Here is a 141,645-nt window from a genome sequence, read left to right on the forward strand (position 1 = left end):
CATCCATACATGACTACTGGAAAAACCAAAGCTTTGACCATTCGGACCTTTGTTGGCAAAGAAATGTCTCTGCTTTTTAAAATGCTGTGTAGGTTTATAGGGAGCAGTAAGATGGCTGGATGGCATCACCAACTCAATGGACGTGAATTTGAGCAAACACTGGCAGACAGTGAAGGACGAGGAAGCCTGGTTTGCTGTAGTTCTTGGGGTTGCAAAGAGTTGGATATAACTTAACAACTGGACAATGGCAACAAAGCAGGTGGTTTCTTGGAAAGAGGTCACACAAACTTTCTTAATGGCCCTAAGTCGAGTCTTATAACAGTGCCTGTCACTTGTCAGTGTTAACACTTGTCAGTGAACAAGTGTGCCAGTTTACTGCCTGAAATGATCTCTTGAATACCACACCCCACTGAACCTAGGCAAAAAAAAGTGATAACTATCGTTGGTGGTTAGTGTGGGTAATGCAGATTGTGATTCCTGATTAATCTAATTCAATTATATCTCTTTTGCTTTATGAACACTGGAAAATCCCTGCATTTCATCCCAATGAACCATCACAGTACCCTGGGCCCAGTCCAGCCAGCATTGTCAGAACCATTTACCCAGGCTGCCTGCCTCTCATTTATATTTTTATCTTCCCTATTACCTCCATTTCGGGTTTTCAAAGAGAGGTTTTGCAACTCTGTGATTATATATACTATACTTGGGGTAGAGATGTAATTACAAGAAAATATAGAGAAGAAAAGTAGAATTGATGCTGAGCAGGGCCCTGTGGGACTCCAGGGCATGGAGGTCCTTTTGTCCCCCATTCCTTGTAGGCAGAGCTCTTGGCCTCCCTGACCTTCTCTGAGTTCCAAAGGGCAGAAGAGTTGCTAATCAAAGCAGCAGCAACAAAACCACCTGAGACAGAGACTCAACAAGATTAGAAGATGAACCACCTAGGACCCTGCAGAAGAAAAAATACAAGAGTGTTACTGCCTTGATCCTTATCACATACTCAGCCTGACTATATAACCTTTCCCTGCTCACTGGGGGCCAGTGGTGGTGGGGTGGGACACAGTTCTTGAGATGCTAGCATACTGTGTTCCCCCTTTGCCTGGCAAAGTAATAAAGCCACTCATTCTTTCTCCTCCATAACTGTCTCAGTATTTCTGTTTGGCACTGATATGCAGACAGCCAAGATTTTGCCGACAAATCTTTAAAGATTATCATGTGAATCCTGGGCTGGAAGAATTCTTGCACATTGCAGACAAGAGAGCCTTTTTGACACCAACTGTCTTAAGAAATATTTTACCTGGCCTCATTCTTGCCTAATTTATTGCAGTGTTTTAGAAAAACATGTCTCTTTTCTAATTACAAATATCTCACTGAAAAAAAACTGAGGAAATGACAAAAACATAAGGCAAAAAGAAAAACCACCCAGGAGAGGTAACAACTCCCATTATGGAGCATTTCCTTTTCAGGCTTGCTCTGGGCTGACAAAGATCCATAAAGTCAAAGCTATGGTTTTTCCAGTAGTTATATACGGCTGTGAGAGTTGGACCATAAAGAAGGCTGAGCGCCAAAGAATTGAAGCTTTTGAACTGCGGTGCTGGAAGACTCCTGAAAGTCCCTTGGACAGTAAGGAGATCAAAGCAGTCAATCCTAAAGGAAATCAACCCTAAATTTTCATCAGAAGGACTGAAGCTGATACTTTGACCACCTGATGTGAAGAGCCAATTCACTGGAAAAGACCCTGATGTTGGGAAAGTTTGAAGGCAGGAGGAGACAGGGGAGGCAGATGAGATGGTTGGATGGCATTATCGACTCCATGGATAGGAGTTTGAGCAAATTCCAGGAAATAGTGAAGGATAGGGAAGTCTGGTGTGCTGCAGTCCATGGGGTTGCAAAGAGTCGGACAGGACTGGCGACTGAACAGTGGCAATTGGGCATTTTAGATGTTTAATACGGTGTCAGCAGGGCTAGGAAGACAAAGTCTTTTGAGGAAACAGACTTCCAGGTGCCAAAAGTACTGTCACAGCACATGTGCTGGGCTTAGTTGCTCAGTGTGCCTGACTTGCAATCTCATGGACTGTAGCCCCCAGGACCCTCTGTTCCTGGGATTCTCCAGGCAAGAATACTGGATTGGGTTGCCATGCCCTTCCCCGTATCTTCCCAACCGAGGGACTGAACCCAGGTCTCCCACATTGCAGGTGTTCTTTACTGTCTGAGCCACCAGTGAAGCCCCCAACACTACGCATAAATTACTTATAACCTACTTTTCTCCATATGTGGAGGAATTTGAATCACACCTGAATTTCATCCTTGGCAGTGAATGTATAGGACCATAGTTGCTCAGTTGTGTCTGACTCTTTGCGACCGCATGGACTGTAGCCAGGCTCCTCTGGCCATGGAATTTTTGAGGCAAGAATACTGGAGCTGGTTGCTATTACCTTCTCCAGGGGATCTTCCTGATCCAGGGATTGAACCTGGGTCTCCTGCACTGAGGGCAGATTCTCTACTGTTTGAGCCCCCAGGGAAGCCGCAGTCAATGAAGTGTGTGAACCCTGTGACATCTCAGAAAGACCATGCTGATTGTGCTAGACTGGAATCTCTCAAACGTTGCTGCACACTGGGGTCACCTGGGGAGCGTGAAGAACCTCAATGATGGAAGCCCACCCACAAAGCACCAGAGTGTTTTCTGATTCTGGCTGCCCTGGGTCTTTCTTGCAGTGTTTAGGCTCTTTGTTGGGTGTGTACACTTTAGTTGTGGTGCTTGGGCTTAGCTGCCTCAAAGTATGTGGGATCTTAGTTCCCCAACCAGGGATGGAAGCCACATCTCCTGCACCTGAGGGCAGATTCTTAACCACTGAACCCCCAGGGAAGTTCCAGCATCAGTGGCTCTTAATGCTCCCCAGGGGAGCCTACCATAGATTTTAAGCCACAGTACTAGACTGTGGGGCCTCAATAAACCACATCTCCTGGTTGTCCATGCCCTGTGTAGTTCCCTCCCAGAGAGGGTTTGGCAGTGACTTGTGTTGGCCCCATGGAATACGTTATGAGAAGAGATTCTGGAAGACCTCTGGCACCACGCAAGTCACTGTAACCTAGATGAAGTAAACTACACCTCATGAAGCTGAACCTCCCAGCTGAGCTTGGTCAACCCACAGAACAAGAGAGAGAAATCCCATTGTTTTCAGTCTCTCTGTTTTGGAGTGGTCTGATGGGCAGGGAGAATTGGAATAGCTGTCTTCCCCACTGTCAATGCACACTTTTCACAGCACCACCACATCATGCTTGAAGACCCCAACTGCTGACCCATGGGTGTAAAGGCCTGAAAGCACCTTCCAGTCAATGGGGGAATTTGCCCCAAAGAACCACTGCTAATGAGACGGTACATCACCTCCCTTAGGTGGGTTGCAAACCACAGGTGAAAACATGTGTCATCTAATTTTTCCAAATTGAAGGGGGGATAGTGGTTTTGCAGTATGTACATTCTTTGTAAGTGATAATACAAGAGGCAACATTTCTAGTGATACTCAGACAGCCTATAATTAAGCTACTCAGACTTATATTTAATAACTTTTTTATTTTATTCTGCATTCCACATGTGGCAGTCCTCAATACTTCGTTTTTCTTCTCTCTTATTCTTTCAGCATCTCTGTCAGCACACTCTCTCCCAATAGCAAATGCAATTTGATCCCCATGTGGTGGGCACACAGAGGCCCTCGAAGATCCTGGCTCTGCAGCATGGGGGCCTGAGTGCTTCCTTTCGGCTGTGTGCATGTCTGTCTGTGCTGGGGCTCTGCCTTGGTGAATGCCAAACGTGTAACCTACCAACTCTGAATAAATACAGGGGGCTGCCTGGAGCCTGCAGTTGCGGGTAAAATGGCAGGCTGTGTCTGGCTGGGTTCCCTTACAAAGAAAGTTGTGTTGACCGGCAATGTCTGCCATGGTGACACCCACTAGACCCATGTCTGGAATGGGGATAATGGGAGAAGAGGCTACACGCTGGCCACAGGATCAGAAAGGGACAAGGTGTGTGTCCCATTGGTGCCTTAGGTGGTGGTTCTGTTTCCCAGGCTGTCTGGCCTCACTGGCTGGGAGGAAGCAGTCTGAAGGCTACAGAGCTCCAAGCGGCTTCTCCAGGCCCTAGGAGAGCACAAGCTCCAAGCTAGAAGTAGCTTAGAAGGGCAGGCCATGCAGGGCCCTACAGGGATGTGCACACTCAGGACTGTGACGACATCAGCTCTTTGTTCTCTGGAGTCAGTTTTATCCACGAAAAGCCAGCTGGCTGGCCGTCAAAGAGTCAGAGGCAATTTGGGGTTAAGAACACTTTTCCACGGCACTTACCCAGAAATAACCTTCATCTCTGGATAAACCTTCCAAACTAAAGAGGTCTCTCTTCTATGCACTACTGAGAAATCAAAACTGAGGAAAAGGACAGTCTTACTTTAATCAAGTTCCAGAATGAGGACACACAGCTTTGAAAAGCACTGTCTCAGCAGAAGACACAAGGATGTGTGCACAAGAATGTTTCCAGAAAATACCAAGGCCCCAAACGTAACCGCGACGTTGCCTTCTGCTCCTCCTCGATGTCACCCGGTACCCGGGCTGGGCCTGCTACTTGGTCCAGCTGACTTTGGGAATGTCATAGTGCTCCGTGAGTGTGTCCAGGTGTCTGTTGAAGTCCTGGGAAAGCCGAGGGGAAATGCCAGTGTCAGCAGTGCCCAGTCCCCTTTCTCCACATTCTGTCTCTCCGCAGTGAACCCCCACCCCTGCTCAAATCCACCCTGCCAGGCCTTCTGGATGCCCTGCCCTTAAATGACCCTGGGGAGGCTGGGTAAATCTGCCAGCACTCCAGTGGCTCCTCTGCCAGGCTCCAACCTCTCGGCCCGGCCTGGCCCCTGCGTGGCCCAGTCTCCCCCAGCAGCACGTGACTCACCTCTACTCTCTGCTTGTGGGTTTTGGATGCTTTCTTCAGGATCCTTTCCATTTGCTGAAGAGAGGAGAGAAGTGGAGGTGAGTCACACGCCTGGTGCAGGCCAGGCCAGCACCGGGTGGAAGACAGGAGCCCGGGCCAGCCTGCTCTGACACTCAGCATGGCTGGAGGTCTCAGGATGTACACCCCGCCCCTCCCTCGACTCCACTCAGGAGGGTCCAACAGGGATGCCTGGCCATCACATGCCCCACTAGGAACTCACATCCGCTGCCCTTTGGTCTGAGTGGTGGGAGACATACTAGCACTGACTTAAGGAGACCCTGCTGGGAGCTGTATATGTGCTTCCTGCGTCCTTGGGCAATTGACTGCTTTCCCAGTTTGCAAAAAAAGAAAAGTCTCAGAAGGGGTCTGAGGAAGGATGATAAATGAGGAAGGTAATGTGTGTGTGCTCAGTCACATCCAACTCTTTGTGACCCCATGGACTATAGCCCACTAGGCTCCTCTGTCCATGGGATTTTTCCAGGCAAGAATACTGGAGTGGGTTGCCATTTCTTCATCCAGGGGATCTTCCCAACCTAGGGATTGAACCCGTGTCTCCTGTATCTTCTGTATTGGAGGTGGATTCTTTACCACTGAGCCTCCTGAGTGATGGTACACAGTGTCAAGAGGGCTACAAGATCCAGATCACCTTGACAAGTGTAATTCTGGAACATCCATCCTGTACCACCATGACCTCCCCCATTCCTTGTGCTTAACACCAGTGGTAGCTGGTATGAGTTAAAAGCATGGGATACAGGGTCAGACAGACCTGGGGCCACATCTGGCTCTCTCACTTACTAGCTGGGTGACTGTGGCCCACTCACTGTGGTGCTCCCCCACCTCCCCTGCAAATGAACCCAGCTGCCTGGTTCTGGTGTCCTGGTGCAGTCCCCTACCATGCTGACTCTGGGCTGGTCCCGTGACACAGTTTACTTAACAGAATTCAGTGCCAGTGCTGAAGCCATAAGAAGACTTAGCAGCTTTTGCTTTGTGTTCTTAGAAGCTAGTCATCATGTGGGACGTCTGATGACTTTGCTCGAAAGAAAGGACCTGGAGAATGAGATGACATGTGGGGAGGCATGTCCTGGAAGAAGCACTGAGATACCAGACATGCCATGGTGAAGCATGTTCCAGCCTGGCTGGGGCTCCAGCTCCAGCTGCCATCTGACTATACCAGGTTCCCAGGGAGGCCAGCAGAAGAACCACCCCACTAAACCCAGTCAACCCAGGGAAGCTTGAGATAAGACTGTAGACTGCTACCTGGCTGTCTCCTTTGCTGCCTCCTAATCCCCCTCTACATCCAGTTGGCTCCCATCTAGCTGACACTCCCGCTGTCTCTCAAGTATCTGCTTTGTCCATCCCTGCCTCTTCCTGCTGAGCCTACATGGGGTTCATGTCTCCTCACAAGAGGCCATGCTGACTTGACCAGCTGTCACCAATGCCAGGCACTTGGCGGGGCTCTGCCTTCCCTCCTCCCACTCCATGCACCAAATTCACAGGCTATCACAGGTGCTGTCACATACCCCAGCATACTCACTTCATAGACAAGAAAAAGCCAGGACCAGAGTGAAGAGTGGGTGATGGAGCTGGAGATGCCAAGCCTTGACCCCTTCCACCAGGCTGGAGCCTTCATTCTAGGAGCTGTCCAGCCTACAACGCCCACTGTGCTCAATCCAACACTCTTCCACAAGGGAATCTGCATTTCCCAACCGTCCTTGCTTTGCCCGCATCTGCTCCCCCATGCCCCTCTCCTCCACCAAACAAAACCCTCAGGAGTACTTCATTTCCAACAAGAAAAATTTCACCTTGATCTTCCACCCTCCAGCTGGAGGACTGTTTCTCCATTTCCTTTGACAGCAAATCTCCCGAGACTTGTTTCAAATCTTTGTCTCCACCTCTGCCTTTCCCCACCGCCATTTGGATCCACTCAAATCAGTCTTCCTTTCCTCCCCATCACAAATGCCAACTAATGGCTCGGAGTGCAGCTGATCACTTGTAATTAAAAAAAAATTTTTTTAAGGAATTCAGGGTAAATCAGATTTATTTACGGCTGTGTGAGGGTGGGCTCTTAATGGTGGTGTACGGTCTTTCTCTCTAGTTGTGGCACTTGGGTGTAGATCCCACAGTCTGTGGGATCTTAGTTCCGTGGATCCTTAACCACTGGACCACCAGGGAAGTCCCGCTTCTTCCTCTTGGAACACTTTCTCCACTCAGCTCCTAAGGACATGCTCTCTCCTGGTATCCTTCCATCCTGTGCTCCTTTGCAATTTCCTCTCTCCCACCCTCTGATCATCAGAGGTCTGATCCTAGACCTCTTCTGTCATTATGCCTCCTCGAAGGAGCTCACGCAGTCCCAGAACAACTACCCAGACCTTTCCTCCAAAAACAGATTCAGGTATCAAAGAATGTCCATGAGAATTCTCTACTTGAACTTTTAATGGGCACTCAAATTTAACTTCTAAAATCAAGATCTTTTCTTTTTTCAGCTGCATTGGGTCTTTGTTGTGGCATTCGGGGTCTTCACTGCCATGCACATTGCCTTGCTGCACACAAGCCTAGCTGCTCTAAGATATGTGGATCTTAGTTCCCTGCGATGGATGGAACCCACGTCCCTTGCACTTGAAGGCAGGTTCGTAACCGCTGGAGAGAGAGAGGGTGTGTGTGTGTGTGTGTGTGTGTGTGTGTGTGCGCAGGTGCACACTCTGTTGCTCAGTTGCCCCATGGACTGTAGCCCAACAGGCCCCTCTGCCCATGGAATTTTCCAGGCAAGAATATCGGAGTGGGGCAATAAGAGAAACCACTTTAATGAGAAGCCCTCACAATACCAGGAAGAGTAGCCACTGCTGGTCACAACTACACAAAAGGCCCTCACAGCAATGAAGACCCATTACAGTCAAAAATAAAAAAATTATATATATATAAAGAATACTGAAGTGGGGTGCCACTTCCTACTCCAGGGGACCTTCCTGACCCAGGGACTGGGTCTATGTCTCCTGTATTGGTACCACGCCTCCTGCAATAGCAAGTGAATTCTTTGCCACTAGTGCCACCTGGGAAGCCCAACAAGTCTCTAAAACTAAGATCCTGCTCCCCCACTTTATAAAAAACTGCTTTACTTACAGTCCTTCCAATTTCAGTAAACCAGCACCTCCATTCACCCAGCTTCTCCCACCAAAAATCTTGATCACCCTTGATTCCTCTTTCCCAACCTACACCCCACCCAACAGCTTATCTGGCTGTTCTTCCTTCAAAACCTATCCCAAACTTGATACCTTCCATTACTTCCATTATGACTGCCCTATTCTGAGGGGCCATTATTGGTCACTTTGACAGTTGTATGAGCCTCTCTCTCCCATCCTATCTCAACTCCAGCAGTAAAATCCCAGCCCTGCCTCTGACTAGAACCTTAAGGAAGTGGCTTAAGTGCATTCACTTGTTAAATCCTCATCACAAACCTATTTGTTTGAGGTTGAGACTTGAGTCCACCATAGAGATGAAGAAATTAAGGTGTGGGAGGTGAGCCAGCTCGCCCAGAGTTACATCATCAAGAGCAGCAGAGACAGAATGGGATGCAATCTTATCAAAGCCAGTGAGTTCTCCCTCTCTCTTTTCTCTCCTATGACTCAATTAGGCCTGGAATTAATGAGTTAACTTTTCCTGATATTACTGGGCCAAATCACGAAGACCAGGGTTAGTGTTTCTCAGCCTGGACACTAATGACATTTTGGGCCAGATCAATCTTTGGGGGGCGCACACTGTCTCAAGCACTAGCAGCACCCTTCCCCACATCCCAACTCATCCAAGTTGTAAAAAATAAAATAAAAAGTCTCTAAACACTGCTGAAAGTCTTCTTGAGGGGGTAGGTGGGGGAGAAAACAGCATCCCGGTGGTTCAGGACCTAGACTGATTACTCCCTCCCCCAAGTATAATGGGCAGAACTTAAGTATCCCACGTTGACCTATCCTTCCGTAACCCGAATTTGTTAAATATTTAACATTAAGAGAAATCATTCATCAGATCTTGAAAATACAACATATTTGAAGCTGCCAAAGTTGTCATGGAAACACTTTGTGGTGACTTATAGCAGTGAGTATGTGCATTTAACGTCAACTGTTAACATCAACTGAGCACTGACTTTATGCCAGACGAAGTGCCATTTATCTACGTTACCTCATGCAAAGTTTCCATCCCTCTTAGGAGACAGCATTATCCTGACCCTTATATTTGTGGAAACAGAGGCACCAAGAGGTGAGTCACTGACCCAGTGTCACGGGGCAAGTGAGCGACAGCGCTGGAATGCAAACCTGGGTCTCTGTCTCTCCCCTTTGTGGTCTGCTCTGGCCGAAGAACCTTCTTGTCCTCGGAGCTTTCCCGCCGTGAACTCTTCCTCTCTTACTCACGTACTGTCTTCTCCCCGGAATTAAGGTCCTCTCTGACCGTCCTCCCTCCCCCGTGACGTCCCGGGTCTTGCCTCTGAATCCATCCAGGGAGGCCCAGATCCGCGATGCGGGGCATCCCTAGGCTTCCCACCCGCCTTACCCGCTTCTCCTGCATCTTCTCGAATGCCGCTTGGGCCGGTGTCCGCTTGTCCAGTCCGCGCCGCTTCTCCTCCTCATTCTTTTTGCTCGTTCCCATCGCTTCCAGGAGTTTCGCCTTGTCTTTGTCTTTCTTTTTCTTCTTCCTAGAAGATGAGACGGGTACGAAATGTGGATAACGGCGCGTCAGAGGGCAACACCCGGAGGTCTCAGGGAGAGGCTTAAAGAAGAGAATACAGGGTCTCCTGGGATCTCAGGACTTACCGCTTAGTCACTCCGAGCTCTGCGACGCCTTTCAGCTTCAGGGGACCCCTTTGGACCTGCTCGTAGGCCTCCATGGCCTCCTGGAAAGCTCGGGGCGTAAAACGCCACACTTCCTGTTTGATAGCCCCACCCCATTCCTGCCTCCCTTCGTTTTTATTGGTCACCTAGGCGGTGCGCATGCGGTCTTGGAAGCTTGAGTTAAGCCACACTTCCGGGTTCCGGGCTGCTGGCCGGGGGAGTCAAGCTCTACCCAGTCTCTGTGTCCTGTCTCCTGCTAACATTGCCGACTTTGGCTCCCGCTTCCGATTTCCCCCGCCTTGGTCGCCTGGACCTGGGAAGCCAATTGAACACAGCCCGTATTTCCTAAAACCCAGCGTTTTCTTGGCGCTTCCCGGGTGGCTCAGACTGTGAAGAATCCGCCTGCAATGCGGGAGATCTGGGTTCCATCCCTGGATTGGGAAGATCCCGTGGAGGAAGGCATGGCAACCCACTCCAGTATTCTTGCCTGAAGAATCCCAATGGATAGAGGAGCCTGGTGGGCCACAGTCCATGGGGTCGCAAAGAGTCGGACGTGACTGAGCGACTAAGCACAGCACAGCAACGTTTTCTTGAGTGGTTTTCGCGTATTTGGATGTTGTGTTCTCTGTCACTGCCATATTTGAGCGTTCAATGGATAAACTAATTTTGTAACCGTATAAATAATCGTTAGTTTTTCAGGTAAATGAGGATAGTATGTGAAATACTTTTGTGGTATTTAAAATACTTTTAAAAATCGATTTAATTGGGGTACAATTTATAGACAGTAAAATACACCCATTTAAATTGTACCCTTTCACGAGTATTGTCACTTTTGTGTTGTTTTGTTGTTCAGTCACTAGGTCGTGTCTGACTCTGCCACCGAATGGACTGTAACACACCAGGCTTCTCTGTCTGCCGCTATCTCCCTGAGCTTGCCCAAACTCGTATCCATGGAGCCTGTGATACCATCCAACTACCTCATCCTCTGTCGTCCCCTTCGTCTCCTGCCTTCAATCTTTCCCTGCATCAGAGTCTTTTACAATGAGTCAGTTCTTTGCATGGAGAAGGCAATGGCAACCCATTCCAGTATTCTTGCCTGGGAAATCCCATGGACGGAGAAGTCTGGTAGGCTACAGTCCATGGGGTCGCAAAGAGTTGGATCGACTGAGCAACTTCACTTTCACTTTTCACTTTCATGCACTAGAGAAGGAAATGGCAACCCACTCCAGTATTCTTGCTTGAAGAATCCCAGGTAGCTTGGTGGGCTGCCATCTATGGGGTCGCACAGAGTCGGACACGACTGACGTGATGCAGCAGCAGTTCTTCGCATCAGGTGGCCAGAGTATTGGAGTTTCAGCTTCAGCATCATTCCTTCCAATGAATACTCAGAGTTGATTTCCTTAAGGATTGACTGGTTTGATCTTGCTGTGCAAAGGACTCTCAAGATTTTTTTCCAGCACCACAATTCGAAAGCATCAGTTCTTTGGCACAACTCATTAGCATTAAATACGTTCAAGTGTTGTGCATCTGTTTATTTTTTTTATCAGATTACAAAAGATACACAAACATTAATTGTGGAATATGTAATTAAAAAAAAATACAGAAAAACCCACAGTAGAAATCACACCCATCTAGGGAAAAAAAAATCTGTTGCTGTGTTAATTTCTTTATTTCAATCTCTTATCTCTAATTTAAAAAAGTAAAAATGGGATCTTACTCCATGCTTGCTTACTCTTTGACTCTTTTCTCTATCAGAATACCATGACTGCTTTTGTGGATTTTTTTTTCTTTTTTATTTTCATGTATGAGTTAAAATTTTTTATTGTTGACTTTTTAATACTGAGGAAAACAGGGAAGAAACCTAAAATCTCCCATAATTTTTTGCTAACATTAAAAATAAATATATGTGTATATATATATACACACACACACATGTGTGCATGCTCCACGTAAGAAAACCATGCAGTACAGAAAAGGTTAAAAGAAAGAAAGAAAAAGGAAAACAAGAATGGAAAAAACAAACAGAAGAGAAGAAACTTCCCATCTCCTTCCAAACCGATTAACACGTTCATTTTGATTCTTTGCAGCACAGAAATGTGTGTTGGTTGTTGTATAGTCACTAAGTCATGGCCGATTCTTGCGACCCCATGAACTGTAGCCCGCCAGGCTCCTCTATCCATGGGCTTTCCGAGGCAAGAATACTGGAGTGGGTTGCCATTTCCTTCCCTCAGGGAACTTCCCGATCCAGGGGTGGGACCCACATCTCACACACTGTGGGTGGATACTTTACTGCTGAGCCACCTGGGAAACCTAGAAGTGCGTATATATATCTATCTACCTGTGTGATATTCTTTTATTTCTGTCTCTGATTTTTCATTTATCAAATGTCTCTAAACTCTTCACAAGAAAGCGGGTACATCTCTACTCCACCTTTCTCAAAGCTGGATGTCTGGTGGCTGAGTGACGCCCTCTCGGATGGCCATCTACGTGCCCATAAATTTTACCTGACTTTTGCAAGTGGCCTGAATCTGTAGCAGTGGAATTGCTGAATCCAAGAGTATCTGCGTTTATGCATTTAAATGTGTACTTCTGCTGCCCAAACCGTGGCAGGGACTTTTTTGGGAGGGGATTAGCAGTGTGGAGAGGGAGAAAAAGTGAAAAGAAGTAAGAAGCAAGCTCCCATAAATCTAGAGGGGGGCCGACGAAAGAGGGCAAGATGCCAGCCTTTTCCTGTTCTACCTGCAGGGGGCAGCAAACGACTGCCCAATTCTCCAGCCATAGGCTCAACCTTTGGCTAGCTGGAATTGATGAGATCGCCAAGGAAGGAAGAGTTTTCCCATGCCAGCGGATGGGGGCAACCAAGTAGCACCAGCTTCTCAGGGAGGGACAAGACAGACTCAGGTGGGAAGATCTGTTCTCCCCTAGGCAACCCGGCGGCTTAGGAGCTCCCTTTTTGTCACTTCCAAGGCTGTGTGTCCTGGAGCAAGTGGCCTGACTTCTCTGAACTTGTCTTCCCTCTTTTGTAAAATGATAATGATGATTACAACAACAACAGGTAGTACTTATATGAACTCATATGGGTAACCTCATTTATTCTCACAGTCACCCTTTTATGTAAATCATCCTCAGTTCAATTCAGTCGCTTAGTCGCGTCCAACTCTCTGCAGCCCCATGGACTGCAGCGTGCCAGGCTTCCCTGTCCATCACCAACTCCTGGAGCTTGCTCAAACTCATGTCCACTGGGCCGGTGGTGCCATCCAACCATCTCATCTCATCCACTGTCGTCCCCTTCTCCTCCTGCCTTCAGTCTTTCCCAGCATCATGGTCTATTCCAATGAGTTAGTTCTTCATATCAGGTGGCCAAAGTGTTGGAGTTTCAGCTTCAGCATCAGTCCTTCCAATGAATATTCAGGACTGATTTCCTTTAGGATTGACTGGTTTGATCATCCTAATTATATATTAATAAAACCCTAACCTTAACTCTAATTTTAATTAACATCCTAATTTTATATTAATAGGTAGAGAAATTGAGGCACAAACGTAATCCAATGCATACTGAGTGTTCGACCCTTGTCACCCACTCTCAAATAAGAGAGGCCATCCTCTCAAATAAAATAAGAGGGTTACTTTTATAAATCTTTTTATAAAGATTATGCATTATTTTATAAATCTTAGGAAAGTGTTTCTCAACCTTTATTCTCCATTATTACCTCCTAAAGAGACCATTTTAATTTAATTTAAAGAGAAAGTTAAATACTGATGAATTAAGATTTTGTCAGGGAGGTTTAAGGTTTGGAGGGCCACTTTGTGGCCTATTGTCCCCCACTCTCCCAAACCAACTTTCATCCTCTTGAGGGTAGTATTAACTTCACCGATAATTTGTGTTCTAAGGGGGTACACATGGCAAATAAACCGAGACAATGCTTTTGATCACTTAAAATTTTTATTTCATTTCTTTTAGTTTATATTTTATTTGGCTTTGTTGGGTCTCAGTTGTGCGGGATTTTTTGTTGTGATGCATGGACTCTTCAGCTGTGGCAGGCTGGCTCACTAGTTGCAGCTCATAGGCTCCAGGGCGTGTGTGTTTAAGCAGTTGCAGTGCATGGGCCTGGTTGCTCTGAGGCCTGTGGGATTGTAGTTCTCCCACCAGGGATCAAACCAGAGTCCTTTGCATTGCAAGGCAGATTCTTAATGACTAGACCACCACCCCTTAATTTATATCCTCTTAAAGAGTCTCAAGATTTTCATCATATAATGCTGCTTTGTCTACAAACAAAGAAATACAATGAATCAATTAAGGCTTCCTCAGCGTCTTCATCCTCAGAGCATATTCTTCAAAATCACTTTCCAACTTTTCCAGGTTGTCAATGTCTTTGCTTTATCACATGACACGTCCGTCTGTGCTATCAAGGACTCTTGTAAGGAGCATTTCATAATCTGCATTGTTTTCAAAGAACAGGGTTTGGAGAGGGGGGAAAAACATACGGTATGGTGGGAAAACATGGGAAATAGTGCCTTCCGAGCAAGACAGAGTTGTCTGTAATGTGGCACAGCCCTCAAGTAATCCCTGGTGGGACTTCCCTGGTGGTCCAGTGGTTAAGACGTCACCTCCCACTGCCAGGGATGCAGTTTCAATCCCTGATTGGAGAGCTAAGATCCCACATGCCTCATGGCCAAGCTACCAAAACACAACACAGAAATAATACTGTAACAAATTCAGTGAAGACTTGGGGGAAAAAATGGCCCACATTAAAAAAACAAACAACCTTTAAAAAAAGTAATCCCTGGTATGACATGATAATGAAATTGAGCAGGATCCCATAGGGCCTTGCTTGAGACAGACCCCCTTGTCTTCTGCCTTTTGTTTTTAGAAAACTTTTAGTGTCCTAGGCCTTTCCCAAGTTCTGAAGAGTGTACTTAATCAGAGAAGTGAGAAAATGTAGAAAGAAAGGAAAACAGTCAAGTAAACAAAATAGTAATAGTTTAGTCATTGACACAGTGAAAGACCTTTCAGTTCAGTTCAGTTCAGTCGCTCAGTCGTGTCCAACTCTTTGCTACCCCATGAATCGCAGCACGCCAGGCCTCCCTGTCCATCACTAACTCCTGGAGTTTACTCAAACTCATTTCCATCGAGTTGGTGATGTCATCCAGCCATCTCATCCTCTGTCATCCCCTTCTCCTCCTGCCCCCAACCCCTCCCAGCATCAGGGTCTTTTCCAATGAGTCAACTCTTCGCATGAGGTGGCCAAAGGATTGGAGTTTCAGTTTCAGCATCAGTCCTTCCAATGAACACCCAGGACTGATCTCCTTTAGGATGGACTGGTTGGATCTCCTTGCAGTCCAAGGGACTCTCAAGAGTCTTCTCCAACCTTTAGTTCCTCCTCAAAAACTATAGATGATATTCCGAGCCCTAATTGAGCTGTTTTGGTTTCCCTAATGGCTCAGATGGTAAAGAATCTGGCTGCAATGCAGGAGACCTGGGTTTGATCCCTGGGTTGGGAAGATTCCCTGGGGGAGGGCATGGCAACTCACTCCAGTATTCTTGCCTGGAGAATCCCCATGGACAGAGGAGCCTGGTGGGCTACAGTCCATGGGGCTGCAAAGAGTCGGACACGACTGAGCGACTCAGCACAGCACACACAGCAGATGCTGAAAGTCCCAGCAGGTGGAAGAAGTTAACTGTATGCTGCCCACAAGCAGGTAGCCCCAGAATGGTTGGAATCAGAAGGTTGACAATCGAGATTCCCCCAAATAACCACCGTGATACCTCACCACCAGCCAATGAAAAGGACATAAAAGAGCGGATCATTCACCCCGTGACTCGCTCTTTCACCTTGCTTTTAAAAACCCTTTCCTGAAAAGCATTACGGTTTTCAGGTCTTTTGAACATGAGCTGCCCATTCTTCTTGTTTGGCCCTGCATTGGGCACCTTGCCATAAACGCTGAAATTTCCTTCCGCACAATCTGGTGTCATTAGATTGGCTTTACTGCACGCAGAGGGGCAGACCCAATTTTGGTTCAGTTCCAATGAGCTGGGTACATCACCTCTGAGGTCTTTCCCCCACCAACCCTTAAATTCAGTCCAATCATAAGAAAGCATCAGACAAATGAAAATGAGGGCCATTCTACAAGGGCTCTGACTAGTACTCCTCAAGACTGTTTTTGTTTTTGTTGTTGTTGTTCAGTTGCTAAGTCGTGTCTGACTCTTTGCAACCCCATGGACAGTAGCACGTCTGGCTCCTCTGTCCTTCACTGTCTCCTGGACTTTGCTCAAATTCACTTCCATTGACTTGGTGATGCCTTCCAGCCACCTCATCTTCTGCCGCCCCCTTCTTATTTTGTCTTTAATCTTTCCCAGCATTAGGGTTTTTTTTCCAGTGAGTTGGCTCATCACATCAGGTGGCCAAAGCATTGGAGTTTCAGCTTCAGCATGAGTCCTTTCAATGAATATTCAGGGTTAATTTCCTTTAGGATTGACTAGTTTGATCCAGACTATCAAAGTAATGAAAAAAACCCACCAAACTTCCCAAAACCCAAAACTACAGACTGGTGATTAGGGGCCTAAAGAGACATGGTGATTAAACGCAATGTGGAATCGTGCAACAGAACAAAGGAAGTGACTGCTGCGTGCACTAGTTTTCACAGCAGTGTTATTCACAATAGCCAAAAGATGAATGAAAGAACCCCAAGTCTCCATCGGCGGATGAATAGATGAACAAAACATGGTAGATCCAGACCATGGAATATGATTCAGCCTTAAAAAGGAAGGGGATTCTGACACATTCTACAACACGGGTTCAATCCTTGGTCCGGGAGGATCCCACATGCCGTGGGGCAGCTAAGCCCATGTGCCACAACTGCTAAGCCTGCGCTCTGGAGTCTGAGAGCAGCAACAGGAGAAGCCACCTCAGTGAGAAGCCTGCACACTGCACCTAAAGAGTAGCCCCCACTTGCCACAAGTACAGAAAACCTGCACACAGCAACAAGGACCCAGCACAGGCAAAAATAAAATAAAAATTTAAAAAGGAGCCCTGTGCCATTAATAGTCATTCCCCATTCCCCCTCCCTCAGTCTTTGGCAACCATGAATTTGTTTTCTCTCTCTGTGGATTTGCCTGTTCTGGACATTTCAAATAAATGGGATCATACAACATGTGGCCTTTTCTATCTGACTTCTTTAACTCAGCATAATGTTTCTGATGTTCATCCATGATGTAGCAGGAATCAATGAATGATTCCCTATTATGACTGGATAATATTCCATTGTATGGATAGACCACAGTTTCTTTATCCATTCACTGATTGATGGCCATTTGTGTTGTTTCTACTTTGTGTCCGTTTTGAATAATGCTGCTGTGAACATTCATGTATGTACGAGTTTTTATGTGGATGTAGATTTTCAATTCTCTTCACCTAGGAGTAAAAATTGCTGGGTCATATGGTAACTCTAAGTTTTACTTTTTAAAGACCTGCCAGATTGTCTCCCAAAGTGGCTGCATAATTTTGCATTTTCATCAGCAGTGTGAGGGCTTCCCCAGTGGGTCAATGGTAGAGAATCCACCTGCAATGCAGGAGACACAGAAGATGTGGGTTCCGACCCTGGGTTAGGAAGATTCCCTGGAGGAGGGCATGGCAACCCACTCCAATATTCTTGCATGGAGAATCCCACGGACAGAAGAGCCTGGTGGGCTATAGTTCGTAGGGTCACAAAGAGTTGGATACAACTGAGTGACTGAGCATGCATGCATGAGCATTCACCAGCAGTGTAAGCTGGTTCCAATATACCTACATCCTGGTTAACCCTGGTTATTGTGTGCCTTTTTTAAAATTATAGCCATCCTAGTGAGTGTGGTTTTGATTTGCATTTAATTTATCTAATTACTAGTGATGTGGAACATGTTTTCTTGTGCTTATCGGCCATTTGTATATCTTCTTTGGAGAAATGTCTATTCAAATCTTTAAACCATTTTCTTTTGCTTTAATAGACATTTTTAGAGCAGTTTTAAGTTCACAGCAAAACTGAGAGGAGGGTACAGAGACTTCCCTTATATCTCCTGCCCTACTAATGCACCATCTCCCCAGTTACCAACACCCCCCACAAGAGTGGTGCATTTGTTATAATTAATGAATCTACACTGACCCATAATCAGTCTGAGTCCATAGTTTTAAACTAGAATTCACTCTTGACGTTGTACATTCTGTGGGTTTGGACAAATGTATACTGATGCAAGTGTAATGGTGCATACTTATCATTATAGTATCATACAGAGTAGTTTCACTGCCCTAAAAATCCTCTGTGTTTCGCCTATTCATCCCTCCCTCCCCTTAACCTTCGCCCATTTTTCACTTGGGTTATTTGCCTTTTTATTGTGATGGTGGTGATGGTGTAGTCCCTAAGTAGTGTCCGACTCTTGCAACCACAGGTACTATAGTCTGCCAGGCTCCTCTGTCATGGGATTTCCCAGGCAAGAATACTGGAGTGGGTTGCCATTTCCTTCTCTCTCTCTCTCTCTCTTTTTTTTTGTAGACTTGTAACAGTTCTTTATGTAGCTTGGAGACCAGTCCCTTGCCAGTTATGTGATTTGCAAATGTTGTCTCTGTTTTTTGGGCATGTGAAGGTCATTGTGTACACATAGGTTTTCATGTCCTCTGGGCAAATGCCCAGGAGTGGGATTGCTAAGTCATGTATAAGTGTCTGTTTAACTTTATAAAATAACTGCCAACTCGTTTTCCAGAGTGGCTGTACCATTTTGCATCACCATGAGCAATGTATAAGAGTTCCAGTTGCTCTATATCCTTGTCAATATGTGGTATTGTCATTGTTTTTTTTCCCAAAAAATCATCCTCAAGAGTTCTTTAAAGCTTGATCATAGTCATATTTTATAAGATGGCTCCACATATTTGGAAGCTGAGGCAGGAGCCAGAGGAGCCTGGTGGGAGGAACTGTGATGGTTCATGCCATGGAGAGCAGGGATGAGGGAAGGGGAAGACTCAAGGGTGGTTCAGGGGGCCTGGGGTGTGGGGCTGGAAGTGGATAGGCAGGAGAGGAAAGTGGAAGGAAGCTAGACTCAGAGTGAGAAGTCCAGGGAGTGCCAGGTGGGGAATGTCCGACTCCCAAACTTTCTGCCCAAGAGGATTCTGGCTCTTGATAACACTGGCAGCTGCTACGTTGTACAGTAAGTTCTCTATATGTGAACCTTCAAGTTGCAAACTCAGAGATGTGAACACGCATCTGGCTCCAGCAAAGAATCAGGACCTGTGCCATCAATGTCAGACGGGAGTGAAATCGCAGCTTGCCCTCCATCTCCTATTGCTGATGGTCCTTCAGCTTCACATCACCTCCTGTCCCTCCTCCAGTCGGTCACTCCTCTTGACTGTTGATTTGATGCCAGTCTTTGTATGCCGGTTGTTATACTGTACTACTGTACTTTTCAAGGTACTGTACTATAGGATTTTAAATGTTTTATTTTGTGTGTTGTGTGAAAAGTATTATTACTGTATAAACAGTACAAAAAACCAATTATGTTTGTTGAGTACTTAGACTAACTTTGTTGGACTTAATGAATGAACTGGACTTAAGAACGTGCTCTTGGAATGAAATTCATTCAATATGTAGGGGAAATTACTGAATTTACTCCTTGCGGATACATGGTGCACATCAACATGTTAAAGGGTCTGACAAGTCCTGCAATAAAGAACTATGGTGTTAATTTAACCCAAACTTAGACATTAGATTGCTTTTCTCAAGCCATAGCATCATTCTCATCATCTTCTCCAAGGCACAACTCATCTAGCTTGTTCACTATCATGTGTCTAGAATTGGCTTATATCCAATGGTCAAAAATTTTTTTTTTTTTTGGTTGGGGAACTTGAGTGAATGATCTCATTAGATCTTCAGAACAACTCTATGTTGTTGTTGTTGTTGTTTTGTTACTAAGTCCTGTCCGACTCTTTGAGACCCCATGGATCGTAGCCCACCAGACCCCTCTGTCCATGGGATTTCCCAGACAAGAATACTGGATTGGGTTGCCATTTCCTTCTCCAGGGGATCTTCCCAACCCAGGGATTGAAACCGAGTCTCCTGCTTTGGCAGGCAGATTCTTTACTACTCTATGAAGTAGGTACTAATATAATTTCCATCTTACAAACAAGCCTCAGAGAGGCCAGGTGACTTGCCTAAGACCACACAGTTAGTGGGTAAAGAGCTGGAATTTGACCTGAAGTGTGCTGGCAGCCTCTCCACCACCGTGCCCATCTCTCAAAGGTGCCCCATGCCCCCAGTCTCACTGGTGATGGCAAGTGTGGTCTCCCCCCTGAGGGCTGCCCTGTGGCCTCCCCAAGCCCTTCTCCTTGCCCTGATGTCTGTGGACATACACTCAGGCTGTTGCCCAGAGAGCTTGGCTGTAACTTGAGTCTCACCCAGGCTGGGGGTGATGAGGAGGGTGGGCAGGTGACAGCCAGGGCAGGGAGATTTGCCCAGACGCTGGTGAGCAGCAACCTGGCAACCGGTGTGGCCCCAAGAAGATTGGGGGGCTTTGGGAGCCTGTTCCGGAGTCCAGGCAGAGGTCTCCACTATGGGTAACAAGCAAGCAGTCTTCACTCATGAGCAGCTGGAAGCTTATCAGGTAGGGGTGATGGACCAAGCCATCGGTGGGCTTGGTGACCTTGTTGTTTTCTTGGCTGAAGAAATGGGGACAGCACCCTTTCATACTGCGGGGAGGGGGCGCAGTCAACAAGCGGTCCTGGGGTGCCTCTGTGCATGGATTCAAGCAGCAGTGGGTAGTGGGAGAGGAAGGAGGCACCCCCCGCATCAGGCAGGGTCTGGTTTAAGCCAATATCTCTCTCCACAGGACTGCACCTTCTTCACGAGAAAGGAAATCATGAGGTCAGTCTGAGGAGGAAGGGAAGAAGTGCTGGGTATTTTCTATATGCTTTGCAATTTGACTGCACTCAATGCTTAATGGGGGAATCGCATGCTCAGGTGGTGGATGGACGCAGAGATGGGAAGGTTGTTGAGAAGTCCCATCTGGTCTTATTACCACACTTCTAGGCTGATGAGCTTTGACTTTCTCCCAGAGGTGGCAGGAAGCCATAGAGAGTGTGTGAGCAGGGGTGATGCGGATCAGCATGTTAAAAACTTCCCCTTGAGGCCAAGTGAGAACAGGCTGTGATGCCAGGGGCAGAGTCTAGAGTCAGCTCTGGGTGGTGGGGTTGGCATCAAGGTTAGAGTGGAGAGGTGGCCCCAGGCTGCTGCAGGTTCCTGGTGTGAGTGAGATGGACATGGAGGGGTATCCTACAGCATCACTCAGCCCATGGAGCCATTATCCAGAGGCCAGACCCATGGACTTTGACCTGTGAAACCCAAGCTGGCTGGAGTTTGACTGCAGAGTGATCAGGGCCAAGGTCCCAATTGTGTGGGTGCAGGACATCCATTATTGATGGGCATAACTTCCACCAGTAAGCCCCATTGTCTGGGCGAGGACAGTTCACAGGGTTACCCTGACCATCATGACTGGATTACTGATGGGGAAACTGAGGCTCACACAGGGGAGGCTGACCTCAGACCCCTGGGTAGATGGGTAGAGCCCCAAAGAGTTTGAAGCTAACATTTTGTGTGTCTCAAGCTTCTTGCTAACATTTTGTGTGTCTCAAGCTTCTTGCTTCTCACACAGACCTACTGAGCAGAAAGGGGGAAAAGGGGAAGAGGGACTTACTCAAGGCCATACAGAAACCCAAACCCAGGCTATTATCTGAAGGCACCCAGAAGTGCAGTTCCCGATACCCCCTCCTCCAATTCCTAGCCATCATATGACCCAGAGGCTTCTATCCCCTTCTGAGACGTCCCTAACAACTTCAGGATCTCTGGCTCATCAAGGATGGTCTGTACAAGGTGACTGCTCAGCATGTTCCAGTGACGGTATGGTATCACCAGGCAAGGGCATTGCAGTAGACACCTGACCCCACCATCTAGGCAGTGTGTATGGCCTTCGGTGTTTTGCAAAATGCCTTTCATTTATCCTTTTGAAAAAACCTGAATATTAGACTTTGTCTCTGGCCCCTTGAGGGAACTGCAACCCCCATTATGGAGGGAGAGAAGGAAAGTGTAAGGATGAGGGTCTTTAGAGCAGGGTCTTGCCAACAGTGTGATGATGTCCAGCAAATCATAGATTCATTCAGAGTCTCTGAACGCTCAATGTGAGATGACCTTGCTTTAAGCACTCTCTCTTTTGTCAACCCCATCTGCTGGTGACCTCTTATTTGTGCTTCAAAGCCCAGCACCTAGCACCCATGCCCCCTCCTCCAGGAAGTCCTTCCTTCACCTTGGCTTACTTTTCCCACTCTAGTTTCCCCTAGCTTTGGGGTCTTCTCTTTTTTTACAATTTTTTTTTTTTTATTAGTTGGAGGCTAATTACTTCACAACATTTCAGTGGGTTTTGTCATACATTGACATGAATCAGCCATGGAGTTACATGTATTTCCCATCCCGATCCCCCCTCCCACCTCCCTCTTTTTTTACATTTTAAAAACAATGAATTAGTTCATTTTTCTGGCTGCTCTGGGTCTTGGTTGCTGTGTGGGTTTCTCCAGTTTTGGTGAGCAGGGACTACTATCTAGCTGTGATATGTGGGCTTCTCATTGCAGTGGCTTCCCTTGGGAGCGTGGCCTTCAGTGGTTGTGGTGTATGAGCTCAGTAGTTGCCTCATGGCGTGTGGGATCTTCCCAGACCAGGGACCAAACCTGTGTCCCCTGCACTGGCAGGTGGCTTCGTAATCACTGGACCTCCAGGGAAGTCCCTGGGGTCCTGTCTTTACCTTGGCCTTGTCCCTCGGGAGATAAAGGTGTCTGTATCTGCCTCTGTATGTGAGGGCTGGACCCAGGGCTGATGGCTCTTGGAGGCTCGGCATCCTTCAGTGGAGAGTGAGCATCTGTGAGAGTGAGCGAGCAGAGACAAGCCCACCCTCCCTCACCCCCCAGACCTTCTCATTGTTTCCCTCCCCACACCAGGCTCTTCTATCGCTACCAGGACCTGGCCCCTCAGCTTGTCCCTCTCGACTATACCAGCTGTCCTGATGTGAAGGTGCCCTATGAGCTCATTGGCAGCATGCCTGAGCTGAAGGTATGCCTGGGGCCCTGGGGCAGGCATGGGAAAAAATAGAAGGGATGTCCCTTGCTGTATTTCTATGAGGTGACTATTGTAATTATTTTGATTTTACAGGTGAAGAAACTGAATTTCAGAGAGGTTGAGATACTTGTTTATGGTCACACAGCTAGGACATGAGAGAGACACAATTCAAACTCTGGGCTGTGGGAAAGATGAGATGAGATAATGCAGAGAAAGGGCTTAGCACAGGGCCTGTGACTCAGGAACATTGTGCTGAGTATGTGCTAAGTCTCTTCACTCATGTCCAGCTCTTTGCAACCCTATGCACTGTAAGCCTGCCAGGCTTCTCTGTACATGGGGATTTTCCAGGCAGGAATACTAGAAGTGGGTTGCTGTGTCCTCCTCCAGGGGATCTTCCCAACCCAGGGATCAAACCTGCATCTCTTATGTCTCCAGCATTGGCAGGCAAGCTCTTTACCACTAGTGCCACGTGGGAAGCCCACTCAGGAACATTAGTTCTTTTTCATAGTAGAAGCCATTAAAGGCAGGTTCTTGTTAGCAGAATGTTTGACACTAGTTTGTGACTCTGGAGGGGACTTGTGGGATAAGTGACAGAGAATAGAGGTCATTTTATCACAAGGACAGAAACCTCATTCAAGAGGGACAGAAAGCGTTGTACTTCAGAATCTCCCTCCATAATTCAGCTTCTCCCAGGAAGAGGCTTCAGTCTCAGGCAGCCTGTTCTCTTGAGGTAGTGAAGGGAAACACCAACTGCCCCAGATTTCCCTCCATCAGCTCTGCAACAAGCAGAAATGAGGTTCCTCCACTCCAACTGTTCAGAAACTCTCCCAAGGCAGTTTCTGATTGGCCATCTGGAGTCACATGATCATCCTAGAAGCAATCACCATTGCCAGGTGAATGGAAGTCCCTGATTGGCCTCACTGAAGTCATGTGACGGCCTCTGAAGCCAGAATGGGGGTTAACTGGCACCCAGGCCATAGGGGAGGAGACTGGAGTTGCCTGGAATCTTCTCCAGGGATCATAGGAGGAAGAGAGTCTTGGTGAAGGGTACTCAGAGGTTCCCAGGAAGGTGGGGGCTGACAGTGAAACCACACGGAGCCTCAGAGAACCTGGTAAGGGATGGATTTCCTCTCTCTAGGACAACCCCTTCCGTCAGAGGATCGCCCAGGTCTTCTCCGAGGATGGGGATGGCCACATGACCTTGGACAACTTCCTGGACATGTTTTCTGTGATGAGTGAAATGGCTCCCCGTGACCTCAAAGCCTACTACGCTTTTAAAATTTATGGTGTGTGCACAGACTCCAGGGTTGGGAAGTGGGAACGAACCCAGGTCTCGGGTCAGGGACTGCACCGCCATCACATATGTCTTATCAAGGGCTCTGAGGCCCTGCCTGGCCCTATCCTTCACCCCACCTCGATATCTCCCCCTCCACCCTATCCCTTTGCTAATTCCATCCTGCTACACTGGCCTGGCTGTTTCCCCAACAGGTCAAACCCTTTCTGCCTCTGGGCCTTTGCCTCTGCTGTGCCTTTTGTCTAGAATACCTTTCCCCTAGTTCCTTCTTACCTTGATATCTCGGTCTAAAGTAGTCCCTGCCTCCTAGTCACTCTCCATGCCACATTCTATTTCTCTCCTAGCATGGAGCAGTGCTGCTTAACTTCTTGTTCATTCATCTCTTCATTTCTTATTGATTTTCTCTCTGAAGAGACCCCAGGGCAGTGACAGTGTTTGGTTTGCCATCTGTCTCTGTGGCTGGCACGTAGTAGGTATTCAATGAATACTTGTTGAATGAATGAATGAGAACTTATCACAGTGCCTGGCACAAAGTGGGCACTCAATAAATACTTATTGAAAGAAGGAATGAATGAAAAACAATTATCACTCGCCTGACACATAGTAGTATTAGTCTCTCAGTTGTGTCCAACTCTTTGCAACCCCATGGACTGCAGCTTGCCAGACTCCTCTGTCCATGGGATGCTCCAGGCAAGAATACTGGAGTGGGAAGCCATTCTTTCCAGGAGATCGTCCCCATCCAGGGATCGAACCTGAGTATCCTGCATTGCAGGCAGATTCTTTACCATCTAGGCCCCCAGAGATTGACACATAGTAAGTGCTCAATAAATACTTGAGTGAATGAATGACCTCCCAGCAGTTACCTACCCAATTCCAAAGCAAGATCTGGCTATTAGCCCAGGGTCTTGGGTTCCCTTCAGTGCCTCAGTTTCTTCCTTTGTCACATGGGGACAAGATGTGTTCACCGCTGGCCCAGCCTGCCTGGTCCCTGTTGTTCGGTCACCCCCATTTCCCCACTTGTCCTGCTGTGCAGACTTTAACAATGATGACTACATCTGTGCGTGGGACCTGGAGCAGACGGTGACTAAGCTGACTCGGGGGGAGCTGAGCGCTGAGGAGGTGAGTCTGATATGTGAGAAGGTGCTGGATGAAGCCGATGGGGACCACGACGGGCGACTGTCCCTGGAAGACTTCCAGAACATGATCCTTCGGGCACCAGACTTCCTCAGGTGATATTCCTCGACACCTTGCACAATCCATTCCCATGTATGAGAGGCGTGCTCACGGATTAGATTCACAGACTCTGTGAAATTTCCTCCATTTTTTCATTTGTGACTTTGGGGAACTTTCCTGACCTCCCTGGCCTCAGTCTGTGTCTTTTGAATGGGGCTAATTAGAGACCCTGGGGACACCTCTTGTGGGTGGACACAGCTCTTTGGGTGAGTAGAACATGGTTGGGAGTTCAACCCTCACTTGCTGAACATTTTGCAGTGAACAGACTGGACAACTGTACTTGGCAACCCTAGGGAGAATCAGCGCTCTAAGGAGGATTGTTGTTCAGTCGCTCAATTGTGTCTGACTCTTTTGCGACCCCATGGACTGTAGCCTACCAGTCCAAAGGATTTTCCCAGCAAGAATACTGGAGTGGGTTGCCATTTCCTTCTTCAGGAGATCTAGCATAGATTAACTGAGTTAATATAGGGGGTGGGTGGCCCACCATCTGTTTTTTTTTTTTTTTTTACCATCTGTTTTTATACCTCCCATGAACTTGGAATGGTTTTTACAATTTTAAACGGTTGGGGGAAAAATAATCATACTCCACAACACATGAAAGTGATATAAAACTCAGATTTCCATGTCGATTGCTGGTTTTATTGGGATACAGCCATGCCTATATGTGTTCATAGTGTCCACAGCTTCTTTTGAGCTTTAAGGTGACATTGAGTCATTGTGCAAAGTTGTAAATATCAATCATTTGGCCCTTGGCAGAAGAAAGTTGACTGACCTTGAGCTAGTACACGGAAAGAATTTAGAGCAGTTCTTTGCACACAGTAGGTCTTCAATAACTGTGTATTATTGTTAGTGTTGTGGCTTTCATGCCCAGAGGACCTCCTTCCTCTACCCCAGATAAGCAAGGCTGGTCTCCTGACCACTGAGACACGAAGAATGACACCATGATGAGTCAGTCCCTTGCCACTAACTGAGTACCTAATGTGCGTACTGCTCTGTATATTTGCCTCTTTTTAGCTCTCATTACTGTCTGAGCCACCAAGCTTCCCTAGTGGCTTAGATGTTAAAGAATCAGCCTGCAATGCAGGAGAGCTGGGTTTGATCTTTGGGTGGGGAAGATACCCTGGAGAAGGGAATGGTTACACACTCCAGATTCTTGCCTGGAGAATCCCATGGCCAGGGGAGCCTGGGCGGCTACAACCCATGGGGTCGCAGAGTCAGACATGACTGAGTGACAGTTTCCATTCTTTCAGCCATCATTACAGTTCAGTTAAGGAGGGATAGCTGTTACCCCAATTTTGTTGTTCAGTCTCTCAGTTGTGTCTGACTCTCTGCAACCCCATGGACTGCAGCACACCAGGCTTCCCTGTAATTCACCATCTCCTGGAGCTTGCCCAAACTTGTATTCCTGGAGCCCGTGATGCCATCCAACCATCTCATCCTCTGTCGTCCCCTTCTCCTCCTGCCTTCAATCTTTCCCAGCATCAGGGTCTTTGTCAATGAATCAGCTCTTCGCATCAGGTGGCCAAAGTACTGGCACTTCAGCTTCAGCATCAGTCCTTCCAATGAATACTCAGGACTGATCTCTTTTAGGATGGACTGGTTTGATCTCCTTGGTATCCAAGGGATTCTTCAAGAGTCTTCTCCAACACCACAGTTCAAAAGCATCAATTCTTCAGGGCTCAGCCTTCTTTATGGTCCAGCTGTCCTATCCTAGACTACTAGAAAAACCATAGCTTTGACTATACGGACCTTTGTCTGCAAAGTAATGTCTCTGATTTTTAATATGCTATCTAGGTTTGTCATGGCTTTCCTTCCAAACAGCAAGTGTCTTTTAATTTCATGGCTGTAGTCACTGTCTGCAGTGATTTTGGAGCCCAAGAAAATAAAGTCACTATTTCCATTGTTTCCCCTTCTATTTGCTATGAAGTGATAGGATCAGATGTCATGATCTTTGTTTTTTGAATGTTGAGTTTTAAGCCAGCTTTTTCACTCTCCTCTTTCACTTTCATTGAGAGATTCTTTAGCTCCTCTTTGCTTTCAGGCATAAAGGTTGTGTCATCTGAATATCTGAGGTTATTGATATTTCTCCCGGCAATCTTGATTCCAGCTTGTGCTTTATCTAGCCCATCATTTCACATGATGTACTCTGCACATAAGTTAAAATAAGTAGGGTGACAATATATAGCCTTGCTGCTGCTGCTGCTGCTAAGTCGCTTCAGTCATGTCCGACCCTGTGCGACCCCATAGATGGCAGCCTACCAGGCTCCTCTGTCCCTGGGATCCTCCAGGCAAGAATACCGGAGTGGGTTGCCATTTCCTTCTCCAACACAGCCTTGATGTACTCCTTTTTCAATTTGGAAGTAGTCCATTGTTCCATATCTGATTCTAACCATTACTTCTTGACCTGCATACAGATTTCTCAGGAGGCAGGTAAGGTGGTCTGGTATTCCCATCTCTTTAAGAATTTTCCACAGTTTGTTGTGATCCACATAGTCAAAGGATTTAGAGTAGCCAATGAAGCAGAAGCAGGTGTTTTCTGGAATTCTCTTGCTTTTTCTATGATCCAGAGAATGTTGGCAATTTGATTTCTGGTTCCTCTGCCTTTTCTTAATCCAGCTTCTACCTCTGGAAGTTCTTGGTTCATGTACTGTTGAAGCCTAGCTTGGAGAATTTTGAGCATGACTTTGCTAGCATGTGAAATGAGGGCAATTGTGTGGTAGTTTGAACATTCTTTGGCATTGCCCTTCTTTGGGGTTGGAATGAAAACTGACTTTTTCCAGTCCTTTGACCACTGCCGAGTCTTCCAAATTTGCTGGCATATTGAGTGCGGCTCTTTTAGGATTTAAAGTAGCTCAGCTGGAATACATCACCTCCACGGGCTTGTTCATAGTGATGCTTCCTAAAGCCCACTTGACTTTGCACTCCAGGGTATCTGGCTCTAGGTGAGTGATCACACCATCGTGGTTATCCAGGTCACTAAGATCTTTTCTGTACAGTTCTTCTGTGTTTTCTTGCCACCTCTTCTTAATATCTCCTGCTTCTATTAGGTCCATGCCATTTCTGTCCTTTATTGGGTCTATCTTTGCATGAAATGTTTCCTTGGTTTCTCCAATTTTCTTAAAAAGATCTCTAGTTTTTCCCATTCTGTTGTTTTCCTCTATTTCTTTGCATTGTTCACTGAGGAAGGCTTTCTTTTCTATCCTTGCTCTTCTTTGGAACTCTGCATTCACATGGGTATATCTTTTCTTTTCTCCTTTGCCTTTGGCTTCTCTTCTTTTCTCAGCTGTTTGTAAGGTCTCCTCAGACAGCCATTTTGCCTTTTTGCATTTCTTTTTCTTGGGGATGGTTTTGATCACTGTCTCCTGTACAGTGTTATGAACCTCCATCCATAGTTTCAGGCACTCTATCTATCAGATATAATCCCTTGAATCTATTTGTTACCTCCACTGAATAATCATAAGGGATTTGATTTAGGTCATAGGTGAATGGCCTAGTGGTTTTCTCTACTTTCTTCAATTTTAGCCTGAATTTTGTAATAAGCAGTTCATGATCTGAGCCACAGTCAGCTTCCAGTCTTGTTTTTGCTGACTGTATAGAGCTTCTCCATCTTTGGCTGCAAAGAATATAATCAATCTGATTTTGTATTGACCGTCTGGTGATGTCCATGTTTAGAGTCTTCTCTTGTGTTGTTGGAAGAGGGTGTTTGCTATGACCAGTGCGTTGTCTTGGCAAAATTCTGTTAGCTTTTGCCCCACTTCATTTTGTACAAGGCCAAACTTGCCTGTTACTCCAGGTGTGTCTTGACTCCCTACTTTTGCATTCCAGTCCCCTATGATGAAAAGGACATCTTTTTTTGGTGTTAGTTCTAGAAGATCTTGTATGTCTTCATAGAAATGTTCAACTTTAGCTTCTTCAGCATTAGTGGTTGGGGCATAGGCTTGGATTACTGTGCTATTGAATGGTTTGCCTTGGAAACAAACAGGTCATTCTGTCATTTTTGAGATTGCACCCAAGTACTGCATTCTGGACTCTTTTGTTAACCATGAGGACTACTTCATTTTTTTCTGAGAGATTATTGCCCACAGTGATAGATATAATGGTCATCTGAATGAAATTCTCCCATTCCCATCCGTTTTAGTTCCCTGATTTCTAAAATGTCAGTGTTCACTCTTGCCATCTCCTGTTTGACCACTTCCAATTTATTTTGATTAATGGGCTTCTCTGGTGTCTTAGAGATGGTAAAGAATCCACCTGCAATGCAGGAGACCTGGGTTTGATTCCTGGGTTGGGAAGAACTCCTGGAGGAGGGATGACAACCCACTCCAGTACTGCCTGGAGAATCCCCATGGACAGAGAAGCCTGGTGGGCTACAGTCCATATGGTCGCAAAGAATCGGCCATGACTGAGCGTTAGAAGCACAGCACAGCACACGTGGATCTAACATTCCCTGTTCCTTTCCGATATTGTTCATTACAGCATCGGACTTCACTTTCACCTCCAGACTGGGCATTGTTGCCGCTTTGCCTCAGCTTCTTCATTCCTTCTGAACCTATTTCTCCACTCTTTTCCAGTAGCATATTGGGCACCTACCAACCTGGGGAGTTCATCTTTCAGTGTTATATCTTTTTGCCTTTTCATACTGTTCATGGGGTACTCAAGGCAAGAATGCTGAAGGGGCTTGCCATTCCCTTGTTCAGTGGACCACGTTTTGTCAGAACGCTCCACCATGACCCATATATCTTGGGTGGCCCTACACGGCATGGCTTGTAATTTCACTGAGTTGGACAAGGCTGTGATCCATGTGATCAGTTTGGTTAGTTTTCTGTAATTGCGGTTTTCACTCTGTCTGCCCTCTGATGGATGAGGATGAGGTTTGTGGAAACTTCCTGGTGGGAGGGACTGGCTGTGGGGAAAACTAGGTCTTCCTCTGGTGGGCGGGGCCACATTCAGTTCAGTTCAGTCGCTCAGTCGTGTCCAACTCTGCGACCCCTTGAATCGCAGCATGCCAGGCTTCCCTGTCCATCACAAACTCCCGGAGTTTACTCAAACTCATGCCCATCAAGTTGGTGTTGCCATCCAGCCATCTCATCCTCTGTCATCCCCTTCTCCTCCTGCCCCCAATCCCTCCCAGCATCAGGGTCTTTTCCAGTGAGTCAGTTCTTCACATCAGGTGGCCAAAGTATTGGAGTTTCAGCTTCAGCATCAGTCCTTCCAATGAACACCCAGGACTTATCTCCTTCAGGATGGGCTGGTTGGATCTCCTTGCAGTCCAAGGGACTCTCAAGAGTCTTCTCCAACACCATAGTTCAAAAGCATCAATTTTTCGGCACTCAGCTTTCTTCACAGTCCAACTCTCACATCCATACATGACCACTGGAAAAACCATAGCCTTGACTAGACAGACCTTTGTTGGCAAAGTAATGTCTCTGTTTTTTGATATGCTATCTAGGTTAGTCATAACTTTCCTTCCAAGGAGTAAGTGTCTTTTAATTTCATGACTGCAGTCACCATCTGCAGTGATTTTGGAGCCCCAAAAATAAAGTCTGACACTGTTTTCACTGTCTCCCCATTTATTTCCCATGAGGTAATGGGGCCAGATGCCATGATCTTAGTTTTCTGAATGTTAAGCTTTAGGCCAACTTTTTCACTCTCCTCTTTCACTGTCATCAAGAGGTTCTTTTAGTTCCTCTTCACTTTCTGCTATAAGGGTGGTGCCATCTGCATATCTAAGGTTATTGATATTTCTCCCAGCAATCTTGATTCCAGCTTGTGCTTCTTCCAGCCCAGCATTTCTCATGATGTAATCTGCATAGAAGTTAAATAAGCAGGGTGACAATATACAGCCTTGACGTACTCCTTTTCCTATTTGGAACCAGTCTGTTGTTCCATGTCCAGTTCTAACTGTTGCTTCCTGACCTGCATACAGGTTTCTCAAGAGGCAGGCCAGGTGGTCTGGTATTCCCATCTCTTTCAGAATTTTTCACAGTTTATTGTGATCCACACAGTTGAAGGCTTTGGAGTAATCAATAAAGCAGAAATAGATGCTTTTCTGGAACTCTCTAGCTTTTTCTATGATCCAGTGGATATTGGCAATTTGATCTCTGGTTCCTCTGCCTTTTCTAAAACCAGCTTGAACATCTGGAAGTTCGGTTCACGTATTGCTGAAGCCTGACTTGGAGAATTTTGAGCATTACTTTTTTTTTTTTTAATATTATTTTATTAGTTGGAGGCCAATCACTTTACAACATTTCAGTGGGTTTTGTCATACATTGACATGAATCAGCCATAGAGTTACACGTATTCCCCATCCCGATCCCCCCTCCCACCTCCCTCCCCACCCGACTCCTCAGGGTCCTCCCAGTACTAGCGTGTGAGATGGGGCCACACTCAGTAACTCTTTAATCCAATTTTCTGCTGGTGGGTGGGGCTGTGTTCCCTCCCTGTAGTATGGCCTGAGGTCAACCTATGGTAGGGGCAATGACTGCTGCATCACCTGGTAGGTCATAAGTCCTTTTGGAAGAGGTTGCCATTATCCTCATTTTACAGGGAAGTAAACTGAGGCCCAGAGTCTGGGGCAGAGCCAGGATGTAATCTCTGATCCAAAAGGATGTGCTCTCAACCCCTGTAGGGGCCAGGAAGACCATGGCCTGGGGTTTACTGAAGGGGTCCGTCTCCCCCCACCCACCCACCATGGCTCCTAGCCTGCCTTGGGGACTCCTGGTGGGAGTGCTGGGGAAGAGGACGAAGGGAGGCTGCTCTCTGCCTGCTGACAGACTCCTTTCCTCTTTGCACCTAGCACCTTCCACATCCGCATCTGAGGGCACCACGGAGGAGGAGCCGGGCCAGAGGACGTCGGGGCGAACCCCTCATCCTGCTGTGAAGTCTGGTGTCCCTGGGCTCTGGGAATAAACGCACATCACTGAGTCACCGCTGCCTGGAAAATGTGTTTCCCCCCTAAACCTGGTAGATCAGAGGGAGACAGCCTGGGATCGCACCTCTGTCCTCACTGTGTGGTTCTGGTATGGCTGCATCCTCTGTGGGCCACGACTTTCCCATTTGTACAAGGAAAAGGCTGACTCTGGACATCTCTTCACTGTGAGGGCAGGAGGTGACTTGCCTGGTGGGCAGAGGAGATGAGGCCCCTGCTGTCCCAGCCCAGGGCATCCCCAGGGGTGCAACATGACTATGCAAGTCCTCCTTTCCCCACTCAATCCCTGAATTTCTCAAGGAGACTAAAGCTTCACCTCCTCATTGATTCATCAGAACTGCCAGAGGAGGCCTCTGGGCAAGGAATGTCACTCACTGAGGCTGGCACAGTGCTTTATAGTCATGAAGCACCTGCCATTCTGCCATTGTGTTGACCCCCTGTGACATCCCAGGAGGGCTGGCAGAGAAGCACTCCCACTTCATTCAGAGACAGCGGAGTGACTTGCCCAGGGCCACACCTGAAGTCATTGCAGGGGCAGACTTGAGCCCAGGTCCACCTCACTGCATATCCCAAACCTCACATCTTGCAGATTTGGGAAGCCACACACTATTCTACTTGGGCTTCCCTGGTAGCTCAGCTGGTAAAGAATCCGCCTGCAATGCAGGAGACCCTGGCTCGATTCCTGAGTCGGGAAGATCCCCTGGAGAAGGGATAGGCTACCCACTCTAGTATTCTTGGGCTTCCCTGCTGGTTCAGACAGTAAAGAATTTGCCTGCGATGTGGGAGGCCTAGGTTCAATCCCTGGGGTGGGATGATCCCCTGGAGGAAGGCATAGCAACCCACTAGTATTCTCGCCTGGAGAATCCCCATGGACAGAGGAGACTGGTGGGCTACAGTCCATGGGATCACAAAGAGTTGGACACGACTGAGTGACTAAGCACAGCACAGCACTCTACTCCACCTAGAGTCATCCTGGGGGCCCATTCCATGGCCCTGATCCATCCAAGGAGTAATCATTCTTGTGACTGAAACCAGACTCCAGGGACCTTCCCAGACACCTCCAGAGTGCATCATTTCCAGGGTGCCCCCTCCCACCATAATCCCCATTTATTAAGCACCAACTGTGCACCAAAGCCCTAGGTTTTATTCTCATTCTGCTGGTTCATCCTGAGAAAAAGGGGACTGCTCTTCTTATTTTCTGGATGAGGAAACATGCCCAGAGAGCGACTCACCAAAGGTCACACAGCCCCACAACCCAAGATTTCCTCCTGAGCCCACTCCCTACCACAGCCCTGGGCTGCCTCTCCCTTCTTAAAGCAAAGGGCCGCCTATGCTTCTCCTACAGCCTTCACTGATGTCAGGAATGCTACTGTGCCAAGCTTTCCTCGAGTCTCATCTCCTCCATGTGCACAAAAACCCAGGGGGAAGGCATGAACAGCTGTGCCCAGGCACAGGGGATGTGGAGAAAGAGTTCAAACTGCCCCGGCTTCAAGTCGTGGTGCTGACAACCCAGCCATGTGTGTGACTTTGGCCATACCTCTTCTCCTCTCTGAACCTGTCTCTTCTTTATTTTCTAAATTTAATTTAATTTTTATTTTGGTTGCACCTCGAGGCTTGTGGGATCTTAATTCCCTGACCAGGGATCAAACCTAGGCCCTTGGCAGTGAGAGAGCAGAACCCTAGCCACAGAACTGCCAGGGAATTCCCCTGCCTCTTCTTTAAAATATGCAGAATGAGCCTACCTGGTGGACCTACACAGAAGGTGAAAAAAAAGTGAAAGTGTTAGTCCCTTTCAGACTCTTCTGTCCATGGGATTCTCCAGGCAAGAATACTGGAGTGGGCTGCCATTCCCTTCTCCAAGGGATCTTCCTGATCCAGAGAATGAACCTAGGTCTCCTGCATCGCAGGCAGATTCTTTACCATTTGAGCCACCAGGAAAGTCCCTGGGTCTGCTGAGAGGCATGAAAGAAATAATGAATGTGGAGGGTCTAGTGTGAGGCCTGGCATACAGTAGATGTCCTAGCCCTATTGCTATAACTGATTGTTATTATTACTATTATTTTTTGGCCCTGCCACATGGCAGGTGGGATCTTAGTGCTCCAACCAGAGATTGAACTTGTGTCCCCTGCAGTGGAAGTGTGGAGTCTTAACCACTGGACCACCAGGGAAACCCTTATTATTATTATTAAAATGACCAGGTTACCCCATTGGCAATCATAGGACCAGACCCAAGCAATGTTTTTATTACATTCTTCAGGTCCCTGAGGGCTAGTGGGTTGCGGCAGAAAGCAAGACGCCCGGGCATGAATAGCCCCCAGCAGTGAGGGTCCCAGAACCAGGGCAAACCTAGCAGTACCCAGGGGCGAAGGGTGGCGGGGGGCGGTACTCCTCGGGGAGAGAGTCCTGTGGCTCTCTCAAGTCCACTGGGTCTGGCTTGGACGCCTGTAAGGACAGGACCCTTACTACTGTCTGGTGCCAGTCCCTGACCTTCGAGGTTGCCTCGCTCCAGCTGATGGACCTTGAGGTTTTCCTGGAGGGGCCCCGTCTGTCTCTGGGAGCTCCGGGCTGTGGGGGGCTCGCGGGGGACGTGGCCACAACGCGGTCCTTGTCGACGTGATTTTCCCAGGCTGTGTCACCTGTCCCGGTTTCCGAGCCGTTGGTCGCTGACAATGAGCTCAAAGCCACCAGGTGGGATTTCAGCTGCTGCTGGACCTTCTTGCCTGTCTTGGGGAGCATCTTGAGGTTCCTCCAGAGTTTCTGACGCACCTCCCCAAGAGAACCCTCCATGGATGCACCTACCAGCCTTGCTGACAGCTTCCTTTCCTTTGACTGATGGAGCAGGCCTGGCTTTGCAGAGGCCTGAAACGGAGAACAGGTGAGACCTGGGGCCACCCCACCCACCAGAGTGCTGAATCTCCCCCAGAAACGGGGACCCGGGTCCCACCCACACACCCTGGCATGGAGAAAGATCCCAAGAGAACCTCCCAAACCTGATTCCCATGCCCCATCCTCCCTGTCTCAGTAAAGGGCTTCACTCTCTCCCTCAGCGTGCAGCAGACTTTTTCCATAGCGGTTCAGAGAGCCAGTGTGTTCAGTTTTGCGAGTCCAATAGTCTGTGCTTCATTACTCAGCTCTGCTGTTGTTGTGTAAGCAGCCAGGGATTATGGTCAGTGAGCTAGCATGTCCGTGTTCCCATAATACTTTATGGACACAGAAATGTGGGTTTCACCTGATTTTCACAGGTCATGAAATACTGCTTGTCTTTTGATTTCTTTCAAACATTCAAAAACACAAAAGCTGTGCTTAGCTCATGGGCCATGCAGAAGGCGGAGAAGGAAATGACTACCCACTCCAGTGTTCTTGCCTGGAGAATCCCATGGACTGAGGAACCTGGAGGGCTATAGTCCATAAGGTCACAAAGAGTCAGACATGACTGAAGTGACTGAGCATGCACGCAGACATGGGGATTCAAACCATGACAATGACCTTCTTCCCCACTTACCCTCCGCCTCCAAGTCATTGGCAAGCTCCACCCTCAGACACAACTTAGGGACTTGAACAACAACAGGATCTAATCTTCATTCTAGAGACTGTCCTCTGGCAACTGTGGGTCACCTCTGCCCCTGCATCCTGCCACCCCACCTCCCACTTTCCAGATTGGAGATGCCACCTTTCTGTCACATACCTCCGTGAGCGGGGCCATGGGATAAGAGGAGGGACTCTGATGTTCGCTGAAGCCAAGGGCAGAGTTGGTGGCTTCTTCAACCAATGTGTTGGAGTAAAGGAAGAGATCTTCATAATCCACATTTTCTGGATCCTTCTGCAGGGCAGAGGGGACCTCCAGCTCAGTCCCAAGGAAGGAGACAAGGATGGGGCTGGGGTCCTGCCCCACCCACAAAACTTCCCACAGCAACTACTGAGGGCTAGGCTCTGCCCTCTGGGCCTTAAAAGGCCTATGCCAAACTCATAGCCAGTTTCTGAGGGCCTAGGCCACACTTATCAATCCTTATAAGGAATTATGTCCCTCCCAGAGCAGTTTCTGAGGGCCTAGGCCACGCCCATCAGCCCTTATAAGGAGACACACCCCCTCCCACAACAGGTTCTGGGGGCCTAGGCCACGCCCATCAATCCTTATAAGGAGATATGTCCCTCCCACAGCAGCTTCTCAGGGCTAGGCCCCACCCACTGAGGCTTATAAGGAAATATGCTATTCTGGTAGGTCAGCCAAGGTTATACCTGGTACATGAACCCCTGTAAAAAAAAAAACCAGCCTGGGGACTCAGGGAACAAGGACCAGGAGGGGCGGGGCCCCAGGGGAACAGAGACTGCAAGAATGATGGGATCTCCAGAGGCAGAAGGGGCATGTGGGAGCAAAAGGGTTTGGAGGGCTTGGCCCTTGGGCATCCCAATCCTCACCTGTCGGCAGGATTGCATCAGCAGGTCCCCATGTGGCCGCAGTGGCTGCTGCTGATAGAAGGTGACCAAAGCATCTAGAGAGTCATGGGCCCTCTCTTCCCCAGGGATCATGAAGCTCCCATCATCCAACAGTTTTACCATGAAGTGGTGGCAGCAGTTCTGAGCTCTGTGGAGACACGGTTGGGGCTAGGCTATCCCATTCTCCATCATACGGTTCCCAACCCAACCCCTCCTCCCCACTCCACCCCCAGCTCTTGAGCTGGCAGCATCATGGCTACAGCCTGCTGCCTAGATTCCCTTGTAAGCTCCTCAACTCATTAGCCATGTGACACCTGGCAGGTGACTGTACTGTGCCTCAGTTTCCCCCTTTATAACAGGAGGTTACTCAGGCCTTCTTGTGAAGATGGAAAAATCCACTGCAGGTAAAAGCTTAGCTCCATGCCTGGCAAGGGTAATTGATCATCAGAAATGACAATGAAAATTGGTACAGGTACTCAATAAATGTTTCATTATTAATGAATGAATGCATTTATTGATTGGCCACTGTGTGCTTACTGGGCTTCCCAGGTGGTGCTAGTGGTAAATAACCTGCCTGCCAATGCAGGAGGCATAAGAGACGTGGGTTCAATCCCTGGGTCAGGAAGAGCTCCTAGAGGAGGGCATGGAAACCCACTCCAGTTTTCTTGTCTGAAAAATTCCATGGACAGAGGAGCCTGGCAGGCTACGGTCCATAGGGTTGCAAAGAGTCAGACACAATTAAAGTGACTTGACATGAATGCAAGCATGTGCTTGTTATGTCTCGTTTAGTCCTCACAGCAAGACTCTGAATTAACTTTAGCATTTTTATGTTAGAGATGAAGACTTTGAAGGAGGCACAGAAGGAGTGAGTGACTTGTCCAAAATCATACAACATGTTAAGTGGCAGCCTTGGGCTGCCTAAGTAACTGAAGGTGTAAGCTTTTCCCTCTGTGGGTAACTCTGTAATAGGACCATTTAAAAAATTCCTTTGGGAAAAAAATTCCTTTGGCCTGGAATCCTTTTGAAAAGTAGTTTGTGCTACTAACTCCTCTAACTGAGATGCTGGATCAGGCGTTGAAACTTAGGGAGCTGAGCTGCCCTGGTTTTCCGTAACATGACCCCAAGGAAGTCAAGGAGTTGCCATTTATTTATTTTTAAGTTACCTTATTTAATTATTTTGTTTTTGGCTGTGCTGGGTCTTCTATACTGTGCAGGCACTTATCTAGTTTTGATGAGTGGGGGCTACTCTCTACTTTTGGTTCCCGGGCTTCTCATTGCAGTGACTTCTCTCATTGCACAGCACAGGCTCTAGAGCTTGGGCTTCAGTAGTTACGGTGCTCAGGAGTTGCGGCTCCTGGGCTCCAGAGCATAGCTGTGGGGCATGGGCTTAGCTGCTCCATGGCATGTGGGATCTTCCCGGACCAGGGATCGAACGTGTGTCTCTTGCATCTCTTGCATTGGCAGGCGGGTTCTTTACCACTGAGCCACCAGGGAAGTCCAGGTAGTTGTCATTTAAATGGTTGGGAGAGGGAGTCAGAGGAAAGGCAATAGCTACTCTTGGGTCACATGCAATCTCTGTTATCACAGTCTCAGTTACCATCAAGCCCAAGTCTGCTGGTTACAGCCATAACTGCAGCCGCCCACTCTTCATTTAGATTCTACCAGACCCTCACAATGGTTGCTCGCTGAGAAGCTGTGGTATGAAGCCCCCATGCCCCTCCAAGTAGGCCCCAGAGTCCCCCTGCCCCTGCCCCTAACCCAGGCCTTACTTGTAAGACAGTGTGTAGCCCACGTGACTGTGACTGACCCTGATGAGGAAGGATCCCAGGGGCTGTGACTCCAGCAAGTTCTCAGCATCCCTGGAGGGCAAACGCAGGAAAAAGATGGATAAACATACTGGCCAGACATCTGGTACACTAGTCGTCCAGTAGTGGCACCCCCTGAGCCACAGTGGTCTGTGCTTTTCTTTTCTTTTTTTAAATTTTATTTATTTATTTTAACTGGAGGATAACTGTGGTGGTTTAGTTGCTCATTTGTATCCGACTCTTTGCGACCCCATGACTGTAGCCCACCAGGCTTGTCTGTCCATTGGATTCTCTGTCCACTGGAGTATAATTACTTCATAATATCGTGATGTTTTTGCCATACATCAACATGAATTGGCCATAGATATACATGTGTCCCCCCATCCTGAATACTGCTCCTACCTCCCTCCCCACCCTATCCCTCTAGGTTGTCACAGAGCACCGGCTTTGGGTGCCCTGCTTCATGCATCAAACTTGCAGTCGTCATCTATTTTACATATGGTTTGCCATTTTCTAAGTGAACAAACAGCTTAAAATCACTTCTTTCCTTGGTTGTTTCAGACCTTGTGATATTCAGAGACAAGGATGTTATCCCAGAGGTGCTAGCAAGTCTCTGATGACCTTGACCATCTCTCACAGCCCATGCTTGCCTTCCCAACAACTGGAAGGCAAATCAAAGACAGCTTTGGGTAGATCAAGGTGTCATAGGTAATAAAGCAGGAGCTATTCTCAAATGCTTTTGATTAAAATTTTTAAAAAAATATTTTTATTTATTTATTTGGCTGTGTTGGTCTCAGTTGAGGCACGTGGGATCTTCCATCTTTGTTGTGACCTGTGAACCCTTTAGTTGAGGCTTGTGGAATCTAGTTCCCTGACCAGAGATTGAACCTGGGCCTCCTGCATTGGGAATGCAGAGTCTTAGCCGTGGGACCACCAGGGAAGTCCCCAGATGCATTTGATTTTAAATCCAGCTTTGTTTTTCATTAGCTGTGTGACCCCTGGGGAGGGTCAGTCCCTTTCTGACCTTCAGCTTCCTTAAGGGGAAAGTAAAACCTAACTCCCAGGGCCCGTGGGAGGACAGATGAAAAGCACATGGTGTGAGTATGGGAACTGCCAGCTGGTAGGAACACACAAGATGCTCACTATTATTATTACTATTATCCTGGGTTCACACCTAGTGAGGGGTAGCCTTCTAGGAGACAAAAGGGGGATTTTGGAGCTGAGCTATCTAATACAGTGGAGAAGGAAATGGAAACCCACTCTAGTATTCTTGCCTGGAGAATTCCACAGACATAAGAGCCTGGTGGGCTATAGTCTATGGGGTCACAAAGCAACTAACATCTACTACAGAGGCCACTGGCCACGTGTGGCCGCTGAGCAGTTGAAATATGGCTGGTAGGAATTGAGATATACTAAAAGCATATAATACATGCCAGGTTTTAAGGACTTAGGGCTAATTACATGTTGAATATACTGGTTTAAATAAAAAATATGATTAAAGTTAATTCCACCTCTTTCTTTTCACCTCTTTTAATAAAGCTACTAAAATGACATAACATTACAGCGTATGGCTTACATTATACTTCTGCTGTGCACTCTAGAACTTAGAAACCATGCCCAATTCCTCCTTTCTGTGGCTTTCATAAGGTTTCCTCAACTTCCTGCATTTAGAATGCGGCAATAAATGTTCTTTGTGCTGTTTATTTAGAGCTAGCCCCTGGGGGTGACTAGGTGGATTTGTTCGTGTCTAGGAGCTTAGTCGAATGTAGAAAGTGCATTCTGGTTAAACCCTGATGGACCGAGAGCAGCTGTTTGGGGGGCACTGTGTTAAGAAAGATTCTGAAGCTGCATTTCACCTTCACTGACTCAGTGAGGTTGCATCCACCTGAGCAAGGTGAGGGGAAGGGGCCTGTCAGGTTCTGGCGGGACTGCTCTGGTGGCCACGTGTATAGAGAGAGCTGAGGCCCAGTAAATTGCCCAACGTCGCATAGTGAGTCCATGGAGGAGGCAGAATTTAACCCTCTTAACTCACTTAGTGCAGCTGAGCCCAGGATCCTAAAGTAAAAACCTGCCTAGGGTGGAGGTAGGCCAGGAAAGAGGGTGAAGGGCAGGGTGGAAGGTGTGGCTGTGTCCTTACTCTCTCGAGATGGCACCATGGAACCACTCAGGGACCCCTTCACAGGTCAGCTGGTCCACCTGCGTCTGCACGAACCAGTCCAGTCGTGGAGGCAGTGGTGGAGGCAGCCTTCTGGCCTCAGTCATGGCTTCCAGGGGTGAGGGGGGACCTGGCGATGGGAAGGAGGAAAGAGAGTCAAGCATGGTCCACTTCCCACCTCCGCTTCATTCATGAGGTTCATGGTGCCTCCTCCTTTGATAAGTCCTCCAGGTTGGACAGAGCAACAGGATTGAAATCGACTTGTGTTTCTTGAGCATCTACTATGTGTTGGCACTTAAAGCACATTCATTCACTGACTCATCCCCCAAAACCCCCTCCCAAGGGTTTTTCCTTTTCCTTTTGTTCTTATTATGTGTACCATTACTACAAGGATTAGAAAGCCCCTTTTATCCATATATGTATTTAAGTTTAGAGCTTCCCTGGTGGCTCAGTTGGTAAAGAGTCCACCTGCAATGCAGGAGACCTGGGTTCAATCCCTGGATAGGGAAGATCGCCTGGAGAAGGAAATGGCAACCCACTCCAGCATTCTTGCCTGGAAAAATCTCATGGACAGAGGAGCCTGGTGGGCTACAGTCCACGGGGTTGCAAAGAGTTGGACATGACTGAGCGACTAAACAACCACCATTTAAGTTTAAGAACTGAGCTTGTGTCACTCAGTTGTGCTTGTGTCACTCAGTCGTGTCTGACTCGTTGTGACTCCATGGACGGTAGCTCCTCTGTCTATGGAATTGAATGGAATTGGATGGAATTCAGCAGTTGGATGGAATTCAGTATTCCAGGCAAGGATACTGCAGCAAGTAGCCCAACCGTTCTCCAGGGGATCTTCCTGACCCAGGAATCGAAGCCAGGTCTCCTGCATTGCAGGCATATTCTTTACCATCCGAGCCACCAGAGGAGTCCGAAATTAAGTAGAGGTTAAATTAAGTAACTATCACTTTCCCAGGAGGGATGTGGAGATGGCAAAATCATAAATTAATGAATGAAATAGCAGGTACACAGTGGGTGTCATAAAATGTTGCCATGGTTTCATTAAACACTACAGAGATGTGGCCCCAAACAGCTGCTTCTGCCACTGTTGTCACCAAGGGTGGTGGCTGGAGATGGCACATCTATCACTTGACAAGTGCATGATTAATTCACACACATTCTCAACAGTTTTAAGCTCAGGTACCAGTGGACTTCATGAGCCAGTGACCCAGAGCTGGTAAACAGAGAAAGAAAACAGCAGCAATTCGCAAAATGGTATTAAGTCAGTGAAAAACCAGCCAAAGGATTGTCCACACGTGACCCTTCACTCTTACCCTTAATTCTGTGCCCACGCTGGAGCTCAACCCTCCCCCCTCCCCCACTGGTCTGATTTTTCAATCTCAGAAGGTCTTTGTTACCAAGCTGTTTCTACAGGGAGGGTGTGTTTATCAACCCAGTTAATATTGACTTTCTCTTGCCAGAAGACAGATGCCAAGCACACCCTCTGGGGAAGAACCCAAAGAAACTCTGTAGTGAGTGAAAGTAAAGAAATCTATTAAGAAATGTTTAATAAAGCAGGGTGATAAACGAACTGAGTCCAATCAGAGCCAGACAACCTGGGTTCAGCCCGCAGTTCTCTCACTTGGCTGCTGGGTGATCCTGAGCATGCCACTTAACCCCTCTGTGCCTGAATTGTCACCTGTCATTTGGGGCTAATGATGGTAATTGCCTGAAAAGGTACAGTTAGCACAGAGGTCAGCACTGTATGCATATAATGAATATTCATGAACCCAGTAGTGACCTAGAATGAGGAAATATTTACAGGCTTGTTCTTTTTGCTACCTGGGAGAACTCTTGCTTATCCTTCAAGACCCAGCAAGAATATTCCTCCTCCAGGCAGCTTTCTTGCCTCTTCTCCAGGACAAAGCCCTGGCATACATCTGTCTTCCATCTGTCTTCCATCTTTCCCACCATTCCCACCTCTGGCTTAGCCTTGCCTCCTGGAACATGTGTCTGGTTCTGTCTCTCCCATATTAGGGGTTCTTGGGGATTTTGGATTTTTCTGGGTCCCCAGCATCACCTGGCACTGATGGAGTGGCAGAGGGGAGGGTGCAGGGTGATGAACGAAGTCATACTAAGTTTGAAGCTCCTGACCACGGCCTTGGAGCCTCCCCCACCTTCTCATCGCCCACATCCTTGCTCTGCTCCACAATGACCAAGCTCTCTCTCTCCTCTCCATGTCTCTGCCCCGGCTGTGCTCCTGTCAGGGATGCTCTTTTCCAAATTCCAGCTCTATTTTCCAATAGTCACCTACCAGTGCCCCCGGAAGGTTCTTCCTGCTTTTCTGGACCCCGCCAGCCCTGGCTCTCCTCCTGGTCCAGCCTGGTTCCCATGTGCTATCTCCTCAAGGGTGGAGATGAGGCTGAGGCTCTTGGGGCCCCAGTCTCACCCAGCATGGGGTGGGCACAGAAATAGGCATGTACCTGGGAGACCCCGGCGGGGCCCGAGGCCCTCACTCTGGCTGTGCCTCGGCAACCACAGGAGCCTTGGGTTTCGCTTTAGGGTCTGCACGTCAGCAGGGCGGGGCACTCTGCCCCAAGTAGTTCCTGTTTCCTCAAGTAGGTGAGCCCTGGGCGGGGACTAGGACACCAACTGGCCCCCACCCCCACCCTCAGCCCCAGTCTGCTTTTTATGTATTGTTTTGGTTCGGTCTTCGTTGCTGCACGTGGATTTTCTCTAATTGTGGTGAGCTGGGGCTGCTGTTCATTTTGGCTTCTTGTTGCAGAGCATGGGCTCCAGGGCGCGCCGGCTACCATAGGTCGGAGGTTGTAGCTCTCGGGCCTGGCGGGTCCTCAGCATGTGGGATCTTCCCAGATCAGGGATCGAACTCGAATCCCCTGCACTGGCAGGCAGATTCCTATCCACTGTGCCACCAGGGAAGCCCAGACCTTGACAGGTCTTTACTGAACACCTACTGTGTGCTGGGCGCCAAAGAATTGATGCTTTTGAACTGTGGTGTTGGAGAAGACTCTTGAGAGTCCCTTGGACTGCAAGGAGATCCAACCAGTCCATCCTAAAGGAGATCGGTCCTGGGTGTTCATTGGAAGGACTGATGTTGAAGCTGCAACTCCAATACTTTGGCCACCTCATGCGAAGAGTTGACTCATTGGAAAAGATCCTGATGCTGGGAGGGATTGGGGGTAGGAGGAGAAGGGGACGACAGAAGATGAGATGGCTGGATGGCATCACCGACTCAATGGGCATGAGTTTGTGTACACTCCAGGAGCAGGTGATGGACAGGGAGGCCTGGTGTGCTGTGATTCACGGGGTCGCAAAGAGTCGGACATGACTGAGTAACTGAACTGAACTGATTGTGTGCTAGATCCTCAGGGGACACAGAGGTGACCCCAAGACAGGCATAGGTCCTGTCCTCCCAGCATTGATAACCTGGCAAGCAACGAAGAGGAGTGAGAAATGATTCATGTTGTCGTTTTAAAGTGGACAGCCTATTAGGAAGTGGGAACTGGTGTTGCAAGAACCCCCAGAGGAGGCCAAACTGATCTGCAGGAAGGGCTGGGGAGGGGCAGGTTGGAGTCAACTTGACTGGGGGGTTGTTGTGTGGAAAGAATGCTCTGGGCCGGGGCGGGGATGAGAACAGCACAAGCAAAGGGCTTGAGGCAGCAGGACTGAGCTTGAACTGGCTAAGGCCTCACTGTGTAAGCAGGGCTACCTTACGACTTCCTCTGGAAGCAAACAAGCAAACAAAGCACCCACTTAACATTCTACTTTATAACTGCATTGGCACCAAGACCAATGCAGCCCAGGCCGGACTCATTTTATATATTCATTATTATTGTACCCATTTTTTCCTTCTGATTAAAAAAAAAACTAAGACATTTTGAGGGGCATCCTACATACACTGTGGGCCCTGAGGGTGGGGACCCGGCCTAACGGATCAGCTAGCCCCACATGTGTGCTGGCTACCTCACCCCTCCCCGGCAAAACCACTTCCTCTGAGCTTCTCAGACAGAAACGGCCCAGATCCCTGCGGCTGAGCTGGGGCCTCCCTACGGACCTATCGCCCTGGGACAGCTGGTCGAGGTAGCTGCCCCCCCGACCCCCCTCCCCAGTTGAAGGCTCATGTTGGGTTGCCCCAGCCCCCCGCTGGCCCCTCGCACCAGGGGTTGTGACGGGGGGTTGGGGCGCTGGTCCTGGAGTCAGTCATGCTCAAACAGGAGACGCATGGAGCTGGGTTTCTCACTCGCTCACTCACGGTGTGGCTTTGCGCGAGTCACTCAGGCTCCCCCCCCCCCACCCCCAGTTCCTTCATCTGTGAAGTGGGCAGCCTCCTGAGCCACATGATGATTAAGGTGAGACAACCCTGCAGCATGCAGCATGACGTTCAATTAAGAGAAACACGGGGACTCTTCACTGCGATTTAAGCAGATGCCTTTGCTCCTGGCTGAGGGAGAGGCGAGCTTGGCCTCCAGACCTCAGAAACTGGGCTGCCTTGGGCAACTCACTTCACCTCTCTGATCCTCTGTGCCTTCCCCGGCCCGATGGATGGGCTCCCAACCTTGAAGAGAGGAGCAATGCTGTTGTGGAGGGGATCAGAATCGACCAACAGGCCTTTATCACAGAAAGTCTGACCATCGGGGACCTCATTTACATGGAGTTCAGTCTCTAGAAACATGAGGTTTTTCAGTCCGTCTCCAGGCCACATCCCTGAGGCCCCACCACAAAGGGCTCCGCCCTGGTGACTCTGACTGCGTGCTGGACGTGTTCTTTCATAGACCAAGTCCTCCCCTGAGGCTGTCACAACAGAATCACCCCCACCTCTTGGTGACCAGTCTTTGAACCTGTGAATAGACACATGGCCCTCAGAGGAACTTTCCAGAATGGGACCAGCAGGGAGACAGTAGGGCTGGGGGGCTCCAAGACTCCTGTCCACCCCCTTACGTCAGCCCCTTACTCTAGGGTCTGGGATCCTCGCTGGAGGCCTCAGCTGGTGTGACATTCAGTGGACCCCGTGTGGGGTGGCTCTCGAGTCGTTGTGGCCACAAGGGAGTCTCAGCCCTGGGACACACTGGGCTGCAGACATCAGGGCTGGGGAAGCCCTGTCAACCCTGGGCTTCCTGGGCCCTCATGGTCCTTACGTTCATGCCCCAATGCCTCCATTCTATCAATTCATTCATTTGCTCATTCCACAGACACCAGTGAGCCCCACCTGTGGGCACCACGCTAGATGCTGGTGAAGAAGACAAAAGAGATTCTGTTCTTGTCCTGCTGGAGCTCATCACGGTCCGTGAGGAGACTGATGCCACGCAAGTCCACATGCAGGAGAGGCTGGCGGAGGAGAAGTCAGCAGGGGAAGTGTGCTGGGAGAGGAACAAACTTGGCAGGCTTGCAAAGCAGACAGGCAAAATATCCAAAAGGTGGAGACAACCCAAACATCCATCAACGGGTGAACGTAGAAAAGATGTGATCCATTCACACAGTGGAATACTACCCAGCTGTAAAAAGACATGAAGTGCATGACTGAGCCCCAAAACTTTATGCTGAGTGAAAGAAGCCAGATGCGGGTCACACAGTGTACGATTCTATTTATATGAAATGTTCAGGACAGGCAAATCCACAGAGACAGAAAGCAGATTAGTGGTTGCTTGGGGCTGAGGAATGGGGAGTGACTGCTAACGGGTAGTAGGTGATAAAAATGTTCTAAAACTGACTGCAGTGATGGTTGCACAACGCTGTGACTACTCACAACTACTGAACTGCACACTGTGGTGGGTGAATGGTATGTGTATGAATTACATTTCCCTAGAGCTGCTACTGGGAAAGACACTGATGCTGGGAAAGATTGAAGGCAGAAGGGAACAACAGAAGATGAGATGGTTGGATGGCATCACCAACTCAATGGACGAGTTTGAGCAAACTTCGGGAGACGGGGAAGAACAGGGAAGCCTGGCATGCTGCAGTCCATGGGGTTGCAGAGTCGGACACAACTGAGTGACTGAACAAAAGCTGTCATCAAAAGAGCCAAGATATCATGTGGCTCAGTACGGGGGAGATGGAGCTGGGAAGCTGATTCTCCACGTGCCACCTCATCAAGATCTTTAGAAACAAGGAAAAGTAAAGACTCTGAGCGAGAGGCTGACACAAGGTGAGATGAGGGGCTTAAGGACCCCACGTGACCTGGCTGGGAGCAACCGGTGAGAACCTGGGGCATTATGGAGCAAATACCTTACAGCACAAAGCTGTTAACTTGGATGACTTGTTCCCTATGTGAAACAAGAGGTGGGCTTTTCTCTTGGGAGATGAGTAACAATGCTAATGGTAATGAATCAGATGACAACAGAAGGCCTCAGCAGCTGGCCGGGGATGTGCCCTCTCATGGACTTTTCAGAGCCATCCTGCAAGGTGGAGACCATGATACTGTCCATCTTACAGACGAGGGAACTGAGGCTCAGCCCCTGGTTGAGTGGTGGGTCTGCAGCAGGATCTCCCGATAGGTGAGGAAGGGGGCTCCCAGTGGAGTGCTCAACTTGGCAAAATATGTCAGCAGGGACCAAGAGAAGCCTGGTGGCATGGCAGGGTGAATGTGGACAGAGCGGGTTCAGTCGAGGGCACGAGGCTGGCAGGGAGCGTTCTGTTTTCCTCTGCTGTATGTGTATGTGTTTGGGGGGTTGGAAAGCTTATCTTCCCAAGTCAGTCTTCGTGTAATTGTGTCACCTCCTCAGAGCTTGGGGCGACCTTCTCCTCCAATCTGAGTTAACCTGCTGCCTCCACTTTGATCCCACACAGACCTGAGGCCCCTGCTGACCTGGGTTGTGTTTTAAATAGCAGGCATCCTGTGAACACAACGTGTGGTCACATTCGTGTACCTACACGGAAAATGCGGACATAAAGATCCGTTAGCTTTGAAATGAGCTTTAATTGGTTTGGTTTCTGTAAGTGCGTTTATCGATGTAAACAGAGCAGGTTAAAGAGATTTCCAGGGGAGAGCAGACTATTGCTGGTATGTTGGTTTTAATTCAAAAAAGAAAGAGAAAGGCTCCCTGGTGACATCCCTCTGACCTGGCGACCTGGTCCCGACTGCCGTTGCTCCAGGAACTTAAGAGCTGTTGAAACAGCACTGGGCAATGACGGCAGCTGAAAACCCACCCAGACTGCTCTGCAGCCCAGCCCCACAGGCCACCCTGCGCTCTCGGCAGGGAAGGGTATGCGTGTGTTATAGATCACCTGGGTCTGCCACTGTAAATCAAAGACGGAATCACCTCCTGACACTACGGATCTGGAAAAATAAAAATCTCTAGAAAGAACGTCCAATTCGGAGATGACGGGAGGAGGAAGAGGAGTGGGCGCCCCGACGGGCGGGCCGAGTGGAGACGGTTTGAGTGGGGGCCCCGAGGCACGCACGGGGAGCCCTCGGAGCTCAGCTGGGGACTGCTGGAGAGACCTGCCGGCCGAGCCCGAGGCCCGGCTGGACCAGGGGACCAGACCTGGCTGTAAACAGGAAAGGCCACGCCATGCTTCTTTCCTCAGGACTTCCTTAATTTGTGCTTCCCTTTGGTCTGACAGTTAAAATGAGACGGGATGGGGGGACGGGTGGGGGTGGGGATAATGATGGCTTCTGTCACTTGTCCAGAAACCGAGAGGAGAGGTGACAGTGGGCGTCGGACGCGCGGGGCAGGTGCTTCCCGGCCTGACGTGGGCCATCGTGCTCAGTGTGCGGAGCCGAGCGCTCCGGGAGCGATCGCCGGCCCGGCGGGGCCTTGCTTCTGCGGCAGGGGGACGTGGATGGCGGACGGGCTTCCCAGCGGGGCTCTGGTTGTCGAGGCCCAGGGGTGCTGGCCTGCTATGTGGGCTGCTGCTGACGGCCACGCCGCGACTCCATCTCTCTCTCTAGTTACACGCTGTGTGGACCCATTCAGCGGACGTCGCAGGAAAGACGGCAGGTTCTTTTCACTCATTCCATCTCCAGAGTTGAAAAAGATCAGTTGCTAAAATAAACGATTTCTCGATTGTGTTCTGGTGGCCGTGGGCCCAGTGGCCGCGGCCGCGGCGGGGGGTGCTGGAGGGGGAGGGCCCCGGCTGAGTGAGGGGCTCACTCAGGACAGGCACAGTCAGCTGGGCCGAGCGAGGCTCAGAGTAAGGCGACACTCCTCACAGAAGAACACATCGGAAGAAGCTGCTCCTCTTCTGCTGGTCCGGGGTGATTTTGACTCCTTGGTTGCTCCCCTGGGGGCTGTTGCCTTCCTGAAATCACAAGCGGTTTTCTGGGGTTACAGCCAAGCAACACGAGTTCTACGCCCCTCAATCAACCAGCCACTGTATCCATCTGTCACCTTCCAGCCAACTATCCACCCGTCTCCTTCCTTTCTTCCTTCCATCCAGCCATTCATCCATCCCTTCCATCCAACCACCCACTCCCTCCCATCCATCATTCATCAAACTCCTTCCATCCAACCCTTTCCAACCAACAATCCACCCATCTCCTTCCTGCCATCCAACCATCTTCCATCCCCTTCCATCCAACCACCCGCTCGCTCCCATCCATCGTCTACATACCCCCTCTTCCTTCTTTCCATCCATCTCCTTCCAACCAACCATCCCAACTTTCCCCTTTGATCATCCATCAATCCTTCCAGCTGTCCCCTCCAACTGACAACTCATCTTTCAAACACCCATAGATCTGCTTTTCATCTACTATCCATCCATCACTCCTTCTAACCATGTATTCCTTAATCACTCATTCATCTACCCATCCACCCCTTTCCAACATCTTTCCAACCACTGATTCACCCATCTCACACTCTTCTCACATTTTCCTTCTTTCCAGTCACCCATCCTTCCCTCCTTTCTGTCTGTCTACGCATCTGTGCCGAGCACCTATCAGTGAGGCAGCTGAGGGGCAGCAAAAGGCTCTGCCTCTTGGGATGTGAAGGTGCTGGGTTCCGGGTCCCGTTGCCACTCACACCCTCTTGCCTCCCTGTCCCCGTTCCAAGGCTCCGGCTCCCACCTCTCCCCACGGTTCGCCCTCTGCCCTGCTGCAGGCGAGGCATGCCCTCAACTCAAGCCCTTCTGAAAACCCATCAGGGCTGCTGCTCAGCATCTGAAGCCTCTGATCTGGCCCCTGCCAGCCCTGACATCTGAAATCCTATTTTTTCCTCACATGTTTAGAAGGGTGCAGGCACTGTTTCTTTGACTAATTTCTTCTCATCTTTCAGCTCTTAGGTAAAATCTGAGTTTATTCAACAGTAACTGTTGAATGTTACAACAATGCCCAACTTATACAATGTCCCATGTCAATTACATTAAAAAAAAATAAAAAGACCGACAGGAAAGGATCTGGGACTGCCACTCTGAACATAAACAAACGTAAGAACTGGACAGAGTTTAACTGTTGGTGATTTGCAACTTAGTTAAAAAAAAAAAAAAAAAGAAATTACATAGATTATCGCTGAGTATCAGCATTTCCTAATCTATGCCTTGGAAGGAGGCAAGCATCAGGCCTGTATGAAAAGCACAGGCAGGGATGTTCCTGGTGGGCCAGCAGTTAAGAATCCACCTTCCAAGGCAGGGAACCTGGGTTCAATCCCTGGTAAGGGAACTTAAGATCCCACATGCCATGGGGGCAGCTATGCCTGTGTGCTGCAACTACTGAGATTGTGTACTCCAGAGCTCATGCTTTGGAGGAGGAGCATACGTGCTGAAACTAGAGAAAACCCGCGTGCCACAACAAAGATCCAACGCGGCCGAAATAAAACGTAATAATCATATGATAAAATAAAAAATAAAAGCATAAAGTGTTGTCATGATGCCTGGTGTAACTTCCAGTGGGCCCAAGTGAGTCAGAACGCTGGCTAAGAATCAAAATTTTACAGTTATATTGAAGAGAAAAGAATTCTAAGAAAATTACAACTGTAAGAAAATTTTTCTAAAAGTATGTCGGCTTACATAGACTGTTTCCTATTTTGGCTAAAGAGCTGCTACTCAGTCGATCATGTGCTCTGCAATTCAATTCACAGCATCTTAGAATTACGAAGGTGACACTGATTTTGAAGCAGATGTGAACTACTTGCACGGTGTTTTGTGTTGGGCATGCCGTCCTGTATGACCAGACGTAGAACGGGCCATAGAGTGCTTCGAGCTCTTGTGTCAGACAACAGGAAGCGTCACTTGGCAGGAACAGAATGGTTCCTGGAACAGAGGCCCTGGAGCAAGGCTCACAAGAGCATTTCGGTGCTGAACATGCCCCCAAACCGCTGAGCGTCCGGACTCCACCAAGAAAGCACTAGTGATGCCAAAGGCTGGGGACTACGAAACTGCTCGGGTGGTAAACCCACGAGCCGGAAATGAATGGAAGGGTGAGTGGGGAGGGAGTCAGGCAGGACCTCTTAGAGGCCCCAGAGCCCTGGGGAGCACTGAAGGCCGGCACAACCAGCAGACTGAGGCTGGAAGGAAAAAGGCTGTCGACTTGCCGGACTCATCAGATGGAAAACCAGCAGCTGTCAAGACGCAGGCCTTGCTTGGGGGCCTTGCGACTCGGTAGACTGTGGTTCTCGGCCTGCCTGGCGGGTTTTTCTGCAGGAGGCCCTCCATCTTCCTGCGGGCTTGGCTCCTGAGAGGGAAGGAAAGGGCCATGTGTCCCCAGCCAGCTGGTGGGCTTAGCGAGTAGTGCCTGCTACTGAGTAGCTCTGGGCCAGAGGAAAGATAAAGCTCATGACAGACTTCTCTCGTGGCACAGTGATATGAATCCGCCCACCAATGCAGGGGACATGGCTTCGATCTCCCATCTGGGAAGATCCCACATGCTGTAGAGCAACTAAGCCTGTATACTACAACTACCGAGTCCACTCACTGCGACTACTGAAGCCCCCGAGCCTAGAGCCCGTGAGCCACAGCAAGAGACACCACCGACTGTAATGAGAAGCCAGAGCACTGTAATTTAGAGTAGCCCCCGACTCTGCAACAAAGACCCAGTGCAGCCACATAAATAATAAAATAAATGAATTAAAAACAACAAAAACAACGTCATTCTTTAAAAAAAAAAAAAATGATGAAGCTGATGAACAAGTTCAGGGTGGATGCCCCCACGCCACCTGCTAACTCAACCCCCTTTCCTAGCGATGCCCTCCTAGGTGCAGCCCTCAGAAGCAGGGCCCTGCCCAGGGGTGGATCACACCACTGGGGGCGATGCCAGCCAGTTTCAACAGGGACCCCCACTCACCAATTTTTTATCCATTTTTGCTTTGATGTCTCTGGCGAGAGTGTAAAATGCCTGTGGGATAAGTACATGGTTAGCACCCTGGGAGTGGGAGGTAGATGGGGGCTGGCTGGTTCCTGGCCCCTGCCATGCAATGGGTGTGGCTCACCAGTGAGGCAGGGTGGTAACAGTGTTAGGACAGAGACCCAGGCATGGGGCTCACCTGCCCATCCCCATCTATCTCCTGTCACTGCAGGGATACCCCCGCTCACCCAGACGACCACTTCCTCTGAGCCAATGATCCAGGGAGGTGGGATCACCCTTGACGGGTCAGAGAGGAAACTGAGGCTTGGAGGGGGCCCAGTGACTTGTCCCAAGGCAGCCAGGGGCTCACTGACTCCTCACGCTCTCAGTCCTCGATCCCTGTGCTGCCTGCTCTGCCCTGCTACCAACAGTCAGGGGCAGGGCAGAAAGACAAGTGGCTCCTTGGCCAATCAAGCTTCATTTTGGGTCGATGCCCCAAAAGGCCTGGGAGGTAGGGTCAAAGGTTTACCCTCCCAGGATGGGTGAAGGCTCAAGCTGACTTGACCCCAGGCTGCTGCTGGTGCCAGTCTCCTGACCATGTATTCTGCCCCCCTCCATCTGGGCAGCACTCCCAAACCCCACTCTGGCACCAACCCTGCCCCAAGCCTAATACAGGGATGAATCAGCCTTCACTTGTGCTGCCGAGGGCTGCTGGTCTGGGGAGAGGCAGAGTCTCACTGAAAACTCGATGTGGTCAAGTTCTGCTGTGAAGGGGGTCTCGGGGTGCCGGGGATGCCCAAAGTGGTAGGCCTAAGGGCCTGGGGGACGGCACAGGCCTCCTGGGGGAGGGGCCGCATGGACTCATCCCTGACGGGGAAGGGAAGGGGGACGGGACCACGGTAAAGGCTTGGAGGAGGGCACGGCACAGGGGGCCAGGGTCAGAGAGAGGTGGGCGAGGCCCGAGTCACAGGCGAGACACACTGGCTGGGGCCAGCTAGGGACGGCTTTCTGTGCCTCTTGTAGGTGGCTGAGGTCGGGAGTGGCGTGGAAGATCCATTCTGGAAAGATTTCAGAAGTGGCGGGATGGAGCAGAAGGCAGGGGAGCTATAGGGCTGGTGGAGCGGAGAGGAAGGCCTGCCTGGGCCAAGTCTTGGGCAGGGCCCCCTGCTCTGGACGGGCGGGCGCTGTGAATGAAAGCGCGAACCTGGAGGTGAGCCTGGGCGCCAGCCGGGAGGATTCTCTGCGTCTCGGTCCCCCCACCTACAAAACCGTGCCTGCTCCCCAGCGCGGCCCGAGAGCCAGTGAGATCGTGTCCTAGGTACCCAGCTAGGACTGGCCCCTGCTGGTGTTAGAACAAGGGGGCGATCCCCCCAAACTGCCTGGGCCTTGCAAGGGGCCTGGCACGTGGTGCTGCTCAAGGAGAACCTCTCGGTCATCAGTCTAGAGGCCATGGGAGTCTGCGGCCAGTCCCTGAGACATAGCCTCCTTGGAGGATGCGATCTGACCCTTGGCCCAAAGGGGCTGGTGTCGTGAGCCTGGGACTCACGTTCTCCACGTTGATGTTGGCCTTTGCGCTTGTCTCCATGAACTTGATTCCATAGTCCAGGGCCAGCTGGGAGGGAGACACACATGTGAACATCAGCCGCTGGGTGCCCTGACCCCTACACAGCACCCTAAGAGGGTAGCAGTGAGGGGGCTGAGACAGAGTGGGGCCTACGCCCTTCAGCCCCCAGCAGAGAGTAGGTGGTGAACGCCCCTGGCAGGAGGGTCGAGGGGGCCCGGCTCAAACCATGGCTCTGTTCTCTGCCCCTCTGGCCTCACGGGGACCCACGCGGTGCTGTGTGGGAGCAGCAGAGCAGAGCAGAAAGCCCTCGCTGCTTTCAGTCTTCAGCCTGAAACCTGGCCAGGCACATGCATCCCACCTTCCCTTCCCAAGGCACAGGCCCAGACGGCCGATTCAACTGTGTGCCTTAGCTGAGCCTAGTATCCCGGGAGGGCGGCTTGTCTTTGTTCATAAAGATGGTGAGGGATTCCCCCCTTCTAAAGCCTGCCCCCCAACCCCCTCGGGGGGCCCATCTGGGGCAAGGCAGGGCTGGCCTCTGTGCAGGGAACTCTAGACCCTGAGGTCCCTCTGCTCCATGGTACCTGGCAATGCCAAGCTGGTCACCACACCCACCTTTTCTCCCCGTTCCTTGGAAACTTGTCTCTTGTCATTCACGTCACACTTGTTCCCAAGTATCATCTTTTCGACGTCTGCAGAGGCGTGCTGGGGAGGAGGGGCAGGTGGGGGAGGGGAGAGGTGAGGTCAGACTGGACTGTGGACCCACTGCCAACCTGTGCCCCAAGATCAGAGCGGTGTGATCAGGACGGCTAGACACACCCTGAACACAGGGCAAGCTGAAGCTCAGAGGCCGAGAGGGCTGTCCCGTGTCTCAGAGCCAGGGCCGAGCACAGGGTTCTGCCTGCCACCCTGACCAAGTGCGTGCTTTCTGGCAGCCAAGGACGCCTTCTCTACGGGCTCTATCAACCAGGCTACCGTGCTTGTCCTTGGACTGCTGGCGGTGTCTGGCCTACGGGAGGCAAGTGAGGTTGGGGTCCTGACCCCTGCTCGCCTCCCTCTTCCCTGGCTCCCCCGCCAGAGGCATCCGCCGCTGTCCGAGCGCTGTCTGCCTGGCTCCAGCTCCCCTGGTTTGGGCTCCAGATACAGGCTGTGCCCGGGGTGGTCCTCGACCTTGGCAGTCACCAGCCGGGTGCTCTGCCTTAAGGGCGTTTCCTTAACTCCGCCCTCATGCCTGAAAGGGATTCCCTGGTAGCTCAGCTAGTAAGGAATCGGCCTGCAATGCAGGAGACCCTGGTTCAACTTCTGGATCAGGAAGATCCGCTGGAGAGGGGAAAGGCTACCCACTCCAGCGTTCTTGGGCTTCCCTGGTGGCTCAGACCGTAAAGAATCCGCCTGCAAAGTGGGAGACCTGGGTTCAATTCCTGGGTTGGGAAGATCCGCTGGAGAAGGGAATGGCTACTCACTCCAGAATTCTGGCCTGGAGAATTCCATGGACAGAAGAGACTAGCAGGCTAGAGTTCATGGGGTCGCCAAGAGTCAGACATAACTGAGTGACTTTCACTCTCACTTCATGCCCGAAAATGGTTCCTTCCTCCATCTCTCCTCTACTCCCCACAGTGGGCCTCACTTCCTGAAGGACTGGGCCATGAGACGCCCTTAGAGATACACCAGTGTGCAAACTATGACAGGAGGATTTCAAAAGGTCCCTAAAGCATAGGAAATGGACAGCTACCCAGACCCACGATCGAGCCTATCTAGTTTCTCAAGGAGGGAAAAAAAGAGTGGGCTGACTTCACAGTAACTCACTTTAAACCAGAGACATCAGAAAAACAGGAGGGTCTGAATCTCAGCTCTGCCACCCATTGACAGTGTAGTTTTTCACCACTCTGATCCTGGGTCTCCATTTTGGTGTTATAAATGAAGTGATAATGTTTCTTATCTTTAAAAGGTGGGTCAAAGGTGACTAAAGAAAACAGAACCTTTCTGTTCTCAAAAATATAATTCTTTTTCAAAAAGTGTGCGTGCTTTTTTATTCGTGCACAAAACAGGTTTAACATTATTAATTTAAATAAGTAAGTAAATACATTAAAAAAAAAAAAAAAAAAAAGAAAAGGTTTTTCTTGCTGTAGCTTAGATCTGGCCTCAAAAAAATGCTCACCGCTGCTCCCAAATGTCCTACTAACTGGATCTCCTGCCTACTGGCCGGAACAGAGAGCTTCCAGAGACTGGTGTGAGGCCCCCTCCTGCCAGCAAACGTGGGGTCCTCAGCCCAGAGCAGCTGTTCACAGATGCCGACTGTGCTGTGACCTTCAGCCCTAGCTTCACAGGTGCACGAAGTTCTCAGATCGGAAGCCTCACCCGGTGAGTCATCAAAAGCCACAAGCCTGTCATCGGGGGAGGCTTTGGGGGTGAGGGCAAGCTCTTTGGAGAGCAGGAAGATGACCACGCTGGTTTCGGGACCGGTGGGGCGGGAAGGGGGGCCTGGGGGTTCTCTTCCCTCGGGGTTCAAGGTCTCCTCCCATGGGCTGCTGTAGGGCCAGCACTGCTGGCCTGAGCATGGGTCCCTCCTCCCAGCTCACAGCTAGCTCAGTGGCAGCTCAAAGTCCGGCCTGACACGCCCTCACCACACCCTCCAAGTACAAAGGTCATGCCACTTCGAGACCTTTCCTTCTCTAGAAAGCACTGAGTGCTCACGGACACTGGGTCTGACCTTCCTTGATCTCGAGGTCGCCCAAACCAGACAGCCCGGCTGGGGGAACAGGCTCTCGGGGCTGCTCCATGACGAAGCCACGCTTGGGTGGATTCCAGGGTCGACTGTGTGGATTCCCATCCCTCTTTGTTTCTAGCAAGTTACCTCCAGGTGCCTCTGTGCTCAGGGATCTCATGGGTAAACCAGGGCGCTCCAAGATGCGGATGCATGGGAGGGGGTCCCAGATACTTACCTCTTCAATGTTCCGAATCCAGTTCCGGATGTTATCAAAGGACTTCTCGTTGGTGATGTCATAGACCAGCATGATGCCCTGAGCAGGGGGAGACAGACACATAGGCTCTGGACAAGCTGCGACCTCTCTCGGGGGGAGCCCCAGCAAGGCGGGCAGCAGGGACCCTGACAGGACACCCTCCTGGACCCTTCCTTCTGCCGGGCTCCAGCACCAGCCTCTGCCTGGTGGCCCAGGCTGCAGTCCTGTTCCTTAGCCACCGATGTGACCCTTCCTCCAGAAGTCCAGACACCACTACCCTCATGCTTACAGAGGAGCCCTGCGGGCAGGAAAAACACAAGCCCGCATGCCTTGGCAGCCAGTGAGGGCCCAGTGGCCGACCTCCCACCCTCACCTCCTGCAGCCCCTGCTCTAAAGACTGTGTTTCGAGGTCCTGATGCCCACCGTGCTCCCCCTCTTGCCACCCTTGGCGACGCTCGGTCTCTTCCACGCCCACTCACCCTGCACCCTGCCGAGTCTCCTCCTAGACTCAGCCAGGGCCGCCGCCTCTGGTCATCCCAGCATCACCCCTCATCTGGTGCCTGCCATGAGCTGGACGCTGTAACAGGGCCTCCCTGAGCCACACAGGCTTGGGTCGGGTGGCCCCAGTGTCCCCACTGTGAGGCTGCAAGTGGGGGCGGTGGGGGGCTAGGTCCCTCTCTCCAGACACACGAGAAAGTAAAGAACACAACTGGGGTCTAGGCCTAGGGGGACAAACCCTGATGCCCACGTGCCTTCCAGCAACCCCACCATTACTGGGCTGGCTTCAAGCCTTGGGGCAGGCAACGCTAAGGCTTCTGTGGTTCTGTAACCAACGTGTGAGCAACTGGGAGACAGTCCATGGGTTCTGAAACAGGTGCAAAGGGAACCCGTCTTCGCTTGAGCCTACAACCCGCCACTGCCAAGAAGGACAAATACCCCACTTGATAAAAGAGGAAACTGAAGTGCAGAGAGCGTGACCTTTATGATGCCAACCCAGCTCTGATGGAGCTGATGACAGGAACCTCCCTGGACCCTCCACAGGATCAAGCAGTGGTCAGGGCCACCCTGCGACAGGTGCCCTGCCGCCCTGGATATCCCCGCAGGGCATGTGGTGAGCCAGCCTGCAACAGATCTCCAGCCCCTGTGCGGCTCGGCCCCCGGGTCCCGAGGCACACGGCCCCTGCTGTCCTGACCAGGCCTGGCTCACTCCATTCCCTCATCTTACGTGCTTCCCTGGGGGGTCAGCGGTAAAGAATCTGCCTGCGACGCCACGCAGGGGACCTGGGTTTGATCCCTGGGCCGGGAAGATCCCCTGGAGAAGGCAATGGCAGCCCACTCCAGTATTCCTGCCTGGAGAATCCCATGGACAGAGGAGCCTGGTGGGCTACAGCCCATGGGGTTGCAAAGAGTCACACACGACTTAGTAACTAAACAACCACCACCACCTGCTCCAGGGGCCTAAAGCCTCCATTCACAAGCACTGGTGCTGGCTAAGACATCTCTAAGGCCGTCTGAATTTGCAGAGTAAGAACGCAGGCCATGTGTGCTGGGCAGATAACCACAGGGCGAGGCCGTGACAAAACCACAGAGAGGGCAAGCAAGCTGCTGCAATTCCCAATCCCCGCTGGGACTCTGAGGCTACATAAAGTGGCCTTATAGCCCACCACAGCCACGACTCCTCAAAAATGCCATCTGGGAACCCTCATCCAGTGGTCTCTTGAGACTAAACGAAGATTGCGGACAGGAAGACTTGGAGGAGCCTTTAGTGGCTGTGATGTGTGCCACGCTCCAGCCAAGCTGAGCGTGAGAAGACGACTCTGGTGGGTAGACACTCTGAATCGAGCATCAGTGGGGCCTCTACCCACAGGGCTAGAAAACGCCACAGGCCTGGGAGGCCTTTCTGCTCCTTTATTCAGGGACTGGCCCCTCTGATGGCCTAGGATTCCGCTGCCACCACTGCTGGGTTGGTGACATGGATGCAAGAGTCCAAGGTCCCAGATTTTTACCTGTGGCGGCTTGAGGAGGGGGGGCAATGAATACAACTCCAACAGGAGGCGTAGGAGTCCCTGGAAAACATCTGTTGTTGCTCAGTCACGTCCAACTCTTTGCAACCCCATGGACTGTAACCTGCCAGGCTCCTCTGTCCATGGAATTTCCCAGGCAAGAAGACCTGCTTACATTCCCACAGAAGGTAAAAGTCTTCTATGTAAGAAGTGGGTTGCCACTTCCTTCTCCAGTGGATCTTCCTGACCCAGGGCTCGAACCTCTGTCTCTTACATTGGCAGGCGGATTCTTTATTGCTAAGTCATCAGGGAAACCCAAAACACAGGATCATTCTGTTTCACGTCCTCTCTGAAGTGCCCCTCAAGGCTCCAAGTTAGCATCTCTCTGGCCTGTTTGGGCACAGCTCCTCAGACCTGTCTGCAAGCTCACAACCAGACATCAGATGTCCGAGGTTCCCCAAACTTTGGTCCAGTGCCACAAGGACAAAGAAAACGTGATGATGGGGTGCAGTGGTGGCAATGTTCCCTGCCCTATCCTTTATGGTCCCCACTGGCTGTACAAGGCTCTGGGGCCCCTGAAGTGTGGCAGGTGGGACCGAGGGCCTGGGTTGCCAATTTTAACAGATTTAGATTCAAACGGCCACACACAGCTGGCAGCTTCCATATGAGTTAGTGTAGGTCTGGGAGGACACGGTCATCTTGGGGCTGGACAGGGTCTCACAGATGGCTCAGTCCTGCCTTGTCAGGAGCTTGCTGAGGACATGAGGGCTGGGAAGAGCCAGTCACTCACTACCGGCCCATTTATCTTCTGTGTGAATTTAAGCAGGGCCTAAAATGGTGCCGAGCCTCAGGTTCTTCATCTGTAAAATGGGGACGATCACGGCACCTACACTCAGGGGTTTATGGTCAAGACCTAGGCCCCCTGCCAGCTGCAGAGAAGAGCCTGGTGAAAGGGGCGAGTGGCTGGTGGGTGGGGGTATTATTTCAGCCCAGAGAGGGACAGGGTCTGCCTGAGGCCACACAGCAAAAGCTCCCCCAGGACCCAAGTTCCCCAAGACCTCTGCTGTACCAGAACACAGCAAGGTGAGGGGAAAATTAGTAAATTAATTTTAATGAGGTGCACTAAGGTTGCAGCCCACATGATTGAGTTTCTATTATGTTCAGGTGCTGTGTGGGATGCTCTAAATACTTAATGCTTCTATTCATTGCTGCCGTCCACCAGCATTTCCCAAGCTCCTTGCACACTCAGTTTGGTCCCAGGCATCGGGCATGTGCCGGGGACCCAGAGGCAGCCCAGCCCTCCTGGAGCTTACGGCCTCGTGGAGGAAACACGTCTAAGCAGCTGACTGATGGGGTGCACCGTGGAAAGGATGGGGCAAAGCTGGAGCTGGGAATGGGGAGCTGGCCATCTATGGCCAGCGGGGACACAGAAACTGCCTGGGACATTCCTGTTCTCTGCCTGGGACAACTGCCTGGTATATTCCTGTTCTCTGCACCACTTTCCAAGTAAGGAGAACATGCTCAGAGAGCGATCCCGGTGGCCGAGTAGGTCTTGGGGAGCTTCCTCTCACCCCTCACAGGCCCCGGGCACCCTGCTTTGTATACACTCCTCATAGGCGTGGGGCCTGCTTGGGGATCGTGAGGACAGGACCCTGGCCCAGGCCAGGTTGCCCTCTGCATCTGATTTGGGCCTGGCCAGGAGAAGGTGCTTGGTGAAAATATTTGACGGATGAAGAGTGAGTCCCCCCAGTCGCTTCATCCCGCCTCAGGCCCAGGAAGCAGATATAACACACAACAACCCAGAGCGAGTCAGCTCCTGGAAGATCTTCAAGTTTTCGGTAGCAAATTCCACAGAGACTGACGTGGGCCACGTGAGTACTCCTCAGCGTTGGGGCATGCCAGCTCCGATCTACCTGACCTCACCTGGAAGAACCGGCTTCCTGAGTCTTCCTTCATTCCTGGGGAATTAGGTTTCCTTAAACCCTGCATTGTCTCTGGAGCTGGAAGGGGATGCACGGACAAGGGGGAGGAGGTGGGGCACAGGGCCTTCTCCTAAAACTAACCTGGGACCAAGGACCCCCGAGGAGCCCGACCATGGGCTCCTCAGAAACTCTCTGGTTTCAGCATCTAAGGACGAGATGTTCATTTGACTTGAAAGAAAAAAACCCCAAAACACCACACAAACTAATACATACCATTGCACCCCTGTAGTAGGCCGTTGTGATCGTCCGAAACCGTTCCTGACCAGCTGTGTCCCTAACGAGGAGAAGGAGAAGAAGGGATGTTAGTGGTGATCCAGAACAAGAACAATCATCACAGTGTAACGAGGGGTGTTTACCCAGGACGGACAAGCAGCTTTCTCACGGGTCATCATCTTCTGATTCATTACTCTGCTGCGGGGCACCGCCCCCCATTATTATAGAGAAAGAAACCATGGCCAGGGCAGCTGTCTGATGTCTCCTGGCTGGGGATATGGCAGAACAACTCCTCTTCTATACCCTGTCTTCCTGGGGATTTCCACCGCCCCGGGTTTCTGGGCCACAGAAGAGCCAAGGTTGGATGGTACTATTTGTGAGAATCTGGGGCCAGGTGCATGGAAGGGGCTGGTCAGGTGGCAGGGGAACACAGCCCTCGTTGGTGGGCTGAGTTAGGGGAGCCCTGAGAAGCTCAGGAAGTAGCTCCATGCTCACCATCTTGGTGGAGACCCCGGGGGAAAGGCCTTTCTTGTGGGTACGGTGGCGACACCTGGGTCAGATACGCCCCTGCCGAGCCCAGCTCCTGGCACAGAGGGTATTCGGTATTCTGTTTGAAGGTGATGACTGGCCAGTGGCAGAGCCAGGGCAAGACCACAGCTTTTGTCTCTGGGCCCAGGGCTCCTCCTGTGACCCTGCACCACCCTCTGCTCAGGGCTCAGCATGTCTGGACCAGACAGACACACCTGATTTGGGGCCATGTTGACTTCTGGCCACCAATAGCAGGTGACATTAGCAGTTATGATCAGTTATTTTACAACTGTTCTAGAAGAGTTTTAAGAGAGTCATTAACCCCAATGTGATTGCTAAGAGCAGAAGCAGGAGGAGGGGAGGAAAAGAAAGCAAAACTCTTGCTTGCTGGTGCAGTGTCCCTTTGAACTTGGGCACTGAGGCTGCCAGGGAGCCAACGTGTTGTAAAATACAGGAACTTGAACAGCCTGTAACTTATGAGGCGGCCAGAGACTGGCTGCCTCCTGAGCTCAAGAGGATCAGTTAGGCCACACCCAGATTTCAATTCTGAAGCTGGGCTCAGAGGTGGAGACCCCTAAAGTTGAGGGGACCCGCCAGGCAGGTGGGGCAGCGCTCAGCATCTGAGACAGCTGCAGGGAGGGAGCTTTGCAGCGCATCTCACAGCCCCCATCCCACACACAAGCACGTGCCTGAACTGGAAGGACTGAGTTACCCTCCCAAATGGGACCTCTCTCTGCGTGGTTCGGGGTTTGTATTTCCCCTGTGAGTGATGGGGCTGCAGAGTGAGGCCCTCCTACATGTGACCACCTAAGCCCAGCCTTCCTAGGGCGGTGGCCTACAGACCACAATGCGTGATGGGGACTCACATTCTGATTTTATGGAGCACAGGAAGTCAGTCCCAGGTGAGCTAAACAGAAACAGATCTCACCGTTGGGCCTGGTCTCAGCTCATTTTTGGTTTTGGGGTTTCAGGTCTGCGTGTTAGGAAGTGAGGCCTGGGTGTCTCCAGGACAGAAAAGAGGAAGTGATGTCAGGCCTCCTTCATCAAGTTGACGGGCTCATGGAGAGGCTGGGCAGGCGTATCCTGCTATTTTGGTGGCTTTCACTGCTGCCACGAGGGTTCTCAAGGGGAGCTCAAGGGGAGCAGGCTGCTCTGAGGCGCAGTGTGCACCCACATGTGAACTGGGACTGGTGGCTATGTCCTCAGAGGGGGCGGACGCCGACTCTAAGCCCCATCAGCCAGCAGAGCACCGTTCCTGGGGCTTCTGTCGGCTCCTCCTTTCTTTTTTTGGCCATATAGCTAGGGATACGGGGCTTCCCTAGTGGCTCAGATGGTAAAGAATCTGCCTGCAATGCAGGAGACCTGGGTTCAATCTTGGGTCGGGAAGATCCCCTGGAGAAGGAAATGGCAACCCACTCCAGTATTCTTGCCTGGAGAATTCCATGGACAGAGAAGCCTCACGGGCTGTAGTCCATGGGGTCGCAAAGAGTCAGACATGACTGAGCGACTAACACTCACGTTTCTGGGTATGTGGGATCTCAGTCCCCTGACCAGGGATCGAACCCATGCCCCCTGCAGTGGAAGTGCAGAGCCTTAACCCTGGACCACCAGGGAAGTCCCTTCACCTGGGGCTTCTGAAAAATGCCCACAGTTGTTTGTGCTAGGCACAAAGAGATGAGAGCCATGGTCGGGGGGTGGGGGGCACCAGGAGCTTCTAGCTCAAAGCACTTGCTGGCAGAGGGGCTGATGAAGGCCACAATGCTTACCATATCTGTAGCTTAATTCTCTTGCCATCGAGCTCTATGGTCCTAATTTTAAAGTCAATTCCTGAAAGAAAAGAAAAGAAAAAAAGGCACATCACTGTCCGCGTCTTTCCCAAGCTGCATCTACGGCAGGGGCTGCCAACCTGTGCAGTACCAGCTGCCACAGTCTCGGGGGCACCTGCCGGCGCTGGGTATGCAGGATCTCTAAACCCCTCAAACAAATCTAGAGATGCCCGGTGAACTTTCTCCTCTCACAGGAGGGGAGACTGAGGCTCAGAGGACGGAATGGAGCTGCACAGAAGGAAGCTGGCGAGGCGCAGGGCTGGCGGGCAAACCCAGGCAGCTCAAATGCCAAAGCGTTGCTCTCCTCCCTTCCCTGGTTGGCGGCCTCATGGAGTGAGGAGCCCCCCACTTCCTGCCACCAGTACCTGGCCCTCCAAGCACAGCGGCACCAGGCCGAGATGTACCCGATGCAGACGGGCTGCTAGCACTCACGTGCGCAGGTCCTTCTCTGTGAGTGGTCCCCACCCTGGCTGCCTGTCAGCCTGGCAAACGCTGCTGAAAGCTCCCCTCCCAAGAAGCCTTCCTGACCCTGCCCTCCTTCTCTCCCACCCTCTGGCCCTAGGCCCCTTTCCCCAGCACCAGGGTGACCTCTCAGCCTTCCTAACTGCCCTCCAGGCTCTCCCACCACTGTCCCCTCAATGCCCTCCCTAGCTTCCAAAACACACACTCAACCACGTCACTGAGCTAACCTCGGCTCCAAACCTTCTAGTGTGTTCACCAACACGAGTGGATAAACAAAATGCAGTCCGTCCCTACAGTGGACTATTAGTCAGCCCTAAAACGGAACGGAGCACTGACACGCCGCTACGCAGATGAACTCTGGAAATATGACATTGAGTGAGAAGTCAGACACGAAAGGTCACACAGTATACAATCCCGGTCACAGGCAACATCCAGAAAAGGCAAATCCAGAGCAACAGAAAGGAGATTATTGGTTGCCCAGGGGTGTGGGGGACTAAGATTGACCTGGGGGTGTGGGGGTGTCTCTGTCATAATGAAAATGTTCTCAAATTGTACAACTCTGTAAGTGGGTCTGAAGCCACCGACTTATACACTTTAGATGGGTGAGTTGAATTATATGTCAATAAAACTTTTTTTTTTTGGTCACACCATATGACGTGCAGGATCTCAGTTTCCCGACCAGGGACTGAAATGAGCCACAGCAGTGAAAGCCTGGGATCCTAACCACCAGGCCACCAGGGAACTCCCCATAACAAGACTGTTTAAAAATTTCCCCTAACACCTTTCAGTGGCTTCCCACTGACTCCTTGGCCCCAGAATAATATGAAAACAGTTGCCCAAGGGCTCTAACCCGGTCCCCTTAGCTCCCATGGCTCTCAGCCTCCTCTCTGGTCACACCGCCAAAGCATGTTTCAGCCTCAAGGCTTTTAGGGTTGCTCTTTCCCCTCCTGGAATGTTCTTTCATTCCATGGCCACCTGGCTCCCTTCTCCCTTCACTCAGGTCTCTGTTCCAGTCCCCTCCTCAGGGAGGCTTCCTAACCATCCTCTCTTCTCCAGCCTGCTTCATCTTCTTCACGTATTATCCCTGACATTGTTTATTCACTCCATGAAGCTAGGAGCAAAACGTGACGATCTGAATGGCCTGCGTGGAGGGGTGACAGCTAAGTCCAGTCTTTGCCCCTAGGAGTTTGTTCTAAATCTCTACCTGTGGGGATTTCCCTGGTGTCCCGTGGCTGAGACTCTGCACTCCCAATGCAGGGGACCCAGGTTCGATCCCTGGTCAGGGAACTAGATCCCACACACCGCAACTAAGAGTTCATGCCTCAATTAAGCCCTGGTGCACCCGAATCAATCAATCAATATATACATAATTTTTTAACCTCCACCTGTGAAACTTTGAGACTGAGGTCTGGCTTGACTCCTTAGAACCTAGGGTTCATGTGTGTGCGCTCAGTTGTTCAGTCGGGTCGGACTCTTTGACCCCACGGACTGTAGCCCGCTAGAACACCTATTAGGGATTCTCCAGGCAAGAATACAGGAGTGGGCTACTATTTCCTTCTCCAGGGGATCTTCCTGACCCAGGGACTGAACCTGGGTCTCTTGCGTCTCCTGCATTGGCAGGTACATTCTTTAACCACTGAGCCACGTGGGAAGCCTAGAACCCCATAGGGGGATGCTAATTCCATCCTTGCCTGCCTCAGGAGCTGTCCTGCGGACAAGAGGGAATGTAAGCCTGCATCTGAGTACTGCCCTTTAGAACGTAAGCTCCAGGAGGGCAGGTGTTCTTTTATTTATGATTGCATTTCCAGTGACAAGTGCAGCAGGGTTGAGTATGTATTTGCTAGAAGCTGATCACCCAGTCCTGCACACAAACTTTGACTGCAGGCCTAGATAACAGTTCTGCTTCCTCCTGATCCATTCTCGCTCCTACACTGAGCCAGATTCCTGGTGTGCAGCAGGCACTGGGGAAAAGATGGCTGCGTGAAAAAAAAAATGAAGGGCAAGGGATCTACATGGTGCTGCATGGTTTAGCAAGCACTTTCACATACGTCATCCACCTCCCTGAAGGAATGAATCAATGGGGCCCTAAGGAGAAGTCAGGGGTTGAGCCAGTCTGGGGAGAGCCAATTCTAGGAGCCACGGGGCCAAGTTCGCACCACAAATGATCGATGGAGTTTATGAGAGCAGGCTTTGGCAAAATGTAACCTCTGCAGAAAATGAACAGCCACTTAATCCCCAATCTATAAAGAAAATACAGAGGTACGCTCAGTGCCAAGCGCCTCTATGCATTAGGCTGTATTTCAGGACTAAGCCACATGCACATGGCTTCTTAAAGCATTCTTAAATTCTTCCTAAAACATCCCCTGCTCCTGTTACACATGCGTGTATGTGTGTGTTAGTTGCTCAGTCGTGTCCAATTCTTTGTGACCCTATGGACTGCAGCCCTCCAGGCTCCTGTGTTCACGGGATTCTCCAGGCAAGAATGATGGAGTGGGTTGCCATTCCCTTCTCCAGAGGATCTTCCCCATTCAGGGATCAAAGCCAGGTGTCCTGCATTGAAGAAAGATTCTTTCCTTTCTGAGCCACCAGGAAAGCCCACATACATGGGAATGTATGAAATCAAGAAGCACTGTCCAACTGACAGAACTCCAAGTGCCACTCTGTTCTATCTGCCTCTTGGGTTTTACTAACACACCAAGTTTAATTAGGAAGTGTAAACTTTACAAGGCCTAAGAGTTATGAGGCCATAACTTCAAGGTCATGGGGAATTAAATTTTCCTAGAAAACAGAGGCCAGCAGGAAGACTACACATGTAATGAGGATCCCGGGGTGGGGGGGGCGGGATCCTGGGTTTAAGTGCCACGTCACCGCCTTAGATGACCTTGCCCAAGTTACATCCTCACCTGTAAGTGGAGGCTGGCCTCCTCAGAGACTAGACTGGGTTTTCCCGTCAAGAATTAAGAACCAAACAAAAAATCAACCCCCAAATTCTCACTAGGAAGGTTCTGACTCTGGGAAACCGAGGTCTGGACTGAGAGTGAGCCACAGTCTACCAGGAGTGAAGATCACTTCCTGATTGGTGGGGATGCAGAGGGAAAACCCCAAAGTCTGACCTTGGTGTTAGGGAGGGGGGAGGAACCAGAAGGACCTGTGTCCAGGGAAGGATGCTGTCATGATAAGAGACATTGTGCTTCCTCTAGGTGGCCACTGACAGCGGTGAAAGCCCCCTATTCACTGTACAGTTCTGATCCTCCACCATCCAGGCACTGGCCAAAACAGAGAACACCACTCCTAAACTGAATAAACAAGGCTCGGAGATGAAGTGCTTGTTCAAGGGCAAACAGCACCTGGACATCAGAATAATGACTGCCAGTCCAATTCTCTTCCCATTTGGCAGCTAAGTGTCTTGCAAAGTGCAGCTCTGGAAGAAGGCAAAGATGGAATCGGCAGCTCACTATGTGGATTAGGGAGATAAGGCACACATGGATAAAGCAAAGTCCATTTCCTACGTTTTTTCCCCCCAACTCCTGGGCTTAGTGATCTTTCTCCCAGTTCCCCACGCCACAGCAAGGCTGCATAGTTTGCAGGCCATCGGCTTGATGGATGTTACTTTCAGGTCAAACCCTTTCATGTGGACAATGGTCATTTTTGTGGGCTGGGGAGAAGTCAGCTCCACTTTCATGGATGTCAGAACTGAGAAGCAACAAGCCAAGTCTGTTCTACCACAATGTGGGTTGGCCCCGCAGGCAAGGGCTGTTCTGCAAAGTGACAACCAGTGTCCTGGGCCGAGCGATAGGGAAGTCAGGGCTGTCAGTGGCAGCGGCTGATTTTGGTTTCTCACTGAAGCTTTTATCTGGCATCCGCCTCCAGATGACAGGTCCCAGAGCGGACAGCTATCAATCGCCATTTCTGTCACCCTCAAGTGGGACGGAAGGCTGAGCATGGGCAGGGAAAGTCTCTGGACTCCCTCTCACCATTCCTTCTAGAAGAAATTCATCCACGGGGGAAACAGGTCAGGGAGAGGGGTGCAACCCCCAAGTATTCCAGAGGAAAGAAGAGGAGATGCCTGGGTTGGAGTCCTGGCTTTGAGATGGATCAGCTGTGCTTGTCCTGGGGGTGAGTGCTCACATCTCTCTGGGATGGTTGAGCCTTGAGTTCTGGGTTCAGACATAAAGTGAAAGTGAAGCTGCTCAGTCCTGTCCGACTCTGCGACCCCATGGACTGTAGCCTACCACGCTCCTCCGTCCATGGGATTTTCATACATATCTGGGAACAAATACTATCCTTGCCACCTGTAGACGGTGTGACCATAGGCAAGTCTAGTGTCCTCTGTGAGCCTCAAGTTCCTCATCTGCGAAACGAACTAGTAACAGCACCTAATACAGAGCATTGGGAAGTGTGATAATGCACCATAAAGCGCCTAGCACACAGTAAATGCGTAATAAGATCAGATGTCACTTGTCGCTGTCCTTTCCCCATGGACAAATTCTCCATGCCTGTTTCCAATTAGTAAGACGAGGAGACCAAAAACTGCTTCAAGGGCTGCTGTGAAGACAGAGCAAGACGACGGGAGCCAAGACCTCAACCAGGACGTATATTCCCTGAGCAGGCTGAGGGTTGGGGCCTCAGTCTTCCCATCTGCAAAATGGGCACCTGGTCCCCACTCCCTCCCATGGCCGGGGAACCCCCAAACGACGATGCAGGCGACTGCTCTTTTCCCCTCTACCTCCCTTAGATTCTCTGAGGTCCCTGGTCCATCCCGCCCGGCCGCTCCCTCAACCCAGCTCCTCAGGGGCGCGCCCGATCCGGGCCTCTCGCGCCCCCGGCCGCTCCCCAGCCCCGCTACCTATGGTGGAGATGAAAGTGGAGTTGAAGGCGTCCTCGGAGAAGCGGAACAGGACACAGGTCTTCCCCACCCCCGAGTCCCCGATCAGCAGCAGCTTGAACAGGTAATCGTAGGTCTTCGCCATATTACACTCTCTCCCCGACGGGAAGTGCAGCTAGCGCCTCGCCACTGGCCGCTAGCCCCGTCCATCAGCGCCGATCCCACCCCCGATTGGCTCCTGGCCCGACGCGCGTCACTGCGGCCGACGCCAGCCCCCGCACCCCGCCCGCCTCGGGAAGACGTGGGGAAGGGGCGAACTGGGCGCAGAGCCGGAAGCGACCCAAACGCGCCGCTCATTGGCCGGCGCTCAGGACAAGGCGAGCTGCGATTGGCCAGCGGTGAGAAGTCAAGAGGCTTCAAATAGGGCCAGGGAGAAGGCGTGGCATCCCCTGTCCCCGCCTTCTTCCCTCGACTCTGGGGCGGTCCCGCCCCCCGATGGGATGGGGATAAGCCGGGAGCTTGGTCAACGGCTCCGCGCGCCCTCAAACCAGGGGCTGGTCTTGAGCTTGTGCGCACGCGCGCTGGGAAGACCGTTGGCGCCAGCAGAGGGCGCACGCACGTGGGGTCTCTGGCTCCCGCGCTCCAAGACCCGCGCAGCCTCAGTTGGCGCCCGGACAAGTACTGGGAGGCAGCGTGGATGTGGTGGTGCTGTGTGGCGGCGACCGCGTTGTTCCAGGGGAGCCAAAGAGCAAAGGAGAGCAAGGGCGCCGTGATACTCGAAGCGAGCGAGGTCCCCTCGAGACCTGCTGAGGCACCTCGACGCTGGTCAGGGGACCTACCTAGAGATACCCAGACCTCATTCACCAAGCTGCGCCCCGAGGCCCGCAGAACTCCAACCTGTTTGAGTTGTCCAGGTCTTGCCCCGGAGCCTCGCCCGCGGCAAACCAATCAGCCCTTGGAGGCGCACCTGGGGGTTTCGGAACCCTCTGAAGGAGTTAGCACAGTGTGAATTATAGGGAATACTTCATGGGTGTTAGTTCTGTGCCTGCCAATGTTGTCCGCATTTATAAAAACATGGTGTTTTATCCCCACCCCAACCCACTGAGGTAGGTATGATTGTCCTCCCCCCGTTTTATGATGAGGAAACCGAGCCCAGATAGGTTAAGTGACTTTCCCAGGCTCTTAACCAGGTAGGCTGGATTTTGAACTCAAAGGGACCAGCTTCAGAGGTTGAGGTTTTTTTTTTTTTTTTGTCTGCACCATGTTGCTCAAATGGTAAAGAATCTGCCTGCAATGCGGGAGACCTGAGTTCGATCCCTGGGTGGGGAAGATCCCCTGGAGAAGGAAATGCCAACCCACTCCAGTATTCTTGCCTGGAGAATCCCCGTTGACAGAGGAGCCTGGAGGGCTACAGTCCATGGACTTGCACAGAGTCGGACATGACTTTAGCGACTAACACACACACACGTACATGTTGCATGTGTGGACCTTAGCTACCTGACCGGGTATGCCTCTGCAGTGGGAGTGCAGATTCTTAACCACTGGATCGCCAGGGAAGTCTGGAGGCTGAGTGAGGTCTTGATCACGTTGTTTTCCTGCATCATAGAGATGAGCCATAACTACTTGCATGGCCACCGCTAGGTGTCGCTCTGGGGGTATTGCCTGGAGACTTCCCCAAGGATCTTATAAAAAGAAGGCCCCCACCTCTCCTTCCTCTCACTGCAGCATATTTTTCTGCTAATCTTGCTATGGTTAGGAAGAGCTTCAGCCAGAGCCATTGGCCCCTTCGCAGGTTTCCGCCTGTGTTGTTTGCTACTACTGACCACATTCTCTGGTGGTCCTTTTCTTGGTACTGTTCCCATTTTATTTTCCTGTTGCTTTTTTTACCCACACCACCTCTTCTCTGGGTGCTGCTTCTCAAATTCCATTGCAGTCTTTTGAGGGGTTTTTGATTGTCTGTTAGATATTGCTGTTCCTCATGGTTCTCTCTCTGTTCTTGCTTCCAGGGTGATCTTATTCACTTCCTTGGTTCCTATTATCTCCATGCTGGGTGATTTCTAGCCCATAGCTGAGCCATCCCTCTATGTCCCAATTACTTTCTGGGTATCTGCCTTTGTATCTGTTAAAGATACCTCAAACTCATCATATCCACAACTAAACTTGTTATCTTCTACTCACACTAGCTTGAGTTATCTTCTGAGTGAGACCTAAGTTGCCTTTGATATTTTTTCATTTTTAGAGGTTCTAAATGGCTCTTAAATCTTGTCCTTCTATCTCTGTTGCCTGTCAGATCATCACATCTCTCCACTAGTCTCCTTGATCACTCTCTAATCCAGATTCTGCCCTTCAGTGTGCTTAGTCTAAAACATTTATCCCATATCCATCCATGGTCTATTGGCAGGATAAAGTCCTCACAATCTGGTCCTAAGCTCACCTTCTGTCCCACTCACACTTTATGGGATTGGGTACTCCCCAAGAGCTGAGACAGGTCAGTTTAACAAACATTACTTGTATTAAGTGCTGAGGCACCAGGATGACTAAAACAGTATACTGAGATTAGATTACAGGCCAAGGGGGGTAGGGGGGAGATGAGGAACTTCAGTCCAGCAATGGTAGGGCAGGTAGAGGACTGTATTATACTTCATTTGATCTACCAGCTTAACAAGCTCACAGTGTCAGCATAACTGTTGAATTAAAATGAAGGAAATGTTTTTAATTGTACTAGGCAACAAAAAAATTACTTGCCTTAATGTCTTTATTAAAGGCTTTCATTTCTCCTTTTGATTCCCTATTTTCCTTCCTCAACATTAGATCTTAGAGCAAATATCAAAGCAATTAAGGTAGTGAAACTGCTATCATCTTTGACCTTTTCTTCTTTCAGTTCAGTTGCTCAGTCGTGTCCGACTCTGCAGCCCCATGAACCGCAGCATGCCAGGCCTCCCTGTCCATGACCAACTCCCAGAGTCCACCCAAACCCATGTCCATTGAGTCGGTGATGCCATCCAACCATCTCATTCTCTCTCGTCCCCTTCTCCTCCTGCCCTCAGTCTTTCCCAGCATCAGGGTCTTTTCAAATGAGTCAACTCTTCACATCAGGTGGCCAAAGTATTGGAGTTTCAGCTTCAACATCAGTCCTTCCAATGAACACCCAGGACTGATCTCCTTGCAGTCGGACTCTCAAGAGTCTTCTCCTTTAGGTTTTTCTTTAAGTTCCTGCCACCCAATAGATCACTTCTTCCTTCTTATTCCATTATGGCAAGCACTATATCCTGGATTAACTGAAATATTCTCCTAGCTGATCTTCCTGCCTCTAGTCTACACTCACTCTAGTCCTCTGACAATGAATACTAAGTAGATGTTCCTAGCAAATAAATATTTGTTGAATTGTTGGCATTTTCCATTCACATTTGTTGAGCCAAAATGCTGTGTTATGTCCCCACACATTCTAAAATTCACACAAATTGGAGTTTATGTAAAAATTTATTTGACCAAAATGTAGAAAAAGTGATACTATTACATATGATACAGTTGCAAGAATCTAAATGGAAAGTGTGGGTTTTATTCAATTGCACAATTTGCTAGTGTATCTCCTGGGTAGTGTGGCGCTTAATAAATAGGAGTGAGGGGCAGAGGATTCAGATAAGCTAGAAGCAGGGTGATTCTTTTAGTCAGAATTGTAAACTTGAGTTGGCCCCCACACTGCTGGGGAATGTGGAATGTTTCAGCTCTGAGATGTTAACTGAGAAAGCAGAAACAGAACAAAATGCCCTGTGTACAAAATACTCCATATCCAGTTTAATCAGGAGTTTCTTGGTCTTTTATTAATTTGGTCCTGAAGAAGGAATTAAAATTCTAGATAAGTAAATCTCCAATTTGCCATTCTCTTGAGTACAGAGATGAAGTTATGCCAATTTTTTAGTTTTTACTTTGCTGTCTGAGAGGGCCATTCTGCCTAATATTTGTTCACAGAAAAACAGTCTTGCTCAATTACTGATAGTTTTGAAAAAGACTGCTTCTCTGATTAGGACTGAATTCTCCAACATTCATTCCTCCTGAGTGGATGGCCTCATATCAGAGCAGATAAGCATGGGTCATTATTGGAATAAGACATCAGCTCCTCAGAAAACTTAGAGCAAAAGAAACATATAGAAGAGCATATCAAGGATCTATCCAAAAAACATTTGGGTAATTATTATGACTCTTTTTTGAGCACTCTCATGCTGACTGCTCAGAGGATGTTTGTTTTGTTCTGCACGGTGGAGTGCGGAAAAGAGCAGGGATGATCAGGTTAACCTCACTGTGGTTTATGACTTCCCACAGTAACCCCACCCCCACTTTGGTCTGGATGGAAAATCCCCACCCATTTTAATGTGACAATCCCTGGCCTCCTACCACGTGACCAATGGTGGACATTCTCCAACGTTTTAAACTGACCTATGACTAGACATCAGAATCTGTGTTTTGAAAGTGTGGGGTTGTCTATTCTCCCAGGAACCAAATGCCCTCAGTCTTAAAAGAGAGTATGTATGCTCATTATGAAATACCCTGCCTACCTTAGGAATATATGCAATTTAAGGATTAAAAATAGAGCTGAAAAAACTGGTGTCATTTTGGAAAAAAGGAAGGAACAGATTAACTGGTGCTCAAAGCTTCTCTGATACAAAATATTTGGTCATGTATTCATAATTTGCTTGACATTTCCAGCAAAGCGAAGAGGCAATAACAAAAGAAACTTCTTACAAGAGAAGAGAAAGACACGGCGCTCTGGAGTTTCTGTTGGAACAAGACTCTTCTGTTTTGGTTATATACAGTTTAGTTCGTTTAGTGTCTGATCCAGTGTCTGATGTAAGCCCACGTTCTCTTCTTTGGCCTGGGCAAGTTTTTCTGGTGAAAATTAAGAATGAGGGAAAAACAAATTAATAAGTGTCTTTATTATAGGGGAGAAAAAGTTTCTAAGCTCCACATTGCCAGAGTGAAAGAGCAGAGAAAGTACTCTGCATTTTAATTATAGCAGAACACCATGGACTTCTAGACACTAAAAACCAAATCTGGTAGTTAGGGTTGGAAAATGAAATACAGGCTGCTCAGTTAAATTTGAATTTCATATAAATAAAAATTTTAATAGAAGCATATTGCAAATGTTGCTTGAAATACACTTATGCTCAAAATTTATTCATTGCAGAGCTGAAATTAAAATTTAACTGGGTGTCCTGTATTTTAATATGCTAAATCTGGCAATCCTAGAGTCAGAACACCTGACTTAAGCCCCGTGAGGTAAATGCCACTTAACCTAAGTCATTTAAACTTTCTAGGTCTCAGTTTCCCCATCTGTCAAATGGGGGTAATACCATTGTGTGGCAGAGGGTTATCATGAGAAACAAATGAGAAATGCTTCAGAACTTATAAAATGCTACATAAACACAAGCTTTTGGTCTGAGATATGGATGAGTTAATACATTTTCTCTCTAGTGCTGGTTAGTCCCTGAGCTTATGGAAGGGAAATATAATCTTATAACCCATCTTTCCTTTGGAGCTTCTCAGAATAGCTGTTTAAATTCCAGGCATAATTGTGTTACTGTTTCTACACGTCCACCTATGTGTCCACAGCAGTCAAACTCCAGGTAAATGCAAAATGACTGAAATTTAAGCCAGACTACAGGTACGTTATTAAATGGTTGAGCTGATGAAAGAAATGAATAAAACAAACGACCCCCTCCCCCCCAACCAAACAAATCAACAAAACTCTAAGATGCCACTTAGAGCGATGCATGACAGAGCAGGAGAGAAAACTGGTCTGCGACAAGTAATGGGTGATCAGGGACTAGGCCAGGACTCATTAAAATACCAGAGGAAAGCAAAATACCTCATAAAATGTGATACGATCAGCTTGCAAATATTCAGAAAGAAAATGACTGCCAAAGACGGCCATCTTGCAACTACAACTACTGAAGCTTCCATTTGATGTGATACTTTAAGAAAAAACTAGTGACTTATAATCTGGGAGGATTCTGTCAGAGAATAGTGACCTGGGCCTATGGAGTCTGGATTAACACAGTAACTGCCTACTGCAGGCGAACCCATTTCTTCTCAGTTATCTCATTTAATCCTCAGGAACGCAGCTATCACTTTTATTTCTGCTGAAAAGGGCTAGACAGCTCAAATGGCAGAGCTGGGGTGCAAGGCAAGGTATTCCAACTCCAAATCCCGACCTCACTTCACCTTGCCACTGGGATTCCCCGGCATCTACTTTGTTATTAGGTCTGAGAGAAAGTAAGTTTCCCTAAAAGTGTTAATAGCCCTTGACAAGTGTGACAGCAAACCCCGCCCTCCACACAGTCAATAGGTGGTAGTAGATCCACCATAGCCCTAATCTCTGAAGTTCCACCTAGGTGCTTAGGTAGAATGACTGGATAGGCAGGGCTGCAGTTATTTCAAAGGGTGGAGGCTACATATGTCTGGGAAAATTCCAGGAACAAATACCTGGAGAGAGCAAACAAAAAACACCCACCCCTACAGCATTTAATCTTTCCAGGGTCACACGCATGGCAATGTGACGGGAGTGGTTTACGCAGAAGTTCAGGGGGGAAGGCAGTTAGGAACAGAGGAAAGTTGGGGGTGGAAGGGTGTGGGTAGTTTAGTAAAGTTGTATTTTGCAGAAATGAATAAAGAATTGTGACAAAGGTTCCCAGCTGAATAAAAAAATTACTGGATGAGGAATAAGTTATGGTGACCAAAAATAAATGATCTACTCAGAAGTCTTCATGCCACTTTCATGTTCAATCTAGAAGATGGCTTGGACTTCAAAATGTCAGTGTTTCTGGGACAATTTGAGGTGGTGGTAGTGGTGGGGTACAGGGGAGAACCGGATAGATTCACCTCAATTCCTTTGTTCGGCATTCTAGCAGCTTCCATCCCCTTGCCCTGCTATGGGATGCCCCTTAATTCCTTGCAGTTGTTTTCTAAGGGTAGGGAACAGAGGTGAGCTTCTCTGGTGAGCTGCCTCCCAGGACTGGGAGCTGAAGAGGTGCTTTGTGAACAATGAAGACATAGGGAACCGCAGACACCATTCTCCAAGTAAAACACAGAAAAAACGAGAGAAAAGGACTAAGGAGACCAAAATGCCATTGCTGCTGTTTGAATCCACAGATGAAGAGCCATCCCAAGGTAGCTTCTTTTTAGAGATAAGCCGGCTGGTTTTTGCATGTTCTGCTGACTCTGTTAAGCTGCTCAAGAGGTTGGATGGGTCTCCATTCAAAACAATTTCTATGTAAGGAAAAACTGCTAGTGGCATGCAGATACAGTTAATATAGCTAATACATTTGAGAGCTCAGGCCAAGTTGGCTTTTGTTTTTATGTTGTCAGAAAAGAATCATATAAGCATAATTTTCTTTTTTGAAACCAGCTCTTCATTTGAGCCACTCACTTTTGGTTGCAGTCACGGTTAAGGGCCTCAAAGGCCACAGCTCAAAGGCAGCAAGTGGAGAAAATGAAAATGAGAGGGCATGAAGATGAGGACGGCCTGTCTTTACTTCAGTCACACAGTCACAGACACAGCAGCAGAAGGCTTGAAAGATCAAACCGGAAGGCAGGAAACTGGAGCTTCTGGAAGCCCACAGGAGTGGAGGTACCACAGTGAGAAGGCAGACTTCAGTATTGCTAGGACAGAGAGTGGCACCCCAGCCGCCTCTCAGGAGAGAGGTCGTGTCATTGAAAGCGTGGTCCAGCTCCTTGCTGATAGCTTTGTATGTGAGCGTCTGAGTGTACAGCTCATCTGGAGGGCAGAGGTCCCCAAGGAGAGAGTTCAGAAGAGGTACAGAATATAGAATGCGAGGGTTGGAGTGGAGTGCCACACATTGAGAGGAAGAAAAAACAGTGAGAAAACAAAGCACGAACTGGGACAAGGTTGTGTCTCATGTAATACAAATGAGAAAACATAAGATCTACGGAGTGATTTCTAAGTGGAGTGAAGTTCTGCAGGGGATTAGCCATAGTGAAACTTTAGAAAGAGTGGTGACTAAAAATGGTGAGAGCTTCTCCCCACCAATCTCCCATCCCAGGTTATTTGACTTTCAGTGACGTCATCCCGTCCGAAGGTCATACTTTGGAATGGGGCATTTTGCCTTATATGGAAACCTCACTTCCCAAACCAAACACTGGGACTCACGGCCTGAAGAACGAGTTCTGTACCCTTTCTGGGCAGGACAGGCAGTTTGGGAGAACTGAAATTCCAGGATTCTGGAATTTCCGGGTTACTCTGTGAAGAGCACAGGACAGAATTTTTTTAAAAGATGAAACACTTCAAGAAATTCTGGGATACGTGGGCACCAGACTCACAGCCTGGAGTCTTTATTCAGGTCTCTACAGTCTCTAAATTTCCATCTTCTCATATTGTGATAAGCTTTGTGCTCTCTGGGAGAGAGTTTCCATAAAAAATGCAAGGCATTTAAAAAATGTGAGGCGTCTCAGAAATGAGCAAATTGAAGGAAACTCTAAAGAGCTAAAAAATCAGCCATATTTGGATCTCTGTACTTACATATGGAGTTAATTACACAGAAATATTTTAGTTCTGGAAAAATGGCAACCCTAGTTTGAATCTGATTTTGCACTGTCCTGTTCCAGGGCTCCAAACTTCCAGATGTGACATCACTCTGCTCCCCTGACGTGGATGAAGCCCAAACCAGCCTTCCCAGATTTCCCCCGACTGTACTTGTCGTGTAAGGGGGAGGCAGAGCAAACACAATTAGATGGTGATTTCATACCTTCCAGGTCATCAATTGTCTTTTCCAGTTTCGCAACTGTTCTCTCTGCAAATTCGGCACGGGTCTCGGCCTAGGGTAGAAGGAAGGAGTCACCAGGACTGCTTCAAGACCAACCCCAGGAGAATCCCAAACCAGCTGGGTGGGAATCACACTCACCTCTTTCAGTTTGTCAGACAGAAGTTTAATTTCTTCTTCATATTTGTCCTCCTTTTCAGAATACTGCGGGAGAGATCAAAACACTACTTTTTAAAAAGGAGGGAGCAGGGGGACAACACAAGAGAATGAACGTTCCCCGATTCTTGGAGAAAGGCACGTGCTTGAAGCTAGGAACCTGCCTAAGCAGCAAAGTGAGACAGACACCTTTCCAGGCAGATGAATGTGTGGGAAACTCAGAGAGTCTGGGAGGGGATCCCTCTGGGATGGGACTGATCTCAAGACCTGAGCTGACAACTCGAGATACACGTGTGAAGAAGATGGAGACAGATGAATGAATGAAAACATGCCTCTCAAGGCTCTCCACAGCAGCTGGCCTCGTCTGTTTCCAACCCCACTTCCCACCAGCTTCCTGCCACTTCCTAAGCCTATTCTGAGTACTCTCTGGTCTCCCAGCCCTTGACTACATCTGGGCCCCCAGGCATGAAATGTCCCATTCCTCACTGCTGTCTGTCAGAAGGTATGCTTGTCTTTCAAGGCTCAACTCAGGTGAGTATTAACTAACCTTTATCAACTTCCAGCTGTGTTGTTAGCACCAATCCCAGTTTACAGATTAGGGAATGAGTCACGGAAGCTAGCTAATTTGTCAAGGGTTACATGGCTACTACCTGACCAAGCCACAGCTGGAACCTGATTCTGGAATATGAGCTCCTGGCTGGCATCCTGCTCTATAGTTTTTTTTTCCCCCTTTAATAATTTTATTTATTTATTTTTGGCTGTGCTGGGTCTTCCTTGCTGTGAGGGCTTTCTCTAGTTGTAGCAAGCGAGGAGGGCTCCTCTCTAGGTGCACTGCACAGGCTTCTTACTGCAGTGACTTCTCGTGTTGCAGGCTCTGGGGTGCTCAGGCTTCAGTAGTTGCAGCTCCTGACTCTAGAGCCCAGGCTCAATAGCTGTGGTGCACAAACTCAGCTGCATGTGCGATCTTCCCGGATCAGGGGTCAAACTCTTGTCTCCCGCACGGGCAGGCCGATTCTTTACCACTGAACCACCAGGGAAGCCTCTATGGTCTTTTCTAAGGTCACCTCCTTGCGACACCTTTCCCAGCTTCCCAAAGTCCCTCTGTGGAAGCCCCACCAACACCCTAATTACTATGTCAACCCTTCTACTCAACTAGACTACAAGCTCTTCAAGAGCAGATCACCGCAGCATCTCTCCCAATGACCAGTCTCTCGCATCCCCACATTTATTCACCAACTATCCCAGCATGAAATACCCACCAGGCACCACGCTGGGACTAATGACACAGCTCTAAAGGAGACCAACAGAGTCCCTATCTCTACATTCTAGCGAGGAAGGCACGCAATTAATTATAATAAATGTGATCAACCCTCACGATAGGGAAAGAAGTAGGTGGGGCTATGCAGTTGAGAAATACCTAACCTGGATGAGCAATCCGGGAGGGGTAGACAGGGGGTTGCCAAGCAGAGAGAAAAGGGGGCAGCCACCCCAGGCTGATGGGACAGAAGTTTCAAAGAAAGCAGTAGAAGGGACCAACATGGAATGTCTGTGAAACGAGTTCAGTGCAACGGGAGGGGAGGAGGAGGAGGGAGAGTGAGGAAGAGCTGAGAAAGAGGAACTCAACAGCAGGGGTTGGGAGGGGAGGAGGGAAGGTCACGGAAGGGTCTGTACGTTCTTGCTAATGTAATGACTAATGCTCTCTCCTGTAATGACTGTTTTGGGTACTGTTTCAGCAACAACAACAAAAAAAACCCAATTCCACCTGTGATTGCTGCTCAACCTTCTAGAAAGTATTTCTAGAGGAACCCAGGGATGCAGTTGAGAGTGAGGCTCTGTATGTACATGAGGAGGCTCAGAATTCCCTAAGATGAGCCTGACCAGGCCCCCATCTCAGGTTCTAAATTCATCTCCAGGGACTTTCCTGGTGTTCCGGAGGTTAAGACTCCTTGCTTCCACTACAGGGAGTATCGGTTTGATCCCTGGTTGGGAAACTAAGATCCCACATGCTGCCTTGTATGGCTGAAATAAATAAATAGATAAATAAGCCCACCTTCATAGGAGGTTGAGATAAAAGCTGGCATTAAGACCCTATGAAAGAGGGAAATCTAGCCATTGGACACCCTTTTCTATAGGAGAAAAGGAAACCTGGCTGCTAGGTACCAAAGCTACTGTTGGCAAACACAGGTCAGATCCCCGACACCCTGGCATGCTCCTGCGTTCATTGGGGGAAGAAAAAAGGCCAGCAAATCACCCTCCAGCTCAAGCCAACCACCAACCTTTTCAGATGCAGCCTCTAGTGACTTCAGGTTGTTAGTGACATTCTTGAGTTCTTCTTCCAGGTCACCACATTTTCTGCCCAAAGACAAGAGAAGATTTTTGGTGTCTCATCTTTTTATACAAACCGCAGTCTCCCTAAAAGAAGTTTTCAAATGGAGGAGTCCGCACTGCCAGGGGCCCCCAGAAGGAATGTGGGGAAAAATGTTAATGGCTTTCTCTGAGACACAGTGCTGTGTACTTGTCAAAACCCCATCGTGCCAGGCAAAGGCGCGGCAGGCCGAGGAGTGTTTGGGAGGTTTGTAAAGCTCTTTTGGGCTCCTGCCAAGTCTGAGGCAACAGGGACTTGTGAAATCCACGATTGATGAGGCTGACTCCGGAAGGTGTTTAAGAATGAGACGCAGTGCAGGAGGCTGGGAGGCGGCAATCCGAGTTTACACTGGACACGCCAGGAAGTAGGCCTGGGATGGGTTTCGGAAACCAGATCTCTTAGCACTGCAGGGATGCTCTGGGGAGCTCGAGTCCTCACCCGAGTCTGAGGGGAGAGGCTTTTGGGGTTTTGTGGTGGGGGGTGGGGGTAGGGAGCTTGTGGGGACTCTGGTCAAGCTTCTCACCTTTCCTCGCCACCAAGAATGTGTCCTAGCCAAACAATGACATCAAGAACAAGGCATTTAGACACAGACACGGCAGCCTGCCCTCAGTGTTCCCCTTAAGAAGGCACAGCCTCCTGAGGCTTCCTCTCTGGGAAAACAAGAGCCCGACACTTGTATTTCCCAATACCTTTGTGGCAAGAGTGAACACGTGGGCGGTACTTCCCAGGGCGGTGAGAACAAATAGTCACCTGTCACTCTTTGTCAGCCAGGGAAGCAAAGAGGAGGGACTGAAGGATGAGTCCCAGACACATCCACTTGACCAGAGGCCCTGGTCGGTATCCATTCCCAACATAACTTACTCCCTCCCAGCTCCCCAACCGGCCCCCATCCACCATGTCTAGAGCTGAGCTGGGCACCACCCAACCCCACTCTGCCACTCACAATTCGGACACCTCGGCACGCTCCTCTGCCCGCTCTAGCTCACCCTCCAGGATGACCAACTTACGAGCTACCTGCAAAAACAGGAAGGACCAATTAAGACTGACCCCCAAGAGCCACGTCTAATAGGATACCCCACCCCCACCCAGAGCAAACAGCAAGGCCATGTCCAGCAACCTTGGGGCTTTCTGCTGCTGCTCCAACTCTAATTTCCAAACCTAAATTCTCTCCTGTGGGCCCCAGGAAGGGGAAGGAAGAGACGGGGCCATGGGGGCAGGCAGAAGGAGCAACTGAGCTTTCGTGGTCTAAAGACCCACAGCCGGGGACCACAATTCCCCATTTTAGCCTAACGCCCAGCTGGAGGACAAAAAAAAAAGGGATCTGATCACTTGGTTTCCCCTTTAAGTATAACTCCCCACTTGTCTGACCGTCACAGAATTTCCCAGGACTTCTGGCATCGTGGAAGATATGGTCTCCTAGACAAGCGGCTGTCTTCGGAAAAAACAGACGTGGATGCAGAAGGACAGCTGAGCTGACCAAGAGCTTCCTTTAGGCGGCCCCAGGGTTTTCCCTATCACAGGTCCATTTCCTCCCCGCTTCCTGCTACTGCCATCCGCCAGCCTCACTCCCCACCACTCACCTCCTCGTATTTGCGGTCGGCCTCCTCGGCGATGTGCTTGGCCTCTTTAAGCTGCATCTCCTGAATCTCCATCTTCTCCTCATCTTTCATGGCGCGGTTCTCTATCACCTTCATCCCTCTGCAAGGAGCAGAACCTGTCATTGCCTCCACACACACATGACCACCTCACTGCACACCTTCAGGCATCTACTCATCTAAACACTTCACTGACACCTACCAAGAGCCACACTCCAAAGAGGCAACTAGAGCTGCTCACACTCATGTGCATCTTTGCTGAACGCCAGGCACCATTTTTAAACTTCACAATCCCTGTCCCTAGAAATAGGTACAGTATCCCCATTTCACAGAGGAAGAAACTGAGGCTAAGTAACTTGCTCGAGGTTACACAGCCAGTAAGAAGCAGGGCTGGGATTCAAACCCCACTGATGTGGTTCCGGAGTCCACACTCCTATCCCATAGTCTCTCACTAACTAGTGACGAGGGGGACTTGTACACCAACAGTTACCAGGATCTGATCGAAGGTCTGTGCTGGCCTGGCTGTGGGAATGATGGATTCTGCTGCATTGGGGTGGGGAGTGGGGTATGGAGGGTGTGTCTTATGTCACAAGGGGCTTCCCAGAAGAGAGTCCACAAGTGAACAAGGAGAGGAAAGGTATTCTTCAGTGAGAGAGAGCAATATACAAGAAAGCCCCAGAGAATGAATAAAGGACATGTGGTACATACACACAATGGAATATTACTCAGCCTTTAAAAAGAATGAAATAATGCCATTTGCAGGAAGATGGATGGACGTAGTGGTTGGCATATTCAGTGAAGTAACTCAGACAGAAGTGAAAGCCGCTCAGTTGTGTCTGACTCTTTGTGACCCCATGGACTATACAGTCCATGGAATTCTCTGGGCCAGAATACTGGAGTGGGTAGCCTTTCCCTTCTCCAGGGGATCTTCCCAACCCAGGAATCAAACCCAGTTCTCCCACATTGCAGGTGGATTCTTTTACCAGCTGGATCACAAGGAAAGCCCGAGTCAGACAGAAAAGGAGAAATATTGTGTGACACCCCTTATATGTGGAATCTAAAAAGAAGTGATACAAATGAACTTATAAAGCAGAAAGAGACTCACAGACTTATAAAACAAACTTATGTTGTTGGGGGGGAAGGGAGAGTTTGGGAGTCTGGGATGAACACACACACTGCTAGATTTTAAATGGATAACTAACAAGGACAGTGTGTATAGCACAGGGAACTCTGCTCAATGTTATGTGGGAGCCTGGAAGGGACGGGGGTTTGGGGGGGAATGGATTCATGTATATGTAGGGCTGAGTCCCTTTGCTGTCCGCCTGAAACTATCGCCAACACTGTTAATTGGCTATATCCCAATACAAAATAAAAAGTTCAGAAAAACAGAAAGCCCCAGAGGAATGAAAGAATATGGCAGGGAAGTCAGGGTGGTTGCACCACATGCCGCCTGAATGACAGGCTAAGGGTTTTGCTCCGAGGGAACAGGGAACCACAGGAAGGTTTCAGAAACAAGTGTGAATGGAAACCAGAATGATGGCAGGGACTTCAGTGGGAAGACCAGGTAAGAGGCAGATATCCACAAAGTGATGGGTGAGGAAGGCCTGAACTGAAGTGGATACGTCCACTAGGGGAAGGATGGTGTCCTGGGAACAGCTGGAAGTGCCGTACAACTTCTGACCACGAAATGGAGCTCACTGTGGCCTGCACTGTGTGGAGTGGACATGCTAAACTCAGAGATCTCCAAAGAAGAGGCCAACCCAGTATAATGTATCAGTGTGTGTCAGGCCTGCCCACGGAGGACCATTATTATACTTCTAATAAACACTTCCATTCGGACTGTCCCTGCCATTCTCAGCTAACTATCAAAACACTCTCCAGGCCCGTACTGGGCTTTCCAGTGGCACAGTGGTAGAGAATCTGCCTGCCAATGCAGGAGACGCAAGAGACTTGGGTTCAATCCCTGGGTTGGGAAGATCCCCTAGCGTAGGAAACGGCAACCCACTCCAGTATTCTTACCTGAAACATTCTATGGACAGAGGAGCCTGGCGGGTTACACAGTCCATGGGGTCACAAAGAGTTGGACACAACTGAGCATGCAAGCCTGTACCAGGCCCTGAGATCAGCAAGCTTGGAAAATCCCCTGCAGTCAAGGAGCGATCAAAGGGACTAGCTCAAGGCCCCATAGTAAATGGCAGTGGAAGGACTTAGATCTAGATTCTTCAGATCCCAAGTATAGAATTCCTTCCACCTAAACATCAGGCTCTAACAAGGGCGCCATCAATGGCTGCTGGTAACACAATACCAACAAGCGAAGGGCCTTTTGACTTGGGGACGTGTGAGAAATGAGTGAGATGGCTGGCCAGGCTGGTCTGACTGTGAACAAGGGAAGCACCTAGCTGAGGCCCCGGCACAGTCGTGAGCAACCTGTGACTGGATCCTTCATACTTCCACATGGCTGCCCTGAGCTACTGCCCTCTCACTCTATGAAGTGGCTAAAGCAGAGCCCACACCACGATCTGTGCCCTCCATAAGGGCTATTCCACTGTACGGCAAACTCCCCCTTAGGCAACTCAAAAAGTCAGTCGCCAAGATTCTCCAGTTGGTTTAGCCCCCCCTACCAGGAATGGATCCTTGGGAGAAGTTTCTACCAGAGAACTATGGTGCCCGTGTGCCAAGCTGCTTTAGTCGTGGCTGACTCTTTGCAACCCCATGGACTGTAGCCCACCAGGCTCCTCTGTCCATGGGATTCTCCAGGCAAGAATACTGGAGTGAGTTGCCATGCTCTTCTCCAGAGGATCTTCCTCGGCCCAGGGATCGAATCTGCATCTGTTGCATTGGGAGGCGGGTTCCAGCGCCACCTAGGAAACTTGAAAACTATGGTGGATGAGTCCAGTGTGAATTCTGGTGTGATGCTGTGGCAGATACGTGAGGACCACCAGCCCAGCCCACACCACCACCACACTGACCACCACACAGAGATGGCTGCTTCTGTGAATCACACAATCTGCCCATAGTCCTCCAGAGCCGGCACCAAGGCGTGCCGCTCGAGAGGACACAGCACCCTGCTGGAGGCAGCAGGAGAATGCCCTGGAGGTAAGAAGTGCTATCAGTTGCAAATACATTAATTGGAGTAGTTCCTGCATGTCCCCGACACATAGTTGTCCAGTGACCCAGAGCCTGAAGCACTGCTAATAATCATTTATGCAGACAGCCCATTCCAAGTTTTCATCCCCCGCCTTCTCATATCACCCTGGAAACTGAGGTCTTGAGAATGCTGACAACCAGACACACGGTGACTCTCAGAGAGAACAGGAGACACAGCGCTCTGCGAACTGCCTGCCAACGACAGTCACAGCTACAGTCTCACATCTGCCCATTTTTCGCCTTCCTCTTTCTGGTGGTAGCTTTCCTTCATAACCACCACATCAAATGCCTCCACACACAACAGGACGGTTTACAAGGTGTTGTTGCCCATTTGTATGTATGTGTACACGTGTGTCCCTGGCATCTCACTGACTCTCACCCCAGCTCCGGGAGGTTGGCAGTATGGCACGACCCCAATTTCCCAGAAGTAAACGCTCATGCCACCGGGTTCAAAGCGTCCTTACCTCTCACTCTCATCTGCAGCCTTTTCCGCCTCCTCCAGTTTCTGCAGGGCTGTGGCCAGTCGTTCCTGAGCCCTGTCCAACTCCTCCTCAACGAGCTGGATGCGTCGATTGAGAGCTGCCACATCACCTTCAGCCTAGGGAGGTCAGAGGCGGAACCAGGTTAAGAAGGACGTAGGTCAGCCAGCCTTCCACTCACACAGTGCCCTTTTCTCCAGCTAACATGCTTCCCCCGCTGAAGCCCACCCAGGAATCCAGGCGGTAAGGAATTCAGACTGTCTCTTCTGGACAGTGTGAATTTCCCCCAAATGTCAGTGCACTCTCCCCACAATAGGACAGGCTGTCAAGTCATTATGGGCTTCCCTGTTGTGGCAGTAGTGGTAAAAAATCCATCTGCTAAAGCAAGAGACGCAAGAGATGTGGGTTCAATCCTGGGTCAGGAAGATCCCCTGGAGGAGGAAATGGCAACCCGCTCCCGTATTCTTGAAAAGCCCCATGGACAGAGGCGCCTGGCAGGCTACAGTCCGTAGGGTTGCAAAGAGTTGAACACAAGGGAGCACAGCGTTCAAGTCAATACAAGACAGAGAGAGAAGCAAGCTATATCTTCGAAGAGAATGGTGCTGGCCCCTCCATGGGACTTCTCGAGAGCAAGGCCACCAAGCAACCAGCTCACTCTGTCATACAAGGTCTGCTCCTAGCCACCTGAATGTTAAGACAAATGCAAGACTCTGGATGCCTCAGTTATATGCTGGCCGTACAGTTGGGGCAGCGGGGGGTGGGGGTGCTGAGTGGGGGCAGCCCAACTGGAACTCCATCCTTAATCAAGGCTGGCTGAGAGATGTTGGGACAAAATGATATAAGAAAGCAAAGAAAATTTGGTTACAGGCACGGGAGAGATGGCGAAACGGCTTTACTGGCTTTTCACCTCCAAGGAAGGTAATAAATACGCTGGCATGCATAAGAGCAAGAATTCGAGGATCAAAACGTACTGGTCAGAATCCTTGCCCCGCCAGTGTTCAGCCATGTGGCGCTGAGCAGGCAGCCTCCCTGCTTGCTTTGAGCCTATCCCAGGGCCAGTTTCCTTCATACCTTTCTGGGGACTGTAATGCAAGGGTGTGGCATTGTAGCTGGCATGTGGGAAGTCCCACAAAGGGCAGCTCTTGCTGCCATGATTTCTCCCCCATTTAATCCTCGTGGATCTCACCCACTTTACAGTTGGGAAAACTGAGAGAGGCAGGAGAGGGGAAACAGTCTTTCTCAGTGTCCCAGAGCTGGCAGGGAACAGCTTCTTGAGCCCCAGGCCAAGGTTCTTCCCTTGCCAAATCGACACTCTTGAGTCCTGTGGGGGCTTGGAGGCCTCACACTTAGGAATATTGAGAACTGGTAAAATAGGGCCCAACTGATGGGAGAAGTATAAAGTCACCCTGGCTTCTTCAGAACAAGACAAATAAAGAATCTCCAAATGGGGGAGGGCTGTAAAAAATTGGTGGAGTAACAGAATGAGGCCAGAGTTGCTGAAATAACACAGAATCAGGAAACTTTTCTCAGCTCCACTATCTTAATTGCGGAGGGAGAGGAAATTCCCGCAGGTGTTTCTGATCACAGCTTCCTCCGGAACACCAGTGTGGAGAATCCATTTAAACCACTGATGAGCTATTTTAAGAACTGTCACCCACTCCTTCCAAAGAGTGGGTGCTTTTTATTCTTCTTAAAATTAGATGAATCTTCACTCCTTCAGCAACTGGAGCAGGAATGGACTCCTCCCCTCAACGTTTTTTTAGTACACTCACAAAATTGTGTAACCAACACCACCATCTAATTCCAAAAGTTTTGTCACCCCACAAAGAAACCTCACACCCATCAGTAGTCAAGGCACTGATTTTTCAGATCATGCGGCGATGCTTGATTCATGAGTAGGTTTTTTTTTTTTTTTTAAAAGAGCCCCTCCTTTTATGGAGGATTCTGAATCCTGACAACCATGCTTTTGGCACATTTTCAACTATCTGGAACGGAAATAGTTCTGAGATACATTCTTCTATGTACAGATATACATATATATGTATTCTTGAAAAACTGCTAGTCACTGCTAGTCATTTTGGGCTCCACCCCTTCCTGCAATCAAAGCTTCTACACTCTACAAAGGATTTTCCTTATAAGGTAAAAGAGGCTTGCTAGATACATGTGGCAAAGCAACAGGAAGATGTCGGTTAATCACACAAAAATCTAAACCAGCTGTCGGGAGGCAGACCCAGAAGTCTGCCACACGCCGGCTCTTGGCTTTCTCTACAAGAGACTGAAAAAGGCCTCCCCTCCCCCCTTGGCTTCATTCCTTCTGCCCAGGAACCTTCTTAAGGCTTTCTCCCCTTTTCCTGACCAAGAGAAGCCCGCTTTGAAAAGTGAACTTTTTAAGAAGTTCGAAACTTTTCCAAAAACATCTTTCCTCCCAACTGGATGGTCCCATTCCTGAGTCTTGGCTCACAGCTGAGGGCCATTTTTAAGCAGGAGTAATTGTCCTCCAGCGAGATGGCTTGGGATGAGATCAGAGGGAGGGTTATGCCGGTTACGTGTGTGAAAGAGGCCAAACCAGCTACTGTTGGGAGGCTCACACCAGGTTTCTGAGGGCTCTTCACGCCAGGGCGGCCCTTGCAGGATTAAAGGCTTTGACTACAGCGAGCACGGAAACAATTCTTTGAGGGGTGGGGGCGATTCCTACCCAGATCTGTCGACACCCACAGCAGTGCCCTCTGCCTGGGCATCTTTTCCACTGCTGGGGTCCCCACCCTGAGTCTCAGCACTCCAGCTTTCCGAGACCCTGGGCCTCCAGACTCTTCCCCCGACTTTCTTTCTGAGTCTTTGCAGTCTCTTGTCCCAGCAAACTCTTAACTTATTCCTATAAGACTGCTCAGCCTCCATTTTGAAGCCTATCCCACTGGCTGGTTCTTTCTGTCATGCTCCCAGTTAGCAGAACACAACCCTCCGCCGCCCCTCATGGTAATCAGCCTTATCTGACTCCCCTTGCCCCCACCAGGCTGTGAACCCCTCTAAGGTAGAATGCGGGGAGAAAAGCGCAGGAATAGAGCACCTACTATATGCCAGGCAGAGAGGTTTTCCTCCAGAGTCCCTCCCAGCAATCCTACCGGGGTGCGGGGGGGCGGGCATTATTGTCACCCCGGCTTTGGAGACACGCTCCTCCTAGGAGTCAGGTACCAAGTGGGATAGGATGGGATTGGGATACAGATCTCGCTCCACTCCCAGAGGTGGCCACCACCTGTCCCATCCCAAGAGGCCATCAAGGGACGGAGAGAGGGCAGTGAAACCCCCACCCCCATTCAGCACCGGGTCCCGCATTTTGCAGCGGCCGCACACAAACGACCGTGGATCGAGGGCCCCGAGTTAACATTCCAAGGGTCTCCGCGAGCCAGGCAGGGTCCCGAGCGGCCCTCGTTCCCGCAGGGGACCATCTGGGGAGGGAAAGGCCGGCGGCTCGGGAACTGAACTTCCGCCCCCCGCCTGGAGCAGACACGTAGCCGCCGCGCCCCTGGGAACAGCTGGGAAAGTTCGGCAGGAACCGGGAAGCCCTGGAGGTGGCGAGAAAGTGCGGCGCCCCCACCCCCACTCCCAGTATCGGCCGGTCCAACCCCAGACAATGGAAGCTCAACGTTTTCACTCTCACTTCCCGCTCCTAGGTGGAGCTGCAGCTCCCCGCCCTCCCCCGCCCGGACCCGAGCGCCAGCGGCGGCGAGTTGGAAGGCAGCAGGGTGCCCCCTACCTCCACTCCCCACTCCTGGATCACGCACCCCCCCCCCGGACCATCTCCCCCATTTCCCGCTCCACCAGCCCCGCCCGACCCGGATGCGGCGCCCCCTCCCCTCGTCCCAGGCCAGGGAAGGAGAATGGCGGTGGAGGATGGGATCTCTGCAGCCGGTCCGCGATCCGGAGTGCTGGGGCCGAGGGTGCGAAAGTGGGATCAGGCGGGGGCGACAGCGGCTGGCGGGCAGGGAGCGGGTGGCTCAGGGAGAAGGGAAGAAAGGAGGGCGCGGCGGGGCCGGGGGTGCGGGAGCCCGGGCGCGCGGTGCCGGGGCGCGGGCTCTCACTTTCTCGCGCCGCTCGCGCTCGCCGTCCAGCTCGCGCTGCAGGCCCTGCGCGCGGTCCTCCGCCTCATCCGCTTGCTGCTGCAGGGCCTGGATCTTGCGTTTCACCGCCTCCAGGGAGTTGAGGCCAGCCATGGCGCGGAGGCGCACGCAGCGGGCGGCGGGCAGCGGCGGGCGCTTGGTTCGGCTAGGCTCCGGCTAGAGCTGCAGCAGTCGCGCCCCGGCCCCCGAGCCTTTGCCTGCGCCGGGGCCGCCCCCGCCTCTCCCCGCCCCCGGCCCGGCCGCCGTCGGGGCGATGAGGTCACCCGGCCGGGCAGCCGACGTCAGCACCGCTGGGGGAGGGCCTGACGTCGGCACCGCTGGCCGCAGCTGCTGGAAAGTGCCCCTTTTCGGGACTTATTTGGAGAAAGCGCCGGGAGGCACCGCCTTCTCCTCTTCCTCCTCCTCTTCCTCGAGCGCTTCCCGCCCGCCCGGCCCCGGGGCTCCTGCCTGGCCCGGCCCGGCCCGGCCGCTGGCGCCCCCGTTACTGGGCACGTACGTCGGAGGCTTTCTTCTCCGTCAGCTCCAGCTTCTCCTGCGCGTCTTTCAGGTCCTCGGAGTATTTGTCCAGCTCATCCTCAGTCCCCTTAAGCTTCTTCTGGAGGTGGGTCAGTTCCTCCTCCACCTGGGGACAGATTGGGGGACGCATCAGCCTGGGGGGCCCCGTCCTCGAGGTGCAGGGGCGCCCCCCCCCACACTCACAAGAATCCAAGTTTCCTGATCTGTGAAACAGGTAGAACAGTGTTCTGCCCCACTCACTAAATGTACCACTGGTACGTATTAACATGGCTTTCACATCCTTCCCTTGTCCTGGGACCAGCTGTGTTTATATTTTTTTTTCGGGGGGTGGGGGGGGTCTCCCAGTACTCTTGCAGAATCTATCACAGCTTTTGAGAAACAAGTCCCGACACGTTTTCTAGAAATTCGGGTTCAATTTTGCAGCCTCCCCGGTGGAGTCATAGTCTGGCCTGGACCATCCCTCCCTTCAACCTTCCCAACATTGGCAGCCAGAGAGGCTTCTTAAGTCTATGTTGACCCTACCTCTGGCAAGGACCTGCCATGGCTGTCTATTGCCCAAAAGAGTGAAAAAAATGAAAGTGTTAGCTGCTCAGTCGTGTCCCACTCTTTGTGACCCCATGAACTGTAGCCCATCAGGCTCCTCTGTCCATGGAATTCTCCAGGCAAGAATACTGGAGTGGGTTGCCCTTCCCTTGTCTAGGGGATCTTCCTGACCCAAGGAGCCAACCTAGGACCTGCTGTGGTTCCCAATTGCCCAAGAGAGTGGTTCTTACAAAATACCCTGAAGGTTTGAAAGGCTCAACCCCTGCCCTTGTCCCCTACTCCTGGGACTTTGTGGATCTTACTGGAAGAGAGCTACTCCTTAGAGATCACTTTCTTGGGAGATTCAGGTTAGAGATTTTCAGTTTTTGCAGTCTGACTTGTGTTTGATAGAAATGTCCCAAACACTCCCCAAATTTTCAGTCCTCTTCGTTTATTCAGAGAGTCTTGCCCCCTCCTTGCACCCCCAGTTTGAGAAGCCCTATGGAATACAAAGACCCCTTCACCTCTCCATCACCCCCCCACCACACCAGTCAAGGGTCAACTCAGAAAGCTTCTCTGTCACCCTCCTTCCCTCTGCACCTCCCCCCACCCCCAGCCCCTAACTTTGGCCTGGGGTGCTCAGTCCAACTCAGGTTTTGATCTGACTTTATGTCTCAGGTGGTTTGACCCCTGGTCATATTCATGCTCCTAAGGTGAGCAGACAGCCCGCATGGGCCCTGCATCCTCCTCCTGCTTCCTCCTCATGGCAGGAAGCCCAGAGAGGTGGAGCGACTATCCGTGGGTCACACAGCACTGGATCTGAACCCACATCTGAACAAGCCCTCCTAACTGACCTACTTTTCTGCAGCCCTCCGTGGCTTGCTCCTGTTCATTCCTGAGACGATGTGTGAAATGTGCTAGGTGCTGTGTGTGTTGTGTATGTGTTTCACGTGTGCATGCACACGTGCAGATTCTTGAAAGGGCTGCTATTCCCGCCTTCCATTCCCAGGCCTTCTGAGTGTCTTACTGATGAGCTGAGGAATGGAAAAGAGGTGGAGGATCTGAGGAGGAGGAGGGTGGCTGCAGCTTCCACCTACGACAGGGTTCATTGGCCCTGACCTTGACATCTAGGCAAGTAGCCGGGAAGGCTGACCTCCAAATCCCCGTTGTCTGACCCTGTCCCCCTTTCTGGCCTCTGTTGTCATCTGCAAAATGGAAGCCTTGATCTGGTGGCCTTCCAGCACCCTGGCAGCTGCTTTCGAAATTCCGCTTTCACTGAGAAATTGAGCCAGTTTCCTTAAAGAAGCAGGTCAGCCTGACCCAACATCCACCTGACTTCCTTCCAGCCCTGTATGGTACAGCATTTCCTAGGTGCTAGGACTTCCCCTGACAGTTCAGCGGTTCAGACTCTCTGCTTCCACTACAGGGCACGGGTTTGATCCCTGGTCAGGGAACTAAGGTCCTGCCTGTGGTGGCCAAAAAAATTTTTTTTTCTATAGCAACATTTCCTTGGTGCTGTACGCCAGGCACAATGCTCTTTTAACATGAGCGATTGAGGGCAAATTCTGCAGCATTGGGCTCATTTGACGGGTATCAAGGTTGTTTTTGGTGACTTTTTCTGGACAATAAAGGGTGGCGATTGTGATAAAGGGGACAGGGGGCTATGAAACAGAATGTGCCAGTGTCACAGAAGGGTAATGTGAAAGTGAAGTCGCTCAGTTGTGTCCGACTCTTTGTGACCCCATGGACTGTAGCCTACCAGGCTCCTCTGTTTGTGGGATTCTCCAGGCAAGAGTACTGGAGTGGGTTGCCATTTCCTTCTCCAGGAGCTCTTCCCAACCCAGGGATCGAACCCAGGTCTCCCGCATTGCAGGCAGACGCTTTACCATCTGAGCCACCAGGGAAGCTCAAAAGGGTAAACAGTCCCTAAATGAAAACAGGACCTGCCTGAGGCTGTTCAGAGAGGGCTATGAACCCTTGTCAGACTGACTTCAAAGCTGGCTTGCTTGGCCGCTAGGCTAGGCTGTGTTCACGGCCCAGCAAGCCCTCCTCCTATTGACCTCCCCACCCAGGTCCCTCCCCTGGGTGGTCTGCACTGTTGCACCGGGCCCCTAGTCCCTGTCCCACCGTCTGGCCCCACCCTGACCCCTGGGGCAGGGGTACACCTCTGTGTTTGGCTCTGTCCCCCTTAGGGATTTCCCCTATGGCTCAGCTGGTAAAGAATCCATCTGCAGTCCAGGAGACCCAGGAGATGTGGGTTCAATCCGTGGGTTGGGAAAATCCCCTGGAGGAGGAAATTCTTCAGTGTTCTTGCCTGAAGAATCCCCTGGACAGAGAAATCTGGCGGCTACAGTTCAAACGGTTGCAAAGAGTCGGATTGGGCTGAGTGACTAAGGGCAGCAGACCCTCTGGGGCTGGGGCCCTTTGAGAAACAGGCCCAGGGCTTAGGTCACCCTGGGCTCCAGTACCGCCCAGCACAGAGCTGGCCTCAGTGTTCACCACGGAATCCTGGAGGAAGTTTGCAGAATGAATCAATGACACAACTGCAAGTCCCTCTGGTTGGAGCCAGGTCTGAAAAAGTAAGTGAAACTGACACAGGTCAGGTTCCTGTCCCTCTGAACTGCACACGCACAAAGCACCTAGGACGTGTGGTGTCTCGCTGGGGAGGCTGAGCCTCGCACTGGCTCTCCAAGGTCTCCCTCAAGTCACTTCCTTCTTGGAGCCTCAGTTTCTCTGCTTGTAAAGTGGCCAGGAAGGTCATGGATGGCAGATCATAGTCCCTGCAAATGGGGCCTTTGGGCTGGGCTGAGGCAGGATGTGGGGTCAAAGGCCAGTTGGGGCGGATGTCACTGCCCTGCGAGGGGTGTGGGCAGGAAGCAGGCCAGGGAGGCCCGGCCCATTCCCACACGGCGCAGAGAGGGCTTGGAATGGGGGCTTTGCTGCAGGGTCCCTGAGGGTCAGGCTGGCCAAAGACCCGTGCTCTTTGGTCTCCTGAAGCATAGGGCGCTCCGAATAAGCTTAGCCTTTCATGATCTCCTGCCTTTGTTCCCAGGCAGAATGGGCTATCTGCCCTATGGGGCTCGGGCTTCTGGTTTGCACCTCTGGAATCTGATGTACCCTCTGTCAGAGGCATCATTTGCCCCCATTTCTCAGATAAGAACACTGAGGGAACTCAGTGAGAGAGCGACAGCAATGTGCCCTAGTTACAGAGTTAGATCATCTGGCCTGGATGTGAGCTCAAGTCCATGGGGTAGCAAAGAGCCGGACATGACTGAGCACGCATGCGTGCACCACCCTAGTAGGCAGCTTTGGGCAAAAAGAAAAACACACACACAAAAAAAACAGAATGAAAATCCAGTTGGAGATCAGAGACCCTATCCCCACCTCCTTGGCCATGCAGCTGGTGGGATGCTTTGAGGAGCCTTTCCTTTTGGACTCGTGTCTGCCCTGGGGCTTCCCTCGTGGTTCAGTGGTAAAAAATTCCCCTGCGATTCAGGTGATTCAGGTTTGATCCTTGGGTTGGGAAGATCCCCTGGAGAAGGAAATGACAACCCACTCCAGTATTCTTGCCTGGGAAATCCCATGGACAGAGGAGCCTGGCGGGCTATAGTCCATGGGGTCACAAAGGAGTCATACAAGACTGAGCAACTGAACAACTGCTTTGTTAGAGTATGCTATATCAGTCACTCACACCTTAGTGCGAATTAGAGCCATTAAGTTGCTTTTATCTCAATCCCTGGCTAAAACCCTCATGCTGAATTCTTAGTTGCTCAGTCATGTCCAACTCTGCAACCCCATGGAATGTAGCCCGCCAGGCTGCTCTGTCCATGGGGATTCTCCAAGCAAGAATACTGGAGTGGGTTGCCATGCCCTGCCTCAAAGCCCTCATGGTAAGTGCTAAATGATGGATGGAGGCCACAACTCAGGGCCAGCACAGGATGGGCGTTTGTGTTTGCCAGGGAGGGAGGAGGGTTTGTGGCAGGGAGCACTGCGGGTGGGGCTGTCCTGTGCGGATATGTTACTGTGCACTTAGGGTAGCTTCGGGACAGTGGGGGATGGGGAGGCCCAAAGGGGAAGTAGGGTGGGGTAGGAAAGAATCCTGAGTTCATGGAGCGCTTACACTGTGCTGGGTACCATGCCAAGGGCTCCACCTGCCTAGTCACCTCTAGTCCTCCCATGGTGGTAAGGGAAGCAACACTCACTTCCTCATCTCACACATGTAGCCACAGAGGCACAGAGGTGAAGGTGGCTTCCCCGGTGGCCCAGCGATAAAGAATCTGCCCGCAATGCAGGAGACCTGGGTTCGAGCCTTGGGTTGGGAAGACCCCTGGAGGAGGTCATGGCAACCCATTCCAGTATTCTTGCCTGGAGAATCCCATGGACAGAGGAGCCTGTTGGGCTACTGTCCATAGGTTCAAAAAGAGTCAGACATGACTAAGGTGACATCATGCAGCAAGCATGCCCAATGCCTGAACTGTGAACACGGCCAATCTGAGCTCAAAGTCTGCACTTTTACCTGTTGAGCTGGCCTGGCGCCCAGGATGGGCAGGGCTGAGCACTTGGAGTCACCATCCTGGGCGTCTCCTGGGGCTTATCGGAGACCCTGAAGCTCCCCAGGGCTTGGCAGTTGACCCCAGCTGGGGCAGGCTACTCTGGGAGGGATCAAGACCCCCTTCCCTCCTCTTATTGGCTACTCTGACAGACCCAGACAACTGACTCCAGTTCTCTGCCCCAAGCCAAGGTCTTGGGTCTGTCCAGCCCAGCCCCCTTCCATTGGCTCTCTGATGGATCCCTGTTGTCCAGGCCCCCTGGGAATCTTGTCCCCAAAGCTCTGAATCCAGGGCCTCTGCCTGCCAGAGGCACCCCCGCCTTCCCTTGCCAAGCTCATAGCAAGGGCACCCTCAGAGACACATTGAGATTCTCAAGTGCACCCTCAAATCTCTACCCACCCCAGGCCCCAAACCCTCACCACACACCCATACTCTCGGCAAAACTTCCCAATCTGTCACTCACAGTCACACCTGAGTGTGCCCTGAAACAGGCACCTGTCACCCACACTCATACACAGATACCCCAATAGAAACACAACTGTGCAATCAGCACACACATACCCTGACAAACACACACACACCCATGCCAGCCCAAATGCAGTCACCGCAACACACATACACACTCACCCTGACACACACAATTTCATCAATATCATGTCAACATTTGTACAAGAACACACAGCTAGTCTCTTCCCCTGTTGATAAAACCCAGGGCAATACCACCATCAACACACACTCAGACTCAAACACATCCATACATATTCACACCCACTGCCAACAGCTACACACTCAGGCCTTCCTCGGCACACGTATTCTCAGTCATCTTCAGGCCTCCACACAGCCAGAACACACACAACACATGTGGACACACAAATGCTCAGACACACACAAATCCCTTTCACATACGCACAGCAGCCCTAAACCGCCCCTTCTACCACACCCTGCGTGATGATCCCCTCACCCCAACACACCTCCTCAGACTCATCTTTGCACACACAGACACAAGCAGCCCACACAAATGCCCCTCCCTAGCTTACATGCTTTCCCACTCTCTCACTTTGCTTCCACTGGCCTTGCTGGAAGTGGGTCCAGGCGGCCCCCTCTCTCCCAGCCCAGGGACCCCTCTGGGGAAGACAATAGTCCCCTTACTCTCTCTCAGCCAGAGCACCACCCTGTCTCAGCCCCAGTCTCCCAAGTCCTAAGGTTTCCTGAGATTCCCACCCTCCGCCCCAGAACCTCACCAGCTCAGAGAGGGTGCTGGCAGCCCGGCGCGGCCCAGCGGAGGTACATCACCTGCTTGCACTTCTCCTCGGCAGCTTTCTTATCCGACTCCGCCTGCTCGGCCCGGTCGATGGCGTTCTCCTTGTCCAACTTCAGCATCTGCATCTTCTTCTTGATGGCCTCCATGGCTGGGTGGTGGGGGGCCGTGGGCGCAGAGGGGGCTGCGGCGGCTGTGGCTCAAGTGAGCAGCTGGGGTGGCGGAGAGGCCCTTATAGGCTCCCGGGGTGCGCCGCCCTGCTGCGGGGCGAGTCTTGGAGGAGGCCCAAACGCAGGCCGCCTGGGCCAGCCGCCACTTGCTTGCTTGCTCAGGAGGACTTGGCCAGCTCACCGGCCTCCCCGCAGCCCTAGCCTTATTTGGGCCTAGGATTTTCTCAAAGGGAAAAAAAAAAGCCAGACCCATTTCCATTTTTAACCTGGTGATACTGATCCCGCCTGGGCAAGCGGGCACAGAGCTGGCCTAGGAGGGTGAGGCTGGCCTGGGAACCGGCCTCAGTTTCCCCATCTGTGGTTGGGTGGGCTGAAAGGGCTGGTGGGGGGGTGAGAATAGGAGTGAGGTGGGCAGAGGAGGTGCCTGTTCTCCCTTCCCCCTCCTTCTGGGTCCCTCCAGGTATTGGGGGTCAGGGCCACACCCCGTCTTCTGCCACCCCTGGGGGCCTCCCTGGATAACTCCCACCTCTGTCTGACCAGTCTGTCTCCTTGTCTTTATCTTCTGTCTTCCTTTGGGTGACTGTCTCTGTGTCTCTCTCCATCTCTCTGCCTCTTTATATGTTTCTCCATTTTCCCCTTGCTGTCTCCCCATCTCTTTTGGTCTTCCCCCTTTGGACTTTCCCTGTATCTCTTTGTCTGTCTCCCCCTCTCTCTGTGTCTCTTCCTGTATGTCTCTGTCTCTGTCATCTCACCTGCCCCTGTGGATCTGGCCCACAAGGGCGAGATGGACCTGGGCTGTCTTTCTCTAGGAATCTCTGGTCGCCTTCCTTCCAGACTCTGATCGCCTTCCTTAGCTCTCGCCCTCTCCCTCCCCTGCTCGGAATCTGCCCACAGCTCCCCAGCACTGGTAGGAATAGGAAGTGGCTTAGCTCCGCAGCTTCTCACTCAAGACTCCTGCCCACTCCCACCCCTCGCTCTCCTCCCACTCAATTCAGCTCCTCCACTGCTTCCCAAGCAGGGAGTTCCTATTATTGTTATTATTTGATCATCTCTTTTGGACTGTGAGCAGCTTTGGGGCAGTTCTGTGCCTGAGTCTTGTCTGTGGCCCTCTGAATGTACCCCTGGAAGATCAGAAAGTCCTTATTAATTCAGATGAACAATTCCCTCTGTACAGTCATGCACTTGCTCATACATTCACACACAGACACATCTCTAACTGGGAAACTTCTATTCCTCCTGCAAAGCCCAGATCAGATGGCCCCCTCCTCCAGGAAGCCCTCCTGTACTCTAGACAGAGCTCTGGACCCCCAGCCCAGCATCAAGACTTCTATATGGGATGGAGTGGAGGTAGCGAGGCTTCTGTGCTTCTTGCCAAAGGACGCAGAGGGAGTAAAATAAAGGCATTGGGCAGTAGGCAGCACACTGGGGGTCAGGCTAAGATCTAGGGTCCCCAGCAGTTCTCTGCCACCTCCTGATTCCTTCACTGCCCCTTAAGCTAGCTTCCTTTTCTAGCTGTCATGGTGAGATCATGGTGAGACTATCTCCCCTGCATCCTCCCCCTCACCCTCATTGGCACAAAGGCCAAAATGGTAGCACACAAAATATTCTAGAACCTTTCTCATGCTCCAAAGACATGTTTCTCCCCATGTTCAGGAGAACAACTCTCTTCTCCATCTGCCTCCCTTATCTCACCCAGCCCCATGTCCTTGCTGTGTAGACTGCTTCCTCTTTTTTTTTTTTTTTCCCATTTATTTTTATTAGTTGGAGGCTAATTACAATATTGTAGTGGTTTTTGCCATACATTGACATGAATCAACCATGGATTTACATGTGTTCCCCATCCCGATCCCCCCTCAGACTGCTTCCTCTTATGATAAAAGCATACCATCAAAATGGCATCTTGAAGAATTCAGTGATGATTAAAGGACACTGGATAAATCATGGAATACTGTTCAGTAATTATACACCACGTGCGGGATACCCTGCTCAGCATTGGACTCACAGTGTCTCACTGAAACCTCCCTCAACCCTAAGAGTTAGGGAACTGATTTTTTCTTAAGAATTGTAGAATTTTTTTTTTTTTTTTTTACTTTTTATGTTGGAGCTGATTAGCAGTGTTGTGTTAATTTCAGCTGCACCACCAAGTGAGTCAGCTATACATGTATCGGTTCTTTATCAAAGTCTTTCCCCTGGACTTCCCTGATGGTCCAGTGGTTAAGAATCTACATGCCAGTGCAGGAGACACAGGTTCAGTCCTTGGCCTGAGGCTGTGACCCCACATGCTGTGGGCCAGCTAAGCCCATAAGCTGCAACCACTGAGCCCACCTGCCTGGAGCCCGTGTGTGCATGGGGAGAAGCCGCCACGCCGAGCCTGTGCCTCGCCACTAGAGAGTAGCCCCCGCCCGCCGCAGCAAGAGAAAGCCCTCAGCAACACACACCCGGCACCGCCATAAATAAGTAATGAACTAAATTAAAGAAATTCTCTCCCCACTTAGGTTGTTACATAACATTGAGCAGAGTTCCCCTTGCCACACAGCCGGTCCCTATTGGCTCTCCATTTCAAATACAGCAGCGTGTACATGTCAGCCTCCCTGAACCCGAAGAAGTAGAGGGCTGTTTTTATTCCCATTTTATAGAAAAGGAACCTGAGGCCCAGAGTGGTCCATGTAGGGTCCTCGAGCTTGCGAGTCAGTGGACCCTGCTGACTCTGAAGTCCTAAGACCCTACCCTCCCACCATATCTTCAAACCCCCCAACTCCCATCCTCTGACTGTCTCAGGGCGGGTCATCAGAGGTCAGCTCTCTGTACCCCTGATGTCCCCCAGGGAGACCCTGGGACCCAGCCTCATCGCAGGTGGTGAGGCTCAGTCCTGACACCACCGACTCCAAAAAGGGATCCTTCCCCCAGGAGACGCTGGCTCGATCCATGGCCTTGTAGGGTAGACCCTTGTCCCTGGAACAGCCACTTGTTTAGGGAGCTCCCGCAGGGGGAATCCGATGCCAAGGAGGGGACATCAGCCAGGAATGGTGTTAGAGCCCAGCCCTGCCCCCTGCCCTGCAGCCTTAGGACTGGACTTATGGGCTTTCTGTATATCTGCCCTAGGGACACCCCAGAAATCCTGGGCAGGGCCGGAAGGGTCATCTGGAGTTCCTGGCCCCTGGGGGCTGTGGTCCAGCTCTCCAGGCTGTGTGGCCTGGGGCATGAGGTGGATGAAACCTGACATTCATAGCTTAGAAGGAGTGAACTCCCTTCTTGAACGTCACTCTCCAGCTGGGGGTCCTGAGGACCGGGGTGGGGGCAGCGCTCCATGCTGCACCTGGTGACCTCACAATCCTGAGACTCAGGGTCACTTATTGAGCACCTATTACATGCAGGCACTGTACAGGCTTTTGAGACATGGACATGACTCAGCCAATATCTGCAAACCATTGCCGAATTTGTTAGGTAGGATAGGGCAAACTGCTGTTTTATGTTGGGATTCCCCAGAAGCGGATCCTAAGACAAAAATTCAAGAGCAATTACTTTATTTGAGAGATTATGCAAAAAGACACGGTTAAGGGGTGGGAAAGTGGACAGAAAGGAAGGAGGCTGGTAAAGTCTCCTTTATGGGGAAGCCAGTTACCACTCTTGAGCCTGGGCCACAGTCCCATAAGGGACCTCGAGAAGGCAGCAGAGAGCATGCCCTTTGGAGTTTGAGGACCAGAGAGGGAAAGGAGCTGGGGCGTTTATCCGCCAATTCCCATCCTTGTCAGTTGAAGGCAGCCCCTGGGGGTGCTGATATGCCAGCCTTCTATCTGGCCTTTGTGTGGGCCACTGCCAGCTTCAGTAGCTGCAGAAAGACCCTTCCTAAGTTGCTTCTCTGCCCCTGCATAAGTGCTGGAAGAAGGAAACCCTTGGTGTAGGAACCTGATTAGTTTTTTTTCATTTTTTTTTCTTTAAAATTGGAGGATAATTGCTTTACAATGTTTTGTTAGTTCCTGCTGTACAATGAAGTGACTCTGCTATATGTATACATATATCTCCTTTCTCTTGAACCTGGCCCCCTGCCCCCCATCTCACCAACCTAGGTCATCACAGAGCACCGGGCTGAGCTCTCCAGCTTTATAGCAGGTTCCCACTAACTGTGTTACACACGGGAGTGTATATATGTCAGTTCTAATCTCCCAATTCATCCCACTCTCTCCTCCCACTCTTTCCACCTGTCTATGTCTATGTCTGTGTCTCTGTTCCTGCCCTGGAAATAGATTCACCTGTGCCATTTTTTCTAGATTCCACATATATCTCTTACAATGCAATATTTATTTTTCTCTTTCTGACTTACTTCAGCCTGTTTGACAGACACTAGGTCCATCTACATCTTCTACAAATGACCCGATTTCACTGCTTTTCATAGATGAGTGATATTCCATTGCATATGTATGTACCATATCTTCTTTAGCCATTCATCTGTCTTTGGACATTTAGGTTGTTTCCATATCCTGGCTACTGTAAGTAGTGCTATGATGAACATTGAGATACACGTGTCTTTTTGAAACCTTGATTAGTTTTGGGTGGAAGTCAGGGAAGGCTTTCCTGAGGAGGTGGCGATTGAGGTGAGGTCTGAAGGAGGATCGTAAAGGGGTTGCCCCTACTCCTTCCACGATCTCTGCTGGAATTTGAGACCCACAGAGAGACTGAGGGGCTAGAGTAAATTTATGGAATACTGAAGGAAAAAAGGAAAGATGTTCTTTGGTTGCATCCAATGGAGTCTTGCTTGTTAAATAATAACATGACGACGGTAATGATTGAAATGACACTGGCTCAAGAGGACCCAGAGCGTGTGCTGAGTGGGTCGTGTGCAGTATGTGGGGCTGGGCTGGGCAGAGATGGAGCACTCATTCGCCCTTCACTGAGAACCTTGTGCTGTGTGTACTTGGAGTCCCCTCAGCAGAGAAGCTGCTCAGCTTTCACATCGCAAATTCAGGATCTGAATTTGAGTCTGTCTGATTTCCCTGGACTCTAAAACCACCACTGCTTCGGCCCTGCTCCCTTGTTCATTAAGAATCCTTGAGGGAGGAGCCAGTGTGGGGAGGAGGGAGCAAAGGGCTCTGTGTCCTCCCCAAATTTTTGGAGACTGACTCTAAGGGAACTGTGTGGGTTACAGAGCTTGCCCACAAATGCTGAAAAACAGGCATGACCACAAGCTTTAAGGCATCGTCAGAATAATGAATCATAATTACAGTGAACACTGACATGGCCCTCGATCTGCCCGCGCTCAGTGCCTCACATGTACAAGCTCACACATTAATTTTCACAATAAACCTATAAGATGGGGGTTGTTATTAGTCCCATTTTTACAGCAGGAGAAACTGAAACACAGAGACGTCAAGAAAGTTGCTCAAGGTCACGCAGCTGAAAAGCAGCAGAATCAAGATTTGTGCTTAGGCTTGTCTGACTGCAGTTTCCACACTGAACACCTACACTGAAGAGCCACCTCATAGGCTTGCTGTCCAGCCCAAATTACCTTCACAGATGGCAACCACCGCCCATTGGGTATCAGATCTACCGCTATCGGGAGAGGATCCTCTGTGAGTCCCAGGAATACAGCTCAAGAATATATATATATATATATATATACCCAAGGATGCGGATGGCATTCCTTCTGGCTATCTTTTCAAGAATGTTTGTAGAGCAAATAGCGCTGGAAGATAGGATTTCTTGCTCTGGAGCAGAGAGCAGGTTTGTTTGCTGTCCATATAACAAAGTTAATGCTTCCTTCTGACATAAAGGTAGGACAGGTTTGTTCATAGTCCACAGAAAAGACAGAAGTTTCTAAACTCAGACTTACTCAGCCGTGGTGCAAACCCAGTGTGCCCCTGGCCTGTCCCTGTTGGGGACTTGGAGGAAAAAGCAAAAACATGAAGTTCATGCCGCCTGCTGTGCTGTGAGAAATAAAGTCCGTGGTCTCTGACCCTGGAGTCTTGTGTCTTCTGTCAATATCCATGAAACTGGCAGGTTAAAAAAAACCTTAAGCTCTTTGCGGAAAAAAGAAAGGAAAATTAAATAATCAATAAAGTTAAAGGAAATATATTCATAGTATTTACAATGTAATTATAAATAAAATGCAATAAGCGAACAATTTAAAAAGACACATATAATCAAGATTAGAAGATACATACATATATATTTTTATATATACATATATGTATTGAGGTGTACAGTTATATGGGGCTTCCCTGGGGGCTCAGGAGTGGAAGAATCCACCTGTAATGCAGGAGATGTAGGAGATGTGGGTTCGACCCCTGAGTCTGGAAGATCAAACTCTTGCAATCTCATGGACTGCAGGTTCCTCTGTCCATGGGATTTCCCTGGGGAAGAATACTTGAGTGGGTTGCTATTTCCTCCTCCAGGGGATCTTCCTGACCCAGGGATTGAACTTGAGTCTCTTTCATTGGCAGATGAATTCTTTACCACTGAGTCACCAGGAGAAGGAAATGGCAACCCACTCCAGTACTCTTGCCTGGAAAAGCCCATGGACGAAGTAGCCTGGTAGGCTACAGTCCATGGGGTCGCAAAGAGTTGGATACGACTGAGCGACTTAGCTTTCACCAGGGACGCCCATATGGTACTTTATAAATTACCACGTCTCAAAAACTAAAACAGTTTTTTTAGATAGGGATCCTGGAGTGGGTTGCCATTTCCTACTCCAGGCGATCTTCCCTACCCAGGGATCAAACTCAAGTCTCTTGCATCTCCTGCACTGGCAGCTGGATTCTTTACTACTGCTCCACGTTGCCCGTGAGGTTCCTAGATAGTCAAATTCACCGAGATGGAAGACAGTAGCATGGTGGGTGCGAGGGGCTGAGGGGTGGAAATGAGGAGGAAGTTTTTGATGGAGGCAGTCCCAGTGTTGCAAGATGGAAAGAGTTCTGGAGGAGGCTGGTGGTGATGGCTGCACAGTAACATGAAGGAACTTAATGCTCCTTAACGATACGCTTATAAAAGATGAAGATGGTAAATCTTACGCTTTGTGTATTTTACCACAATTTTAAAAATTAAAAACAACAAAGCAACTAATAGCATCAGTTGAGTATTTATTATGCACCAGCCACCGAGTATTTTCCATGCGCTATTTCAGAGTTTACAAACTTCAGTCATGCCCACGTCACCTCTATCCTTTTCTCAATGCCTTACTCTGGGTTTCTCCCAAAGGAGACCCAGAGTAAGAATGTGTGGGAGGGGGTTCTGTTGCAGTGAAAAGGAAAGAAAGAGGAATGAGTTTTTCTCTTTCCCTTTCCTGAGAACAAAGAAGAGAACAGTGAGCAGGCCTGAACATTCCTAGCCTTTTTTTTTTTTTTTTGCTTTTACTGCTCCTAACTCTTCATATCTGTAACCAAGTTTGCTTTTCTGTCCCCCAACTCTACAGGAGCTACAATTTACGTTTTTTCCCTTTGACTCTGTGCTAAGTACATCCCCTCTCTGGTGTTTACCCTGCAACACCCTTCCCCTTGTAGTTACATATCAGAAAGAAGGTGCAGAGGCCCTGAACTGCCGGACTCAGTTACTGGGTTACTGATGCCAGTTTATGACTCTTCACCGACTCCTACAGCAAGCCCTTATCTAATATAAGCCCCCAGAGGCCTCAGGGATGGGGGAGAGCACAGTTCTTGAGGCATGAGCCTGCTGCATTCCCCTCTCTGCCGGCTGAGGATTAAAGCCACCTTTCTAATTCCTCCAAACTCTTGTCTCCATATTGTTTTATTTGGCTTCAGTGGGCAGAGAAGGCCAAGGTTTTGGCCAGCAACAGTTTCTGGAAGCCTGGTGAGGGGATGGGGAAAGAAGATATTGAGAGGAGGCATATTCCTGAGTGGCTACTCTGTGGGCAACCAGGGGTTGGTTCCACGTAGGATCTTCTGAACCACTTCTGACATCTGCTTTAAAGACGTCTGAGAGTCATCCAGCTGAAGGGTCAGGAGGCTGGGAGTATTTGCCAACTTTTTTTTTTTTTAATTATTTAATTTTTAAAATTTATTTTTGGCTGTGCTGGATCTTGATTGCTGTGCCTGGGGCGTCCTCTAGTTTTGACTAGAGAAACTAGAGGGGGCTGCTCTTCCTCATGGTGCACAGGCTTCTCATTGCAGTGGCTTCTCTTGTTGCAGAGCACAGGCTCTAGGACATGAGGCTTCAGTAGTTGTGGCTCTGGGGTTCCACAGCACAGGCTCAGTAGTTTTGGCGTAAGGGCTTAGTTGCTCTGCGGCATGTGGGATCTTCGTGGACCAGGGATTCAACCCGGGTTTCCTGCATTACCAGGCAGATTCTTTACCCCTGGGCCACCAGGGAAGCCCTGCCCACCAATGCTTGACCCTCAGGGATTGATGGGTGCTATCTGGACATTAACACCCTAGTGTTTCTGGTCAGTCCTACATGAGGATGAGAACACTCTGTATCAGAAGTTGTTGGCATGTGATAGGAAGTGTCTGAAGGTGAACTATGAGGGGTTGAAGAGAGGGGTCATTGGCAGTGGCTACTAAGGCCATGTCTGTGTACCAAAGGTACTATCATTTCCTTGATATTTAAAAGATTTTTAAAAATTTTATTTATTAATTTATTGGCTGCACTCCTGTGTGTAGGCTTTCTCTCCCTGACAAAAGGGCAGCTACTCTGCTGTGGTGCATGGGCTTCTCTGGAGTAGGAAACAGCATCACGCTCCAGTATTCTTGCCTGGAAAATTTCATGGGCAGAGGAGCACGGTGGGTTACAGTCCAGAGGGTCACAAAGAGTTGGGCGTGATTGAATGACTGGGCTCATGAGCTTCTCATCGCGGTGGCTTCTCTTGTTGTGGAGCACAGGCCTTAGAGCGCAGGCTCAGTAGCTGTGGCACGTGGGCTTAGCTGCTTTGCAACATGTGGGATCTTCCTGGACCAGAGATTCAACTTGTATATCCTGCATTGACAGGCAGATTCTCAACCACTGGACCACCAGGCAAGTCCTCTCTGATATTTTTTTTTTCTTTATGCATGCATGCATGCTAAGTTGCTTCAGTCGTGTCCAACTCTGTGCAACCCTATGGACAGCAGCCCACCAGGCTCCTCTGTCCATGGGATTTTCCAGGCAAGAATACTGGAGTGGGTTGCCATTTCCTTCTCCAATTTAATTGCTAAGTCATGTCTAACTCTTTGGAACCCCACGGACCATAGCCCACCAGGCTCCTCTGTCCATGGTATTTCCCAGGCAAGAATATTGGAGTGGATAGCCATTCCCTTCTCTAGGGGATCTTCCCAACCCAGGGATCGAACCCTAGTCTCCTAAATTGCAGGGAGATTCTTTACTGTCTGAGCCACCAGGGAAGCCCATCGTGTGCTGTGGTCAGAGCCAAAACCTGCAGAAAGTGACAGTGCAGCACATAATCTTCAAAAGAGATCTCGGGTTTACGTGTGACTTTACGAGCAAGTGAATATGCAGACAGAGGGCTATGACATTGGTGTTGATGAGTATAGAAACCTTTGCTGTTGTTCAGTTGCCAAGTTGTGTCCAATTCTTTGCAACCTCATGGACTGCAGCATGCCAGGCTTTCCTGTCCTTCACTATCTTCAGGAGTTTGCTCAGACTCACATCCATTGAGTCAGTGATGCCACTCAACCATCTCAACCTCTGTCATCTGCTTCTCTTGCCTTCAATCTTTCCCAGCATCAGTCTTTTTTTCAGTGAGTTGGCTCTATGCATCAGGTGGCCAAAGTGTTGGAGCTTCAGCTTCCACATCAGTCCTTCCAATGAATGTTCAGGGTTGATCTCCTTTAGGATTGACTGGTTTTGTTATGCCTGATGTCTGAATCCCCGAGCGGGAAGAGAGAAGGCTTCCAAGACAATGCAACTCGCAAAAAAGGGAAGTTTATTGCTGACTCAAGTCAGGGCTTACTGCTGCAACCAATGCAGTGGTGCAGGGTCAGAAAGTGCTGAGCCCAAGCTGTTACACAAATTTATAGGGTGAGCATAAGCAGTTGGTAGCTGGCTTAAGTGGATTGGTTACATGTTTGCAAAGTAATCTTATTGGCTCAAACATTCGCGGGCTTTTTTCAAACTTGGGCATTTGCGGGCTTTTCAGCTTTCCCCTGATAGGTTCCCTTTTTCTTACTGGGCGCATATTGATTGGCTGGCTCCAGGTGGCCTGATGTGGGTAGGGAATCTTACCATTTCAGGGGAAATCTAAACTTAGGTCCGGGCCACCTGTCATGGTGTTAGCCCTGGCAGCCTCACAGTTTGATCTCCTTGCTGTCCAAGGGACTCTCAGGAGTCTTCTCCAGCACCACAGAAACCTTGTATTATATGATGAAGAGGGAGTTGTTCTAAAACAAAGTGAAAAAAAAAAAAACAACTGGGATGGATGATGCTTAAAGGAGGTAATCTTGTTCTGCTCCAAAGTGTCTCTAATTGCCATACAACCCAGCAATCCCACTCCTGGGCTTACACACTGAGGAAACCAGAATTGAAAGAGTCACGTGTACCTCAATGTTCATTGCAGCTCTGTTTACAATAGCCAGGACATGAAAGCAACCTAGATGTCCATCGGCAGATGAATGGATAAGAAAGCTGTGGTACATATACTCAGCTATTAAAAAGTATGCATTTGAATCAGTTCTAATGAAGTGGATGAAACTGGAGCTTATTATACAGAGCAAAGTAAGTCAGAAAGAAAAATACCAATACAGTATATTAATGCATATATATGGAATTTAGAAAGACGGTAATGATGACCCTATATGCGAGACAGCAAAAGAGACACAGATGTAAAGAACAGACTGTTGGACTCTGTGGGAGAAGGTGAGGGCAGGATGATTTGAGAGAATAGCACTGAAACATGTATATTATCATATGTGAAATAGATCGCCAGTCCAGGTTCAATGCATTAGGCAGGGTGCTCAGGGCTGGTGCACTGGGATGACCCAGAGGGATGGGATGGGGAGGGAGGTGGGAGGGAGGATCAGGATGGGGAACACATGTACACCCATGGCTGATTCATGTGAATATATGGCAAAAACCACCACAATATTGTAAAGTAATTAGCCTCCAATTAAAATAAAAAAAACAAAAATAAAAAACAAACAGACAAACAAAAACCCCATAATGTCTCTAACTAGAATATTAGAACATGACTCAGCCATAAAAAGAGTAAAATAATGCCAAGGGTAGACCTGGAGATGATCATACTAAGTGAATTAAGTCAGAAAGAGAAAGACAAAAAACATATGATATCACTTATATGTGGAATCTAAAATATAACATAAATGAACTTTTCAGAAACAGAGTCCCAGATGTAGAGAACAGACTTGTGGCTGCCAAGAGGGAGGAGGAGTGGAGGAAGGATGGATTGAGAGTCAGCAGATGTAAACTGTTATATAAAGAATGGATAAACAACAAGGTCCTACTGCACGGCACAGCAAACTATATTCAATATCGTGTGATAAGCCACAATGGAAAAGAATATGAAAAAGAATATGTATAAGCATAACTGAATTACTTTGCTATATGACAGCAATTAACGCAACATTATAAGTCAACTACACTTCAATAAAGTTAAAACAAAACATAACATAACAGTTTCAGCTAGACCTTTTCCGGCAGCGGCTTGTAACTTGATTTAGTCTAATTTGAGATGCTGACAAACCTCAAGGCTGGTGCTTGAAAGAAGCTTTTCAAGGAGATGAGGTGTATTTGAAGATGTGATGACTGATATATATAGAATAGATGATTTGCTTTCTTTGTAAAGCCCATTCTGGCCTCTGTAAGCCCATACTGAATTAAATATTGGAGACAGAATTTTGGGTGAAATAGAAAAGAACAGCTTTATTGCTTTGCCAGACAAAGGGGGCCATAGCAAGTGAATGCCCTCAAAATCGTGTGTCCCAACTTGGAGAGGATAATTAGGAGTTTTACAGTAATGGTTCAAAGAGGGTGTGATCATCTTGTGGACATTGTTCTGATTGGTTGGTGGTTAGGTAAGTGGGAGTCAGCATCATCAACCTTCAGGTTCCAACTGGCCTGGGGTCTGTGTGCTTCTGGGCAGCATACCATTCTTAACTTTTCCCACCTGGAGGGCATTTCAGTATCTGCAAAACAGCTCAAAAATACTGTGTGTGTATCTGCTGATGGAGAAACGACCTTTCCCCAAAGCTGCACCATAGTTTCTCTTGACTATTTCTCCTTGGTCTTCCATCCCCTCACTTCCCTAATTAGCAACAGCTTGAATCTGCCCCTTGGAACTCAGGGAAGGTCCTGGAGGCTGAATGAAGGCTATTTTCTGTAAGCAGAAAGGCTTTGTGCCCAGAAACCCCACAGGACCTTACTTGATATCATTTGTCCTTTTACAGTGGTAGCAGGGTGAACTTTTGAGAAGCTGCCAAATATCTAGGAATGTGTATCTTCCCTGAGAGAATTTCTGTAGAATTCAACTCCATTAGTTAAAATAGTTTTTCTACCAACCAATCCCAGCCTGAAGCAGGATGCAATAACTAGATTAGTTATTTATCCCACCACTATCTTAAGACAACTCTGTCACCTGCTTTAATTTACAAAGGTTATATTTAAACTCCATTCTTTTGACTATGCTAAGGATTGTAGGTTTCAAAGGATCCTTTTAAAAACTTGTTTTTTTGAAAAAAAAAAAACCTTGTTTTTCATGCTTACAATTTTTTTCTATAGTAGATCAGTTTAATGATTAAATTTGACCCCTTTGACAAATCAGTGGAGTCCTAAGAATCAGGGAAGAGTTGGTTGAATAGGGTTTTGGGGTGGGGGGTTGGGGGGGCTAAAAAATGGAATATTGCCTGCCATATCTGTAAACAAAGGATGTCACAGTCATCAGCAATTACAGCCCTCCAACGTGATCTGGTGAGCTCTAAGGGAACTCAGGAAGGAAAGAATACCTGCTATCTAGCAGCCATCAGACCGCAACCACTCCCTATGGTGAGCCCTAAGGAACTCAGGATGTGAAAACACAAGATATTGGCCCTAGATAGCTAAGGTGTTTATCAAAGGAATGCTTTCATGAAGTGAGCTCAGACTCTTGCATCTTCCCATGCAAAGAAAGTGTGTAGTCGCTCAGTCGCGTCCGACTCTTTGCGATCCTGTGGACTGTAGCCCACCAGGCTCCTCTGTCCATGGGATTCTCCAAGCAAGAATACTGGAGTGGGATGCCATTTCCTTCTCCGGGGGATCTTCCCGACCCAGGGATCGAACCTGGGTCTCCCGCATCACAGGCAGATGCTTTACCCTCTGAGCCACCAGGGAAGCCTGATGCAAAGAAAAGCGCTAAATTCCTTAAGTTGACATGTCTGGTTTTCTTTAATCAACAATCATTGTCTAAGGTTCAGACTACCTATCCTTCACTGCAAAGCTTCTATATATCCTGGCTCCCCTGTCACTTCTTCAGAGCAGTTCTCTCAGGGTCACTTGAGATACTATCTTAAAAATTCACACCCAGTAAAATGTAGTTCTCAACTTTTAGGATGTGAGTATTTTTTAAGTTTACAGGGCTGAAGAATTGTTCTACACTTTAACTATGATGATGTTTGCATTTGTCAAATTTCAAACCAAGTTCTACTGAATGTAAATTCCATTTCAACAAACATGTCTTTTATAAAGTTAAAAAAAATGTCTCCAACTAGAAATGATTAGTGAAGTGACAAACTGTTGAGAAGGCAAAGAAATTTGTCTTTTTAGGTATTCTTTGTTGGGACTGTGGTTGTAAAACACTTGTTTACATTGTTTTGATTACCCCTTGTAGGTCAGTTGGTAAAGAATCTGCCTGCAAGGCAGAAGACCAGGTTTGATTCCTGGGTTGGGAAGATACCCTGGAGAAGGAAATGGCAACCCATTCCAGGATTCTTGCCTGGAGAATCCCTGGACAGAGGAGCCTGGCAGGCTACAATCTATGGGGTCGCAAGAGTCGGACATGACTTAGCGACTAAACCACCACCATACTATTACCATATGACAATTAAAAATAATCTCACATAACTTCTTTGGCCTCATCATACTGCAGGCTCTAGATGCCAATTGTGTTTTCTCCTGATTTACATGTAAGTAAAATATGTTTATCTATTTCACACTTTTAAAAAATTAAAAAAATTTTTTTTTTGGCCAAGATGCATAGCATACAGGATCTTAGTTCCTTTACCAGGGATCAAGCCTTTGTGCCCTGCAGTGGAAGTGTGGAGTCTTAACTCTTGGACTGCCAGGAAAGTCCTCATTCCACATCTAAAATCACCTTGCTTGCCCGTCATTCATGAACCATATTATCTCATTCACTCCTCCTAACATCCCTGTACAGTAGGTGCTATTACCCTTATTTTATACATGAGACAACTGGAACTTTGAGGGTGAAATTACATTTCCAAGGTGACACTCAGGTGCAGAACGTTATGATTTCATATTTGTATATATTACCAAACGACCACCACAATAAGTCTAGTTAACAAACATCCTCATAAACTATAATGGAAAAGAATTTAAAAAATATAGATATACATGTATAACTGATCTCAATGAGGCAGCAGGGAGCAGTGGCATGAAGCAAGATCTTAATTCCCTGCCCAGGAATTGAACCTGGGTAATCTGGATGAGACCCAGGAATCCTAGCCACCAGACCAGCAAGGGCTACAAGCTAGAAGATAATTTTCTCTGAATATTTGTGCCCAGTGAAAAATGCATTTATGGTGGAGGCAGAAACCGTAAATGCAGACACAAAGTTTATCGTTAGAGACAGCACGACCACCAGTGGGAGAGCACAGAGAGAAACGGTGTGTTTAGTTGAGACAGCAGCAAGGCCGAGACGCACAGCCAGAGGGAAAGGGTGTGGGCGTCGCCCTTAGCGAGGAGGTGCACAGCAAAGAGGCGCGTAGTCATTTATATAGGTTGGAGCTTCTGGTTTCTGTCTTCCTTCAGGCCGATTATCTGGTTTCTTCTTCCACACCTGACCTACCCTGGGACCCTCTCCTGGGGTACACATACACCCACCTCAGCTAAGATGGACCTTGAAGTGAAGGCTCCTGGGAGGAGCAAGACTCTTTAGCCTGGAGTTATCCCCTGACTTTTGACTCCAAGGGGCCCTTGTGTGTAGCGTCTCCCTTACCCTTTACTCAGACGGGGTTTTCCCCTCTTTGCCATAATTATTCCCTTGAGATGTTTGCAGGAGGCCTGTAAACATTCTTTAATGGCTATTTACCCTATTGCTGTTGTTACTTCCACTTCTAAAAGCAAACAAGGGGCTGGTCGTAAATTCCTCAACTGGAGCCCGCCTATCTCTTGCCTCAGGAAATACTAAGAGGAGCCTGGCTGATTGTAAATGCCCAACTTGGAGCCCATCTATCTCCTACCTCATAACTGATACATAACATACATATACATGTATAATTGAATTGTCTTGCAGTATACTTGTAACTAACACAATATTGTAAATCAATTATAATAAAAACAAGCAAAAAGACCCAACCATCACCGGACATAGTTACAAATTTTTTTTCTTGAAAAGAACTTTTCAAGATCTACTTTCTTAGCAACTTTCAAATATACTGTACAGTGTTATTAACTATATGAGCCAAGCTATACATTATACCTCATGACTTAACTATTTTAGAACTGGAAGTTTGTACCTTTTGACCACTTTTACCCATTTCCCCTACCACTCACTCCATGCCTCTGGTAAACGTCAATCTGTTCTCTGTATCTATGAGTTCATTTTGTTGATTTTTTTTAATTTAAAAATATTTATTTCTTTATTTGACTGTGTCAAGTTTAGTTGCAGTACGAAGGATCTAGTTCCCCGGCTACGGATTGAACCCTGGTCCCCTGCATTGGGACCGTGGAGTCTTAGCCACTGGACCACCATGGAAGTTCCTGATATTGTTTTTTAGATTTCACATATAATTGTATAAGTGAGATCAAATGGTATTTTCTTTGTTTGACTTATTTCATTTGGCATAATAGCCTCAAGGTCCCTATTGTCACAAATGGCACGACTTTTTTCCTCTTTTTAATGCCTGAATAGTAATTCACCCATCTTGAATAAGCATACTGGCAATTGTATGACACAGTTACTGAGATAAGCAGCCAGATGAGGAACAAGGCTGCCCTGAGACAGGCTGGGACCTGGGACCCTTTGCTGCAGTGGTGCAATGCTTGCAATGGGACACACCTCTCCTAGAGCAAACAAAAACAAAACTATATGGGGTTAAAAATAACTGCAGGTATGCACAGTTTCAGCAAATGAACAAAAGATATAAAAAGACCAAAGAACCCCTACTGCCACTTCTGAAGAGCCGGGAGCAAAAAGTGGGTGTCAGGAGCAAAACAGGGTACTGTGCTTGCCCCCTGCACTCAACACCACCAAAGCGGTGGACAAACCACCTAAGCCACCCCTCTGGCCAGCCACTAGATGCACCCCTACCCTCACCCTGTACAAAGAATAAGCTCCCAAGCAAGCTCACCGATGAAGGGATTGAGCAAGCAAGGGAAATTGTTACTTGTTCTCACTCCTCTTTGCTACAGCAGGAGCCCCCATAAAGCCTTGCCTGAATTTCTATTTCTTTTTCTTTAAGTTTCTATTGATTGGGGATGGCTAAGAACCTTGGTTGGTATCAGCCCCAGCCATTAAGTTCTCCTTTGAGAAAGTTCTGGGTAACCTCGATAACTGACCGCTCGAGTGGCCCCACTTCTCCCTTCCTGTGCCCTCATTCTTGTTCTTAGGTTTTAAATTAGACAATAAAGAGTGAACTTGAAAAACCTCTGGCACCCCGCTCCTTGGACCCTAACAAAGGCAGAGCACCATGTCTGTGCTCTCTACCTGTGACTTCACTATGTGGTACCTAGTGCGTCCTATACCCCTGAGGACCCGTGAGTAAGAAATCTTATTTTTACAAAGTTGCCCAGTGGTTATTGCTAAGGTATGTCTTGCGATCATAAGAACCACAAGGGCTAGTCCAGCCACCAGGTGATAAAGAGACCTGGGTAAATCAAGCAATACAAATAGTTTGGCCAGGAAAAAGCTTTGGGTATGGCTACTGCCTGGGAGCAAATAGCCTGCTGAGTGTTGCAGAGAATTATGTTGAAACCATGCACTGAGCTTCTGCCTGTTTGAGCCTTAAATTAATGCCCATGTCCCTAAATTACACCAGAGGAATCAGACGATGATGGCTGTAGAGTTCCCAAGAAGGGTATCTCCTTCCATGAAATGTTCAGTTCAGTCATGTCCAACTCTTTGAGACCCCATGGACTGTAGCACGCCAGACTTCCCCGTCCATCACCGACTCCAGGAGCTTGCTCAAACTCATGTCCATCAGGTTGGTGATGCTATCCAATCATCTCATCCTCTGCTGTCCTCTTCTCCTCCTGCCTTCGATCTTTCTCAGCATCAGGGTCTTTTCCAATGAATCAGCTCTTTGTGTCAGGTGGCCAAAGTATTGGCGCTTCAGCTTCAGCATCAGTTCTTCCAATGAATATTCAGGACTGATTTTCTTTAGGATGGACTGATTTGATCTCCTTGCAGCCCAAAAGACTCTCCAGAATCTTCTTTTGAATTGTGGTGTGAAGTAAAATTCATATTTTATGACAAGACAATGAAAATTTAAACATAAAAAGTCATCTCTGCCTTTGACCTCCTGTCTCCCCTCAACTGTGACTGTGTATCTGTCTAACACAGCTGTGTGTTATACATCACCAAACCTCCCCACTGATAGGAATACCTGCTCAGCTGTAGAGAGCAACATGCTCCTAGCAGTAATTGGACAACTCTTTAAAAGATTGCAGTCCTTCTTGATCTTGTCAGGGGTCACAAGACCCACTATGATGACACATGTCTGGATTATGTAACTATCATTAACATGTCATTTTGATGTACAGCCCTGGGATCCCCTGGTGGCTCCCTGGTAAAGAATCTTCCTGCTTCTTTTGCAGCTACTTATAAACCACTGTAGGCTTCCCTGGGGGTTCAGATGGTAAAGAATCTGCTTGCAATGCAGGAGACTTGGGTTTGACCCCTGGGCTGGGAAGATCCCCTGGAGAAGAAAATGGCTACCCACTCCATTATTCTTACCTGGAGAATCCTGTGGACAGAGGAGCCCGGTGGGCTACAGCCCATGGGGTTGCAAAGAGTCAACAAGACTGAGTGACTAACACTTTCACTTTCATAACCCAGAGTGGAATGTGATAAGTACATGGCACTTCAAGATAATGGGCTTGTTTCCCCTGACCTCTCTGATTATTTTTTGATAATCTAGGGTTCACAGCTTCAATGTTACAGACAATAATAATGTCCTGGGAAATAGGCAAGAAATATGATATAAAGAACCTGGGTTTCTGAATGCTTGAAAGGAGCAGAATCAGCCACTGACCTAGAATTCTGACTTTTGCATGAGACAGAAATAAACTATCTTGTTTGAGTCATTACTTTTTGTCTTTTTTTTTTTTTTTTTTTTTTTTTAGCAGATGTTGTAGATTGAATTAGATACATTTCCCAAATTCATTTGTTGAAATCCTAACCCTCAATATTTCAGAATGTGACTTTATTTGGAAATAAGACTGTTGCAGATATAAAGGGGCTTCCCTGATGGCTCAGCGATAAAGAATCTGCCTGCAATGCAGGAGACACAGGGGACACAGGTTCAACCCCTGGGTAGGGAAGATTCCCTGAAGTAGGAAATGACATCCCAGTCCAGTATTCTTGCCTGGAAAATTCCATGGATAGAGGAGCCTGGCGGGCTATAGCCCGGGGGGTCGCAAAGAGTCAGACACGACAGAGTGACTGAGCATGCATACATGCAGATATAATCATTAAGATGAGGTCATATTAGAGTAAAATGGATTCCTAATCCAAAGTAACTGGTGTCCTTATAAAAAGGGAATATTTAGAGATAGACATGCACACAGGGATACACGCATACCTGTAAAGATGAAAGCAGGTGTCGACAAGTCAGGGACATCGAAGAGAGCTAGTAAACCACCAGGTGGGGAGAGAGGCATGGAGTAGATGTTCGCTTATACCTCAGAATAAACTAACCTCTAGTGCCTTGATTTCAGACTTAAGGTCTCCAGAAGTGGAGGACAACACATTTCTTTTATTTAAGTCATGTGCTGACAATTTGTGGTATTTTGTTATAGAAACCCTAATATAGCAAATAGGTTATTCATCCTAACACAAAAATTAGTATCAGAAGTGGAGTGTTCTAATCACAAAAATAAAAAATTAGTTGCACTAGTCTAGTGACCTGGTGGCAAGGACCCAAATATTGCAGACTGCAAAGCTGATGAACCTTGTTATGTCAAAGAACAATATTTGGTAATGTCATCATCTGGTATAACCTACCGGAAAGGTAGACCATAGGTCTACTGAGTCTGTGTTTCTAGAAGTGATTGGGAAGAGTTAGAATGCCACCATAAGTTGACTGCCCCTTGCTGCTTCCAGCAAGGAATCACAAGAAAGAGGTGATCTGACCCAAGAACAAGCCAGTTCTGAAAGTCAGAAATGGCACATAATTGGAAGAGCCAATAACTTTCTCTTCTCTCAAACAGTTTAAATAGGGATTTTGCCTCATGCCCAAGGCTGTTATTTCAAATGACCATTAACAGAGAATGACAGAGATGTAGGTAGTTCAAGAAACCAAATAATGTAAATTAAATAGACTTAAGAACTTTGGTTAGAAAAGAACACTGAATATGGTTCCTAGCAGCTAGAAGTACTAGACCAGATGTCTGCTATTTCTTGAAGGAACACAATTGCTAAAAAATCCAAGAGTCTGCAAAACCTTACACCCTTTGAGTTTTTGCCTTTGTGTCTCTTTGTTACAGCAGCTTAACCTGACCTTAACCCAAGTAGCACCTGAATCCTAGTCTCTCTGGTTTCCAGAGCATTTCCTTTTAACCATGATGTGTTCTTTAGACTTTAGTTAAGTGCCACAGTTTCAGAGATTTTGTTTGTCCCCTGCCAGACTCTTGAGAGAGTGTAAATAGTAACCAACCAATAGAAAAATGTAACAGATGTTCAATAAATATCTGTTGGGAGGATAAAGTAGTAAACAAATGAACCAAGAGTGAAATGGAGGAACTATCTAAGACTGGGACTGTGCAGGAAAGTTCAGGACAGATGGGTGCTGAATTTGGACACTCAGATGCCACAATGCTGTAGTCACTGAATAAAAACTGGCCTCCTGCTGATGAGGGCCCCCAAGGCGCCCTTTATGTCGCTGTTGCGTAGGCTGTAGATGAAGGGGTTCAGCATGGGAGTGACCACAGTGTACATCACTGCAGCGACTGTGTCCTTCTGGGCTGCATGGGAGGACATGGGGCTGAAATAAACCCCAATGATGGTGCCGTAGAACAGAGACACCACAGAGAGATGAGAGCCACAGGTAGATAAAGCCTTCTGCTTGCCTCTTGTAGATGGGATCCTCAACACGGCAGCAAAGATGAGCGTGTAGGAGACCAAGATGCCCACAAAGGGGGTGATGATAGGCAGGGCGCCCACAGTGTATACCATTGCATTGTTGAGAAAGGTGTCAGAGCAGGCGAGCTTCAGCAGAGGGCTCAGGTCACAGAAGAAATGGGGAATCCGGTTGTGGGTGCAGAATGAGAGACGGGTCAGTAGTACTGTGTGGGTCAGGGCATTCCCGAAGGCTGCAGTCCAGGATGCTGCCACCAGGAGGCTACAGAGCTGCGGTGTCACAGACATGGCATAGTGTAGAGGGTGACAGATGGCCACATAGCGGTCATAGGCCATGGCGGTCAGCAGGAAGCTGTCGATGCCGGCAAACCAGATGAAGAAGAACATCTGGGCCAGGCAGCCAGCATAAGGAATCCCATTGTGTCCTGACACGTGGTTGGCCAGCATCTTGGGGATGGTGGTGGAGGTGAAGCAAATGTCCACGAGGGCCAAGTTGGCCAGGAAGAAGTACATGGGCGTGTGGAGCCGGATGTCAGTGGCGATGGCTAGGATAATGGACAGGTTCCCCAGTTGCGTGACCAGGTACATGCTCAGGAAGAGTATGAACAGCAGCTGCTGTTGCCTGGGATCCTCCGAGAGGCCCAGGAGCAGGAACTCAGAGACCAGGGTGAGATTTGTCCCAATTTCAGCCATCCTGAATCAATCAGAAAGAAAACAGAGGAGCTGTCCAGGGTCCTGGTCAAGGCCAGCCCCTCCTTTGCACCCTGGATCTCATCCTCTCTCCTTCGTTCAGCCGTTCATCAATTCTTCCTAGTCTCCTGTAGCAGAATCCCCCCACCCATGTGCTGGATCATTTCCATCAGTAAACACACCATTCATTCTGCACAGCCCACCTGCAGGGTGTCACCAGCAGCTTGGTGGACAGCTCCTAAGCACACTGACCATCTCTCACCCCTACCACCTGTGTCTCTGTGCACCCAGGCTTTATCTGATCACCGGAGCAGGCTTAACCTGCACATGGTGTAATGAGGAAATGCTGGGAGTTGACATCCCAAGAACGACTTTTGGCTAGTGAGGGACTGGGCTTGTTGGGTGAATGTCCCAGCTTCATCCCTTCTGAGTGAGGTAGTTCTGGGGTGTGTTCTCACCAGGATCCCTACTCCTCCACACCTTCTTTCCCCAAACACTCACTGAGTCTTCTGGGATTCTTTTCCAAATAAATATTTGCACTCAAGTTCTTGACTCAGAATCTGCTTTGGGGAGAACTCAAATTAAGATGGCTCAGTGGAAAAGAATCCATCTACCAATGCAGGAGCTGCAGGAGATTCGGGTTCAATCCCTGGATCAGGAAGATCCCTTGGAGGAAGAAATGGCCACCCATTCCAGTATTCTTACTGGGATAATCCCAAGGACAGGAGCCTGGCAGACTATAGTCCATGGGGTCACAAAAAGTCAGACACAATTTAGTGACTAAACAGCAACAACTGCAAGCAGTGTGTTGTGCACTTATAAAATGCTTTGTGCTATACAAGATGTGCCAATTTATCATTATCTTCATTTTTTATATTTATTAATATTTATTTATTTTATTGGAGTATAATTGCTTTACAGCATTGTATCAGCTTCCGCTAGACAAAGAAGTGAATTTGCTATGCATGTGGGCTAAGCCATTTTGGTGGTGTCCAACTCTTTGCGATGCTATGGAGTGTAGCCTACCAGGCTCCTCTTTCCATGGGATTCTCCAGGTAAGAATACTGGAGTGTCAAGAGGGAGGGGACATATGTATACCTATGGTTGATTCATGCTGTTGTTTGGCAGAAACCAACACAATTCTGTAAAGCAATTATCCTTCAAATAAAAAATAAATAACGTTAAAAATTAAAAAAAAGGTTTGTGTTTCCTTGTTGATTTTCTGTTTAGTTGATCTATCCATAGTTGTGAGTGGGGTATTAAAGTCTCCCACTATTATTGTGTTACTATTAATTTCCTCTTTCATACTTGTTAGCATTTGCCGTACATATTGCGGTGCTCCTATGTTGGGTGCATATATATTTATAATTGTTATATCTTCTTCTTGGATTGATCCTTTGATCATTATGTAGTGTCCTTCTTTGTCTCTTTTCACATCCTTTATTTGAAAGTCTATTTTATCTGATATGAGTATTGCGACTCCTGCTTTCTTTTGGTCTCCGTTTGCGTGAAATATTTTTTTCCAGCCCTTCACTTTTAGTCTGTATGTGTCTCTGGTTTTGAGGTGGGTCTCTTGTACACAGCATATATAGGGGTCTTGTTTTTGTATCCATTCAGCCAATCTTTGTCTTTTGGTTGGGGCATTCAACCCATTTACATTTAAGGTAATTATTGATAGGTGTGGACCCGTTGCCATTTACTTTGTTGTTATGGGTTCACGTTTATTTAATCTTTCTGCATTTCCTGTCTAGAGAAGATCCTTTAGCATTTGTTGAAGAGCTGGTTTGGTGGTGCTGAATTCTCTCAGCTTTTGCTTGTCTGTAAAGCTTTTGAATTCTCCTTCATATCTGAATGAGATCCTTGCTGGGTACAGTAATCTAGGTTGTAGGTTATTCTCTTTCATTACTTTCAGTATGTCCTGCCATTCCCTCCTGGCCTGGAGGGTTTCTATTGATAGATCAGCTGTTATCCTTATGGGAATCCCTTTGTGTCTTATGTTTGCAGATGACATGATCCTCTACATAGAAAACCCTAAAGACTCTTCCAGAAAATTACTAGAGCTAATCAATGAATATAGTAAAGTTGCAGGATATAAAATTAACACACAGAAATCCCTTGCATTCCTATACACTAACAATGAAAAAACAGAAAGAGAAATTAAGGAAACAATACCATTCACCATTGCAACAAAAAGAATAAAATACTTAGGAGTATATCTACCTAAAGAAACAAAAGACCTATACACAGAAAACTATAAAACACTGATGAAAGAAATCAAAGAGGACACAAACAGATGGAGAAACATACTGTGTTCATGGATTGGAAGAATCAATATTGTCAAAATGGCTATTCTACCCAAAGCAATCTATAGATTCAATGCAATCCCTATCAAGCTACCAACGGTATTTTTCACAGAACTAGAACAAATAATTTCACAATTTGTATGGAAACACAAAAAACCTCGAATAGCCAAAGTAATCTTGAGAAAGAAGAATGGAACTGGAGGAATCAACCTGCCTGACTTCAGACTCTACTACAAAGCCACAGTCATCAAGACAGTATGGTACTGGCACAAAGACAGAAATATAGATCAATGGAACAGAATAGAAAGCCCAGAGATAAATCCACGAACCTATGGACACCTTATCTTTGACAAAGGAGGCAAGGATATACAATGGAAAAAAGACAATCTCTTTAACAAGTGGTGCTGGGAAAACTGGTCAACCACTTGTAAAAGAATGAAACTAGAACACTTTCTAACACCATACACAAAAATAAACTCAAAATGGATTAAAGATCTAAATGTAAGACCAGAAACTATAAAACTCCTAGAGGAGAACATAGGCAAAACACTCTCCGACATAAATCACAGCAAGATCTTCTATGAGCCACCTCCCAGAATATTGGAAATAAAAGCAAAACTAAACAAATGGGACCTAATGAAACTTAAAAGCTTTTGCACAACAAAGGAAACTATAAGTAAGGTGAAAAGACAGCCCTCAGATTGGGAGAAAATAATAGCAAATGAAGAAACAGACAAAGGATTAATCTCAAAAATATACAAGCAACTCCTGCAGTTCAATTCCAGAAAAATAAATGACCCAATCAAAAAATGGGCCAAAGAACTAAACAGACATTTCTCCAAAGAAGACATACAGATGGCTAACAAACACATGAAAAGATGCTCCACATCACTCATTATCAGAGAAATGCAAATCAAAACCACAATGAGGTACCATTACACGCCAGTCAGGATGGCTGCTATCCAAAAGTCTACAAGCAATAAATGCTGGAGAGGGTGTGGAGAAAAGGGAACCCTCTTACACTGTTGGTGGGAATGCAAACTAGTACAGCCATTATGGAAAACAGTGTGGAGATTTCTTAAAAAACTGGAAATAGAACTGCCATATGACCCAGCAATACCACTTCTGGGCATACACACTGAGGAATCCAGATCTGAAAGAGACACATGCACCCCAATGTTCATCGCAGCACTGTTTATAATAGCCAGGACATGGAAGCAACCTAGATGCCCATCAGCAGATGAATGGATAAGGAAGCTGTGGTACATATACACCATGGAATATTACTCAGCTGTTAAAAAGAATTCATTTGAATCAGTTCTAATGAGATGGATGAAACTGGAGCCCATTATACAGAGTGAGGTGAGCCAGAAAGATAAAGAACATTACAGTATACTAACAGATATATACGGAATTTAGAAAGATGGTAACGATGGCCCTATATGCAGGGCAGAAGAAGAGACGCAGAAGTACAGAACAGACTTTTGAACTCTGTGGGAGAAGGGGAGGGTGGGATGTTTCGAAAGAACAGCATGTATATTATCTGTGGTGAAACAGACCACCAGCCCAGGTGGGAGGCATGAGTCAAGTGCTCGGGCCTGTTGGGTTGGGAAGATCCAGAGGAATCGGGTGGAGAGGGAGGGGGGATGGGAGACCGGGATGGGGAATTTGTGTAACTCTATGGCTGATTCATATCAATGTATGACAAAACCCACTGAAAAATAAAAATTAAAAAAAAAAATAAAATAAACAAGGAAAAAAAAAATAAAAAAAAAAATACTGGAGTGGGTTGCCATGCCTTCCTCCACAGGATCTTCCCAACCCAGGGACTGAACCTGTGCCTCTTACCTCTCCTGCATTGACAGGTATATTCTTTACCACTAGCAGCACCTGGGGATCAGCTATATGGATACGTATACACCCCTTCCCCCCAGCCTCCCTCCCACTCCCGACCCCCCACCCCATGCCACCCGTCTGGGTCATTACAGAGAGCTAAGCTGGGCTCCCTGTGTTATACGGCAGCTTCCCACTAGCTAGCTGTTTTCACATAGCTGTGTGTATATGTCAATCCTACTCTCACAATTTGTCCCATCTTCTCCTTCCCCTCTTGTGTCCGAAGATGTGTTCTGTACACCTGCATCTCTATTCCTGCCCTGGAACTAAGCTCACCTGTACCATTTTTCCAGATTCCACATACATGGGGCAATATCCAACATTTGTTTTTCTCTATCTGACTTGCTTCACTCTGTATGACAGACTCTAGAGCCACCCACATCTCTACAAATGACCCACTTCCATTCCTCTTTAGGCTGAGTAAACATTATCTTCGAATTTTGAGGTTGGCCTTGGTTTCAAACAGTTAAGGTTTACTTTGGTTTTTATGGCCTGTGCTCTGTAATTTTTGTCTAACTCGTAGGTGCCATGTTCTGATGATTATAAAATCAAAAGCTTACAATAAAGTATGAAAAGAAAGCATGCAGAATGAAGAGGCAAAAGTGCCTGGGTAATGTTCTTATGAAATATCACAAACAGTACTCTGCTGTATCTGTGGATGGACAGAGAAGAAATGATATTCCCAGGAAATAGCATCTTGGAACACTTGATACTTGCAGAAGTCTGGGCAACCTGGAACAGTTTTGTGACTGTGTAAGACTCACTAGAAACTGAAACACTTAATTTATATTTTTAGAATGAAAAACAGTTTTTTAAAAATAAAAATATGGGTAATTGGGACTTGGAGGTCTACTGGCTAGGACACCATGCTGCTAATGCAAGGGGAATGGGTTCAATCCCTGGTCAGGGAACTAAGATGTCCCATGCATGGCAATAAATTAATAAATAAACAAATGAAATTTTTAAAAAGCTAAAAAATACAAGCCAGGGTCTCCTGCATTGCATTGGATTCTTTACCAGCTGATCTATCAGGGAAACCCAGTTTATGGTGCTAAGTTGCTTCAGTTGTGTCCAACTCTCTGAGACCCCATGGACTGTAGCCCACCAGGCTCCTCTGTCCATGGAATTTTCCAGGCAAGAATACTGGGGTGGAGTGGGTTGCCATTTCCTGCTTCAGGGGATACTCCCGACTCAGGGATCGAAACTACATCTCTTGCATCTCCTACATTGGCAAGCAGATTCTTCACCACTGTGTCACCTCAGCCCAAAATGTAAAATAAAAAATTAAATAAGAAAGCAAAAACAAACATATACTTTTCAGAAAGAAATAAAAAGTATTGAACACACGAAAGTAAATGATGAAACAGAAATGCAAGGTAATTATAGAAATGAAGAAGTGTGATATGCCATTTGAAAACCAGCAAAATAAATATCGATCCCAGGTATGTGGTGGGGGAAAACTCTTAGGGGTTCTACTACTAAATCTTAGGAAAATGAATTCATTGTTTAATGACAAGAGTAAATTTAATCTATTGGATTCTAGAAGTTGATCGAAGTATATCCATGAAGCTCTATGGAACAAATATTAAGGAAATTAAGGTGATTAAATAAATAGGACAACTAAACCATTCTTAGGCTTCCCTAGTGGCTTAGACTGTAAAGAACCCACTAGCAACGTGAGAGACCTGGGTTCGATCCTTGGGTTGGGAAGATCCCCTGGAGAAGGGCATGGCAGCTTACTCCAGTAGTCTTGCCTGCAGCATCCCATGGACAGAGGAGCCTGGGGCCCATGGGCTCCAAAGAGCTGGACACAACTGAACCACTAGGCTCAGGCAGAAACCACTCCTGGGACCTAATTGCGCCAAGAGGCATTGAATAAAGATCTCAGACAGGTTATGAGAGGTAGGACTTTGTTTTTAATTTTAATTCTGTTAGTTTAGTAGAAATTAAGAGAGAACTCAGCACCTTTAACAATGCTATTGTCATTAAAAGAAAAGCAAGAATTTTAAAAGCTGCAATAGACCTAGTGGTGATCACCTTCAGGTCTGTCCGTCCCTTCTCATTTCTTGCCTCATTTGTGCTCATTCTGGTTTCTTTGATGGTCCTTGAATAAACCAGAGATGCTCTTTCCTCAGTGCCTTTGCACTTGCTGTTCCCTCTGCTTAGAACACTCTTTCTCCCGGGATGTTTTCTGTTTCCTACTTCTGGCCCATATAATAATATTCCCATTAATCAGGAAGGAGGAGCTATAACAAAAGTAAATTAGGTCTTGCCCTTCACGTTTCCAGTCCCAAAGAAAGGCAGTGCCAAAGAATGCTCAAACTACCGCACAATTGCACTCAACTCACATGCTAGCAAAGTAATGCTCAAAATTCTCCAAGCCAGGCTTCAACAGTACAAGAACCGTGAACTTCCAGATGTTCAAGCTGGTTTAGAAAAGGCAGAGGAACCAGAGAGCAAGTTGCCAACATCTGTTGAATCATCGAAAAGGCAAGAGAGTTCCAGAAATACATCACCTTCTGCTTTATTGACTACGCCAAAGCCTTTGACTGTGTGGATCACGACAAACTGTGGAAAATTCTGAAAGAGATGGGAATACCAGCCACCTTACCTGCCTCCTGAGAAATCTGTGTGCAGGTCAAGAAGCAACAGTTGGAACTGAACACTGAATGACAGACTGGCTCCAAATAGGAAAAGGAGTATGTCAAGGCTGTATATTGTCACCCTGCTCATTTAACTTATATGCAGAGTACATCATGAGAAATGCCAGACTGGATGAAGCACAAGCTGGAATCAAGATTGCTGGGAGAAATATCAATAACCTCAGATATGCCGATGATACCACCCTTATGGCAGAAAGTAAAGAAGAACTAAAGAACCTTTTGATAAAAGTGAAAGAGGAGAGTGAAAAAGTTGGCTTAAAACTCAGTGTTCAGAAAACTAAGATCATGGCATCTGGTTCCATCACTTCATGGCAAATAGATGGGGAAACAATGGAAACAATGATAGACTTTATTTTTGGGGGCTCCAAAATCACTGCAGATGGTGACTGCAGCCATGAAATTAAAAGATGCTTGCTCCTTGGAAGAAAAGCTATGACCAACCTAGGCAGCATATTAAAAAACAGAGACATTACTTTGCCAACAAAGGTCTGTCTAGTCAAAGCTATGGTTTTTCAAGTAGTCATGTATGGATATGAGACTTGGATTATAAAGAAAGCTGAGCACTGAGGAATTGATGCTTTTGAACTGTAGTGCTGGAGAAGACTCTTGAGAGTCCCTTGGACGGCAAGGAGATCCAACAAGTCCATCCTAAAGGAAATCAGTCCTGAATATTCATTGGAAGGACTGATGCTGAAGCTGAAATTCCAGTACTTTGGCTATCTGATGCGAAGAACTGGAAAAGACCATTGGAAAAGACCCTGATGCTGGGTAAGATTGAAGGCAGCAGGAGAAGGGGACGACAGAGGATGAGATGGTTGGATGGCATCACTGACTCGATGGACATGAGTTTGAGCAAGTTCTGGGAGTGGTGATGGATGGGGAAGCCTGGCATGCTGCAGTCCATGGGGTCGCAAAGAGTAGGACACGACTGAGCGACTGAACTGACTGACTTCACATTGCACTTTTCTCCCCACAAAGTTTGGAGTAAAATTCCAAATCCTGGTGAAACTGCTAAGGAAAACAATATGCAGTTTCCTTAATATTAAAAATACAACTAGCATATGATCCAGCGATCCCACTTCTAGTTATATATCCAAAAGAAATAAAAATGGAGCATCAAAGAGATACCTGTATTCTTATGTTTAGTGCAACATTGTTTACAATACTTGAGATATGGAAACAGTGGATGAATGGATAAAGAAGATGTGGTGTTTTATATATATATATATATATGTATACATATATATATGCAATGGAATATTATTCAACTATGAGAAAGAAGGACATCCTGCCATTTGCAATGACATAGATACACCTTGAGAACCTTACGATAAGTGAAATAAGCTGGACAGGGAATGACAAATACTGCATGGTATCATTTATATGTGGAATCTTGGAAAGAAAAAGTTAAAAAAAAATTCTCAACTTCTGTGAAGTCTAACTCCTGTTGACCTCCCCCATCTCCACTTGTTCACTGTCTCCCAGCCACACGGGTCTCTTGGTCCAAGACTGGTCCTGCTTCAGGACCTCTGCACTTGCTGTTTTCTCTGCCTCAAATGCTTTTCCTGCAGCTTCTGTGAGTCATCTTAAATCCTTCTCTCTCCTATAGCTCAGTGCATAGTGACTGCCCATTCCTCGGTCCTCGAATGACCTGTGTTCTCTGGACCTGGGGAGGGACCTTCTCTTTGAGCCCCTCTGCCTGCTGCCCTGTTTCTCTCCTCTCCTGCCCAGGGAGTCTACATGTCTTATTTCACTTTTTTTGTTGATCCACTGACCACTTGTTGAGCATCTTCACTGAGGCATTCCCCAAGATGTGGCCAGTAATTCTGAGATGGTGACAAAGATGGAGTACCTGCACTTCTACCACAGAGGGATTCTTTTGAAGGTGCACTCTCAGGCATGCTCAAGGAAGTTTGGAAAGAGAAGCATCCATTCATGATAGAGGCACATCCATCAGCTACCATGTTCCCATTTGGTGGATGCTACTGTAAGTCCCAGGTGGTGCTAGTGGTAAAGAACCCCTCTGCCATTGCGGGAGACAAGAGACGTGGGTTCAACCTCAGGGTCAGAAAGATTCCCTGGAGGTTAGCATGACAATGCACTCCAGTATTCCTGCCTGGAGAACCCCATGGACAGAGGAGCCTGGCAGGCTACAGTCCAAAGTGTTGCAAAGAGTTGAACATGGCTGAAGTGACTTAGTACTTAGCACACACTATAAGTCATAGAAACGGAGAACTGTGGGACAGCTCGTACCAATCTGGATGGATCTCAAAAGCATGAGGAAGCAATCATAGAAGAATCCATGAGGGATATTGCCACGTAAATGTAAAGCTTAAAACATGCAGCACAATTCTATATGTTGTTGGTGGACACATCCTGTGTAGTAAAGATGAAAAATGTGCGTGGGAGTGATAAAGACTTGATGTAGGATGTTGGTTATCTCAGAGATGGGGAGAGGGGAGGGGAGAGAGAGAGACAGCCATGCAGAGAGGGAGAAGAAGAGGGAGGAGGCTAACAAGAACATGGGAGTAGGGAGATGTACGTGGATGCTTCACTTCTTAAGTTGAGTGCTGAATACAGCTGTATTCGGCATGAGTTATGATCTGTTTTTTTTTTTTTTTTTTGCATGCCTGATACATTATATACAACACACACACACACACACACACACACACACACACACATATCATGGTCCCCATGTTCAGTTGCTCAATTGTGTCTGATTCTTTGTAACCCCATGGACTGTAGCCAGCCAGGCCCCTCTGTCCATGGGATTCTCAAGGCAAGAATCCTGGAATGGGTTGCCACTTCCTCCTCCAGGGGATCTTCCTGACTCAGGGATCCAATCCGGGTCTCCTGCGTCTCCTGCATTGGTAGGCTGATTCTTCTCTACTGAGCCATCTGGGAGACCCTATCATGGTCCCCACCTATCCTCAAGGAACTCACTAGGAGAGAGAGGCCCCAGATGAGTGGGCAAGTAATGATGGATTCCACTGTGTTCTCTGGTCAAGATCACTGTCTCTCGAACTCCCATCCCAAGGGTCCAGACACACCTCTTGGGTGTCCATTTCTGCCGAGAGTGCCCAGGTCCCCACAAAACTTGTAGCAAACCCTGCTCCATGTCTACCCTCAGTCCTGTTCTTTCACTGTACCTGAGTTAAGCAGTGACCCTGCTGATTACCCAGTCACTTGGGCCAGAGATTTGGGCGGCAGTCAGGTCTCCTTCTACCCCACTCAAGTGAAACTGACAGTTTAAGCTGCTCCCCTCTTTTTCCCGATCCGTCCTCTCCTTCCCAGCACCCTACCAGATTTTTATCTTGTCACTGTCAGATTCCAAACCCATCCCTTCTCTGGTCGCTTTGGCTCCAGCCTGGCTCTTTTGGTTCAATCTCTGCAATGGCCTCTACCAGGATGAGATGACCTGCTTCTCCCTAGCTTAAAATCCTGCACTTGACCCCTATCACTCTGCTACCAATAGCTAACAGTCCTTTAAAAAATTTATTTGTTTATTTTTGACTGTGCCCTTGTTGCTTGCTGTAAATAGGGTTTCTCTAGCTGCAGTGAACGGGGGCTGTTCTCTACTTTCCGTTCATGGGCTTCTCATTGCTGTGGCTTCCGTTGGGCTCAGAAGTGCTGGTGCATAGGCTTAGCTGCTCTGCAGCATGTGGGATCCTCCTGGATCAGGGATTGAACTCGTGTCTCCTGCATTGGCAGGCGGATTCTTAACCACTGGATCGCCACGGAAGCCCCTTGCTAGCATTTCATGCATGCATGTGTGCTGAGTCGCTTCAGTCGTGTCCCACTCTTTGCGACCCTGTGGACTGTAGCCCACCGGGCTCCTTCGTCCATGGGATTCTCCAGGCAAGAATACTGGAGTGGGTTGCCATGACCTCCACCAGGAGGTCTTCCCAATCCAGGGCTCGAACCCGGATCTCCTGTGTCTCCTGCATTGTAAGCAGGTTCTTTACCACTGAGCCACGGGGAAAGCCCAGCTAACATTTCTCACATGCTCCTTTTGCACCCAACACCAAGACAAGGAGTTCTACATGCTTCCTCTTGCTTAATCCAAGATAGACACTCTTGTAGGAAGAGGAGGCTTGTGGAGAATAACCCACTACCCAGCATTTCACAGTCTCTCTTGTTCCAAAGCTCTTAAAACTCTGCGATGAAGGACCCAGAAGTTGGAACCTCTTAGCAGGCCTTGTGCACACAGGATGCTTCCTTTTTTTTTTTTTTTCTAAGTTTTTATTTTGTATTGGAGTATAGTCAATTAACAATACTGTGATAGTTTCAAGTGGACAACAAAAGGACTTAGCCAGACTTACACATGTATCCATTCTCTCCCAAACTCTCTTCCCATCCAGGCTGCCGTAACATTTGCTTCCCATTTTTTTGTACTCATTATCCAGACTAATGAACAGAGGCTCAGAGAGGCAAAGCCACTTTCCCAAGGTCACACAGCAGGCCTGGCTGGAGAGGCACAGCCCCCCATCTTGTAGTTTCTTTTCCTGTATGCTCTCTTCTCTCCCCACTCACCTGTGGCAGGTGTCTCCTCTGGCTTTGGAGATGCCTGGCAGGAGGTGACACAGCTTTGCTGGGAGAATTTTCTGGGCTGCCTGCCACCTGGAGGGAGGTCTCTGGCCCACAGAAGGGAGCAGGAGAACCCGGAAGAGCCCAATTTACTCTTCCATCCTCACACCTCAGGCGCAGTCCCTCGTGTCTTGTTAGGGCACCTGCTAATTGTCCGCTCCACACTCTGTCCCTGCTGGCTCGTCTCTTTGGGAAAGAGGGCGACCACGTCTTGTCCTGGGCTTTTTCTTGTACCCCTGAGCTCAGGATCAAGGTGACTCTGGGCCTCTTTGGGGGAACTCTCTGCAAGTTCTGGGCTCAGAGGACTCCCCCCAGCTCTGGGGGACCTGTCTGACCACTAGTATATATCCTTGGCTTCCCACTGCTGGGAACAATGGTTTGCAGATATTATTTCTTTTTTTAAAAAAAAAAGATTTTAATTTTGTATTGGAGTAAGCCGATTAACAAGGTTGTGATAGCCTCAGGCAAACAGTGAAGGGCCTCGGCCATACATATGTGTGTATCCATTCTCCCCCAAACTCCCCTCATCCAGGCGGCCACAGAAGGTCGAGCAGAGTTCCATGTGCTGTACAGTAGGTCCTTGTTGGTTACCGATTTTAAATATAGCAGCGTGTACTTGTCTATCCCTAACTCCCTAATTATCCCTTTCTCCCACCCTTCCCCCCCAGCAACTACAAGTTCCCTAAGTTTATTCTCTATGTCCATGAGTCTCTTTCTGTTTTGTAAGTAAGTCCATGCGTATCATTTCTTTTTGGATTCCACATATAAGGGATGCCATGTGTTATTTCTCCTTCTCTGCAAACATTACTTCTTAATTGAGGTCAGATTCACATGACATAAAATTAACCGTTAAAAAGTAAACAATTCAGTGACATTTAGCACATTCATAATGTTGGGCAACCACCACCTCTGTTTAGTTCCCAAGCATTTTAAACCTCCTACAAGGGAACTTCATACCTATTGGCAGTCACTCCCCACTTCCCATCCCCCCAACCTTGAATCCATCTCTATGGATTTACCTATTCTGGACATCTCACGTAAATGGAATCGTACAATGTATGACCTTTTGCAACTGACTTCTTTCATTTAACATAATGTTTTTGGGTTCCTCTACCTTACACGTGTGTGCATGCTCAGTCATGTCCAGCTCTTTGCAACCCCATGGACTGTAGCCTGCCAGGATCGTCTGTCCATGAGACTTCCCAGACAAGAAGACTGTAGTGAGTTGCCATTTCCTTCTCCACATCTACATTGTAGCATGTATCAATGCTTCATTTCTTTTTATGTCTGAAAAATATTGCATTGTATGAATGAATCACACATTGTTTATCCATTCACCAGTTGATGGACAGTTGGGTACTTTCCTCCTTTGGCTACTGTGACTTGTGCTGCTATGAACTCTGGCTCATAAGCATCTATTAGAGTCCCTGTTTTCGGTTCTTTTGGGTACATTCATAGAATTAGGATTGCTGGTTCATCTAGCAATTGCTCTCACATTTTGGCTATTGTAAATAATGCTGCTATGAACATGAGCATACACATATCTCTTCAAGACATTGCTTTAACTTCCTTCCTTACAACACACACTCATAAGTGGAATTGCTGGGTCATATGGTAATTCTATTTTTAATTTTGTATGCCACAGTGGCTGTACCAATTTCTATTTCCACTGACCGTGCATAAGAGTTCCAATTTCTTCCTATCCTCACTAACACTCATTTGTCTTTTTTTTTTTTTTTTTTATTACAGTCACCCTAATGGGTGGTATGAAGTGGTGTCTCATTGTGGTTGTGACTTGCATTTCCCTGATGCATAATCACTTTGACCATCTTTTATATTCCCAAATAATTTTAAACTTGCATATCTTTTGATAAACTATATTTGAGCACATAACCCCCACTATGTGTACATTTATTTAAAAACTAGTAACATTATCAACATTATAAATTTAAGTGAAAAGGGGAAGCTATTAGAATGAAATAAACTCCTGGTTGCTTCAAACCACCCTGACAGTAATACCGCGTGCCTGCTAAGTCGCTTCAGTCATGTCTGACTCTTTGCAAAGGTATGGAGTATAGCCTGCCAGGCTCCTCTCTCCGTGGGATTCTCTAGGCAAGAATACTGGCGTGGGTTGCTATGCCCTCCTCTAGGGGATCTTCCAGACCCATGGATCGAACCCATACCTCACGACTCCTGCATTGGCAAGCATGCTCTTTACCACTAGTGTCACCTGGGAAGCCCAACAGTAGCACTAATATTAGCTAATACTTCAAGGTATCCTGGGACAAAGTTCATTATTAAGGGTCATGGATAGGAACCTTTATTACTAATACACTTTTTGACAATTGAAAAATGTCTGGCTGTTTCTGATCGCTATGGTTTCTTTGTCATTGCCTTTCCTCCTCACAATGTGTCTAACATAGAGGGCAGACATTTTAGGAGTCGATGAGTCTCTGCCCACATTTTTGGGCTGGCATTAGAGTCAACCTGTGTTCTTTTATGTCACAGGAATTATTTTTGATGATTGATTGATATAAAAATGGATAATACAACGTATAGGTCTACCTGTTCGGGCACATGGAAACTGTGTTATGCACACCAAAATAGGCTGAAAGCTAGAATCACTCTAGTAAAAATAAAAAATGTTAGTAAAGTACATATTATTTTTATTTTTTTTAAACCTTTTTATTTTGAAATCATTTTAGACCCACATGAAAGTTGAAAACATAATACAGAGAGGTCCTGTGTATCCTTCACTCAGCTTCCTCCAATAAAGCTTTTTACAATTATATCATTATATATATATATATATATATATATATATATATACACATTGGAGGAGGAAATGGCAGCCCACTCCAGTATTCTTGCTTGGGAAATCCCATGGATGGAAGAGCCTGGGGAGCTACAGTATATGGGGTCACAAAGAGTTGGACCCAACTTAGCAACTAAAACAATAACCACAATATATGTTTACATATAATGAATTTAAATATAATAATGCATTATATACTTACATATAAATATCACATGTAGTTACATGATATTGACATTGATGCTATTAATTAACTAAAGACCTTATTTGGAATCCACCAGTTTTAATATTCATTCAACTGCTTTGAAATGCTCTGTGAAATTTTGTCACTTGTGTACATTCAGGGCACAGCACTGTTCCATCATCCAAAGGAACTCCCTCATGCTGCCCCTCTGTAATCAACACTTCCACACTTTCCTAACCCTTGGCAACCATAATCTGGCAGTCATAACCCCCGCAATTTTGTCATTTGGAGAATGTTATGTAAATAATATTGTACAGACTTGTGACCTTTGAGGTTGGTTTCTTTTACTCAGCAAATACCCTAGAGAATCATCTAGGTCATTACATGTTATCAGTAGTTCGATGTTTTTTAATGCCAAGTAGCATTTCATTGTGTGGATGAACACCTGTTTGTTGGAGGACATTTAAGTTGTTTCCAGCTTTTGGCTGTTACAAATAGAGCTGCTCTGAATATTCATAAGCACAAGCTTTCATTTCTTCAGGGTAAAGACCTAGGATTAAGATTATTGGGTTATATGGTAGATGTAAGTTTATAAGAAACTGTCAAACTCTTTTCCAAACCATTTTGCATTCCTACCAGTAACCTATGAGATTTCTGATTACTCTGCATCCTTGTTAACACTTGATTTTGTCAGTGTTTTATTTTAACCATTCTGATAGGTGTGTAACGGCATTTCATCGTGACTTTAATTTGCATTTACCTAATGACTAACGATGTTGTACTTCTCATTTCCTTCTTTGTGGATTGTCTTTGGTGACACGTACAGGTGTTCAAGTCTTTGTCCTTTCTCTAATAATTATTATTTTAAAAGTTTTTGGAAGGCAAAAATGAATGCAAAATGAAAGTCCTTCATTTCTTTTACATTCTGGACCACTATACAGCACAATTCATCCTGCATTTGCAGGAACTCTTGCAAATGGAGCACTCCTAACCCACTTTCCAACTTAGTGACATTTTGTAGGAATGTTAAGAATGTGAAGCTGCTCAGTCGTGTCCGACTCTTTGCGACCCCACGGACTGTAGCCCGCCAGGCGCCTCTGTCCATGGGATTGTCCAGGCAAGAATACTGGAGTGGGTTGCCATTTCCTTCTCCAGGGGAATCTTCCCAACCCAGGGGTCGAAACGGTTCTCCCACACTGCAGGCAGACTCTACCGTCTGAGCCACCAGGGAAGCTCTGGTGTTAAACAATGAATGAGATCGATGTCCTATGAGTTTAAGAAGACAATTAATTCAAATATTTATTGATTTTGTTTTGTTCAGCTTGCTTTTATGTTTCCCATCATCAGACTGTGGTTTTTAATTTTGTCTTCGGGTGACGGAACATTTTTCGGGTCTTCTAGAAAACCTACTGGCGCGGTGTTGCACTGGCGCCCCCGAGCGTCCGAACTGGGAAATACGCTTTGTGAGGGTGTAGATCATCCCCTGCATAATGCTGCTGAAAAGTCAACCTAAAGCCTTGGTGTATGGATGTGAGAGTTGGACTATAAAGAAAGCTGAGCCGAAGAATTGATGCTTTTGAACTGTGGTGTTGGAGAAGACTCTTGAGAGTCACTTGGACTGCAGGGAGATCCAGCCAGTCCATCCTAAAGGAGATCAGTCCTGGGTGTTCATTAGAAGCACTGATGCTGAAGCTGAAACTCCAATACTTTGGCCACCTGATGTGAAGAACTGATTCACTGGAAAAGACCCTGATGCTGGGAAAGATTGAAGGCGGGAGGAGAAGGGGACGACAGAGGTTGAGATGGTTGGTTGACATCATCGACTGGATGGACATCAGTTTGAGCAAGCTCTGGTAATTGGTGACGGACAGGGAAGTCTGGTGTGCTGCAGTCCATGGGATCGCAAAGAGTCGGACACGACTGAGCGACTGAACTGAACTGAACTGTACTAAACAGCCATGATGACCTCCGAGTTCCCCCACTCTTCTCACAGTTGTCCTATCTCCATGAAACCCAAACTCTGACTAGAAGCAAGTGTCCTTCCTTCCCAATACAGCATTTTTTTCACACCCCTTTCTGCCTGTGTGCCTGATGTTCCCTCTTCATTTTTTATTTAATTTCTAAACTACCTAGCAGTCATCAGTATATGAGAAACCACGCAAATTTGGAGTGAACAATCAGATAAGTTTTGATGTACGATTACATCTATTAAATGACCATTTAAAAATAATAATTGTTTAAAATAATAACTTGATAGATAACATATAAATAATATAAAATTAAAATAATTGCAGACTTACAGAAGATTTGCAAGAATATTACCCAGAACTTCTCTGCATTTCCCCCCCCCGCCCCCCAGTTTTACCAGTTGTTAGTCTTTTTCCCCCTGCTTTTTCAAGTTGCTCCTTCTCTCACTATATATACTTATATATATATATATACATGTAATAGGGAAAGTTTCAGATATAACACTCCTTAATCCCTAAATACTTTTACTGTGTATTTCCTAAGAACAAGAGTATTCTCTTAAAAACTACAATAAATTTATCAAGTATAGAAAATTAATCATTGACACAGTTTTATTTTCTAATAGATAATCTAGACTTCAGTGTCTCCAACTGTCTCCCAAATGTCTATAATTTATAACAATATTTTTTTCTCATTGATCCAAGTTCAGATCAGGTGCATCTAATTGTCATGTTTCTTTCATCTCCTTTCATCCGAATCTTTTCTTGGTTCCTCAGCTTTTCTTGGTCTTTCATGACATTGAACATTTAAAAGTATTTTTAATTTTTTATTATAAAACTTTTTAATGGATACAAACATTGACAGTTTAACAATGAACTTTAATATGTTTATCACCCAAATTCAACAGTTCTCAAAATTTTAAGAATACTTTTGATTACATTTGGACCCATCTGGACAATCCAGGATAATCTCCTTATTTTAAATTCAGCTGGTTAGCAAGCAATCCCATCTGCAATCTTAATTCCTCTTTGTCGTGTAACCTAGCGTCTTCACAGGGTATGAGGATTACAATGTGGGTCTCTTGGAGGAGGGTCATTATTCTGCTTATCCAAGACTCAGAGACTCTATAGATTCTGATACCATGCTGTTTTTTATTTCTAGAGTCACCCCCAAACTTATTACTGAAACACAGAAACTAAATAGGTATGGCTAGCAAGAGATATTTTACTGAAGTGTCTGATCCTGGAAGAAGATGGTTTCACATAAAAATAGCCATAAACTTCTGCTAATTTATGTTATAGAAACCTAGGGGAATATGACTGGGGAACAATTCTAAATGTTTTATATCAAGGAAGAGAGAAAGTAATGTTGGATGAATCTGCATTTATTTATATGAATGCAGTTATCAGAACCGCTTTATGGATCACAGCCTTGTCATGGCAAAGGGGCTTGCATTAACTCAGTGGAGCTATGAGCCAGGCCATGCAGGACTGCTCAAGATGGACACGTCACAGTGAAGAGTTCTGACAAGACTTGGTCCACTGGAGGAGGAAATGGCAACCTGATGCTTTCAAATTGTGGTTCTGGAGAAGACCCTTGAGAGTCTCTTGGACTGGAAGGAGATGAAATCAGTCAATCCTAAAGGAAATCAACCCTGAATATTCATTGGAAGGATTGTTGCTGAAGCTTCAGTACTGTAGCCAGATGACTCATTAGAAAAGACCCAGATGCTGGGAAAGATTGAAGGCAAAAGGAGAAGGGAGTGGCAGATGATGAGATGGTTGGGTAACATCACCGACTCAATGGACATGAATTTGAGCAAAATCCTGGAGATAGTGGAGGACAGAGGAGCCTGGTGTGCTGCAGTCCATGGGGTCGCAAAGAGTTGGATACAAAGAGTTGGATAGCGACTGAACAACAATAGCAACAACAATGATTAGAAACCCTGAGTTCAAGTAGCCAAGAATTTTCTAATAGTTTGGGTAACAGAAACTTGAACACCACTGTGATGTACATTTAATAAGACTGAAATTCAGGAACTTGATGTGACATAAAGGTGAGAATCAAAGAGCATAGGGAAACAGGAGAGTTAAAGTATGTTTATTATGTGCAATTCTTCCACTTCTTATCTTTGCCCTAAACCCCCAAGAGGTTTCAGAGAACACCCCTTCCATTAGGAATTGAGAAATGACTTGGTAATGATGGCATGAGCATCTTTGAAAAAGTCTACAAGGCAGGGAGTATACTTTCATTGAAAAGGGATTATTGATTTTAATGCTGTATTAATATTTAATACATTAATTAATAATGCTGTATAAATATAAATATTTCCTCCACATAGAATACATTTATAACTGCATTAGACAGTGTCATAATTTTTGCATCAGCCATCAAATGTAATTTAGGTGACTCATGGAGAGAAGGAAAGTATATTTATTTACTCATATTATTTTACCAGGTTCTTTATTTTTGAGGTTCCAAGGTTCCTTTGAAAAAATCGTTTCCAGGGACTTCCCTGATGGTCCGGTGGTTAAGAATTTGCCTTCCAGTGCAGGGGACATGGGTTTGATCCCTGGTCGGGGAACTAAAAGCCCATATGCTGTGGGCCAACTAAGCCTGTGCACTGCAGCTAGAGAAGTCGGATGTTGCAGTGAGGACCCAGTGCAGCCAACCCCCCCGCCCCCCCAAAACCTCATTTACTTAGTTCGTTCATCTACACATTTCTTTTTTTTTTTAATTGATTTTTAATTGATTTTTGGCCGCAGTAGGTCTTTGTTGCTGCCCATGGGCCTTCTCTAGCGGTGGTGCACATTGCTGGGGGCCTCTGGTTGCAGAAGGCTCTAGGGTGCTCGGACTTTAGTAGCTGCAGCACATGGGCTCAGTAGTTGTGGCATGTGGGCTTAGTTTCCCCGAGGTGTGTGGGATCTTCTTGGACCAGGGATCGAACTCGTGTCCCCTGCATTGGCAGGCGCATTCTTAACCACTAGACCACCAGAGAAGTCCTACACGTTTTCTAATTTTCTTCTGTCTAGGCTGGGGAAGCAGGGAACAACAACCATCACAATATTGCTACAGCTTATTGTGCGTTTTGTGTATGCTAAACAGTGTTAGGGACTTTTACATCTGATCTCTAACTTTAGAGCTTTTATACAAATGCACACGAATGAGGAGATAGGAAGCTCTAGGAATATCAGTAACTTAAGAAAACTACAATGATTATAATCATAATTAAAGTTAAGAATTGATGCCCTAAGTGAAACTTGGGAATTCTATCTATAAGAAGTTTGCACGCTCCTCATTACAAAGACCTTGCAGCATCTATCTTTTTGAAAATTGAAGTATAGTCGATTTACAATGTTGTGTTAATTTCTGTTGCACAACAAAGTGATCTGGTTATACATGTATGTATATACTTTCCTTTTTGTATTCTTTTCCTTTGTGGTTTATCTCAGGATATTGAATATAGTTCCCTGTGCTAAACAGCAGTATCTTTTTGTTTATCCATTATATAGGTAATAGTGTGCATCTGCTGACCCTAAACTCCCCGTCTGTCCCTCCCCTCCACCACCCTTGGCAATCACAAGTCTGTTCTCTATATCTGGGAGCCTGTTTCTGTTTTGTAGATAGGTTCATTTGTGTCATGTTTTAGATTCCACATATAAGTGATATCAGATGATACCTGTCTTTCTCTTTCTGACTTACTTCATTTAGTACGATTTTCTTTAGTTCCACCCATGATGCTGCAAATGGCATTATTCCGTTACTTTTTAGGTCTGAGTAGTATTCTGTTGTATGAATGTACCACATCTTCTTTATCCATTCATCTGTTGATGCGCATTTAGATTTCTTCCATGTCTTGGCTATTGTGAACAGCACTGCTGTGAACATAGGGGTGTGTGTATTTTTTTGTCATAATTTTGTCCGGATACATGCTGAGGAGTGGGATTGCTGGGTCATATGGTCATTCGTTTAGTTTTTTGAGGAGCCTCTATGCTGTTTTCCACAGTGGAGGAGCATCTATCTTAAACCTTAGCAGTATTTTATATTTTAATTTTTGTTGGGTACAAACAAGTGGGGTCGGTACTCTTTGATGAGTGTACTCAGATAAAGTACTCTGTCTAAATGTACCTCTGTGGATACTCGTGCTCAGAATGCACAAACAAGCGTGTATTTTCCTTCGTGTTCAGAGAACTTCCTTTCTATATCCTTTTAGAACAGATCTGCTAGAGATACATTTTCTTAGTTTTCCTTCATCCGAGAATATCTTCATTTCCCTTTCATTTCTGAAGGATATTTTGTTGAACTGGCAATTCTTTTCTCTCAGCATCTGAACAAATACTGTGCCATTTCCTTCTGGCTTCATGGTTTCTGATGAATAAACCACTGTCTCCCATTGCTTTTCCCCTATAGATAAGGCATAATTATTCTGACTAGTCTCAAGATTTTTTTCTTTATCTGTATTTTCCAGAAATTTAATTATGATGTATCTTGACTTGGATTGCTATAGGTTTATTCTCCTTAGGGTTCACTGAGCTTCAATTTCCAGGCTTTCTCTCTTGCCATGTTTGGGAAGATGTTAGCTGTTATTTCCTCAAGTACTTTTTTTAGTTTTGTTGGACTAAAATCTGGCAGTCCCCAGAACTCCTGCTCTTTCTTTATGCTTCCAACTGTTCTACTTCATCTCCCACTTATCTGGCAGGTGAGCTATGATGCCAGGCACTAAGCCAAGGATAGAACATATTTCTTGGCTCTTTGGATTTGGAGGTATCTGTTGGGTGGCAAGCCGGGCTACAGGGAGAATGGGGTCTGGAGGCTTTGAAGGATGGGGAAACAGGTCTGAGGGCTCTCAGGAAAGACTTTTAACATTCATACCTCAATCCCTGTATGCCAGGCTTAGCCCCCAAATGTCTTGTTAGGGATCCAGATGGCAAATAATGTTTTCCCCAAAGGGAACCACTCCTGGATGTAGCAGCTTGGGGAAAGAGAGCAACACCCAGTATTTCTTTCTTTTTCCTTCTCCTTCACTTCTGCAAGGCCTGGCGTAGCGAGAGACGTCTATCTCCAAGGCACATATCTTGGGGAGAACATGCCTCAAGTGCTCTAGAAATGGCAGAATTCAGTTGGTGCTTCTGGGTTAATGGTGGCAAGTAAATGGTGCCCATCTCTTGCTCAAGATCCCACCATGGCTCCCATCCCTAGATATGGCCGCTATAATTTTTTGACACAGATTTTACAAGTAAAAGCATGTGAACCACATATCTATGCTTACCCATAAATTATGTATCTCTACTACAGGGGGCGATAGAGAATGAGATGGTTGGATTGCATCACTGAATCAATGGACATGAGTCTGAGCAAACTGTGGGAGATAGCAAAGGACAGGGAAGCCTGGTGTGCTGCAATCCGTGAGTTTGCAAAGAGTGGGACATGACTGAAGCGACTTAGCTCACACACACATACACCGTGAAATGATTATTACAAGCAAGTTAAGTAACGCACTCATCACTTCACATAGTTATCTTTTTCTTTTTTTCCCGTGGTGAGAATGCTTAAGACCTATTCTCTTAGCAAATCACAGGTATAATATAGTCATACTTACTGCAGTCACCATGCTATACCTTAGATCCTTGGAACTTATTTGTCTTACAACTGAAAGTTGCACCTTTTAACCAACATTTCCTCTTTCTTTGTCTTCCAATCTGGCAACCACCATTTTACCCTGTTTCAATAAATTTGATATTTTTAAGTTTCACAAATGATTGAAATCTTACAGTATTTATCTTTCTTGTGTGCAGGTTTTTATATGAGTAGGTGCAATGACATTTTTTATAGATAGCAAAGCCAACAATGAGTGAAGCTGATGTAACATTTCACTTGGTTGTCATTTTTTAAACATTTATTGATTTCAATTTTGTGGGTTTCCATTTGTGCTTTTGCATAAAACTCTGCTTCATTTTTTTTTTTTTAAATCCCTTGATTGCAATTACTTTCAGATTCTCCTGGGAAGTTTCAGAGTAGGGGCAGGCACTGCCCAGCTTTGATTCTTGAGGAAAGAAATAGATGGGCCTGGCTCAATGCCCAGTGGTGAAATATGCCCCAGAGAGTCTTCCTAAATGACCTAGGGTACTTGATTTTTGAAACACTATCACCCCCAAGCCATTTGGAATACACGCCACAGAAGAGTTGGGCATCAATGTAAGTGGGGTTGTGCTGAGTCGCTCAGTCATGTCTGACTCTTTGCAACCCTTTGGAGTGTAACTCTCCCAGCTCCTCTGTCCATGGGATTTTTCAGGCAAAAGTACTGGAGTGGGTTTCCCTTTCCATCCTCCAGGGGCATCTTCCTGACTTGACTCAGGGATTGAACGCGCATCTCCTGTGTCTCCCGCATTGCAGGCGGGTCCTTTACCAGTTGAGCTATCAGGGGAGCCCAAGTGGGATTGAAGAGCAAATTTATCTGCTGTGTTTGAAAGACACCTCAGTGATGGTTTCAACCACTGCAGCTTGCCTCGCGGCCACCTCCTGTCACACCCTCCCTGTGAAGCTCCAGACACTTTGAACGGAGACTTTGTCCAAGCACCAATGTGCTATTTCATTTTATGGCTCTTTGTCTTTGACCTGCCATTCCTACTGTCCTTTCCTCCATCCTTCAATTTTTTAAGGTATCGTTTATATATGTAAAATGCTCCGAACTTAAGCTTGCTAAAATTAGACAATTGTATTTATCTGTTATTACCCAAATCAAGATACAGAACATTCCCATTGTCCCAGAAGCCTCTCTCTTGCCTTCTTTCTAGTCAAGCCCATCCTACCATCACCAGAACAACCACTATTATGGTTTTTTACCATTGTAGATCAGAATTTTGATTTTGGGGAAACTTCAATAAATTGAATGGTTGTGTACTCTTTTGTGTCTGGTTTCTTTCAAAGTCTAGTCACTTTGTTGAAAAGACTTTCCTATCCCTTAACTATAGAGCTTTTGTAGAAGACCAATTGACTGTACATGCATGGGGCTATCTCTGGATTCTCTATTCTATTTTTAAAAATTGATTTGTTTATTCATTTGGCTGTGCTGGGTCTTAGCTGTGATATGAGGGATCTTTCATTGAAGCATGTGGAATCTAGTTCCCTGACTGAGGAGAGCAGAGTCTTAGCCACTGGACCACCAGAAAAGTCCTTCCATTCTGTTCTTGGATATATTTGTCTGTTTTAATATTTGTGAGAAAATGTCTTAACTTTTGTAAATTTGTAGTAAGCCTGGAAATTAGATAATGTGAGTCCTCCAACTTCGTCTCTTTCAAAATTGCCTTATTTTATTCATGGTCATTGAAATTTCTATAAAAATTTTAGGTTCAGTTTGTGAATTTCTATTAAAATCCTGGTGGGAATTAGGTTAAGGGTTGTTTTGACTCTAGAAATTAATTTTGAGAGGGTTGTCATTTTTAACCACGTTGAGTCTTCTTATAAAGGAAATGGTATATCTCCTCATTTATTTTTAAAATAGTTTATTCTAAAAAGCTTAGCAGTTTTCAGTGTAGTGGTCTTGCACGTATTTCCTTAGCTTTATTGCTGGTATTTTATATTTTTGTTGTAAGTAGTATTGTTTTTAAGGTGTCATATTGTGTCTTCTGATAAAGTTTTGATAAAGTTTTTTTCCCCTCCTATTGTTTACTGCCAGAAGAGGACATACAATTGATGTTTTAATAGACTAACCTTGTCTCCTTGTTGTTCAGTAGCTAAGCAGTGTCCAGCTTCTTGAGACCCTGTGGACTGCAGCATGCCAGGCTTCCTTGTCTCCTACAACTTTGCTGTATTCACTTATTAGTTCCAGTAGCTTGTAGATTTTTTTTTTTGGGGGGGGTTTCTATGTACACAATCAGGTTGTCTGCACACAAAAGCAGTTTAATTTTTAATCACTTTATTTCTTTTTCTGTATAGAACCTCCCAAACAATGTTAAATATAAATGAGAGCAGACATTCTTTTCTTCCCAATATAAAGAAGAAATAACTCAGTTTTTCACATTGTTTGATGTTAAATATGTTTTTTAAAAAATCTGTCCTTTATCAGATTTAAGAAGTTCACTGCTATTCCTGGTATGAGAATTGTTTTTACTTTGTTTTTGTTTTTAAAGAGGAGTGGGTATTGAATTTTGTTGAAT

The 141,645-nt window shown here is 48.0% G+C and overlaps 6 protein-coding genes across 10 annotated transcripts; 1 reads left to right on the top strand and 5 right to left on the bottom strand.

Moving 5' to 3' along the window:
* Positions 1–4,416: 4,416 nt before the first annotated feature.
* On the bottom strand, positions 4,417–9,891 carry FAM32A (family with sequence similarity 32 member A). The gene is made up of 4 exons (XM_065917524.1): positions 9,760–9,891; positions 9,500–9,641; positions 4,925–4,978; positions 4,417–4,671 (listed from the first exon to the last, which is right to left on the bottom strand). The coding sequence occupies exons 1-4, from the start codon at positions 9,831–9,833 to the stop codon at positions 4,603–4,605; spliced, it is 339 nt and encodes a 112-aa protein (XP_065773596.1). The 5' UTR covers positions 9,834–9,891; the 3' UTR covers positions 4,417–4,602.
* Positions 9,892–20,350: 10,459 nt separating this feature from the next.
* On the top strand, positions 20,351–32,244 carry CIB3 (calcium and integrin binding family member 3). 2 transcript variants are annotated; one of them, XM_065931939.1, is made up of 6 exons: positions 20,351–20,401; positions 20,627–20,661; positions 22,782–22,893; positions 24,038–24,185; positions 25,227–25,422; positions 32,223–32,244. In XM_065931939.1, the coding sequence occupies exons 1-6, from the start codon at positions 20,351–20,353 to the stop codon at positions 32,242–32,244; spliced, it is 564 nt and encodes a 187-aa protein (XP_065788011.1). The 2 variants fall into 2 exon arrangements, with proteins under 2 accessions (XP_065788011.1, XP_065788018.1); XM_065931946.1 differs by lacking the exons at positions 20,627–20,661; positions 22,782–22,893.
* Positions 32,245–34,587: 2,343 nt separating this feature from the next.
* On the bottom strand, positions 34,588–43,272 carry HSH2D (hematopoietic SH2 domain containing). Its single transcript, XM_065916433.1, has 7 exons — positions 43,051–43,272; positions 40,731–40,878; positions 38,558–38,647; positions 36,771–36,936; positions 36,040–36,174; positions 35,609–35,625; positions 34,588–35,307 (listed from the first exon to the last, which is right to left on the bottom strand). Exons 1-7 carry the CDS (start codon positions 43,127–43,129, stop codon positions 34,701–34,703), a joined length of 1,242 nt encoding a protein of 413 aa, XP_065772505.1. The 5' UTR covers positions 43,130–43,272; the 3' UTR covers positions 34,588–34,700.
* A 4,378-nt stretch (positions 43,273–47,650) lies between these two features.
* On the bottom strand, positions 47,651–68,506 carry RAB8A (RAB8A, member RAS oncogene family). The gene is made up of 8 exons (XM_065917525.1): positions 68,351–68,506; positions 62,983–63,043; positions 60,689–60,749; positions 56,473–56,550; positions 54,146–54,235; positions 53,516–53,581; positions 51,970–52,020; positions 47,651–48,995 (listed from the first exon to the last, which is right to left on the bottom strand). The coding sequence occupies exons 1-8, from the start codon at positions 68,472–68,474 to the stop codon at positions 48,903–48,905; spliced, it is 624 nt and encodes a 207-aa protein (XP_065773597.1). The 5' UTR covers positions 68,475–68,506; the 3' UTR covers positions 47,651–48,902.
* Positions 68,507–71,796: 3,290 nt separating this feature from the next.
* On the bottom strand, positions 71,797–96,027 carry TPM4 (tropomyosin 4). Of its 4 annotated transcripts, none has more exons than XM_065917526.1 (9): positions 95,842–96,020; positions 89,457–89,582; positions 84,831–84,964; positions 81,205–81,322; positions 80,568–80,638; positions 79,536–79,611; positions 77,245–77,307; positions 77,089–77,158; positions 71,797–73,213 (listed from the first exon to the last, which is right to left on the bottom strand). In XM_065917526.1, the coding sequence occupies exons 1-9, from the start codon at positions 95,953–95,955 to the stop codon at positions 73,131–73,133; spliced, it is 855 nt and encodes a 284-aa protein (XP_065773598.1). In that variant the 5' UTR covers positions 95,956–96,020; the 3' UTR covers positions 71,797–73,130. The 4 variants fall into 4 exon arrangements, with proteins under 4 accessions (XP_065773598.1, XP_065773599.1, XP_065773600.1 ...); XM_065917528.1 differs by lacking the exon at positions 71,797–73,213 and adding an exon at positions 73,220–76,100 and having other exon boundaries at positions 95,842–96,027; XM_065917527.1 differs by lacking the exons at positions 89,457–89,582; positions 95,842–96,020 and adding an exon at positions 88,922–89,205.
* Positions 96,028–116,128: 20,101 nt separating this feature from the next.
* Positions 116,129–117,076, bottom strand: LOC136154220 (olfactory receptor 1f45-like). Its single transcript, XM_065916524.1, has one exon. The coding sequence runs from the start codon at positions 117,074–117,076 to the stop codon at positions 116,129–116,131; it is 948 nt and encodes a 315-aa protein (XP_065772596.1).
* Between the last annotated feature and the right edge of the window lie 24,569 nt (positions 117,077–141,645).

The sequence above is a fragment of the Muntiacus reevesi genome, chromosome 1 (genome assembly GCF_963930625.1).
Source record: "Muntiacus reevesi chromosome 1, mMunRee1.1, whole genome shotgun sequence".
Classification (NCBI taxonomy): Eukaryota; Metazoa; Chordata; class Mammalia; order Artiodactyla; family Cervidae; genus Muntiacus; species Muntiacus reevesi.

Bases quoted from the DNA above. Each gene is read 5' to 3' on its own strand.
- TPM4 (XM_065917528.1), bottom strand. From the start codon at position 95,955: ATGGAGGCCATCAAGAAGAAGATGCAGATGCTGAAGTTGGACAAGGAG. The intron at 84,965-89,456 runs GTACGTGCCCAG...TGACCTCCCTAG, and splicing joins CGGAGAAGAAAGCCTCCGAC to GCTGAAGGTGATGTGGCAGC. The intron at 80,639-81,204 runs GTGAGTGGTGGG...CTGTTTTTGCAG, and splicing joins CCGACCGCAAATACGAGGAG to GTAGCTCGTAAGTTGGTCAT.
- RAB8A (XM_065917525.1), bottom strand. From the start codon at position 68,474: ATGGCGAAGACCTACGATTACCTGTTCAAGCTGCTGCTGATCGGGGAC. The intron at 54,236-56,472 runs GTAAGTATCTGG...CCTCCTCCCCAG, and splicing joins GGATTCGGAACATTGAAGAG to CACGCCTCTGCAGACGTCGA. The intron at 48,996-51,969 runs GTGAGTGGGGGT...TTGTGATTTCAG, and splicing joins CAAAAATGGATAAAAAATTG to GAAGGCAACAGCCCCCAGGG.
- LOC136154220 (XM_065916524.1), bottom strand. From the start codon at position 117,076: ATGGCTGAAATTGGGACAAATCTCACCCTGGTCTCTGAGTTCCTGCTC.
- FAM32A (XM_065917524.1), bottom strand. From the start codon at position 9,833: ATGGAGGCCTACGAGCAGGTCCAAAGGGGTCCCCTGAAGCTGAAAGGC. The intron at 9,642-9,759 runs GTAAGTCCTGAG...CTCATCTTCTAG, and splicing joins GAGCTCGGAGTGACTAAGCG to GAAGAAGAAAAAGAAAGACA. The intron at 4,672-4,924 runs GTGAGTCACGTG...CGGCTTTCCCAG, and splicing joins CCCACAAGCAGAGAGTAGAG to GACTTCAACAGACACCTGGA.
- CIB3 (XM_065931939.1), top strand. From the start codon at position 20,351: ATGGGTAACAAGCAAGCAGTCTTCACTCATGAGCAGCTGGAAGCTTAT. The intron at 20,662-22,781 runs GTCAGTCTGAGG...TCCCCACACCAG, and splicing joins ACGAGAAAGGAAATCATGAG to GCTCTTCTATCGCTACCAGG. The intron at 25,423-32,222 runs GTGATATTCCTC...CTTTGCACCTAG, and splicing joins CGGGCACCAGACTTCCTCAG to CACCTTCCACATCCGCATCT.
- HSH2D (XM_065916433.1), bottom strand. From the start codon at position 43,129: ATGGGAACCAGGCTGGACCAGGAGGAGAGCCAGGGCTGGCGGGGTCCA. The intron at 40,879-43,050 runs GTAGGTGACTAT...TCCCATCGCCAG, and splicing joins AGAACCTTCCGGGGGCACTG to GTCCCCCCTCACCCCTGGAA. The intron at 38,648-40,730 runs GTAAGGACACAG...TTTGCCCTCCAG, and splicing joins CATGGTGCCATCTCGAGAGA to GGATGCTGAGAACTTGCTGG.